The sequence below is a fragment of the Cololabis saira genome, chromosome 3, assembly GCF_033807715.1.
Source record: "Cololabis saira isolate AMF1-May2022 chromosome 3, fColSai1.1, whole genome shotgun sequence".
Lineage (NCBI taxonomy): Eukaryota > Metazoa > Chordata > Actinopteri > Beloniformes > Belonidae > Cololabis > Cololabis saira.
Genome location: NC_084589.1, coordinates 6,672,764 through 6,801,554, shown reverse-complemented (window position 1 = coordinate 6,801,554; position 128,791 = coordinate 6,672,764). Strand labels below are relative to the sequence as shown.

General features: G+C 43.2%; 1 protein-coding gene across 1 annotated transcript; it reads left to right on the top strand.

Moving 5' to 3' along the window:
- The first annotated feature begins 64,799 nt into the window (after positions 1-64,799).
- Positions 64,800-119,504, top strand: LOC133424932 (sodium- and chloride-dependent transporter XTRP3-like). The gene is made up of 11 exons (XM_061715522.1): positions 64,800-64,998; positions 94,034-94,174; positions 94,835-94,926; positions 95,055-95,282; positions 96,578-96,688; positions 96,778-97,019; positions 97,910-98,066; positions 106,609-106,810; positions 110,982-111,141; positions 111,494-111,659; positions 118,427-119,504. Exons 1-11 carry the CDS (start codon positions 64,875-64,877, stop codon positions 118,595-118,597), a joined length of 1,794 nt encoding a protein of 597 aa, XP_061571506.1. The 5' UTR covers positions 64,800-64,874; the 3' UTR covers positions 118,598-119,504.
- The last annotated feature ends 9,287 nt before the right edge of the window (positions 119,505-128,791 follow it).

Below are 128,791 nucleotides of genomic sequence, written 5' to 3'. Positions count from 1 at the left end.
CTGATCAGCTGAGACCGGGAGAATTGCTCAGCGCAGCTCTGGCCGTGCTGAGCAGCCGAGTCACTTTCTGATGCCGGTGTTCTGCCAAGTTGTCCTACCTCCGCGAATCATCCTACCCGTAGGATGAACAGAAAACCAAGAGTGGTCAGCACCTGTATGTGCACCGGGATGGCGCGATTCCGGCGGGTCGGTCTGTCTAACACTGGACCCAGTTCAGTACATAGATCCAAGACTCTGCTCTAGGGAATCCAAATCGGCTTATTAGCCAGTCATCATCATGGGCGAGGAAATCTTCATAGTCCCTAAATACTCTCTCCATCCTGATCCTGCCATTTATGTGATCTTCAAGCAGTGCCAGCGCATCCATTGTGCAGAATTACGTACGGCTGTCACCACACAATTTATATTCTTACTCAGCAACTAGACTGATTGTTACCTTGTCACGATAATCATTCTGGTGCTATTCACCACTCCATACCATTTGAAGTTGGAAGTATGATAGGCTATATGAACATAGATGTATAACGCTGCCGGCTTGAGTGTACATGGATCTATAAGTCTGATAGCCTATGTGATGACATTAAAAGTATGACATGAATCTGGCTTCATTTCACCGGTCACCACCTGCGTCGCCAGTTCCCCATATCTTCAAAATAAATAAACCAATCTACACACATAGTGAAGAATGCATAAGTTATATCTTCTCTTTCTGTTCATCATGAGACCTCATTACTTAACTCCATCATTCAAATATTTTCAAGTATAACCAATTACTCAGGGTATTCAGTACTTCAATTATTTTTAAATGAACTTATTTGCATCACACAATTGTATTTTAGTGCAACTGAAAGAATTACCTATCATGAATTTCCATATCACAATATACATTTGAAATATTATTTAAGATAAAGGTTATTTATCTCTTTTAAGCACTATTAATCAATTTAAACTATTTTTAACTCACTATTTATATCTTTAACAGTTTTTTTAAATATCTTCCTGTAGCCTACAGATCTTTAATATATTTCCCTTTTTAAAACATCTGGATGAACTCACCCAAAAACTGCTTCTGTGTTAATTATTATCCCAGTGAGTGAAGACTCTTAACAAATCATTTTAATATCAACAGAAATGTGTGTAATTCACCTTAATGCTACACTGTTTCACTACTGTACTGTAGTGTGAGCTAGCTTAGCTGCACTAGCTGCAGTGTCAGCGTACAGTATTCACAACGCTAGCCGTTAGCATAACGCTAGCCGTTAGCATATCGCTAGCGCTTTTAGCGATCTTTTGTAAGACATTCTAGGTCGATACAATCTGTTCCACATATTACAAATATGATTTTTCAGCACAAAAAAAAAAAACTTTTAGGAGTTCGATTCTTCGTGTTCCTCTAAGCTGTTTCTTATGTTTTCTTTTTGTCATCACTTTAAAGGAGCTTGAGGCCAGATTGAGGCAGGATTTATGAAAAAGTTTTCTAGTAATAATGTCAGATGAAGCGTTCCAATCCCAAAAGAATGAGCCCTCTAGTCAGAGCCGGATTAAATAAATGGACTACACTAGGCAGACTGTGATTTTTGGGCCCCCCTCCATCGATGTTATTTATGAAATCTTAAACTTACCAAAGTTACTAATAAAACTTAATTCACATTTTACATAGCATAGTCATAGTCAAGTCGGTTCTTTGTATTCCAAAATAAGTCATGTGTTGTATATTAAACAGTCTATCAGACTATTTTTAGATTTTTATTATTTATACGTTATTACAATGCTCTATTAAATGCTATTAAATTATCCTTATCTTATCGATTGTGAGCATTTTGCAGAAAATCTTAATTAAATGTGTTGATTAAATTGAATAGTTAAATAAGAAGTCAAATCTACAAAGACCAATACAATTTGCAGTAAGACAAAGTGTGCTGTAGTATGTATGTCTGTATGTGTATATGTATGTATGTGTATGCATATGCAGAGCCGTCTGGGAGATTTGCGAGGCCCTGTGTGAAACAGCAAGGGGGGCCCTCGCGCGTGAGCGTAGCGAGCGCGCGCGAAATTTTTGGGTTTTTTCGGGTCGGATCGGGTGTTTATATGCGCAATTTTAACTCTCCAATTAGCAAAATACTGGATACCTTCCCCTGCCTCATCATCATCTCTTGCCTCAACGCGGGGCCCCACGGCTGCTTGAGACCCGGGCGGATCGGGGATTTTTGTAACAAATTTATCAAACGTGCCTTTCAGAGAGGCATTAAACTCTTCCATTTTCTTTAGTTTTTTTCTTTTTTCATCCCCTGATGGAAATTTCCTGAATCTGTCTCGTTCTCTCGACATTGTGTGACAGTTTGTTCCAACTCCACCCGTCTGGATCAGAGCAGCTTGTGTCTGCGCTTGGTCTGATCAGTTGTATTGAACAACAGACACGCGTCATCATTGCACATATATTTATTGATATGCACAGACTAGTACACATTTAGGTCTGTAATGGAATGTGACTGTTGATATTTATAAGGAAAAAAAAAAAAATAGGGGAAAAAAAAAAACGGCCCATAGCGCCAGGCCCCTTGGGGCGCCAGGCCCCGTGTAGTAATAATGCACATATATATATGCCTTAGGTTTTTACCGGCATGTTATCAACCATTAATATGTGTGCAGACAAAAAAAAAAAAATTTTTTTTTTTTTTTTTTTTTGTCCCTCTGTCTGGGCCCCCCCCTGTCGGGCCCTAGGCACGTGCCTAGTCTGCCTTTGCGTTAATCCGGCTCTGCCTCTAGTGTATCTCTCCGTTGCCTTGAACAGGCTGTGTGCTGCAAAATGTGCTGCAGTGCTGGGGCCGAGTTTCCCGCGCTGTCCTGCGGATGTGACGTCACATGACGCTGCATGCACGTTCTCCCCGTTCTCCCGTGCCGGCTTCACTGTTGGCTGCAGTACCCCCGGCGGCCGTCGTGGTGAAGGGTGGCGCTAGAGAGTCTCATTTCTTAAAAGGAGCCTCAAGCTCCTTTAAAGAAGGAATTTAGATGAAAACTGTACTTTGAGAACCCTCTCGTGGGTATAAAGGCAAAGAGGGGTTCAAGAGGTTATGGTTGGAACATTTAAATGTTTGAATGAGAAGGTGTGTCCAAACTTTTGGTCTGTACTATATATATATATATATATATATATATATATATATATATATATATATATATATATATATATATATATATATATATATATATATATATATATATATATATATATATATGTGTATATATATATATGTGTATATGTATTTTGAACAAAAATATTGCAAACAAAAAAGCACAGACAGATGCACATTTTGATGTGGCCATTTATGTTCTTTATCTCCATTTTATTGTCCATATCACAAGTACACTTTCATGGAAGCCTATTGGGGACATGAAAAAATAAGTGGTGTCAGCTGGAAAAAAGGCACATCATTTCTGAAAGAAATGTAGTATGTATATATGTTTTATACTGTATTAAAGAGGAACTCTTTGTGCATAAGGAGAGATGTTAAACATAGATTTTGGTGAAAGATTGGATAAAATACACTTATAGACATCAGTGGGACAGGGAATGTACCGTATGTATATATACTGTAGATACATTATAATTGATTTGGAACACCTGAGGCCTGTGTTCCATTCCCTCTTTGACATCACAAAGCCTTATGCCATCAAACAGCCTGATGACATCACTAAACATAGGTGAAAGGAAGCATATTTGATCTTTTTCGAGGGTTGATCCAAGATGGCGACCTGGTTGGTGTGTGGTAAACTCAGCTATAAACTGTACCATGCCAAAAAAAAGGCAGATAAACCTAGGGTTATGACTGCTGTACTTGGCCGGGTTTCCCAGATCCGACCTCTCTTAAGGATTTAAGAGAGGTTCAAAGAAGGTTTAAACTAAGAGAGGACCCTACGATACGGGTGTTTCCCAGATGACTTCTTAACACCTTTCTTTAGTTTCGCTCTTCTAGAAGCTCTTTGGAGGAGCTGTCCGGTTCTGAAACCAAATCAATCAATGCCATGTAAATCGATCACTGATCACTATCAGCGCATTTTCACACGCAGCACTGCTACCTAACGCACTAATTCCCTGCTGCCTGTGCGTTATGTGTGTTATCATGGGCGCAATTTCCACTGGGGACAGGGAGGACATGTCCCCCCCACTTTTCAAAATCAGGTTTTTGTCCCCCCCACTTTTTACAGTTTAAAAACTAACTGTAGGCTCAGCCTGTAAATTGCGAATCATCAAGACACCCTGTGCGAAGGTACTGACGGCCCGGCAGCCCCGCTCTGCCTCCCTCCTCCTCCTCCTCTCCCGTCTCCCATCAGTGCTGCTCAAGGCTGATTTATGGTTCCGCGTTAAATCGACGCAGGGCATACGGCGTAAGGTACGCGGCGACGCGCAACGTACAGTGCACGTAGGTTCTGCGTCGAATTAACGCAGGACCGATAATCAGCCTTCACAGACAGACAGCCAGGACGCGGCGCAGAAATGAAGAGGAGCCGGCAGCTCAGTTTAAAATACATTTTTGGAGCGGGACAAAAAGCAGCATCACTGCTGTGTTGCAGGTAGGCTGTGCAGAGATGAGTAGCCAAATATTACTCAACGTTACTTTATACACTATTGTTGCTAGCTAGCTAAGATGAAACCAACACTATAATACCCCCCCACCCACCCACTCTCTCTCACACACACACACACACACACACACACACACACACACACACACACACACACACACACACACACACACACACACACACACACACACACACACACACACACACACAAAGTACTTTGCATTAAAACTACTCTTAAAAAGAACAATTTATCCAAAACCTTGATTTGATTTGATGTATTTTATTTTTGTACATGTAATAAAGAAACAACAATTCATGAGAAGTTTAAGAAAACAAAACAAAACAAGGAATTCATCCTTCAAAACTTGATAAATTGATTTACATGTGACAAAAAAGGAGTAGGAAGAAGTGTAAACTTAAATAGGAAGAAGTGTAAACTTAAACCTTACTCAAGCAAATGTAACTGAGTACTACCCGGCCACCTCTGGTTATGTGTGTTGTATAGAGTATGGAAAGCAGATTTTCTCTCTGCTGTTACTTCACTAACTGTAATGTTGGACTTACACCACAGCTCAAACTCAGAGAGAGGCAGGGGAAAGAAGCAGCAGTAGCACTGTAGTGCAGGTTAATATGTTGTAAATGGTTAGGTGATTTTGGTTTGTTTATAAGGAAAGGAAGGAATGAACATGATCTATTTTCATATTTCATAGGAGAAATATGTGGAGACAGGCGCAAGTGAAGAGGTGCAGGCAGGAACCCAACCATGTTAGCACATAAGTGATTGTAGAACAGCATCTCAGCAACAAAACCTTAAGATCAAGAGAAGTCATACTGTGAATTTCCTTGGCTCCATTATAAACAAGGAGTCAATGGAATCCTATGTTTTTTCTGTGCCCAAGCTTTTGAAAATGAAAAATCAAGCCTGGCCAAGAAGGCAGATCCAGCATTTTCCCAAAACGGGCAACAAAAAAGTTAAAAAGTGTCTAAAAAAGTAAATGCTTATTAAAATCGTTTGATCGTTCGCATTCACACACACACATAGTCTTACAAAGCCACACTGCACATCCACGCTACAGCTACACGCACAAATTTACCCATCCTACTTGTGTCCCCCCCACCTCTGAAACTAAAGTTTCGCCCTTGTGTGTTATAATGAAAAACTAAGATGATAAATATACTTCAATGACCCTTTTTCATGATGAAAACAAGACTGCAACTAAAGAAGTAGTTTGGTAAGAGAATAATGAGGAAATGTATTGTTTTTATTAAATGTGAAAGATGGACGAAAGGAGAAATGAACTTAACGATCATTCAGCATATAGGACCACGTTGTATCCTCGTGACTAGTAAAACAGAATCCTTCACCTCAAAAAAATATTCTGAAGTTTATTTAGCTGCTTGACTGTTTTCACTATTGCATTTATCAACGTTGTATTTGCAGATGTTTGGAGACTCAGCGGGTGTGTGGAGACCAGTGTTGGGACTAACGTTATTTAGTAACGGGTTACAGTAACGCCGTTAGTTTTGCGGTAACTAATACTCTAACGCATTACTTTTTAAATTCAGTCACGCAATTACCGCTACCAAACGGTGCGTTATTTCTGGCTACAGTGAAGCTTTTTTTCCCCACACGCGGAGACCAGAGGAAACGTAGTGTGTGCATTCAAAAACATGACGGTCATGGCGAGCCAAGAGAAGGTGAGTTTCGCAACGTGGAATTACAGCAATGCCTGGTTTTTCGCAGGGGTTATGTTCCAAAAAGAACCCGTGATAAGTGAAATTCTTTTTACAATTATTATAGATGGCTTCAAATTGTGGAGATCAGCACCGCCTTGCACGTATTTCCCTGCTCTTCTGAGCCGCTGCATCCCGACTCTGTAGCGTCTTTTTCTCCTAAAGCCGCGGTGCAGGTGTGTTTTTTCAAGAGAAGAAAATAGTTATGGGTTGTTGTCTTCGCTCTTTTTTCTTCTGGGCAAAAAGATTTTTGCCCAGAAGAAGTTTTCTAGTAGTAATGTCAGATGAAGCGTTCCAAACCAAAAAGAATGAGCCCTCTAGTGTATCTGTCCGTTACCTTGAACAGGCAAAGGTAAAATGTGCTGCAGTGCTGGGGCCGAGTTTCCCGCGCTGTCCTGCGGATGTGATGTCAAATGACGCTGCATGCGCGTTCTCCCCGTTCTCCCGTGCCGGCTTTGCTGTTGGCTGCAATACCCCCGGCGGCCGTCGTGGTGAAGGTTGGCGCTAGAGAGTCTCATTTCTTAAAAGGAGCCTCATGCTCCTTTAAAGTAACTAAAATGTTACTTTTCATAGTAACGCATTACTTTTTTGTCTAAGTAGCTGAGTTACTGAGTTACTTTTTAATGAAGTAACTAGTAACGGTAACTACAGATTCTTAAGCTAAGAGCGACTCTGGGAAACTCGTTTTTCTTTCACAGGCTCCTTAAGAAGGTTTGAAAGAAGTATTTTGCTGTTAAGAGGTACTTAACTGATCTGGGAAACCGGGCCTTTACCTTTAAATGGACTGTCCCCAGATTATTTATCTGACCTTCTCAAAGGCATCAACCCCCCAGAGCCCTTAGGTCAGCTGACCAGATGGTCCTGGACATTCCTACATCCTTCATGAAGACCAGAGGAGATCAAGCTTTTACAGTTGTGGCTTCCACGCTGTGGAACCCATTGCCCCTGTCAGTGCGCCCTGCCAATAAGCTCTCGATTTTTAACACGCGCCTCAAGACTCATTTGTTCACCTTGGCTTTTGGCTGGATATTTTATGTCTTATTTTACTGTTCTTTTTTATTGTTTTGCTTTTATTGTTTCTTATTGTTGTTGACTTTTTACTGTAAAGCACTTTTGTTGGCCATAGGCTTTTTTATGTGCTATATAATTGTAGTTGGCCATGGCTGGATAAAAATGTTAGGCTTACAGTGGAGAACAGAGCCTTAGATCCACTAGCTCAGATATGGTGTTAAAAGAGAACCAGGTAGTTATCAAAGAGGAGCCAGGTGGATTTAATGGACCCCCAGCTAAAATCTGCATAGCTAAAGAGGTAACTCCCTAGTTTTTCAAAGCCACGCCTGTACCTTATCATGAGAGGTACAGTTGCAGCAGAACTGGATTGCCTGCTAGCTCAGAACCTATCAAATACATTGAATAGATCTCTGGACCGTGACATCAGAATACCCAGCGTGCAACACTCTAGAATGTAAACAATGCCATTTTGGCAGTGAAGCTGCCGGCTAGAAGGACGTTTCTGCACCGGTAAAAGGTAGAAACGGTGCCTGATAGCTGTTGTGGATGCCAGAATATTAGACAAAGGGGAACCAATAGAGCTATTTATTGGATCCAGAGAGGTGAGATAAATTATTTAAGCCATAAAACACCCAACCAAGACAGCTGACATGAGGGAAGCTCTCACCGAATCCAGCTGTGCAGTTGCAATGGGCTCCAACACCATCCTTCCTTACCAAGATCCATGCCTTCAATTGAAGGTCATTTAGTCTTTGTGAATGATTCACCTGAAATAAATAAATACATTTTAAGAATACATTTAAATGAGGTTGTGTCATCAAATTTTAATTCACAGTAGATACAGCCTAATGTATCTGTTGAAAATCCACAGTTAGGATTTTATGAAAATGCTTAGATGCTTTTCTATAGATGCTACATTCTAACTACATTCAATTCAATCCAATTTTATTTTATTTATATAGTGTCTATAACAACAGAAGTTGTCTCTAGGATCTTTCCAGAGACCAGAACATGACCCCCGAGCAATTATTACATAAACAAAACATAAACAATGGCAGGTAAAAACTCTCCTAGTGGGAGAAAAACCTTAAGCCAAACAGTGGCAAGAAAAACTCCCCTTTAGGAGGGAAGAAACCTGGACCAGGACCAGGATCATAAGGGGGGAAGAAACCTGGACCAGGACCTCCTGCTGGAGGCCATGTTTTCACTGGTCAGATTGGGGAGGGGACCAGAGAAACCTACGGAGTCCGACATGGTTTTGGCGTAGTTACACACCAACACAATATCAACTTTAATGACATCGACTGGCATAGATGGGTGTCATTAGCGCCGACATGTATGATAACTTTACCAAATTTACAATTACTCTTTGCCAGTAGCTTCAAATTTGCTTCAATGTCGCCCGTTCTGGCCCCCGGGATGCACCTAACTGTGGTCGCTGGAGTCGGCCTCACATGCCTGACTATGGAATCGGCAATCACCAGGGTCGGCTTCTCAACGGGTGTGTCGCTGAGTGGGGAAAATCGGTTAGAGACGTGAAGCGAGTGGTGGTGTTCCATGTGCCTTTTAGGTCTACGCTTCCTCCGAACCGTCACCCAGCCGCCCTGCCTGCAGGGGAGCGGCTAGCAGCAGCTGCTACAGGCCGGTCCGCCGCTAACTTAGCCTGGCTAGCTGACTAATCTACCGACACTATGGTCTAGTTGGCAAAACCAGACCTCCAACTAACTGAGCCTCGCCTCCAATCCTATGAATTAACTACACTTCAGAGACTTACTGTCTTCGCTAAAGGAAGCAGAGGAATAGCTAAACATTTCACACACTGAGCAGCAAGAGGGAGAAACAGTGGGAGAAGAGGAGGCCATGCTAAGAGTCTAACAGAGAGAAAATGTACCGGTGATTGGTGACAATGAAAGTTCAATTCAATTCAATTCAATTCAATTCAATTCAATGCAATTCAATTCAATTCAATTCAATTCAATTCAATTCAATTCAATTCAATTCAATTCAATTCAATTTAATTTTATTTATATAATGTCTAATACAACAAAAGTTGTCTCTAGACGCTTTCCAGAGACCCAGAACATGAACATAAACCCCAGAGCAATTATTACATAAATAATGGCAGGTAAAAACTCCCATAGTGGGAGAAAAGCCTTAATCCAAACAGTGGCAAGGAAAAGCTCCCCTTTAGGAGGGAAGAAACCTTGAGCAGGACCAGGCTCATAAGGGGGGACCCTCCTGCCGCAGGCCAAAGTTACGGAAGAGAAAAATGCGCGAGTAATGAATTAAACACAGAAGTTTACCAGATATTGTATTATTTTACCAAAAAACTATCTAAGTTTAGACAAAGAAAGTCTGGAGGAATCAGAGCCTGCAACACGAACGGCAACAGACTGCAAACAACAGGAAGTGACGCAATACGTGATGCAATATGTTACCCAATCAGCTCCATCTTCTCTATCATAACTCTTCCCCAGGTGTTTCCCTATGAGTTAACCACCTGCTCACCATGACTTTTAGCCATTGGGCGCACACAAATTGCGAGTACACAGGTCCAAGAACATTACCCCAAAACCAGCAACAATAGTCTTTGGATAGGATAATAGTCTTTTGTCCAAGAGGGCTCTACGGGTGTCCTGGAAACTGCCTGAGGCTGAAGCTGGGCTGCAACTTTGGCCCTCCCAATCAGCATTGGCAGCAGCAGCACCACCCACTCCTCCGCTGGCTACCGGCACACCATCGCCATGGCCTCAAATACACGAAAGTAAGAAAGTAAGGGGGTAATCCTCCGCCAACTGTTGTCCCAGGGATGCCACTGGCTGAGATCATTGCTGTGACTTTTCCCACACACTGGATTCCAGCAGAGCCTCCATTCTACCAGGATCCAGCTACTGAGGGTTCTCTTCTGCAACACACAACACCTAAAAATGCCAGAAACTGACAGATTTATTCAGTTAGCTCAACTCTTTTTTAGAGCTGAATACAGTTTGTATGGATTTTCTGGTCATCAGCCCTCTCCGGTTTCAAGTGTCACTGTTTAAATAGAAGATATTAGGCTGAGCAATGAAAGCTGGTCCACATGCTGGTGCTGCAATCACCTGAACTACTGCCACGCAGCCCCACCAACAGCTGAGCCAAAAACACAGCCACCACCAAAGCCAGAAAAAACACAGATAACATATTTGTAAGCTTATTGATCAGCTGGGTAAAGAGAGGCTTATGGACTTTCTGGAAGGAAAGTGCTTAGTGGCGGCATACCAGAGAGGCTTTTGGAGATCCAGGAGCTCAACGTGCCGAGTTTAGAGTTCAGAGTTCAGAGACATTAGCCACAGAATTCTTTGACAAGTTTATGACATCAGTAGAAGGAAATTTCATGAATCAAATGTTTTCAGTAGGATGTTTGATCTATGTACTAGAAAATACGAGCAAAACTTTTGGACACGATGTTGAAGATTCTGGTTCTCCTCGTGTGAGTGAAACAGTCGTAACCTTCACAGCACCTTTTTAAACTCTACAAGGTTCTGAAAAAGGCCTTCTCATTTATCAACTGAAATATTGCAAGCCTTTTATTATTTTAATATTGCTGATCATGGCTTACAGCTTAAGAAAACTCAAATATCCTATCTCAAAAAATTAGAATATTCTGGGAATCTTAATCTGTAAACCATAATCAGCAATATTGAAATAATAAAAGGCTTGCAATATTTCAGTTGATTTGTAATGAATCCAGAATGTATGACATTTTAGTTTTTTTAATTGCATTACAGAAAATAAAGAACTTTATCACAATATTCAAATTTTCCGAGACTGTCCTGTATTTATGTTGTATATGACTCCACTGCCTTGGAGTATACCTGGATAACAAACTGGACTGGGCCAACAACACTGAGGCTGTGTACAAGTGTGGCCAGAGTTGTCTCTATTTCCTTAGGAGGCTCTGGTCAATTCAATGTTTGTAACATCATGCTGGTAATGTTCTACCAGTCGGTGGTGGCCAGCACCATTTTCTTTGCTGTTGTGTGCTGAGGCAGCAGGCTGGGGCCAGCAGATGCCAACAAGCTCAGCAGGATCATCAGGAAGCCTGGCCCCATCCTGGGGGTTCAGTCGGACTCCTTGGTGTTGGTGTTTGAGAGAAGAATGCTGCGTAAACCGCTAATGCTGGATTCACACTGAAAGCATCAAAAATCGCCTGATGCCTGCATCACGCTGCTGGGTAGATTCACACTGAAAGTCTGTCGATGCCTGCAGTGGGCGGGGCTTTCAAGCTGTGCTGCAGAACTGGAGGGAACAAAGTGCATATATGCATCCATCCATCCATTGTTCCACCGCTTATCCGTTCCCGGGTCGCGGGGGCAGCAGTCTCAACAGAGATGCCCAGACTTCCTTCACCCCAGACACTTCCTCCAGCTCTTCCTCCAGCTCTTCTTCCTCCAGCTCTTCCTCCAGCTCTTCCTCCAGCTCTTCCTCCATCTCTTCCTCCAGCTCTTCCTCCAGCTCTTCCTCCAGTTCTTCCTCCAGCTCTTCTTCCTCCGGCTATCCCTCCAGCTCTTCCTCCAGCTCTTCCTCCAGCTCTTCCTCCATCTCTTCCTCCATCTCTTCCACCAGCACTTCCTCCAGCTCTTCCTCCAGCTCTTCTGAGGGGAGTCCAAGGCGTTCCCAGGCCAGCCGAGAGACATAGTCTCTCCAGCGTGTCCTGGGTCTTCCCCGGGGTCTCCTCCTGGAGGGACATGCCTGGAACACCTCCCTATGGAGGAGGGACATGCCTGGAACACCTCCCTAGGGAGGAGGGACATGCCTGGAACACTTCCCTAGGGATGAGGGACATGCCTGGAACACCTCCCTATGGAGGAGGGACATGCCTGGAACACCTCCCTAGGGAGGAGGGACATGCCTGGAACACCTCCCTAGGGAGGAGGGACATGCCTGGAACTCCTCCCTAGGGATGAGGGACATGCCTGGAACACCTCCCTAGGGAGGAGGGACATGCCTGGAACACCTCCCTAGGGAGGAGGGACATGCCTGGAACACCTCCCTAGGGATGAGGGACATGCCTGGAACACCTCCATAGTGAGGAGGGACATGCCTGGAACACCTCCCTAGGGAGGAGGGACATGCCTGGAACACCTCCCTAGGGAGGAGGGACATGCCTGGAACTCCTCCCTAGGGAGGCATCCAGGAGGATCCGGTACAGATGCCCAAGCCACCTCAGCTAACTCCTCTCAATGTGAAGGAGCAGCGGCTCGACTCCGAGCTCCTCCCGGGTGACCGAACTCCTCACCCTATCTCTAAGGGAGTGTCCAGCCACCCTGCGGAGGAAACTCATCTCTAAGGGAGCGTCCAGCCACCCTGCAGAGGAAACTCATCTCTAAGGGAGCGTCCAGCCACCCTGCAGAGGAAACTCATCTCTAAGGGAGCGTCCAGCCACCCTGCGGAGGAAACTCATCTCTAAGGGAGCGTCCAGCCACCCTGCGGAGGAAACTCATCTCGGCCGCTTGTATCCGCGATCTTGTCCTTTCGGTCACTACCCAAAGTTCATGAAGTGCATATAGTCTAAATATATCTATATATAGCTGCACATCTTCAGTTTCCTATTTCACCATGGATAGCACTTTGGGAAGCCTTCTTTATATTTTAACGTTATTTCCGCGTAGATAAGAGTGAGTTTGATGCTCCTTAACAAGTTTGGTCCTGGATCATCATCAACCATCATCGTTGGTCCCAGTGAAGCTGCAGTCTGTCTGCGGTGAACACTGACACACCAGGTCGTAGTGGATTTGGTCATGATGTTTAAACTGTGTTTTGTGATTAATAAGCACGGCTTTTAATTATTTTGCGTTGGATCGATGTAGCAAATAAAATGGTTGGGACCATCCAGCTCCTCAACCATCAGTTACTGTTTCACATGAGCAGTTCAGGTAAAAACGGCAGTCAAATCAGCAAAAATGTCAGTTTGCTGGATGAAATATATTAATTCCTGATTAAATAAGTTTGTTAGTGCACTGCTATGCTCATGTACGCATGTGAATGAGTGAACGTTTGTGTTTACATGAAAGTACAATCTGCATTGAGGCTTCTTGCTTCAGGAATCCCGGTCTGTGATTGGACGCTGCCTCGGCGTAAACGCTGCTCATTTGCATAATGTTGAGATTTTTCAACTTCAAATTGACGCTCTGGATGCATCCAACTCCTCTGGCGCCTCTGACGCAGCCTGTCTGACGCAGCCCATGAATGGCAGCCCGACGCCTGTGATGCATGCAGCACTTTCACTGTGAATCCAGGGTCAGTGTCCTGGACAACAATGCTCACCCACTCCACCAGGTGCTAACCTGGAGAAGAAGCTCTTTCAGCAACAGAATCATTCCCCCACCCGTGTAACACAGAACACCAGATAAAGTATTTTCTTCCTGTGGCCATCAGACTCTATAATTCAGCTACTTCCCGTCGTGAGAGGCAGTGGACACACTGGGCACCGATGTCACTCATATGTCACTGTCACGTAACCAATCTTCACTTCACCACTTTACTTAGTTGTACTGTTAATTTAAAATAATTGATGTTGCTTATCAGTTTTATGACTTTACCACTGTTTCCATGTTATCTCCTTATCACATATTTAGTGTGTACTTGTTTGCCATTGTTTATGTAATAATTGCTCGGGGGTCATGTTCTGGGTCTCTGGAAAGCGTCTGGAGACAACTTTTGTTGTATTAGACGCTATATAAATAAGATTGAATTGAATTGAATTACTTATTTCACTTGACTTATGCTGCTAACCTGCACAGCACGTATTGATGTATAATATACGGTATATACCTATGTTTAGCTGCAACTTTGTTACGTTTTGTCATACTCAGTCAATTTTTGGACCTATGCTAAGTTAATATTTATTCTATTATTCACCTCAATTTTAACTTATTTTTGCTTACTTACTACTATTATTTTATCTTTACTCCTACTCTTACTCACTTTCCCACCTTTGTACTGCAACTGTTGCGCAGTAATTTCCCTCTGAATAAATAAAGGTTCTTGAATCTTTCATCTTGAAATCCAGTTTTACTTAGACCTGAATGACACTCCTAATGTTTCTGCTGGTAAATTATGGGAAAGCTGAAGAAGGTTAATCTCAATGTTGTGTAACAAGATCAATCGCTTAAATCCAAATACAATGGATGAACTCCGGGAACCATTGACTTGAGACATCGGAACATTAATATCTGACTGGGATTGGAACGAAATTCTAACATTGGTACATTCTTCTTCGATCTTCTCCAGACATGTCTTGATGCAGTGAAAGGTGGTGCACAAAGTTTATTTTACTAACGCTAGACTGGCAAAGATTTATCCTGCAAAATGATGCAACCAGTCATCTGCTAATCATTTGCACATGTTCTGGAACTGCCCAAAATCGTCATCATTATGGTGACATATTTTTCAGGCTCTCAAGCAGGTATTTGGTATCAAAATTAACCCTGAGCCTTTCACAACTCTATTTGGTCTGGTCCCATCCAAGGACACACCACCTTCTGTACAGCTCCCATGAAATCAGAGGTTACAAAATATCTCACAATGCTTGCAGGTGGAGAAACTGAGATTCCAGCAGAATGGCTCTGTCACACTCTGACCTAGAGTGAGGGTAGTAGGTCGAAAAGGCTAACTGAGAAACTGTAAAAAATGTACTTCAACCCCCTAAACAAACGGTAGCAAGACAGTCCGTTTGGTGCAAGAAAAATGAATTGTTTTATTGTCTTTCAAAGACAGTAGCAGACACTGAAGAAAAAATGCAAAAAAAGTATGTACAAAACAGCTCCATTAGGTCTGCACCGCACCACAGCCCTTCTCTGACTGCCTAGGCAGTGTAGATCCCCTCCATTTAAAGGCTAGGCCCCTCCCACTGGACCATACTATCTTTAATTGGACTCAATTAGATAATCAATTAACCATACAGGTTATTTCTCACATCACAACATTATAAAGTCTTTTTACATTTTAGTTACAACAAAGCATTCAACCAAACTAGGAAATAATTTACACTCCATCAGTTGGTATGGTGCAGTCAGATGGCCTGAGCATGTTCCCTGCACAGGCACTATAAAACACAGCCTGAAACTATACTCGGGTCCTTTGTCACTGCCCAGAACCAGGAAGCACTGTGGTAAGAGAAAAGAAACCATGAGACACTGACACTCATGATTTACAGTCTTTAAATAATAAAGAGTTAACTCAAAACCATAACATTGTGTTTGTGTGTGTGTTTCTGTAACTTTATGGGGAGAAAAATAGCACAGGACACATACTAAGATGTTAAACGTAGCTTAGTGTGTGCACCCTCCAAACTATCAATAGCATGCTACCTGGCTAACATGTGGTATGTGGAATGAGCGATTAATGAATGATGCAGGAGCAAGAGCAGGAGCAAGAGTAGGTAAGGAGCAGGTGCAGGTGCTGGAGCAAGAGTGGGTAAGGAGCAGGTGCAGGTGCTGGAGCAAAAATAGGTAAGGAGCAGGTGCTGGAGCAAGAGTAGGTAAGAAGCAGGAGTAGGAGCAAGAATAGGTAAGGAGCAGGAGCAGGTGCAGGAGCAGGTGCTGGAGCAAGAGTGGGTAAGAAACAGGAGCAGGAGCAAGAATAGGTAAGGAGCAGGTGCAGGTGCTGGAGCAAGAGTAGGTAAGAAGCAGGAGCAGGAGTAGGAGCAGGAGGAAGAGTATGTAAGGAGCAGGTGCATGTCCAGGAGCAGGTGCAGGAGCAAAAATAGGTAAGGAGCAGGAGCAGATGCAGGAGCAGGTACGGGAGCAAGAGTGGGTAAGAAGCAGGAGCAGGAGGAAGAGTATGTAAGGAGCAGGTGCAGGTGAGAGTGCAGGTGCAACTGCAGCGGCAGGAGCAAGAATAGGTGAGGTGCAGGAGCAGGTGTCTTTTTCCACGTTCCAATGCTTGATCATCCTGACAGAGTTGATAGATTTTCACGGAATGTTGGCCTTTATAAGCTGTTGGAGTCATATAAACCTGAATATACTAGTCAGTCTGAACTGATGATGCCTTCCGGAAGTCCGGTCGCTTTAAATGAAGATTTTAAGGAACATTAAGGAAAAGACACAAAAGAACATTAAATAACTCTTAAAGAAGAGGAAGTATTGATTATGGGCCAGATGAGATCAAACTAGACTGAATGATTTGCTAGAATGTCAGAACATTTTTTTAGATTGTTAAAGTCTACAAAACTGATGAAAAACTGAAACAACACAAGGACTGTAGAGAACAGTGTAACCAGGCAGAAATGAAATGGAAACTATCTCAACTGCCATCAAATTGTGAATTTGTTCTTTTTCAGACTGAACAATCCTACCTGAGAATTAATTGTTTGTCTATCGCCTGAGGATTCTGTATGTCACTTGCTGTTGGGATCTGATCTTATGGCCTCTTACCTGTTTGTGTCCTACTCTGGGTCCACCGTTATGGTGGACTTGTGCTTACATGTCACATATTCTTATCCAGAGTGCAGTCTGTATCTGCGATTGGTAACCTGCCAGTTCCTGGTTATCAGCAGATCTGCTTGTGTGCAACTTCACATACGTACATGAACTTGCCTTGAGCCACTTTCGGACGCAGATGGAGGTATGAAAGCCTATTGGAAATGCTCCATGGTCACATGATGGCAGAATATTCCCTCCTTATTGGTTAACCCCAACCCTAACCCTGACACTTTTCTACGAAATATTACTGTATACCATAATCACAGACTGCTTCTTTCAGGGTGCTTTCACACCTGTCCCGTTTGGAGCAGTTGTTCTGAAACAGGGAACGTTTCCCCCTACAGATCGGTTGGTTTGGTACATGTAAACACAGCAATCGCGCTTGGATGCGGGACAAAACAAGCGAGCTGAGATCCTAGGAGAGGTGGTCTCGGCTCGCTTCCATTCCAGACCTGGAGCGGTTCGTTTGCAGTGAGAACAGAATCCACACAGAAACACACAGAAACAAACTAGCCACACTCGTTTAAGATGCTCCATAGTTGTTGTTTATCCCGAGGTACGGAAGAGGAAACTCATTCCGCGTTAATTTCTGACTAATGAGAGAACAGTTGGTTCATGGCATTTGTTAACAGCTTTGAACCGCTACAGACGGTTACCTTGTGAACACAAACGCCACAAACGAAAAACGAAACAACTGTATCGATATAGCCCCTGAATCAGAACAAAGCAAACAGGCCACATGTCTGAAAGCAGCCTTAGTGTCACAAAATGTGTCATGGAGGAGAGAATCCAGGAGTGCAGGCAAGACTGGATGAGGGAGGTCAAACTAGTACCAAAGACGCTAGGAACCAGACTTTCAAAATAAAGTAGGAAGTACATATGACCAGGGCTGCACATAAGTGGGCCGCCAGAGCGCATGCGCCGTCAAAATCCTCAGTGCGCTGTCAATCTTGTGCTGCAAAGCGCTTTTGCGTACCAACAGCTGGGGCTCATATTATTGGTTGTGGCCAGACCAGAATACTAATATTAAAAAATCTATTGCGAGAGCTTTTCCCCAGAACTGCCACTCAAAGTTGGTACTGGCCAATCACAGCGCGTCCTTACTCCCCCTCAATGATCGTGGCGGCGGTGGGTTGGGCAGGAAGAGAGGTAAGGATCAGCTTTACTGAACAAACCCCGACACGTCTCGTCAAAATGTCCAAGAAGCAAGCGCCATTAAGTAATTATTTTGGCGTTCCACCGCCACCAACTACAAAGAGACGCCAAACTGAACCACTACCCGAATCGAACAGAAAACGTGTGTTCGCCGAGAAGTGGCTGCATGATGTTACGCGGCGACGTGTACCATACGTTCGCGCTCCCGCGTATCCTACCCCGTAAGCTCTGTGTTGGTGCAATGCGGAACCATAAATCAGCCAGCGTCCGTCACTGCGTGCAGCAGTTACCTGCAGCAGCAAGACGCTGCTCTCTGATTATGGCTGACAGTTTATGAAAACCCCAAATAAAAAATAAATTAGAGAATATTTTATGAAATCAATAAACAATTCCATCATCAAAATTATAACAAATAAAGGTTCAACATATCTTGCTTTGCATGTACAGTAATAAGACTAGGTAATATATTAGTTTCACCTTTTAAGTTGAATTATTGAAATAGATTAACTTTTACACCATATTCTAGTTGAATTATTGAAATAGATTAACTTTTACACCATATTCTAGTTGAATTATTGAAATAAATTAACTTTTACACCATATTCTAGTTGAATTATTGAAATAAATTCACTTTTACACCATATTCTAGTTGAATTATTGAAATAAGTTAACTTTTACACCATATTCTTCACCTGAAGCAATATTCTACACCTTGGCTGATGTGGACATACAGAGCATAGGAGGCTATTTCAGCTGCTATATGGTTGGCTGTCTGTACAGTCATGCAAGTTCAATGCTATTAAAGAACACGTTTTTCATATAAAATAAACACATTTTTATGCAGTTTAGAAGTTTTGGGGCTTTTTTTTGGCTCCTGCGCTGCTGAAATCGGGGCGTCCTTTATTTCTATTTCTGAAAGTTGGCAACCCTAGGTGCAAAATATGCCGTGAGCGTCCCAATCTGGCCGATAAAAACTGTAACTTTTATACTGACTCTACAGACTAACACGCACCATAATTTGTTAATTCATCTTTATAAGTGAATAAATATCGTTTTGCCTATAACTTATTCCTTCATCCCTCTTTTATCGATCCGGCGAGACGGGTCACCGCGTTTTTGGAGCCCCAAGTCACATATCCAGGGGCTCCTCTGAGCACCAGACCAAAATAATTAAGTGCAGCCCTGCATATGACAAAGGTTAAAGCATTTTTTCTTTTTTGGCAGCATCTCTAGTTTGTTGTGACTTGACGAAGTGGTCTCAAACCTGACTCTGTCCCTGTGATGTCCTGACTACAGGATAAAAGAACCATATTTTGCCTTTCCGGATTGACATTTCACATAGCACTAACATCACAACCTCTGAATCACTTATGGAGTGGAAGTGACGTGGTCTTGACGTGCAAAGACTTTCCAGTGGTTTTGCTCCGTACTCAGGTCCCACTGGGAGCATTTCAGAAGGTCTGGAGGATCTTCTAAATGTTGCTGTGCATCCACCGAAAGTGAAATACTGGAAAACCACACAGTCGAGAAAAAAACCAAAACTTTTTAACAGGTACATTAAAAAAACAAGTTATCACTCCTTTGAAAATATAAGAAGTGGAATGTTCAGATATTGCTAAATTGAGAAAAAAGAGAAACGTTGCCAGAGGAGTACAATCAAAATTTCAAAAGAGCTGGTTCAGAGTGAAGTTTACCACTGCTGCTGTCCCCTCTTCTTATGACTACAGTCCATAAACATCTGGAACTGAGGATCTACACCAGCTGATGGAGTTCTGGAGAGGAATGTTGTCCCCCTCTGGTCTGATGATGGACAGGAGCTGATCAACAGCCCTGGAACTTTTGTTTCATGATGCTCCAGATGTGGAATATCTGGACTGCACACAGACCAGTTCAGCACATGGACTCTTCTCCTGTGAAGCAGGGTGATGGATGCAGTATGTGATTTAACTCTTTGATGCCAGGCGTGTCTCATTTGACACATGAATTTCCGAGACCGTTGCACCATCCTCTCTTAATCATTTTTTTTTATAAATATAAAATATATAACTTTACTTAATGAACAAACTCGAGAAGGGCAAATAATTTCTCTAAAACACTTAATTTGGCTTTCTTAAATGTTTTGTAGCTGGGGAAACATTTTTAATTAATGATTTTATCACTGAGCACCCTGGAGCTGAGGTTTTAACTTGGTTAGACCAAAATAACTGCAGCTGTTCTCATGGAGTCGACCTCCTGGTTATAGTTTTATCAGTGAGGCCAGAGTGAGCAGGGGGGGGTCGCAGTCTTTTTTAATGAATCATTTCAATGTAAGCAGTTATCTCCTAGACGTTTTCAGTCTTTTGAATACGTGGCTGTACAGCTGAAGGCCTCATCCAGAGTCTTGTTTCTGGATGTGTACAGGCCCCCAAATACTGTGCAGACTTCTCTGATGACCTCAGTGAACTGCTGTCTGTGATCTGTGTTGATTTTGACCGTATAATTATTGTTGGTGATTTTAACATCCATGTGTACAACCTTCAGGACAAATGGACCAAAGACCTTAGTAACACTCTGGACAAATACACATGCACAATAGGGGGCACACTCTAGACCTACTGATCTCTAAGGATCTCTAAGGATCTGAGAATGCCGAACAGATGCAACAGCAACCCGCTTCTCCCAGCCTTCTCCTTCTGCTGTGTCTACCCCCCCGTTCTGCAGCATCAGTTTTTCCTCCGGCACCTTTGCCAGCCTCTTCACCGGCCAGAGACGCTCCTGAGCCTACGGTGGGAACCCCGGAGCGTTATGATGGTGATCACGAGACTTCTGGGCCCTTCCTCACCAACTGCTCTCTTCTGTTTGCCCTGAACCTTTGCCCCGGAACCACCAAAGGTAGCATTTATCATCAACCACCTGACAGACAGAGCTTGACTCTGGGGAACAGCTGAGTGGGAGAGACAGTCTCCAGCCTGCTCTTCCTTTGACCTGTTTGCTGCCGAACTTTGCAAGGTTTGAGAATTGTGAGTCTGAGTCAACAAGGGGACTGACAGGACTGAAGAAAAGTGTTCGAACGGTGGCAGATTATTCTAATGATTTCCGCACCGGAGCCAGCCAAAGCAATTGGAATATTTCAGCCCTCTGTGAGGTCTTCCTCCACGGTTTGGCAGATTATATTAAAGATGAACTGGCCTCACATGACACCACCCTCACCTTGGACGGGGTGATTGTCTTGGCCATCTGCATTGACCTAGGGCTCCAGGCCCGTCGACGACAGAAGCGTCAAGGGGGGTCCCAATGCTTTTTTCCACCCAGCACCCGTGGGGGTACTGCAGCAGCCAACTCCACTGCATCAACAGGTGGGAGATCCTGAACCCATGCAGTTGGGTCGCACCTCCCTCTCCCTGGAAGAGAGGAAGCGCCACAGCAAGTCTAGTCTCTGCCTCTTTTTGTGGGGTAGCGGGGCACTACATCTCCAGCTGTCCACCAAAAAGCTTACTAGTAGGGAGACCCTGATGAGCTCAATTGCCCCATCACCTCCCCAAAACCAGAGACCTCTGTTCCAAGGACGGCTTCTCCTTCCAGGGGGCTATCTTCATTGACTCTGGGGCTGATCCCTGTGTTATTGCTGAGGAGATGATCAACCAAGTTCAACCACTTTGGGCCCCTGAGCAAGGTACTCAACCACTCCTCAGGCGCTCTACAAAAACAGCAGCTCACTGCTCCTAGTTTGACTAGAGATAGGTTAAATGCAGTGGAAGATTACTAAATTGTGAGATTACTAAATGAACAATTTATTTTATTTTATTTTTTTCTCTCCATGCTGTTGATCAAAAAGTAACTTCTGACTGCACCACAACAATGAGAGTAGCTCACAGAGCTGCAGAAGAAATCATGGTGCAGGAAAGTAAGAGACTCACGAAAGTAACAATGAGAAGTAGTAATGGAAGATAAAATGAGAGCCAGTAACCAAAAAAGACACTTCCTTCTTCCAATTTTTGAACACGCGATCAGATTTTCTTTAAATAGAAATCTGACAAAACATGGGTTATTTATCTTCTATCAACAACGAATAATAACCTGTTCTAGTTTCACCATGGGTTTTTTTTATATACTAATAGACTATCTTTTCAAGAACAATGAGAATATATAGATTTAGAAGAGTACCTCAAGAGTACTTAACATCTATATGAATGTTAAGGTCACCCACTATGATGACGTTTGTCTGTACTGATCAATAAACCAGATAGGAAATCTGAAAACTCAGACAGAAAATTTAGATAAGCACCAGCAGGGGGCCGGTACACTACCACTAACACAACTGGCTTCTCTGATTTCCAGCTCAGGAGTTGTACACTAAGGGCCTGATTTACTAAAGGTTTGCGTGCGTAAAAACGTGTGCAAACTTGACATCACCCGCAAACCAAAGTGCAAGCTGATCTACTAACAGCGTGCAAAGAGGACTGCGCCTCTCAAATGAGCAAAATAGCACACGCTATTCATTTAGTACTTTTGCCCTGATGAATAATCAATATGGGGCGTACCCGGCAGAAATCGCTAAATACTGGGAGGGAAAAATGCAAATTGGTCCATATACCACGCGCAATGAGATTTACCAAGCCTGAAAGTTTTTGCGGGGATTGTGATTGTGTCTGTATTTAATACGTTCGAAAGGAAGGTGCTAATCTGCCCAGCATTACGCAGGGATGCTTGTTGGTGCCTCTTCACATGCAAAAGGAGAAATATTTTATTTGAATGTTAAATCGAGTATTATTCAGCAAAAGGTTGCCACAGGAGGCACATTCATTTTTTTATTTGTGATAATAAATAAATCACGTGTTTTCATGGAGAAAAAAGTGTTTCTCATTGTGCGCCTATACTTGTTCTGCAGTTGTCATACCCCGGTCCGGTGTCGTGCCGTATTCAGCACCCCTGCCGTGAAAAGAACCCCCTCGTCTGACAAAAATGATATTCTCATTCCGTGTCATGTTCTGTTTAGCGTCCAGTTTTGTGTTAATGATTCATGTTTAAATGCGCTCATGGATTCCACAATAGTCATACTTTCCCACAATCACAGTCACAGATAACAAAAATCGGGTAAATGGTTATTGATGTCATTAATTAATAGCCTGCTTACTGTGTTTTCTTCCATAATATTTGTAAATATATATAATATAAACTCCTAAGTATGTGTTTGTGTGAGTGTGTGTATATATAAATATATTGAAGTGTCAGTGTGTTGTTTTTTTTCTTGGTCTACTTATCATTGAATATACGAGGGGGTGCTTTTCACGGCAGGGGTGCTGAATACTCCACAACAATTTGCCTCTTCCACTAATATCTCTAACTCCAACTCGTCAAATTTCATTTTGCGCTCGCAAACCGTAAGACACGCAACACCTCATTTAAATACTGAGGTTTGCACCTGTTATCAATTGCGCACGCAATCTTAGTTGATCACCCGCAAAACACACAACAACAGCACGTGCAAACTTTTTCAGTGCACACGCAATTTAGTACTCTTTATTTAGGATCTTAGTAAATCGGGCCCTAAGTATGAAGCTTTGGAATGTATTATAATCACATTTAGATGGAGATTTTATTTGAAGACTGGTATTATTGATTGCTGCTACTCCTCCGTCTCGGCCTGAGCTTCGGGGAATATGATGATTAAAAAAACCAGGCGGCATTGATTCATTTAAACTAAATTATTTTTCCTGTAACCCCCCCCCGAGAAAAAATGAGTCCAGTCAAGCAGACAATGATCCACTTTTACAAGGCTCCCGGTGGGACCTGAGGTCACACTGAGGACGGGGAAAAATCAGACCCTGGAGCTTCCACCATCAGTAGGATCCAGGGGTAATAAGGCTTTCATCGCAGTACAACTGTGTGATGTCAACAACTGACCAAAAGGTGAGACAAAGTTATAGATGGACAACTTAAGTATCCCCACAAAACCAGAAACCACAGCAAACCAGCTCCTGATAAGACATGACTTACATCAAGAATAGGGATAGTTCAGCATTGGTCTTCACCCTGTTTCTTCACGTCCCTCTCACCAACAAGTACCCAGTCTAAGCTTTACTCTTGTTTGACGTAGTTCTGTTTATACGGGTCTTCAGCCGGTCAACACATTCACATGCACTGCTATTTGTGTGTTGGGCTCAATTCATGACTGTTTACAACACCGGACCACACTAGAGCTGGAGGGAATAAAAAAACCTTGTGTCATCTTCATTAAATAGGACTTGTACTGAACTTTCTCTGTGTGTCTTGAGAACACTTGCTGTGAACTGGCTCTGTGCAAATAAACTGAACTTTCCATCCATGGCTTTGGTGTTTGGTACAGTATAGAGTCCTCTGTGGGCTGTAAATGATTTTGTTCCTTCTAACCAGATTAAATCCTGATAAATTACACATTTAAAGGAATAAAACTTTAAAAAGTTTCCACAGAGTGCAGCTGCATGCTTGTCCAATCCCTCCCTAAAAAAAGTAGTGGTCCAGTCCTGTTACACGACACATTCCTGAACGAGTGTTAAAGGCCCCCTGCAGAGTCCCACAAAACAGGATGTGGAGCCGACTGTAATCCTTCTGGACAGATGTGAAGTGGACAGTCAGAGATGACATGTGGGCTATTACATAACCAGCTGCTTCACTGTGAGGGTCACAGTTCATGGAAGACATTCATTGATTCTGAAAGAAGATTAAAAGAACAATATTTACAGTGCAGACGGAGAGAACATTCAGAGTAGGAATCTGTCACAAGTGAGTACACTGACCCAAACCAGGAGAAACATTGGCAGGAGAAAAACATGAACACTAAAGATCTAAACATTTTGCCTACTACTCAAGTGTTGCTTCAGCAGGATGCTGTGAGACTCTGAGACGACTCTGTCAGGCCAAGATGCACATCTGTATCTCAATCTCAGCTCTCTGAAAGACTGCATTTATCCAACAGCTTTCCTGTATTAACTGTATTTCCAGTCTGCTGTCCAAGTGAACACTCAAAGTTTCTGCGAAATCCAAGTATACGTACATGGGAGAGAAGACAATCGATTATTGAGAGATGTGCCTTTGACTCTGTGATGCTGGGTGGCGCCACACACACTTTTGCGTTCTTATGATTAGTTCTTTGTTGTTTGTCTTCTACATCTCCTAATGTGTTGATATTCTGGCTTTGGCAGTGTCGCCACTTCCGGAAGGGGGAGCCCTGAAGGAGTTACTAGCTCGGCTACACGTGGGTTGTGTATACATGCCAGAATAACTCGGATTAGGACCGCATTATGTGGCACTAATAGCTCGATCTCAAGAGCTTCAGTTCGGTTTCGACTACAGCCTGGCTAAATTGTATAAATGGCTTTTGAAAATTCAATATTGGTTGTATTAAGGCAACAATTTGACTTTCTGTTAGTGCATATATATGTACTGAGTGAGGTATTTATGCTCCTCCACCACCTCCACTTCTTCTCCCATGGAAAAACTATCCGACTCAATCCTGGTTCTCCTAAAATCCACAATGAGATTATTTGTTTTGTTCACATTCAAGATGAGATTATTGTTTCCAGACCATGCCACAAAACGGTTCACCAGTATCCTCAGTCTCTTGTCCATCACTGATACACCTCGCAACTGCAGGGTCATATGAGTATTTCTGCAGATGACAGGACTCTGGATTGCATTAGAAGTTTAAAGTGTACAGCATAAAGAGGAGTGGTGAGAGTACAGTCCCCTGTGGTGCTCCTGTGCTGCTGACCACATGGTCAGACACCATTCAGCCTCACAAACTGTGGTCCGTTTGTCAGGTAGTCAGTGATCCAGGTGACTGTGGAGGTGCCATCTTTGTCTTACGGAATTTCTAACATAGTAAAGCAGGCTGGATGGTGTAAAAGGCACTGGAGAAACCAAAGAATATGATCTTCGCAGTAATGCTGCTTGGCCCAGCATCTCCTGATGTGGTTGGAGACAATGATGAAGCAGCAGCAATATCCATGACTGAGGTGGAAGATGAGACAGCTGAGGTGAGACAGGGAAGCTGGGGGTCAAAGGAGGATTGGAAGTCGGTTTTGATTGGAGGCAGGAAAGTAGGATGCTGGGATAATTTCTGAATTTAACCTGTTGAACATGGGTTAAGTTCTTTGGTTCGGTCCAGACTTCCACCTTTCTGGTCCTCTTTCTGGGGAAGCTCCTCACTGTCCTGGTGGGATGATAATAGGGGCAGCGCCGTCGTATAGGGGGGAAAGGTGGTGACAATTACAAGGGCCCACACAGGGCCCCCCCAGTAACCTATGAAAAAATGATTATGCATACATAATACACAATATATACTCATACTAATGAATCCAAATTCAAACAGAGCCACCAGTCACACAATATTCTCTATTTAAATCACTTCGATAATTCCCTTTGCCCCCTCCCCTTCTTAAACATGGTTTGGTCCACCCAGCTCTGTGCGAGTGAAGCCTGAACTATGGTTCTGCGTTAAATCGATGCAGAGCCTACGGCGTAGGGTACGCGGCGGTGCGTGTCGCCGCGTGTCGCTGCGTACCCTACGCCGTAGGCTCTGCGTTGGTGTAACGCGGAACCATAAATCAGCCTTGAGCAGCGCGCTGCGTGAACGTGAGACTGGACTAGATGTCCAGTAGCTAGATGGTGGAAAGCTATCATGTCCCCCAAAAAGCACAAATCCGGGCACCAGAAAAGATTGGAAAAGGAGGCCCGAAATAAGAGCAGCAGAGCAGGGGCCCAGGACATAAAACTGTTCTTCTCTAAGAATAGTGAGAGTGAAAGTGGGCTAGAGTGTGCAATGCAGTTGAAACCATTAGCTTACCTCAGGGGCGGAGCAGGGGTCCCAGCCTAGGGGGGGCGAAGCATTCTAGATGGGCCCTTGTGGCCTAAACATCCCTGTTAGAACATAATCGCTAAAAATGCCACAGATCGGGCCCAACCAACCACAATTCCAACAGCAGCAGCGACACGGTCAGAACCATTCAAATGAGGTTCTAGCACCATGGATTTACCAGTCATTATGTCAAACCTAATTATAAGCCTAATGCAGACTTTAAGATATAAGTATCAAACTGGAGATAAAAATCTAATGACATCCAGTGATGTCTATGGAAGCTCATTTCCGCCAGTAAAAAAAAAAAAATAAGATGAAATCCTAGCCTTAAAAATAAAAATATCCCCACGGTAAGTCATAATTATGAGGAAAAAGTCATCATTTCGACTTTCTATCTCATAATTTCGACTTTTTTATCTCATCAGCCGGTTCTTCACCTTTCAATCACTTTGCTCTTATCAACGGCGAAGTCCCTCTGGATTGAGAGTAAGGTGAGGTTGCCAGGTTGGGCAGGTTTCAGCCCAATTGGGCTAAACAAATATATATATTTGGGCTGCTTTTCCTGGGTTTTACTAAATATTTAGGAGAAATTATTAACAAAAAAAAGTTTCCATTATGGCAGAGAAAAGTAGAAATTTACACAATAAACTCACTGATAATAGGCTATATTTGCTTTAATCTGCTCCATTTTATTGTAGTTTTTGTTTGGAGCCTGAACTTTTTTTTAGGTTATTTAGTAATGTGAAGATGGAATATATTACGAATTTAATAATTTATGGTTTTAACAAGAGAATGTAAGATTCGGGCTGGTTTTTCATTATTTCGGTGGGTTTTACGTTGCATTTGGGCTGGGACCTGTCAGATCTGGCAACCTCAACCGCAGCACTGGATTTCTTAATGACTCGTCTTTTTGGTCACAATAAACTTGCTCTCATCAACGGCGATGTCCCTCTGGATTGAGAGAGCAAGGTGAGGTTTGATAGTCTGGTCTCATCCATGCAGCCTGGAGAGATTTTTCAATCAACTTCAGCTGCTGAAACTCAGCATGAGTTTAAGGCTCTGATGCGACAACTGGCTCGACGCATTACTACGGCGTACCCTACGGCGTAGGTTACGCGGCGACGCGGACCCTACGCCGAGGCCTGCGTTGGTGTAACGCGGAACCATAAATCAGCCTTAAACAGATGCGCGTGCGAACCCGTACATGACAGGCAGACACACACGGGGAGAAGGGACTATTTGTTTCATTTTTATTTTTTAAACAACTTTATCCTTATGAACGCAAGTGTTATACAGTACAACTTTCCTTATTTTATTTTTTATTTATTTATTTTTTTTCCTCTTCCTCTTTTTTTTTCCTCTTCGGAGTGGGCCCCCCCGGAGCAGTGGGCCCGGGGCGGCCGCCCCCCCTGCCCCCCCGCCTGCTCCGCTACAGGCTTACCTTGATGAGCCGCAGCTGCAGCTTACTTTTTTTTTAGCCGTCATCATGAATAAAAAAAGTCGCAAACTGAACGTTACTAAATAACGTTGCTATTACAGTGACTGTCTTCAGTCGATTGTATTATGACGCATTCAAGCCCAATTAGTAATTATGAGCATCAAACAAACGTACGTTACGTTATCATGATGTGTTCAGTGTGGTCTTGTAAAGATGTTAGTCAGTGCGACATTTGAGTAGCCAAAAACAACAAAAAAAGTTTTGTTATATTTGTTGTTGTTACAGCAATATAAGATAAAAGACACCATAATACAGGACTGTCTCAGAAAATTAGAATATTGTGATAAAGTCCTTTATTTTCTGTAATGCAATTAAAAAAACAAAAATATCATACATTCTGGATTCATTACAAATCAACAGTTTAAGATTAAGATTCCCAGAATATTCTAATTTTTTGAGATAGGATATTTGAGTTTTCTTAAACTGTAAGCCATGATCAGCAATATTAAAATAATAAAAGGCTTGCAATATTTCAGTTCATTTGTAATGAATCCAGAATGTATGACATTTTTGAATTACAGAAAATAAAGGACTTTATCACAATATTCTCTCCTCCCGGTGATGGAGGATGGGACCTAGACCGGTCTCTCCTCCCGTTGATGGAGGACGGGACCTAGACTGGTCTCTCCTCCCGTTGATGGAGGCCGGGACCTAGACCGGTCTCTCCTCCCGTTGATGGAGGACGGGACCTAGACCGGTCTCTCCTCCCGTTGATGGAGGCCGGGACCTAGACCGGTCTCTCCTCCCGTTGATGGAGGACGGGACCCAGACCGGTCTCTCCTCCCGTTGATGGAGGACGGGACCTAGACCGGTCTCTCCACCCGGTGATGGAGGCCGGGACCCAGACCGGTCTCTCCTCCCGTTGATGGAGGACGGGACCCAGACCGGTCTCTCCACCCGGTGATGGAGGAGGGGACCTAGACCGGTCTCTCCACCCGGTGATGGAGGCCGGGACCCAGACCGGTCTCTCCTCCCGTTGATGGAGGACGGGACCCAGACCGGTCTCTCCTCCCGTTGATGGAGGACGGGACCCAGACCGGTCTCTCCTCCCGTTGATGGAGGCCAGGACCTAGACCGGTCTCTCCTCCCAGTGATGGAGGACGGGACCTAGGCCGGTCTCTCCACCCGGTGATGGAGGACGGGACCTAGACTGGTCTCTCCTCCTGCGGCTGCACAACTCTGAGTTACAGCAACTTGTTCTTTATTTCTCCTTTTTGTACCTCGATAATGACGTTGGAACAATGTGATGCTTCATGTTTTAAATATAAGTTTATGTTGTTCACATTGTTATACTTATAAGAGGTGTTCGTGAACATTCACAATGTGTAAGACCAGCACAACAAACTACAATAACAATGGACAACAATGATGGTTATGAGAGACTTATAATTAATAAATGAGAAAGGAAGAGAAGAAGAGGAGAGAAGGAGGGGTGAGAGGCACCGCTCAGTGGATCATGTCGGTGCCCCCCTGCAGCATAGGCCTATAGCAGCATATCTACCACCAAGCTGTTTGAGACTAACTATTATAGTCTTGTTCTATAGCTGCAACTATGACTACTGACTCTAACACACAGAGTTTACACTACCTAGAGGTTTACCAACACCAGCTAGAGGTTTACTAACACTAACTAGAGGTTTACAAAACACTAACTAGAGGTTTACTAACTCTGAATAGAGGTTTACTGACACTAACTAGAGGTTTACTAAACACTAACTATAGGCTTTACTAAACAGAAAGGTTTTAAGTTTGGTTATAAAGATGGAGGTGGTGTCAGCCTCCTTAACCCAGATTGGAAGTTGGTTCCATAGTAATGGTAATGGTCTCTCCTGCTGATTCCTTCTCAATCTCAGGGGAAACGACGATGACGGCGGCAGCAGCCCCTGTTCCAGTTCCAATGGTGGTCCCGGACGCACCCGTCCCTGTTCCAGTGGTGGTCCCGGACGCACCCGTCCCTGTTCCAGTGGTGGTCCCGGACATACCCGTCCCTGTTCCAGTGGTGGTCCCGGACGCACCTGTCCCTGTTCCAGTGGTGGTCCCGGACGCACCTGTCCCTGTTCCAGTGGTGGTCCCGGACACACCCGTCCCTGTTCCAGTGGTGGTCCCGGACGCACCCGTCCCTGTTCCAGAGGTGGTCCCGGACACACCCGTCCCTGTTCCAGAGGTGGTCCCGGACACATCCGTCCCTGTTCCAGTGGTGGTCCCGGACGCACCCGTCCCTGTTCCAGAGGTGGTCCCGGACACACCCGTCCCTGTTCCAGAGGTGGTCCCAGACACACCCGTCCCTGTTCCAGTGGTGGTCCCGGACCCACCCGTCCCTGTTCCAGTGGTGGTCCCGGACGCACCCGTCCCTGTTCCAGAGGTGGTCCCGGACACACCCGTCCCTGTTCCAGAGGTGGTCCCGGACACACCCGTCCCTGTTCCAGAGATGGTCCCGGACGCACCCGTCCCTGTTCCAGTGGTGGTCCCGGACGCACCCGTCCCTGTTCTAGTGGTGGTCCCGGACGCACCTGTCCCTGTTCTAGTGGTGGTCCCGGACGCACTTCAGACCCCTGCCAAGGACCCGGTGTCCCCCTCAGCCGGCCCCCCGGATCCTGTCTGCCCCGAAGCCGGCCCCTCAGACTCTGCCTGCCCCCAAGGCTGCCCCCCGGACCTGGTCCGCCCCGTCCCTAGAACCTGCCCAGTCCCGAGAACGGCCGTCTGCCCGGTCCCGAGTTCGGCCCCCTGAACTTTCTCGTTGGTCTGCCGGGCCTATTGTTCCGGCCCCCTGAGCTCTGACTGTGTGTTGGCCTGGGCCCTCCTCCGGACCCCCTCCGCCCATGTTTTTGGAACATCTGGGATCCATCCCTTGAGGGGGGGTAATGTTATGGTTTTGGTAGTTTCCTGTTTTATTTTGAAGCCCGTGTCTTTGTGTTTTCAGTTAAGTTGACTTTCCTGTTTCCCATCTGCCCTGATCGTCTGCACCTGTGTTTCGTTAACCCTTCTGTATATCTGGTCTTGTTTTTCCCTTGCTCCCTGCTGGTCCGTACTGTTTTCCTCCCTCCGTGTTTCCATGTCAGGGTTTGTAGTTTTGATTCTTGTTCTGGGTTTTTGCCGTCCTGCTAAGCAGCGCTTTTGTTTGTTAAGTACAATAAATCACTGCTTTTTGGAACTCCTGCCTCCTGCTCTCTCCTACATCTGGGTCCTCTTCAACCTCAATTCTAACATATATCGTCTATTTCACTCTGTATTTTCTTTATGTGCCCCTTTAAAGTGGAGTTAACTGTGCCACTTGCAACTGTTTTAGTTTTCCCTCGAAGTCTGCCAATTTTGTCCCTTAAATTAGTGAATATTATTTTCCCTCTCACAACAGCTTTCAGCGTGTCCCACATGATTACAGGAGATACTTCTCCAGTGTTGTTAAGTTCTAGATAATCTTTGATTTCCGCCTTTATTTTCTCCCTTATTTCCTTATAATTTAGCATATTTGAATTTAATTTCCCTAGCGTTTTACTTGTTTTCCCCTTTATTGTTAAAGATAAAGAAATTGGGCTGTGATCTGACAGGTCAAGTGTGTCAATGCTACAATCTTTGATTCTAAATCTATCACTAACAAACATAAAAAAGTAGTCGATCCTTGAGTAAGCCGAATGTGGAGAAGAACAATGAGTGTAGTCTCTACCAGTAGAATGCATATATATATATATATATATATATATATATATATATATATATATATATATATATATATATATAAAAATAAAGGGGAGTCTAGGGGAGTTTTTACCTGCCATTGTTTATGTTATGTAATAATTGCTCGAGGGTCATGTTCTGGGTCTCTGGAAAGATGCCAGACAAACTTCGGTTGTAATGGAAGCTATATACATAAAATTGAATTGAATTGAAAAGTGTACTTGATATAAGAGTGGCAACTCCTCTCTTGTGGCCAGATCTATATATGGAGGAAAATACGTGTTCCTTTTTCATTTTTCATGTTCACCATGACTCATATGGGAGGAAGGCTATTTGAGCTTTTTCCTTTTTTAACTTTGGCAAAATTGTATTCCTCTTAAACCGGGCATACACTGTGCAATTATCGGCTCGTTTTGAGCTGATTTTCCAGTCGTGCGACTATCTTTTGGATCGGGACGGATTTTGACCCAATCGTTGCTCGTGCCTCGTGCAGTTTACGTGGGGTAACGACGAGAGATTAACACCTCACGACGAGAGATTAACACTTCACGACGAGAGATTAACACTTCACGACGAGAGATTAACACCTCACGACGAGAGATTAACGCCTCACGACGAGAGATTAACGCCTCACAACGAGAGATTAACACCTCACGACGAGCTCCCGATCACAAATCGTGAGCTCGCAAGAAAATCAAGCGTGTTTTAAATCCTGGTCGCTCCTCGTGAAGGAATCGCTCAGTTGAAGCAGCTACGACCCAATTTGCCTCATCCTTTCACAGAGAGCATGTGTAATCTCTGATGTCACGTCAAAAACTATTATTTGTAGTTTAAGTGTTGCAAATTCACATTACAAATCATGTTTTAATAGCAGAAAAAAAGACCGCATTTCCACGTACGGTGCGTGTCGCTGCGTACCCTGCGCCGTAGGCTCTGCGTTGGTGTAACACGGAACCATAAATCAGCCTTTAGTGTGTGCCCTGTCTGCTGTTCTGAACTTCTCTGTTGTGCTCATTTTGCTGGGACGTCGGGTTCCTCCGCCGAGACACAAACTTTTGCGGTATGCATTCATTGTTGTATTATTGTAAAAATGATGCGCAGTGCCCACCCAATCAGAAACGGTACAGATATTTGGGGATTTTTTTTTATATATATAAAAAAAAAAAAATTATAAAAAAATAAAGGATCCCCATAACCTTTGATTGGGTGGGCAGGACGCACGTTTGGGTGGGCACAGCCCACCCCTGCCCCAAAACTCGAGTTCCAGTACACAGAGGTCCGACGGGAGGATTATGATCGTAGTGTTTCCAGACAGTCAGGAGAACAATGGCTTTAAAAGATGTGAAATAGCTGCGGAGACCAGTGACTTCTGATTTTACTTCATTAGTCAGGCTGCATCTAACGAGGATACTGTCAAGGGCCTCTATGACTGATGGCAGGTGATTTGCAACAGGTTTAACAGCTGCGATCCGGGCACTCCAACGGGTATCTGACATGCGGTGAAGGAGCAGCCTGTCTTCTCTCTGAGGACGGCCCATCTCTCAGGGCTGGCACTGAAGATATTGTACAAACCATTTAAACAGCCGAAACATGTTGAAACATCATGTACTCCAACAATATTTAGAGTATGTGAAGCACATGGTGAATATGTTGCCAGTGGATTTATTAGGGCCCGAGCACTTGCAGTGCGAAGGCCCTATTGTATTTGCAGGAATTTTTATTATTAGGGCCCGAGCACCTTCAGAGCGAAGGCCCTATTGTATTTGCAGGAATTTTTATTATTATTATTAGGGCCCGAGCACCTTCAGAGCGAAGGCCCTATTGTATTTGCAGGAATTTTTATTATTAGGGCCCGAGCACCTTCAGTGCGAAGGCCCTATTGTATTTGCAGGAATTTTTATTATTATTATTATTATTATTATTATTATTTTCCTGACAAAGTGAAGGCCTTTTTGCCCCCCTTAACATGCCCAAAAAGTCACCAAATTTTGCACCCTAGTCAGGCCTGGCGAAAAATTTGATATTTAAAGGTTTGCATTAATGGGCGTGGCAAAATGGCTCAACAGCGCCCCCCAGTAAACTTTGTGCCTCAAGCCCCACGATACGATTTGACGTACATGCACGAAAATCAGTACACACCTGTATCATGGGACAACTTAAACAAAAGTCTCTTGGAGTCATGCCCGAAACCGAACAGGATGTCGGCCATTTTGAATTAGTCGTGTCATTTTGGCGAAATTTATGCCATTCCTTCGAAAGTTAATTCAGCCCGAACCGTAACGTGCCCCCAAGTGTGTTATACATCAAAATGTGCGTCTCCATCCTGCGACAACACGCATTACTTTTCTCTTTCAAAAGCGTTACCGTGGCGGCGCTAGACGCCAAAAAGCGCGCCCACCCTTCATCTGATTGGTTCAACAGAAAAAACTTTGTGCCTCAAGCCCCATAATACGGTTTGACGTACATGAACGAAAATCGGTACACACCTGTATCATGTCGCAACTAAAAGAAAAGTCTCTTGGCGCCATGGCCGAAACCGAACAGGAAGTCGGCCATTTTGAACATTCTGAATTAATTGCGTAATTTTGGAGCAATATATGCCATTCCTTCGAGAGTTAATTCAGCCCGAACCGTATCGTGAACCCAGATGTGTTATACATCAAAATGTGCGTCTCCATCCTGCGACTACACGCATTACTTTTCTCTTTCGAAAGTGTTACCGTAGTGACGCTAGACGCCAACAAGCGCACCCCCCCTTCATCTGATTGGTCCATATTTGATAGTTCCCCAAAAGGCACCAAATTTGGCATGCAAGCCAGGCCTGGCGATAAATTTGATATTTCATGGTTTGCATTAATGGGCGTGGCAAAATGGCTCAACAGCGCCCCCCGGAAAACTTTGTGCCTCAAGCCCCACAATACGGTTTGACGTACATGCACGAAAATCGATACACACCTGTATCATGTCGCAACTTAAAGAAAAGTCTCTTGGAGCCATGGCCGAAACCGAACAGGAAGTCAGCCATTTTGAATTAATTGTGTAATTTTGGCGCAATTTATGCCATTCCTTCGGCAGTTAATTCAGCCCGAACCGTAACGTGCACCCAGGTGTGTTATACACCAAAATGTGCGTCTCCATCGTGCGACACCACGCATTACTTTTCTCTTTCAAAAGTGTTACCGTGGCGACGCTAGACGCGAAAAAGCGCACCCACCCTTCATCTGATTGGTCCATATTTGATAGTTCTCCAAAAGTCACCAAAATTTGCATGCAAGCCAGGCCTGGCGATAAATGTTATATTTCATGGTTTCCATTAATGGGCGTGGCCTAACGGCTCAACAGCGCCCCCTAGAATACTTTTCTCTGCCATAACTTTTGAATGGTTTCACATAGAGAGTCGTGGGTGGTGTCATGGGACTCTGTAATGAGTCCTTAAGCTTCGTTGGCCTTAATTAGCCCCGCCCCTTCTTCTGATTGGTTGTCCCGATTTTCTGCTATAACTTTTGAATGGTTTGACATAGAGAGTCGTGGGTGGTGTCATCAGATTCTTTATGGAGTCCTTGACCTTCATTAGCCTGAATTAGCCCCGCCCCTTCTTCTGATTGGTTGTCCTTTTTTTATAATAAAATTGCCGCGAGCCGCCAGTCGCTCTCGCGCTGACTCCCGCTTCCTGATTCAAACGTCTTCCGGCCCCGCCCCCTGACCAATCAGTGGCGAGTAGGGTGATGGCGGCCCCGCCCCCCGACCAATCAGTGGCGAGTAGGGTGATGACGGCGCCGCCCCCCGACCAATCAGTGGCGAGTAGGGTGATGACGGCCCCGCCCCCCGACCAATCAGCTCCCTGTAATGTGGTGACTTCAGAAATATTCCCGGCTCAGCCCGGTTACAACCTTGGCAGAATGGTTACAGAAAAAGTAATAATTTAAATAGTAGGGTTTTACTAATACTTATAACTTACAAATATTTAAAAAATTAGGAAAAAAAAAGTTACAGACATTTTATCGCTATGTTGGTCTGTCCTAAGCCAGTAGGTCAAATAAAAGGAATAGCTGAGACTTAGCTCAGCCAGATTATTGCGGTCTTTGCTGCCAGAGGTCGAGAGTTCAAGCCTGGCTTGATATGCCAAAATTTTTGTCAGCAATTTTTGTGTTTTTTTTACATCAAAATGTTCGTCTCTGTCCTGTGACGACGCACATTTCTTTTCTCTTTCCCCTTCTTCTGATTGGTTGTCCCGATTTTCTGCCATAACTTTTGAATTTGAGTGGAGTTTGCGCGCGCAGCTCCCGCGGGGGGAGGGGCTGATGTTCAGCGCGGCCGCCATCTTGGTCGAGGCGCCGCATTGACTGCCTGAGAACGTCGGGCGTGGCCGCCATCTTGGATCGGTATCGCTTTAACTCTAGAGCGTTCACTTCTATTGTGGAAGGAGGTGTCTGCATAAGTAAAATAACTATAACTCACTTGATTTTCAACCGATTTTCACGCGGTTCGCTTTGTTACAAACGGCAGACATGTAGCTATGATACAGGATGCTTGATGTACGTTAAATATGCAAGCTTTCATGCTAAAATACGTTCTGCAGGTAGTCACACTTCAGGTATACACACACACACACACACACACACACATATATATATATATATATATATATATATATATATATATATATATATATATATATATACACACACACACACACACACACACACACACACACACACACACACACACATACAATATACAAAATACAGTATAGCATATTAATGAATGTATTAATATATTTGAATAACAGACATAACAAGCTTAAAAACAAAAAACATAACGGATGACAGCATACAATTGTCATAATGGAGAAAAAAAAGAAACATTTGGAAGGAGTGTGTGTGTGAGGAATTGTATATTAGTGTTATAAATTGAAATTATATAATAATGCAATCGCTATGATATATAATTTTACAATATAATACAGTCAAAAATATATGAAATGAAGCAACATACAATGCAATAATACAATATGCTATATTACTGGGTACGCTAATATGAAATAACAACATGTAATATAATATGGTATAATAGATTAATATAATATCATACATTCTGGACCATGAGATACAGCTGTACTGTATGATCGTCGTTCATTTGAGTGATCAGATTTTTTTTTTCATGGTTTGCATTAATGGGCGTGTCCTCACGGCTCAACAGCGCCCCCTAGAATACTTTTTTCTGCCATAACTTTTGAAAGGTTTGACATAGAGAGTCGTGGGTGGTGTCATGGGACTCGGCATTGAGTCCTTGACCATAATTGGTGACAATTAGCCCAGTCCCTTTTTCTGATTGGTTGTCCCTATTTTCTGCTATTACTTTTGAATGTTTTGACATAGAGAGTCGTGGGTGGTGTCATGGGACTCTGTAATGAGTCCTTGATCTTCTTTGCCCTGAATTAGCCCCGCCCCTTCTTCTGACTGGTCGTCCCTTTTTTCTGCTATAACTTTTGAAGGGTTTGACATAGGAAGTCGTGGGTGGTGTCATTTCTGATATGCTTATGGGGGGCGGTTGACGTGAGTGCGAGGGCCCGTTCATTGCTGCTTGCAGCTTTAATTATTATTATTATTATTTTCCTGACAAAGTGAAGGCCTTTTTGCCCCCCTTAACATGCCCAAAAAGTCACCAAATTTTGCACCCTAGTCAGGCCTGGCGAAAAATTTGATATTTAAAGGTTTGCATTAATGGGCGTGGCAAAATGGCTCAACAGCGCCCCCTTGAAAACTTTGTGCCTCAAGCCCCACGATACGGTTTGACGTACATGCACGAAAATCGGTACACACCTGTATCATGGGACAACTTAAACAAAAGTCTCTTGGGGTAATGCCCGAAACCGAACAGGATGTCGGCCATTTTGAATTAGTCGTGTCATTTTGGCGAAATTTATGCCATTCCTTCGAAAGTTAATTCAGCCCGAACCGTAACGTGCCCCCAAGTGTGTTATACATCAAAATGTGCGTCTCCATCCTGCGACAACACGCATTACTTTTCTCTTTCAAAAGCGTTACCGTGGCGGCGCTAGACGCCAAAAAGCGCGCCCACCCTTCATCTGGTTGGTTCGACAGAAAAAACTTTGTGCCTCAAGCCCCATAATACGGTTTGACGTACATGAACGAAAATCGGTACACACCTGTATCATGTCGCAACTAAAAGAAAAGTCTCTTGGCGCCATGGCCGAAACCGAACAGGAAGTCGGCCATTTTGAACATTCTGAATTAATTGCGTAATTTTGGAGCAATATATGCCATTCCTTCGAGAGTTAATTCAGCCCGAACCGTATCGTGAACCCAGATGTGTTATACATCAAAATGTGTGTCTCCATCCTGCGACTACACGCATTACTTTTCTCTTTCGAAAGTGTTACCGTGGCGACGCTAGACGCCAACAAGCGCACCCCCCCTTCATCTGATTGGTCCATATTTGATAGTTCCCCAAAAGGCACCAAATTTGGCATGCAAGCCAGGCCTGGCGATAAATTTGATATTTCATGGTTTGCATTAATGGGCGTGGCAAAATGGCTCAACAGCGCCCCCCGGAAAACTTTGTGCCTCAAGCCCCACAATACGGTTTGACGTACATGCACGAAAATCGGTACACACCTGTATCATGTCGCAACTTAAAGAAAAGTCTCTTGGAGCCATGGCCGAAACCGAACAGGAAGTCAGCCATTTTGAATTAATTGTGTAATTTTGGCACAATTTATGCCATTCCTTCGGCAGTTAATTCAGCCCGAACCGTAACGTGCACCCAGGTGTGTTATACACCAAAATGTGCGTCTCCATCGTGCGACACCACGCATTACTTTTCTCTTTCAAAAGTGTTACCGTGGCGACGCTAGACGCGAAAAAGCGCACCCACCCTTCATCTGATTGGTCCATATTTGATAGTTCTCCAAAAGTCACCAAAATTTGCATGCAAGCCAGGCCTGGCGATAAATGTGATATTTCATGGTTTGCATTAATGGGCGTGGCCTAACGGCTCAACAGCGCCCCCTAGAATACTTTTCTCTGCCATAACTTTTGAATGGTTTCACATAGAGAGTCGTGGGTGGTGTCATGGGACTCTGTAATGAGTCCTTAAGCTTCGTTGGCCTTAATTAGCCCCGCCCCTTCTTCTGATTGGTTGTCCCGATTTTCTGCTATAACTTTTGAATGGTTTGACATAGAGAGTCGTGGGTGGTGTCATCAGATTCTTTATGGAGTCCTTGAACTTCATTGGCCTGAATTAGCCCCGCCCCTTCTTCTGATTGGTTGTCCTTTTTTTATAATAAAATTGCCGCGAGCCGCCAGTCGCTCTCGCGCTGACTCCCGCTTCCTGATTCAAACGTCTGCCGGCCCCGCCCCCTGACCAATCAGTGGCGAGTAGGGTGATGACGGCCCCGCCCCCCGACCAATCAGTGGCGAGTAGGGTGATGACGGCCCCGCCCCCCGACCAATCAGCTCCCTGTAATGTGGTGACTTCAGAAATATTCCCGGCTCAGCCCGGTTACAACCTTGGCAGAATGGTTACAGAAAAAGTAATAATTTAAATACTAGGGTTTTACTAATATTTATAACTTACAAATATTTAAAAAATTAGGAAAAAAAAGTTCCAGACATTTTATCGCTATGTTGGTCTGTCCTAAGCCAGTAGGTCAAATAAAAGGAATAGCTGAGACTTAGCTCAGCCAGATTATTGCGGTCTTTGCTGCCAGAGGTCGAGAGTTCAAGCCTGGCTTGATATGCCAAAAGTTTTGTCAGCAATTTTTGTGTTTTTTTTACATCAAAATGTTCGTCTCTGTCCTGTGACGACGCACATTACTTTTCTCTTTCCCCTTCTTCTGATTGGTTGTCCCGATTTTCTGCCATAACTTTTGAATTTGAGTGGAGTTTGCGCGCGCAGCTCCCGCGGGGGGAGGGGCTGATGTTCAGCGCGGCCGCCATCTTGGTCGAGGCGCCGCATTGACTGCCTGAGAACGTCGGGCGTGGCCGCCATCTTGGATCGGTATCGCTTTAACTCTAGAGCGTTCACTTCTATTGTGGAAGGAGGTGTCTGCATAAGTAAAATAACTATAACTCACTTGATTTTCAACCGATTTTCACGCGGTTTGCTTTGTTACAAACGGCAGACATGTAGCTATGATACAGGATGCTTGATGTACGTTAAATATGCAAGCTTTCATGCTAAAATACGTTCTGCAGGTAGTCACACTTCAGGTATACACACACACACACACACACACACACATATATATATATATATATATATATATATATATATATATATATATATATATATATATATATATATATACACACACACACACACACACAAACACACACACACAATATACAAAATACAGTATTGCATATTAATGAATGTATTAATATATTTGAATAACAGACATAACAAGCTTAAAAACAAAAAACATAACGGATGACAGCATACAATTGTCATAATGGAGAAAAAAAAGAAACATTTGGAAGGAGTGTGTGTGTGAGGAATTGTATATTAGTGTTATGTGCTGGCCTGCGGTCCCCACCCCCGGTCATCCCGTTGCTGCTTCCACCTGCCTGCTGTGCTGTTGCCGTCCCTGACCCACCAGTCTGGCCCTCGGCAGGAGGGTCCCCCCTGATGAGCCTGGTCCTGCTCAAGGTTTCTTCCCTCCTAAAGGGGAGTTTTTCCTTGCCACTGTTTGGCTTAAGGTTTTTCTCCCACTAGGGGAGTTTTTACCTGCCATTGTTTATGTAATAACTGCTCGGGGGTCATGTTCTGGGTATGGGTCTCTGTAAAGCGTCTAGAGACAACTCTGTTGTATTAGACGCTATATAAATAAAATTGAATTGAATTGAATTGAATTATAAATTGAAATTATATAATAATGCAATCGCTATGATATATAATTTTACAATATAATACAGTCAAAAATATATGAAATGAAGCAACATACAATGCAATAATACAATATGCTATATTACTGGGTACGCTAATATGAAATAACAACATGTAATATAATATGGTATAATAGATTAATATAATATCATACATTCTGGACCATGAGATACAGCTGTCCTGTATGATCGTCGTTCATTTGAGTGATCTGATTTTTTTTTTCATGGTTTGCATTAATGGGCGTGTCCTCACGGCTCAACAGCGCCCCCTAGAATACTTTTTTCTGCCATAACTTTTGAAAGGTTTGACATAGAGAGTCGTGGGTGGTGTCATGGGACTCGGCATTGAGTCCTTGACCATAATTGGTGACAATTAGCCCAGTCCCTTTTTCTGATTGGTTGTCCCTATTTTCTGCTATAACTTTTGAATGTTTTGACATAGAGAGTCGTGGGTGGTGTCATGGGACTCTGTAATGAGTCCTTGATCTTCTTTGCCCTGAATTAGCCCCGCCCCTTCTTCTGACTGGTCGTCCCTTTTTTCTGCTATAACTTTTGAAGGGTTTGACATAGGAAGTCGTGGGTGGTGTCATTTCTGATATGCTTATGGGGGGCGGTTGACGTGAGTGCGAGGGCCCGTTCATCGCTGCTTGCAGCTTTAATTATTATTATTATTATTTTCCTGACAAAGTGAAGGCCTTTTTGCCCCCCTTAACATGCCCAAAAAGTCACCAAATTTTGCACCCTAGTCAGGCCTGGCGAAAAATTTGATATTTAAAGGTTTGCATTAATGGGCGTGGCAAAATGGCTCAACAGCGCCCCCTTGAAAACTTTGTGCCTCAAGCCCCACGATACGGTTTGACGTACATGCACGAAAATCGGTACACACCTGTATCATGGCACAACTTAAAGAAAAGTCTCTTGGGGTCATGCCCGAAAGCGAACAGGATGTCGGCCATTTTGAATTAGTCGTGTCATTTTGGCGAAATTTATGCCATTCCTTCGGCAGTTAATTCAGCCCGAACCGTAACGTGCCCCCAGGTGTGTTATACATCAAAATGTGCGTCTCCATCCTGCGACAACACGCATTACTTTTCTCTTTCAAAAGTGTTACCGTGGCGACGCTAGACGCCAAAAGGCGCGCCCCCACTTCATGTGATTGGTACATATTTGATAGTTCTCCAAAAGTCACCAAATTTTGCATGCAAGCCCGACTTGGCAATAAATGTGATATTTCATGGTTTGCATTAATGGGCGTGGCCTAACGGCTCAACAGCGCCCCCTAGAATACTTTTATCTGCCATAACCTTTGAATGGTTTGACATAGGAAGTTGTGGGTGGTGTCATGGGACTCTGTAATGAGTCCTTAAGCTTCGTTGGCCTTAATTAGCCCCGCCCCTTCTTCTGATTGGTTGTCCCGATTTTCTGCTATAACATTGGAATGGTTTGACATAGAGAGTCCTGGGTGGTGTCATCAGATTCTTTATGGAGTCCTTGACCTTCATTGGCCAGAATTAGCCCCGCCTCTTCTTCTGATTGGTTGTCCCTTTTTTCTGCTATAACTTTTTAATGGTTTGACATAGGAAGTCGTGGGTGGTGTCATGGGACTTTGTGCTGAGTTCTTAAGCTTCGTTGGCCTTAATTAGCCCCGCCCCTTCTTCTGATTGGTTGTCCCGATTTTCTGCTAAAACTTTGGAATGGTTTGACATAGAGAGTCGTGGGTGGTGCCATCAGATTCTGTAATGAGTTCTTAAGCTTCGTTGGCCTTAATTAGCCCCGCCCCTTCTTCTGATTGGTTGTCCCGATTTTCTGCTATAACTTTGGAATGGTTTGACATAGAGAGTCGTGGGTGGTGTCATCCGATTCTGTATGGAGTCCTTGACCTTCATTGGCCTGAATTAGCCCCGCCCCTTCTTCTGATTGGTTGTCCTTTTTTTCTGCTATAACTTTTTAATGGTTTGACATAGGAAGTCGTGGGTGGTGTCATTTCTGATATGCTTATGGGGGGCGGTGGCCGTGAGTGCGAGGGCCCGTTCATCGCTGCTTGCAGCTTTAATTATTATTATTATTTTTCTTCTGACAAAGTGATGGCCTTTTTGCCCCCCTTAACATGCCCAAAAAGTCACCAAATTTTGCACCCAAGTCAGGCCTGACGAAAAATTTGATATTTAATGGTTTGCATTAATGGGCGTGGCAAAATGGCTCAACAGCGCCCCCTTGAAAACTTTGTGCCTCAAGCCCCACGATACGGTTTGACGTACATGCACGAAGATCGGTACACACCTGTATCATGGCGCAACTGAAAGAAAAGTCTCTTGGCGTCATGCCCGAAACCGAACAGGAAGTCGGCCATTTTGAATTAGTCGTGTCATTTTGGCGAAATTTATGCCATTCCTTCCAAAGTTAATTCAGCCCGAACCGTAACGTGCACCCAGGTGTGTTATACATCAAAATGTGCGTCTCCCTCCTGCGACCACACGCATTACTTTTCTCTTTCAAAAGCTTTACCGTGGCGACGCTAGACGCCAAAAAGCGCGCCGACCCTTCATCTGGTTGGTTCAGACAGAAAAAACTTTGCGCCTCAAGCCCCATAATACGCTTTGACGTACATGAACGAAAATCGGTACACACCTGTATCATGTCGCAACTAAAAGAAAAGTCTCTTGGCGCCATGGCCGAAACCGAACAGGAAGTCGGCCATTTTGAACATTCTGAATTAATTGCGTAATTTTGGAGCAATATATGCCATTCCTTCGAGAGTTAATTCAGCTTGAACTGTATCGTGAACCCAGATGTGTTATACATCAAAATGAGCGGCTCCATCCTGCGACTACACGCATTACTTTTCTCTTTCAAAAGTGTTACCGTGGCGACGCTAGACGCCAACAAGCGCACCCCCCCTTCATCTGATTGGTCCATATTTGATAGTTCCCCAAAAGGCACCAAATTTGGCATGCAAGCCAGGCCTGGCGAAAAATTTGATATTTCATGGTTTGCATTAATGGGCGTGGCAAAATGGCTCAACAGCGCCCCCCGGAAAACTTTGTGCCTCAAGCCCCACAATACGGTTTGACGTACATGCACGAAAATCGCTACACACCTGTATCATGGCACAACTTAAAGAAAAGTCTCTTGGAGCCATGGCCGAAACCGAACAGGATGTCGGCCATTTTGAATAAATTGTGTCATTTTGGCGAAATTTATGCCATTCCTTCGGCAGTTAATTCAGCCCGAACCGTAACGTGCACCCAGGTGTGTTATACATCTAAATATGCGTCTACATCCTGCGACACCACGCATTACTTTTCTCTTTCAAAAGTGTTACCGTGGCGACGCTAGACGCCAAAAGGCGCGCCCCCCCTTCATGTGATTGGTCCATATTTGATAGTTCTCCAAAAGTCACCAAATTTTGCATGCAAGCCAGACTTGGCGATAAATTTGATATTTCATGGTTTGCATTAATGGGCGTGGCCTAACGGCTCAACAGCGCCCCCTAGAATACTTTTATCTGCCATAACTTTTGAATGGTTTGACATAGGAAGTCGTGGGTGGTGTCATGGGACTCTGTAATGAGTCCTTAAGCTTCGTTGGCCAGAATTAGCCCCGCCTCTTCTTCTGATTGGTTGTCCCTTTTTTCTGCTATAACTTTTTAATGGTTTGACATAGGAAGTCGTGGGTGGTGTCATGGGACTCTGTAATGAGTTCTTAAGCTTCGTTGGCCTTAATTAGCCCCGCCCCTTCTTCTGATTGGTTGTCCCGATTTTCTGCTATAACTTTGGAATGGTTTGACATAGAGAGTCCCGCTTCCTGATTCAAACGTCTGCTGGCCCCGCCCCCCGACCAATCAGTGGCGAGTAGGGTGATGACGGCCCCGCCCCCCGACCAATCAGTGGCGAGTAGGGTGATGACGGCCCCGCCCCCCGACCAATCAGTGGCGAGTATGGTGATGACGGCCCCGCCCCCCGACCAATCAGTGGCGAGTAGGGTGATGACGGCCCCGCTCCCCGACCAATCAGCTGCCTGTAATATGGTGTCGTGCTCTCGCGCTGACTCCCGCTTCCTGATTCAAACGTCTGCCGGCCCCGCCCCCCGACCAATCAGTAGGGTGATGACGGCCCCGCTCCCCGACCAATCAGCTGCCTGTAATATGGCGTCATGCTCTCGCGCTGACTCCCGCTTCCTGATTCAAACGTCTGCTGGCCCCGCCCCCCGACCAATCAGTGGCGAGTAGGGTGATGACGGCCCCGCCCCCCGACCAATCAGTGGCGAGTAGGGTGATGACGGCCCCGCCCCCCGACCAATCAGCTGTTGTAATGTGGTTACGTCAGAAATAGTCCCGTGCTCAGCCCGGTTAGAACCTCGGTAGAATGATTACAGAAAAAGTAATAATATAAAATATAGTGTTTTACTAATATTTATACCTTACAAATATTTTAAAAATTAGGAAAAAATGGTTCCAGATATTTTTACGCTATTTTGGTCTCTCATAAGCTAGTAAGTCACAGCAGTACCTAAGCTGACATGTAGCTCAGCCAGATCATTGGGGTCTTTGGTTCCTGAGGTTGAGAGTTCGAGCCTGGCAGAATTCTGAATTTTTTGTGAGCAATTTTTGTCACCAAAGTCACCAGATTTTGCATTCAAGCCAGGCCTGGTGATACAGTTGATATTTCATGGTTTGCATTAATGGGCGTTGCCTAACGGCTCAACAGCGCCCCCTAGAATACTTTTCTTTGCCATAACTTTTGAATGGTTTGACATAAAGAGTCGTGGGTGGTGTCATGGGACTCGGTATTGAGTCCTTGACCTTCATTGGCCTGAATTAGCCCCGCCCCTTCTTCTGATTGGTTGTCCCGATTTTCTGCCAGAACTTTTGAATGCTTTGACATAGAGAGTCGTGGGTGGTGTCATCAGACTCTGTATGGAGTCCCTGACCTTCATTGGCCTGAATTAGCCCTGCCCCTTCTTCTGATTGGTGGTTCCTTTTTTCTGCTATAACTTTTGAATGGTTTGACATAGAGAGTCGTGGGTGGTGTCATTTCTGATATGCTTATGGGGGGCGGTGGACGTGAGTGCGAGGGCCCGTTCATCGCTGCTTGCAGCTTTAATTCTTCTTATTTCAGCCTGGACCCCTTTCACTTTCCCTGACATATTAGAGCCGTTGTCAAAGCCCTGACCTCTGCAATCAGCTATGTCAATGTTATGCTCCTCCAGTGTCTTCAATATCATTTCTGCTATTTCAGCCAGTCTTGCCACTGAATTCTTCAAACAGCAAGAAACGTTCTGTTACATCCCACTGTTCATTCTCCTTTTGATATACATATCTTAACAGAATTACATTCTGTTCCTTGTGGGAGACGTCAGGAGTTGCATCACATATTAATGAGTAATAAATGGCACACTCCCTTTCCTTCAGTATTTCTTTCAAAACTCTATCTCCACAGAGTTCTATGAACTCATTTTGAGACTCTGGGCTAAGGTAGTGGGTCACTCTGGTGTTGATCTTTTCTCCTTCACTTTTCTCAGATGATCATTTAACAGAGGATCGTACTTGGCTACAAGTTCTACAGTTCCAAGGAAGTTACCATTCCGTACATCCCCAAGTGTGTCTGTGCTTCCTCTGAATGGCAAATTTCTTGAGGCCAGAAAAAGAGTGATATCTAATATTCTCTCAAGAATAGCTTTGTTTCTGTCAACTTCAAGTTGGAGTTCTTGTTGCAGATGGCTGTCTATCCCCTTTCCTTCCACTAAAGAATATCTCAGATTTTTCCACTTGAGGTAGCAGGTTTTGTGCGCCTTGCACACTTCATGGTCAGGGAATTTGTTATACATTTTGCGCCATTTGAGACTTGAGACTTATCTGAGGTCCAGTAGAACCAGTATGGACACTAATCCCTTATCTGAGGTCCAGTAGAACCAGTATGGACACTAATCCCTTATCTGAGGTCCAGTAGAACCAGTATGGACACTAATCCCTTACCTGAGGTCCAGTAGAACCAGTACGGACACTAATCCCTTATCTGTGGTCCATAAGAACCAGTATGGACACTAATCCCTTATCTGAGGCCATACGAAAGTCATTCGTGACTCAAACCAGCGCTGTCTCTGTGCTATGATGCATTCTGAACCCTGACTGAAAGACTTCAAACAGATCATTTCTATACAAATAGTCACATAACTGGCTTGAAACTGCCTTTTCCAGAATTTTAGAGACAAAGGACATTGGTCTATAATTAGCTAAGGTGTCTGGGTCAAGAGAAGGTTTTTTAAGTAAAGGTTTAACTACTGCAACTTTGAAAACCTGTGGTACACATCCCACGTTTAGGGATAAGTTGATTTGGTCCAGTATTGTCGTGCCAATAAGAGAAAAAACATTTTTGAATAGTGGAGTCGGGATGGGGTCTAACATACATGTGGTTGACTTAGCTCTATTGACGAGTGAGGTCAGCTCAGGGAGGTCTATAGGATCAAAACAGTCTAGAGTCAAGTCAGAGCCTAGGGAAGTTGCTAAAGGTTTGGCTGGGACTCTGGTGTGGACATGGAGAGCAGCCAAAAAGTTCATGAGTGGCAAAACTAACGGTCAAGAAAAGTGGGAGGCGTTGAGGTTCCTTTTCAATCACCAAAAGACAAGATGTGTTCCGAGACCTTCGCCTGGCAATGCAAGACAGTGTGAACTTCCCTAGCACCACAACAGAGAGACTAGTGTTCTACATAGACCAGACAAGTGGACTTCTAGTTTGTGGTGGAAGAATCCAGACCTTTAAAGAAGACTGCAACGCTGTCCCCATCCTACGATTCCCAGCCTGGATATCCACCCTCCTAGCCAGAGAAGCACACAGTGAGGGACATTATGGAGCAGCGGGAAGCCTTCTGAAGATGAGGAAGAAATAGTGGGTTGTCAGGGGAATAATTATTGCCCAGAAGGTTGTTGACAGGTGTATTGTCTGCAAGAAGGCAAGAGCAAGAACCTGCAAACAAATCATGGGAAACTTGCCTGAGGAAAGGTCGACTCCTGCTTCACCATTCAAGTTCACGTCCGTTGTCCTGTTTGGACCTTACCATGTAAAGGATGATATCAGAAAGAGGGTGACAATGAAAGTATGGGGTGTTGTGTTTTCCTGCATGTCCAGCCGACCCATTCATGTCGAACTGGCAAACACATTATTGACAGAAAGCTTCCTGTTTACTCACTGGAGGTTCACCGCAGTCCGAGGCCATCCCCCAAAAATCTGGTGTGATCCTGGTACCAACTTTGTTGGAGCAAAACCTGTCCTAAAAGAGATGTACAGTCACCTTAGAGAGCAAAACAAAGAGCCACTTGAAGAATATGCTGTAAAAATATCAGACCATCTGGATGTGGAAAATCCTTCCAGCTGATTCACCGGAACGGGCCGCGGAAGCTGCAGTCAGAATCACCATAAAATCCCTCCAAAGTCTCAGGAAAAGTCAAAGGTCTTACCTTTAGTGAGTTCCTGAAAGGTGCTCCAGCTAGCTGCCAATCTAGTCAATGAAACCCTCATGGACGCCAGAGTCCAGAGTACAGCAGAGAGCATCCATTCCATCACGTTGGCCCCCAGGCCCTCCCAGACCTTCTCATAGCTGTCTCATAGTACAGTTAAGTGGACAACATGCCATATTATCATTCAAATAAGAATGGTTGTGATCTGTTAGGTCTTTATTCACAGATCAGAGGGTCGCTGAAAGTTTTGAGTTGTTAAAGTGACGATAGATTCCCACCATCCACAGGACGCTGAGCAAACCTGACCCAGAGTTGGGGTATCAGGTGTGGGAAAGACGCATATTAATATAGCCTGCATTTGATGTTACCTTTATTTGAAATAAATGCTTTGCCACATTTGAAGATGTACTAATAAATAAATAACATAAAAAATAAAAAAAAAACAAATAATGTCACAGCCCGGCTCATAGGCAGCGACAAGGAGGGAGACGAGACAAGGATGACAGTATAACAAAAGTGTAACAAAGTTTTCCCCATGCAGCAACCATTTCCTCACCAACAATCCATCCTGCAGCAAGTAACCACTTACCGCGCTCCTAGCCTCCTCAACAGTGAGAACTCGGTCAAACAACTGGCTCAGAGAGGGATCTGCCCTCTGCTCCACCAGCAGGTCACTACGAGAAACAGACAACAAAGAGTCAGGGATATCCACAGAGAAAACCTCACTCTCCCCTGGTCCCCCACCCTCAAGTTCAGGCTCAGACTCTGACTCTGCGCGGCGCATAGCTCGAATCACTGCACAGGCTGTAAAAACCTCAGGAAAGCATTGAGCACTCTTATCTGGGTTTCCTGTTACAACAGGTGAAGATGTTACTATGGGTGGAGGTGGCACACCATCAGCCCACACACGGCTACCAGCAAGGTCGTTACCTAAAATAATGTCCACACCCTCAATCGGCAGTGCAGGGCACACACCCATGGTGACCTCACCTCGAACCAACCCACAGTTCAACACTAGATGATGCAATGGAACCGGCAACACCGTTAACCCCATCCCTCGCATCAGAACATAATCTCCAGTACTAGTTTCCTCAGAAAAAGGCAACACAGAGCTCACAATGTATGAATCAACAGACCCAGTATCTCTCATAATTTTTACCGGCACAGTGGCATCACTCCCCACCAGTGACACACAACCGTCAGACACAAAAGCTGAGAAATCTGCCTTATCCAAACTGCACTTTACTCCAGCATCTACCTGGTGGGAGGAAGAAATGACAGGACCAACATGTTTAACAGAGGCAGCAAACGCAGCAGATTTAACCTGGGCACCACGCTTAGGACAGTCAGCTTTCCAATGTCCCCTGCCTTTGCAATAATTGCATATTTTGGTTGAGTCAAACTGTACCTGACCCCGTGCAACACGTTCTGGCTTAATGTAACCCAGCCGAGGACTGACTCCGTCCTCCCCCTTAACATGACCAGTTTAGCAGCCTCAGCAGCAGTCTTCACTTTATGCTCACTGATATAAACAGCGATATGACTGGGAACAGAGTTCTTGAACTGCTCTAAAACCACCAAATCGCACAGGTCATCAAAAGTGTTGACCTGCAAGGAAACACACCACCGGCTGAAATGAGTCACCAGCTCCCTGGCGAACTCAACATGAGTCTGCTTACCAGACTTTTCCCAGGACCGAAACCTCTGCCGATATGCCTCCGGCACCAACTCGTATGCCCTCAACACAGCAGCCTTGACAGTTGCATACACCTTACTTTCACCTACTGAGAGAGCAGAGTAGGCTTCCTGCGCTTTACCAGTTAAAACACATTGCAAAAGCAGTGTGCGATCTAAATCTGACCACTGTCTACCCTCAGCAACACGCTCAAACAGCGAAAAAAATATATCTGGATCCCGCTCACAAAACTGGGGAACTAAACGCAAATTACTGGCAACATCAAAAGAACTAGAGGCTGATCTAACAGGAGCAGCTGAGAGAGCATGGCCTGCACCAGCGCCACCTGAGTTCAGTCTACACGCCTCCACCTCCAGCCTTTTGAGTTCAGTCTGCAGCAGAAGCAATTCCCACCTCTGTTCAAAAGTTAATCATCAGCATCACCAGACACAACAGATTCCACCACAGGTCCGGCAGCCTGCAATTTACCAGGATTGATAATACCCACATCAGACAGATTAGCCTTAATAACAGTTTTAATGCTATCCTCCGTTTATCACTCACTTCCAATTCGAAATGGTCAGCAATCCTCAACAACTGATCACGTGTGTAGTACTCCAAAGACTCCCCTGATGGAGCTTTCAAAAAATCCTCCACACTAGCCATGGTTATCAACCAGCCCAACTACCTGTCCAAACACAGACTATACAAACCAATGCGAAAGAAACCAAACTGCAGTGCTTAACCTGTAGCACACTGAGCGCACACAGTCCCCCCACAGCCAAACGTCACCGTAGCCCCGTCCCTCTAACTGCCTAACCAGAATCTAGCTAAGCTCCTCCCTAGTCTTCAGGTATTTGGTGGTGGGTATTTATGCACTAAAGCCCGGCAAAGCAACCACTAAATGGCGACTCACCTGCAGCTGCGGATGTGCCCCCAAGACAACTGCTCCAGCCACTTTCACACCACACTAACACCCCCCCAAACGAACTCCAAAGGGAACTCGCTCTTAAGCCTAACAGGGACAGAAGCAACAGCGACTTAATACGGCTGGGCACACACAGGACCCCACAAACTCAGTGCCTAAAAAACACCACCAGCACAACACAGCCTGGCACAAAACAATCTCCTCAGAACAGACTTATTACGGCTGCTTACCCAAACCAAAACAAACAGCCTTACCACGCTAGTCAAATGTCTCCCAACAAAACCGGCTGCGCAACTCATTCATAAAAACGAGGCGCACCGCTTACTACAGCTACAGCTGATCTGACGTCACCGAATTAACTAGACGAGCCCCCACATGTCACAGCCCGGCTCATAGGCAGCGACAAGGAGGGAGACGAGACAAGGATGACAGTATAACAAAAGGAAATTTATTAACAAAAGATAATTAACTAAGATAGATCAGTAATCAGTAGTGTGAGCATGTATGAATGTGTGGAAAAAACAACCAAAATCCAAACAGCAGCAGCCGTGCCCAACCAGACCAGAGAGAGCCAAGCAGGAGTGAAGCCTTTTTAAATAGAGACCCACACCGGGCCCAGGTGTGGGTCATCACCTAATCAGGCCACCTCTCCACCCTGCTTCCTGCAAAGGAAAAACACAGCAGCAGAAAAGGCAGGGACAACTAGTGGATGGACGGGTCGTCACACTAAGACTCATTTTGTATTCCTGCATCTGTTTCCCTTCACTGCTGTAGAAGAAGAGAATGGCTGTAAGAGGCTGGATTTGGGCAGTCGTACCTGATTGAAGGTCACTCTGAAAGCAGGACTGTATAAAAAACAGCATGATTCTGTAGTTTCCAGATTCACACACCTCTAATTATGCATTAATATGAGTTCAAACATATTAAATCCCCCGTACAGTTGTCATGGTTGTGACATCTAACTATGGCAGTGGCTTTATAAGAGAAAACCAGAGGTTGCTTCTTGGACATTGACATTGAAGATAATTAAGAGAGCAAAGAAACTAGAATCAAGCCAAACACAGAAAAGGCCAAAAACTAAAGTCCAGCATCCCTCCTCCACCGTGCTTGACAGTGGGTCTGAGGTGTTTCTGGTGGTTTTCTCCAAATATGGTTCTGGACACGAAGACCCAACATCTCCACTGTGGTCTCATCCGTCCAGAGGAGATTGTTGCAAAAGTTCAATTCAATTCAATTCAATTTTATTTATATAGCGTCTAATACAACAGATGTTGTCTCTAGACGCTTTCCAGAGAACCAGAACATGAACATAAACATAAACATAAACATAAACCCCCGAGCAATTATTATATAAACAATGGCAGGTAAAAACTCCCATAGTGGGAGAAAAGCCTTAAACCAAACAGTGGCAAGGAAAAACTCCCCTTTAGGAGGGAAGTCTGCTGATTTATTCAGATGCTGTCGTTTGAACCTCATTTGAGCTTGCCTATTCTTATTAGAATTCTTTTTTGTCTCCTTTTTGCTGTAAGAAAGTTGATCCAAGGTTGTTTCTGACCTGCTATGATCAGATGGTTTTACTCGTAAAAGTATTAAAGACTGGGTACTAACTTTTGTACAGGACTTTATATATATATATATATATATATTCTGTTAAATGTTACGTGTTACTCTTTGGGGGGTGCTGTAGGACATGAAATTCGAGAAGTTGAAGATGACAAGTATAGTAAGTTAGTTAATGAAAGCATTTCCTGTAGTTCCCAGTCGGGTCAAACTCAGCTGTCCACATGTACTGTTAAACATTCACCTGGGCTATCTTCCAGGCACCGCCCACCTACCAACCCCTTTCAGTGGCATAATAATGATACTGACAATTTGACACAATCACATTTCCTTCAAGCTTCAGAGACATGAGTGTTTACTTGCAGAATGAGAGGTCTGAGATCTGACGAACTGGATCCTTGACAACTTATTTTGGTATCCTTTTTTAAGTTTAGAAAAGTGTAGGAACAGGATAGTGAGGCAAAAAGAGGAAGGGAATAATCAGGGAGATCTAGGGCCACCGCAACCCCACCTAATGTCACCATTCTAAACCCTCTAAACTATAACTAAGTGATTGGGATAAGTGATGTATTAAAAGGAGAGCTGGGATCGAGGGCGGGGGGGCTGCTTAGCACTCCACCAACTTGGCACCTCAGATCCTATCAAATAATGTGTGTGTATAACCCTGTGTGAAAGTGCTCCCATCTAGTGATGTGCATTAAAAGAGGTGAGAGCTGAGCCCAGGGGGCAAGGACAGCACCACGGTCTGGTCTCCCAACGCCACACAGCTCACCCCTCCCACCAAATAGGAGTATTGGAGCTAACCCCACTATCCCCACTATCTCCTCTCTTGCAGTTGGGGGCTCGACACCTGGTGGGCATTGGCAGGATGGGTCGTCCCTGGTGCTGGTGGGAGAAGGGCAGTAAACTAGTTCACTAGGGGGCGTCTTCTGCATGACCCTGACCCAACTCACGAGAACCTTTTGTGATGAGGCCATCACTGCTTTATGTGTCTCTTCAGCTCTGAGAGATTCAGCACAAATCGGGCAGTTACATTCAACATACTGTAAGCACAAAAATCATACACTCATCTACACACAACACACTACACACACACCGATGATCCATCAATAACACACACCACTACACACACACAAATGCATCATCAATAACACACACCACACTTCAAAACACAACGATGCATTATCAACAACATACACCATCAGTAAAACACACCACACTACACTCAGCAATCCATAATCAATAACACACTACACACACACACACACCATTGCATCATCAATAACACACACCACACTAGACAAACACCAATCCATCGTCAATAACACACATCATTACACAAACACCAATGCATCATCAATAACACACACCACACTACACAAACACCAATGCATCATCAATAACACACAACACACTACACACACACACCAATGCATCATCAATAACACACACCACACTACACACACAAACACCAATGCATCATCGATAACACACACCACACTACACACACAAACACCAATGCATCATCAATAACACACACCACACTAAACACACACCAATGCATCATCAGTAACACACACCACACTAAACACACACCAATGCATCATCAGTAACACACACCACACTAAACACACACCACACTACACACACACCAATGCATCATCAGTAACACACACATGCATCATCAATAACCCACACACCACTACACAAACACACCAAAGCTTAATCGATAACACACACCGCACAACAAACACCAATGCATCATCAGTAACACACACCACACTAAACACACACCAATGCATCATCAGTAACACACACCACACTAAACACACACCAATGCATCATCAATAACACACACCACACTACACACACACACCAATGCATCATCAGTAACACACACCAAACTACACACACAACAATGCCTCATCAATAACACACACAATGTCCATCACTATCTTCGTCTTTCTGTCCTTCATATTCTGTGATTTTAGTCTTTGACACGATCCGTCTCAGGTTCTTATGAACATCGATTCAAAAGTGTGGAAGGTGTCTGGAAGGTTGTGGGCTGGTCTGGAAGGCCCTGGGTTGGTCTGGAAGGTCCTGTATTGGTCTGGAGGTTGTGGGTTGGTCTGGAAGGTCCTGTGTTGGTCTGGAGGTTGTGGGTTGGTCTGGAAGGTCCTGGGTTGGTGTGGAAAGGTCCTGGGTTGGTCTGGAGGTCCTGGGTTGGTCTGGAAGGTCCTGGGTTGGTCTGGAAGGTCCTGGGTTGGTCTGGAGGTTGTGGGTTGGTCTGGAAGGTCCTGTGTTGGTCTGGAGGTTGTGGGTTGGTCTGGAAGGTCCTGTGTTGGTCTGGAGGTTGTGGGTTGGTCTGGAAGGTCCTGTGTTGGTCTGGAGGTTGTGGGTTGGGCTGGAAGGTCCTGGGTTGGTCTGGAGGTTGCGGGTTGGTCTGGAAGGTCTTGGGTTGGTCTGAAGGTTAAGAGGTTGGCTGGAAGGTTGTAGGTTGGTCTGGAGGTCCTTTGTTGGTCTGGAAGGTCCAGGGTTGGTCTGGGGGTCCTTTGTTGGTCTGGAAGGTCGAGGGTTGGTCTGGGGGTCCTTTGTTGGTCTGGAAGGTCCTGGGTTGGTCTGGAGGTTGTGGGTTGGTCTGGAGGTCCTTTGTTGGTCTGGAAGGTCCAGGGTTGGTCTGGGGGTCCTTTGTTGGACTGGAAGGTCCTGGGTTGGGCTGGAAGGTCCTGGGTTGGTCTGGAGGTTGCGGGTTGGTCTGGAAGGTCTTGGGTTGGTCTGAAGGTTAAGAGGTTGGCTGGAAGGTTGTGGGTTGGTCTGGAGGTCCTTTGTTGGTCTGGAAGGTCCAGGGTTGGTCTGGGGGTCCTTTGTTGGTCTGGAAGGTCGAGGGTTGGTCTGGGGGTCCTTTGTTGGTCTGGAAGGTCCTGGGTTGGTCTGGAGGTTGTGGGTTGGTCTGGAGGTCCTTTGTTGGTCTGGAAGGTCCAGGGTTGGTCTGGGGGTCCTTTGTTGGTCTGGAAGGTCGAGGGTTGGTCTGGGGGTCCTTTGTTGGTCTGGAAGGTCCTGGGTTGGTCTGGAGGTTGTGGGTTGGTCTGGAGGTCCTTTGTTGGTCTGGAAGGTCCAGGGTTGGTCTGGGGGTCCTTTGTTGGACTGGAAGGTCCTGGGTTGGGCTGGAAGGTTGTGGTTTGGGCTGGAAGGTTGTGGTTTGGGCTGGAAGGTTGCGGGTTGGGCTGGAAGGTCTTTGAAACCTTTTCTTTCTGCTCATTGTTTAGGACACAGTACCAGGAGGCTTCAAAGGCTCTTCACAAAACTTGGTTGATGTTCCAGGAGGTCGGTCCAGTTCTTGAGACACAAGAACAGTATTTCAGCAGCTCTTTTATCAACAAAGCGGCGTGGTGAACCATGATGTTATGATGGCTGTTTTTACTGGTATTTTACATCTATTTGGCAGATTTTAAACATTTTGAGGGGTACATTTTAAAGTGGGTTTCAAGAAGATGTGTTAAAGAAAATCTGGACCTGACTGATGTGTAACACCTGGTTCTGGAGCTGTCCTTACAGAACACCCATCCATGCAGGAATGAGCTCTGATTCCAGAAGAACTATCTATCTTGAATCAGGATTAACTCGTCTCTACGAGAGTCCACAATGGCCACGGTTACATGATGTTTTTTAATTCGGAATTAATTACTCCGAATTAAATAATTCAGAATTAAACTATTTTCCTTCGAGTTTACATGGAAATAATAATTCCAAATTGAGGTTTACATGGAAAACACGTTTGATTGGCTTTATCCAATTCCGCTTAAAGAGCATATTGCAGGTTAGGGTTTTTTCAAAAATTATACCTGACCTTATGTGAAAATGACTATGGGAGAAGTTAATGTAGGATGTAATATGTTTTACAAGACATATGGGCACGTATTCGGAGGAAAAAGTGGCTGATTTTAGCCAAGCTCCTACAAACGCTTTTTTTTTTCGAACACCGCGTCATATGACGCAGCACCAGGGAGACGTCTCCACAGCTCTGCCCCATCTGACTGTGCAGACCCCGTACACACGTAGCCGGGTATCTGCTAAACCGAAGATATTTTCCTACGTTTGGACCTGTCATCCACATGAAAACGCAAATAAACGAATATTTAAAAAAAATCCGGGCAAAGTGAAGATTTTTGAAAACTCCGTTTATGTAGATGCTTGTAGACGGAGACAACCAGAGTTTTGCGTTTTCGAACGTCACATTATGCTCCAAAACAACAACAAATCTGCTCTGATTCTGACGTCTAACGTGCGACCTTTGTTTACTACAGAACTACAGATGATCCAGCATCTGTTCTCCAAGCTATAAATAAATGCGTAAATAAATGGTCTCTGCTCTTGACCACCGTTTACTGCGTTACACCGACGCAGAGCCTGCGCCGTAGGGTACGCGGCGACGTGCAGCCCTACGCCGTACCCTACGCCGTAGGGCTGCGTCGATTTAACGCGGCAGCTCCGTGGTGGGACACGGGGGGAAGAACAGATGATCTACAGATGATCTACAAGTTTGGAATGCTTATGAATGTGGTCGAAAACGCAGATCTTCGGTTATGTGTGGAAGGTTGTTTTTTAAACAACGATGTAATGTGGATACAAATTATTTTATAAACGGAGGGGGGAAATATTCGGTTTTAAAAATACCCGGCTATTTCGGATGCATTTAATCAGAAAAAAGAGAAGATAATAAGCTTGTTTTCTGTTTAGAAAGTACAAACGTAGACAGATTACAAGTACTCACCCATCTTTTATGAGTTATTTTCGGAATTTCTTTCAGGAGCACGGGCGGGTGCTGCAGTGAATAAACGCTGATTTATGGTTCCGCGTAAAATCGACGGCATAGCCTACGGCGTAGGTTACGCGGCACACGCAGCGTTCTGTGCGTCGCCGCGTAACCTACGCCGTAGGGTCTGCGTTGGTGTAACGCGGACCCATAAATCAGCCTTTTAAAAAGCGAGTTTCAGCTGTCAATCAAAAGAACGTGGGGGGCCTAACGGGTTCGTAATTATAAGGCTGTGGCCCGTCATATTGGTGTGAATACACATTCACAACCTCTTCAGTGTCACAACTAACATTAAGATCCATTATTTTTCCTATTGTTGAAATTCACCGCGCTCCCTCCCGCTACGTCACTTCCGGTTCAGCTTTTTCAGATGTGGAAGTAAAATACTCTGACAAAAACAACTCTGGAGGTCACTGTAGTATATATTTATGCGTATTTCAATTCAATTCAATTCAATTCAATTTTATTTATATAGCGTCTAATACAACAGAGTTGTCTCTAGACGCTTTACAGAGACCCATACCCAGAACATGACCCCCGAGCAGTTATTACATAAACAATGGCAGGTAAAAACTCCCCTGGTGGGAGAAAAACCTTAATTTCAATGAAAATTCAGTTCCTACATTATTTTCCTACACATTGATTCACAGGGGTCTCCAACCTGCAATATGCTCTTTAAGGTCTGGGGGTTGGGAAGGTTCTGATTGGATAGGGGGGGCAGACGTCTTTACGTATTTACGTCTACCGGAAGAAAACGAAGTTACTCGATTAGCAACAACATGGAGGACCACATTATTAGCATACTTTTTGGATTTGTTTTGATTTTATTTTTGAAGCAGCAGCACGACAACATCATGTCGATGATTTTCAATGAATTATTTCCAGTTCCTCCAAGCTATTTATTAAATCAATGGTCTCTGCTCTTGACCAGCGTTTACTGCGTGCTGCCATCTTGAAACTTTGTTAGGAAAACCAGCCCAGCGCGGAATATAAGCGTCATGGAGACAGACGGGCGAGGGAACGAGCAGAAAGAAAGACCGGGATTAATTTAAAGCGGAATGAGTGTATACATAAGCCACTTACTACGGAATTAAAGGGGACCTATTATGAAAAACAGGTTTTGTCTTGCTTTAACATATATAAAGTGGTTTGTACAGCCACCCGGATGAGCCGTCCAGTGTGACGTGGATCTACGAGCCATTCAGATTCTGCTAATTTTCGTTACGTAACCAAAATGCAAACCACGCCTATAACTATAAAACCGTGTAACTGCATGCGAGCGTCCGACTATCACGTAGCACTGTGTGAAATCGGACGCTCTCTTTCCATCTCCCTCCAGCAGCTGCCACTTTATTGAGGTTTTTGTAGTGAAATGAGGAAGAATCATAGAGATAACTTCTCATTTCAACTAACTGGATCAGCCGTTCCTCATCATGACTGTTTCCTACAGCGCTTTAACCGGCTTTCAACGCGAGTGACAGGAAGAAAATAGAAGCGGGGCGTCCGACAAATGTTCAGCTCAAAGCGGCGCGCTGCGTCGCTGCGGCCAGTTAGGACAGTCCAATAGAAAATAAAGCAATGGAATTGATTTTGTCGCTGACGCTCGCTCGCATCGCATGCAGTTATGACACGATGTTAGGACACGGTAACTCGGCCGGCCCAGAGCTTCCGCCATTATTTTGTAGCGGTGCCATTCAGCCAATCAGCACATGCCTCATTATCATAGCCCCGCCCTCTCAGAATCCTTCATAGATAATGAGGTTAGAGAATGGGGAGATAAAGACATGGCTCAAAGGCTGAATTTCTCATTTATTTAGCAAAAACAATCAAAAGCTTGTTTTAAGACATTTAAGGCCTGTTTAAATAGGTATTAGATGCCATAATAGGTCGCCTTTAAGTTTAATTCGGAATGGCCATTTTCATTCGGAATTAGGTGTTTACATGGTAATTTTTACTAATTTTAAATCGGATTTAATTTTAATTCTGAATTAAAGAGGAATTAAACTTCCCATGTAAACGCATATATATATATATATATATATATATATATATATATATATATGTATATATATATATATATATATATATATATATATATATATATATACAGTATGTATGTACGTACAGTATGTATGGGTGTATGTGTATGTATGCTGTATGCAGAGCCGTCTGGGAGATTTGCGAGGCCCTGTGCGAAATGGCTCGGGGGGGCCCTCCCCGAGCCATGAGCTATGCTCACGCACGCAAAATTTTGGGGTTTTTTGGGTCGGATCGGGTGTCTATATGCGCAATTTTAACTCTCCAATTAGCAAAATACTGGATACCTTCCCCTGCCTCATCATCATTTGACTTGCCTCGACGGGGGGCCCCACGGCTGCTTGAGACCCGGTCGGATTGGTGATTTTTCTAACAAATTTATCAAACGAGCCTTTCAGAGAGGCATTAAACTCTTCCATTTTCTTTAGATTTTTTCTTTTTTCATCCCCTGATGGAAATTTCCTGAATCTGTCTCGTTCTCTCGACATTGTGTGACAGTTTGTTCAGAGCAGCTTGTGTCTGCGCTTGGTCTGATCAGTTGTGTTGAACAACAGACACGCGCATCATTGCACATATATTTTATTGATATGCACAGACTAGTACACATTTAGGTCTGTAATGGAATGTGACTGTTGATATTTATAAGGGAAAAAACGAAAAAAAAACGAAAAAAAAAAAAATATATATATTTTTTTTTTTTTTTCAAAAACGGCCCATAGCGCGAGGCCCCTTGGGGCGTGAGGCCCCGTGCGGTCGCACGGTTCGCACACCCCTTGCGGCGGCTCTGGCTGTATGTATATATATATGTGTGTGTATACGTGTGTAAGTAGATATACATAGATATAGAGCAGATGGAGTTCATATTAGAAGATATCAGAGATAGTATGGTGTAAATAAGTATATTTATATAAATATTTATATGGGCATGTGTGTACAAATATATAGAAATACTCAACTATGTGTATATATGTATGTATGTATCAAGTGTGTGAGTACAGTGTGTGAGTGTAATTATAGTATGGTTAATATAAATGTTAATAAATGATTAATGAATGGGGGTAGGATTAAATAAGTTTACACTTCTTCCTACTCCTTTTGCACATGTTTTTATCAGTTGCGTCTTTTAGCCAAAGTGAAAACATTTTTGAGCTGTCACCACATGGAGAGAGATATCCACGCTCTAGTTAGCTCCAGATTGGACTATTGTAATGCACTTTATGTTGGCATCGCCCAATCTTCTTTTAGCGTCTTCAGCTGGTACAAAATGCAGCTGCCCGTCTTTTAACAAACACACCCAGACGAGAGCAGATCACCCCGGTCCTCTATTCCCTTCACTGGCTGCCTGTTCGTTTTAGAGTTAATTTTAAACTTTTAATGTTTGTTTTTAAAGCTCTGAACGGCTTTGCCCCTCCTTATTTATCAGAGCTTTTAACGGTGACCGAGCCTTTTCAGTTGCCCCGGGCTCTGGAATCAGCTCCCCTGTGAGTTACGTGTGATCTCTGACCTGGGCCTTTTTAAAGGTATAGTCTGTGATCGTATTCAAAAACATTTATTGTTATACTGGGTGAAATGGTCCTTCCATCCTGAAAGTAGCCAGTGAATAATGTGTTCAGAAAAAGGAAAGAAAAAAATCCGACCTCATTTGCGCTCCGAGTGGCACGGATTGGTCAGAGGACCAGAGGATTGGCAGGGGGGAAAGAACCAATCAGATGCCTTCATTTTAAGTGCCGCCCACGCCCCCCTCCGTCCCATGTGCGCACTCGTCTCTCTGCTTCAAGCTGCTTCCAGCCCCCGTGTCCACTTCCCACGGATCCTCCTCGGCTTAGAGTGTCCCAGTGTAATTACAGTTTTTTCCAATTGCTAACACACTAAAATGACATGCATAGCACAATTATTTAAACTGACACACAGAGAGCAAAACCTCTTCTCAAGTCTCCAAAACTCTAAACACATTTTCTGCTTTACACACATTTTGCAATTCAAAATGGCACTTTTTAAATGCACTGGACACGGTTCTCTGCATAAGACACAACAATCTGACATAAAGTCACATGTTTGCCATTACAAAACACTGCCATTCAAAATGACCCTGCATGAGCTAATTGGCCAACACATGTGCCACCTGGCCAAACACCTCAATGGTTAATTGTTACCACTTCAATCAGGAAGTAAGCACTATAAAAAGACCACAGGTGAGCACCTTTTTCTTTTACAACAATGGAAGACGTTGCAGAGAGAGGAAGAGGAAGAGGGAGGGTGAGAATGAGAGGGGGAGGAAGAGTGAGAGGTAGGGGTAGAGCTGGTAGGGGAGGTCATGGCCAAAGAAGACAACAACTTTCGAATGAAATCAGAGCAACCTTAGTTGATCATGTCATCAACCATGGGCTGACAATGCGAGAGGCTGGACAGAGAGTGCAGCCCAACTTGAGCCGTTTTACTGTCGCCTCTGTCATCCGGACATTTAGACTGGAGCACAGGTATGTAACCAAACTTTCTTTCACACTATGTAGTACACCCCATGTCATAGTGTATCAGTTGGGTGACACCTGTTTACTTCATGAATGGCTGATGCCATATACTAACTGTACAAGTTTCCTGTACAATTTACTCTACTGTGGGGGAAATATCCTTAGGCTACATTGTCCAAGCCCTATATTTTTGTTTTTTTGTTTTTCTAAAGGACTGAGAGACGCAACCATGGTGGAGGAAGGGGCCAAATGTTCACCGGGGTACAGGAAGCTGCCATTGTAAACTTGGTTTTGGAAAATAATGAAATCAGATTACGGGAAATTCAAAGCCACATCATCCAAGACAACACCATATTCAACAACATTCAACGTGTCAGTCTTTCCACATTGGCTCGCATTATCAAGCGAAACCAAATTGGAATGAAACAACTTTATAAGGTGCCTTTTGAGAGAAACTCTCAAAGAAACAAAGAGCTCAGACGAGCGTATGTGGATGTAAGTACAAAAGTGACTGCAGTACACTACATGCAACATTTTTTCCCAGTGTACTGGATAACACCAAATTGACTGCTTTTTTGGTTTTTGTTTTCAGAGAGTACTGGAAATGGATGCTCATGCAATCCCACATGAGTTCATCTTTATAGATGAGGCTGGGTTCAACCTAGCAAAGACCAGAAGAAGGGGAAGAAACATCATCGGCCACAGAGCCATTATAGATGTTCCTGGCCAACGTGGTGGGAACATCACAATGTGCGCTGCCATCTCCAGTACGCATGGTGTCCTCCACCGTCATGCCAACCTTGGACCATACAACACAGCCCAAATTCTCACATTTCTGGACAGACTCCACAACATTCTCATACCACCAGAGCGTATGAATGATGCAGACCATCAAAGAAACCGGTACGTTGTAGTATGGGACAACGTGAGCTTTCATCGTGCAGCCCCAGTCCAAAACTGGTTTGCTGACCACCCAGCAATTCTCGTGCAATACCTCCCACCATACTCACCATTTCTGAACCCCATAGAAGAGTTCTTTTCGGCATGGCGGTGGAAGGTATACGACCAGCAGCCCTTTGTGCGCATGCCTCTTGTACAGGCTATGGAAGAGGCATGTGATGAAATTGATGTGGGTGTGATTCAGGGATGGATAAGGCACTCAAGGCGCTTCTTCCCTCGATGTCTGGCAAGAGAAGATATTGCCTGTGATGTGGACGAGGCGTTGTGGCCAGACCCAGCTGTGCGGCAAGATGCTGCCTAATTATTTTTCTTGCCTCTTTTTTTTCCAACATTTTTTCTGCACACTTCTTCTGCAGTTTTCTTTTTCAGTGTACTGTTTTTTGTGAGGATATTTTTGTTCATTCCAATGTATGACTTGTTTGGTGAAAAATAAAAAAAATAAATGTTTCAACAGCATATGAGTGTATCCGCAAATATTTCTGTGCATGAGAACAATCTGAAGAATTCTCTACAATCTGAACTATTTTAGCATACTAAAGATGAGAGTGCTTTACATTATACCAACAGTGTGTAGTTGGTTAGACAAAAATATGGTAACATGAATGGAGTGTGTGCCATGTGGTGCAAAAGTTTGATTTTGATAATGCTATATGTAGTTTTGGTTGCAGTGCTTCATTTTGCAGGATATATGAGGTATTTTGCAGTTTGGGTGTGTGGTTTTGTGAATTGTGTTAAGTATTTTGATAAAACCAGCCTAGTTTGCAAAATTGTGTTTTAGCAATTGGAAAAAACTGTAAATGGCTCGCCATGGGCTAAAGAAATATTTGCATTATTTGAAGAGGTTGGATTACAGTATATGTATAGTAATAACTTAACCTATTCAATAACTTCAATTAGTGATAAGTTATTTGCTTTATTTGAGACAAAATGGTTAAAGGATATTTTGTTTAAACCCAAATTACGAACATACATCCAAATCAAGCACAATTAGGTGTTTAATGGCTCAGCTGAGAACAGGAATCCTTCCCTTGAATCTTGAAGTCGGCAGATTTAAAAACATTCCCGGAGATGAAAGGTTGTCTGAATTATGAGAACTTAACGAAGTGGAAAGTGAATCACATTTTCTGTTATATTGCCCTCTGTATGATGAACTGAGAACTCCATTATTTACTGAAATGTCTGTTAAAAACCCAGAAATGTTCTGGTGCTCTGATGATGATAGAATGGACGGGTTGTTTAACTTGTTTATATGTATAATTGGTACAGGGTCTGTTGTCTGGCTTTCATTTGCTTTATGTTCCTTTTTCTTTTTTTGGTGTCTTGTAAGCCCACTTGGGCTGGGCCCTTCATGTGCATGACACGTAAATAAAAAAATCAATCAATCAAATCAAATTAAATTTTAAAAAAATCAAACTTTTATTTTGGAAGAACGACTTTTATAGATCAACTCACAGCATTTCTAAAATATAACCGTGGCCATCTTTTTTAAGAATTTTGGTTCCCATTATTCTCTGGTTTAGAGAACTTCATTGTACGCTGATTGCTGTTTACTGTTTACTGCTGTCATTTACTTTATGTATCTTATGTATCTGTAGGTATTTGAGTTTTTATTTGTATTTTTATTCATTCACTTTTTTTCCCAGTTTATTTATTTTTTGTGTATGTTTTTGTGCTTTTTTTTTGGGGGGGGGGGGGGGGGGGGGGGTGTAGGCGGGAGTAGGCATGCTTGCACAAAAGAAAATTGTAAGACCTACCGTCATTAAGGATGTATCTGATTGCCTTTCTTTTGTGAAATAATAAAATAAAATAAAATAAAATCATTGAATATCTCGGGGTTCCAGGACTACATCTCCCAGAAAGCATTGCGGCCGTCGTCCAGGGGGGCGTGGTGCTCCGGTAACCATTGACAGGGCCGACCCGCCTCCTGGGGGAGGGAGGGATGGGGGGGACGACAAGTGCAGGAGGCGGCGGGGCTGCGTTCAGTCAGAGCATCTCTGGTCCGGACCGGGACAGCAGGACAGATCTGGACCGGGACAGCAGGACAGCAGCACAGATCTGACCGGGACAGCAGGACAGCAGAACAGCAGCACAGATCTGGACCGGGACAGCAGGACAGCAGCAGATATCTGGACAGAAACATGGACAAGGATGGCAGGGACAAGTGGGAGAACCCGATGCAGTTCCTGCTGGCCTGCGTGTCGTACGCGGTGGGGCTGGGGAACGTGTGGAGGTTCCCCTACCTGTGCCAGATGCACGGCGGGGGTGAGTCACGGATCATGCGGGCTTTTTCCACCGGGGTCGGGGCGGGTGTCGGGTCCGAGCAGGTGAAGCAGACTCACCTGGGCTCGGCCGGGTGTCCTGCAGGTGCAGGTTATTCTCTTGCAGGTGCAGGTTATTCTCTTGCAGTTGCAGGTTATTCTCTTGTGCAGGTTATTCTCTTGCAGTTGCAGGTTATTCTCTTGCAGTTGCAGGTTATTCTCTTGCAGTTGCAGGTTATTCTCTTGCAGGTGCAGGTTATTCTCTTGCAGTTGCAGGTTATTCTCTTGCAGTTGCAGGTTATTCTCTTGCAGTTGCAGGTTATTCTCTTGCAGTTGCAGGTTATTCTCTTGCAGTTGCAGGTTATTCTCTGCATGGAGTTTGTGGCATCAGAGCGACGTGACCGCGGCTTGGAAGTGTTTTAGTTCCGACTTCTGTTTAAATCTGCGGGATGTTTCTGTGAGATCAGGGAGGTCCAGAGATCAGGGGGTCCAGAGATCAGGGGGTCCAGAGATCAGGGGGCAGTACTGGAGTTGAGGAAGGGTGAGGGGAGTGGCATCCCCCCTGAAATAAAAACGGTCCAAATCATCCCCCCTGTAAAACTGCCATCCCCCCTTTCCATCCCTTATGTAATTTCATCAATGACTGTGGTTTTACTGCTATTTCAACATTTAGAGTCATCACCAGAAAAATAACTTATTTGACAATTTTCACCTGTTTCAAGTAAATTTTCACTTGAAATAAGTAGAAAAATCTGCCAGTGGGACAAGATTTATCTTCTTATTACAAACAAAAAAATCTTGTTTCACTGGCAGATTTTTCTACTTATTTTAAGTGAAAATCTACTTGAAACAGGTGAAAATTGTTGTTTTTTCCAGTGATGAGTCTTGTTTTTAAGTGTAATGAGATTTTTTTTACTAAAATGAGACATTTTAACTAGAAATAAAACAAATATTCTTGTTAAGATTTTGAGTTTTTGCAGTGATCCATGTTACTTATCCTGTGAAGGACAGAGTCATATTGATAAGTTCAGAAAAGTGTTTTTTATTGTTGTGTTTTGATGTATTTGATGTAAGCCCAGTGGATATTTAAAGCTTACAGAAGGCTGCATTTAACTGCTGCTATGTCATTCCTGCAGTATTTCTGCAGGTGTTTTGGTCACTGCTATTATTTGTAATATATTATATTATTTGTAATCAGCACAAATTATCTGTCCCCATATGATAAAATCCACCATCCCCCCTGATTTTCTTTTTACAACTCGAGTACTGTCAGGGGGTCCAGAGATCAGGGGGGTCCAGAGATCAGGGGGGTCCAGAGATCCGGGGGGGTCCAGCTGCGGCTGGTACTGGTACAGGCTGTTACTGGTACTGGTGCGTCAGAGCTGGTAATTTTCCAGCAGAAACACGGTCAGACTTTGAGCTGCTGTTGTGGATCAAATCCAGCCGAGAGCAACAATAAACTGTAGCAGAGCAACACTTATATGATATATACATATCCAGGTTCTGGACCAGGGGCCGGATTCACCAATATGTTCTTAAGAACCATCTTAAGAAATGTCTTAAGATCTAAAATTAAGAAGTTCATAAGAAAGTTCTTAAGTGCAATTCCTCAATATTTTCTTAAGAACCGTCTTAAGAACTGTAATTTCTTACGAATTTCTTATTTTTCCTACTTAAGAACTTCTTAAAGTATGGCTGTATCCGAAATGGCATACTAAGTACTACATGCTACATACTGCATCAGTATGTACTGTATACTGCATCAGTATGTACTGTATACTGCATACTAAGTACTACATGCTACATACTGCATCAGTATGTACTGTATACTGCATACTAAGTACTACATGCTACATACTGCATCAGTATGTACTGTATACTGCATACTAAGTACTACATGCTACATACTGCATCAGTATGTACTGTATACTGCATACTAAGTACTACATGCTACATACTGCATCAGTATGTACTGTATACTGCATACTAAATGAAGGATTCAGTAGTCGCTCCAGCAGACCGTTCACACAGCAGTAGCAGCCAAGTATCCCAGAATTATATTATTATTATTATTATTATTATTATTATTATTATTATTATTATTATTATTATTATTATTATTATTATTATTATTATTCATTTCATTATATTCAGTTGATGCACCTGAAGCGCGACTTCACTACACCGATGCATCGCTCCACAATATTTTAAAAAAAAGGTGATATTAGAGGCTTAGCTTTTCACAGAAGAAATTTTAAGACAGGTCAAGGTTGTCTTAAAGTTAAGAAAAAAGTCAAGAACAAATTTGAGAACTTTTATTTCAAGAATACCATTTATTCTTAAGTTTTTTCTTAAGAAGAAACTTAAGAAGAAATTTGAGAAAATACTTAAGAACTTTTTTGGAGAATATGACTTCTTCTCTTTTTTCTTCTTAACACTGATCTTAAGAAAAAAATGACACTTAAGAAGATTTTTTTTCCTTAAGAATGTTTTGTGAATCCGGCCCCAGGACCTCACAGCAGCTCCAGGTTCTGGATCAGGACCTCACAGCAGCTCCAGGTTCTGGATCAGGACCTCACAGCAGCTCCAGGTTCTGGATCAGGACCTCACAGCAGCTCCAGGTTCTGGACCAGGACCTCACAGCAGCTCCAGGTTCTGGATCAGGACCTCACAGCAGCTCCAGGTTCTGGATCAGGACCTCACAGCAGCTCCAGGTTCTGGATCAGGACCTCAGAGCAGCTCCAGGTTCTGGATCAGGACCTCACAGCAGCTCCAGGTTCTGGATCAGGACCTCAGAGCAGCTCCAGGTTCTGGATCAGGACCTCACAGCAGCTCCAGGTTCTGGATCAGGACCTCAGAGCAGCTCCAGGTTCTGGATCAGGACCTCACAGCAGCTCCAGGTTCTGGATCAGGACCTCAGAGCAGCTCCAGGTTCTGGATCAGGACCTCAGAGCAGCTCCAGGTTCTGGATCAGGACCTCAGAGCAGCTCCAGGTTCTGGATCAGGACCTCAGAGCAGCTCCAGGTTCTGGATCAGGACCTCAGAGCAGCGCTGCACCAGTGTCCGTTTGTGCTGGTGATATTCCTGTCAGATCAGTGTTGTTCATCGGTGTGTGCTCAGACTCTCCTGCATCATCCCTGATGGTGAAGCCATAAACTCGTGCACAGTTCCTGTGATTCTGTCTTACGTGTCCTGGAGTTTCAGTCGCTCCACTTCAGTTCAACTCAGTGTTATTTCTATAGCATCTATTACAACACATGTTGTCTGTAGGATCTTTCCAGAGGCCCAGAACCTGACCCTGATCATTTATTACACAAAAATGGAATGTAAAAACTCCTCTAGTCGGAGAGAAATCCAAATGCCAACCATCTAACCTCCAGAATGACGCTCATGAGGAATTAAGAGATGTTGCAGTTCCTCCACCGGCCGCTAGAGGCTCCAAAGGAGAGTCCATCTCCACTGACCTCCACTGGTTAAAGCGACACTACGTAACTTTTCCACCTTAATATCATATTTCCAGAGTCATTGTGATGGTACATCAACTTCCAACAGGTTTAATGACACCTCTGCATTGGTCTGAGGGGTCTGTATCGCCTTCACTGGCACTATGTAACTTTGAGGAGCATGGTAGGAACCCTGCCACACTAAAAAACTACACATTTTTACGGATTTGAATGCTTTACGGCATACGTCACTTCCCCCTCCTTCCCCATTCGTAGTCCAGACGAAAATGGGCGGGGCGTGGAGCGCAGCTCCGCAGAAGCTGGTAACCCGTTGCTGCGTTGTGGCTGCAGCAGCTCCACATAACAGACGTGGGGAAAAGATCACTAAAAGATCACCTGCTCGGAGGCAGAACCACAGAGGCCGGCCAATTATCTAAGATAACAAATTAAAAGAGTAAAAGAGTTGTCGGCTCGGTTGGATCGCGGCTGTAACGACCAAACATAACGTTCCTCAGTAAACAAACAAACACTCACACAGACGGGCGTCGGATCAAAACACGGGTTTATTAAACCACAAACAAACACTCCCAGACCGGGGTCGGATCATTCAAACGGGTTTTATTCCCCACTTCTCTAGCTAAACGCAGTTGTTGGCCAGCTCTCTGCGGTGCGATTAATTTTGTTGAGGAAAAAATATGAACTATTTGATTTTTAGCTGCAGAGGAAAAAAATAATCTCACCGGGAAAAAAAAATATTGCTCACGCCTCGGAGCCTCTTCAAAGCAGTCAAAAAAAAAGAAAAGAAAAGTAAGAGTAATACAAAACATGTACTGTATGTTGTACTATTATACTAATTTATTGAAACACATGGCGAGTCAAACATTTACCAAAGCAGCTACCAAACACTCCTAAACAAGGTAGTAAGACGTGGGTTCTGCAGAACTGCGGCAGTAAATCCTTCTAAAGAGTGGCGCTCCGACGAGGAGCTCCATTCTTTAGTAGGGATTTCATATGGATCCAGACCGTTAATAATCATTATTTTCTCCATATACCGCTCCCTAGCTTCCTTGTTTAAGGTATCCTGGTAAATTCCAGTTCCTTTCCATCAGTTTAACATCTTTTTTTTTGCGTTCCGTCTGTTCACTTGGTGAAACAGAAAAGCGTCCCGTCTTCTCTCAAAACAAATGCACGCGACGGGACAGGAGTTTTCCGGCAGTACGCGCTGGTGCTCATGGGAAACGTAGTGTTCTTTCTGGTAAAACAATACCGCTTTTGTCCAAAAGATGCCGCCAAACTCAGAAAAGCTGAAAGTTACTTTGTGCTGCTTTAAAATATCCAACTCTAGAGCAGAAATAAACATATTTACAGTCTGGTTCAAAAAACAATTTTGGGTCTCAATTGTTTGATTTCACATCCATGACAACTCTGAAGGGGGGAATGTTTTCGTGCCGTGCCAAACTTTTAACTGTATTTCTAATTCATTCAACTGTATTTCAATAACAGTCGGCTCGGCCAGTGGCTACCTGTTATCACTCACTCTTCTATAATTATTATGTTACCACGCTTAGCGAAGCAACCTCCCGTTGATGTTAACCCGTCCTCGGGTAAACGCCACGGTTATTTTTGATTTTGCCATAGAAAACATGTTAAACCGTATTCTCAAAATTGTAATAAAAACATTTTCAATTTTTGAAGAACTCTACAAATGAAAGAGACATCTCAAAACCCACCAATCCCACCGATCTAATACTTAATAATATCACCTATTTTATTCAGATCCCAGAGTCACTGGCCGCCGCCTAACGGACAATATGCACATTTAATTATTATCTTTAATTTCATATTCATAATCTTAAAATATAAATTTGACACATAAGGTGCCTCACTTTTTAAAATAAAATTACACTTTAAATTAAAATATGTTTTGTTTTAGCTTGTTCATTCTGAATGTAGAGTGATGACTTATAACTTTTTAAACAATCAGAATGACTGAAGACTGAAGGACACATTACTTATCACTTCACCATGGAAACATTATTTTACATGTTTTCACGGAGTACCAACCTTTTTATCAAGGTCAGTGTCATTAGAATGTTTTTTAAGGATTCTGTTGTCAATCAAAAAGCAGTGTCTCATTTTCAGTCAATGTTCAATCAGTTATTACTATTACTGCTTTTGGAGAGGTGTTTTTACAAAGAAGCATCTATCCTTGTGTTTTGTTGATTGACATCATCCTCTCGGGGGAGATGCAGGCCTTTTATGGGTCTTCCCAGTACCCATTTCCACACATGAATGTACATAATCACTCGCCCGGTTGTTGCGTTGTATCTTCAGATCTCGCCAGGATAAAGGCTGATTTATGGTTCTGCGTTACACCAACGCAGAGCCTACGGCGTAGGGTACGGCGTAAGTTACTCGATTTTTCTCTTTGTGTGTCTTGTATTTTATTAAGTCAGGTCGCCCATGTTTTATTTTATCTCTGTGACTGCTATACATTCCACGTTGCAGTGTACACTAAGACTTGATTAGCATGCAGGAGTCAAGGTTGTTGTAACAATCAGGGACAGGAATCAAATGTGTTAGTTGGAAGTGTGATGGTCTGAATCAATTCAATTCAATTCAATTTTATTTATATAGCGTCTAATACAACAGAGTTGTCTCTAGACGCTTTACAGAGACCCATACCCAGAACATGACCCCCGAGCAGTTATTACATAAACAATGGCAGGTAAAAACTCCCCTAGTGGGAGAAAAACCTTAAGCCAAACAGTGGCAAGGGAAGAAACCTTGAGCAGGACCAGGCTCATAAGGGGGGACCCTCCTGCCGAGGGCCAGACTGGTGGGTCAGGGACGGCAACAGCACAGCAGGCAGGTGGAAGCAGCAACGGGATGACCGGGGGTGGGGACCGCAGGCCAGCACGCAGCTCCCGAAGCTCCGGCCCAATCAGCAAGTCCCAGGTTGCGGTGCAGGGTCAGGGAAAGACTTGTGCTCCGTAATGCAAGCTACAAGCCACCCACGACCACCTGCAGGTTCCGGTGTCCGGCAAAGGATGCTGCAACATGGACAAAAGAGAGAAAAGGGAGGAGAAGGGGGGGGCAGCAATCAGATTATTAAACATAGCAAGGTTCTTCACCACCTACAACAGGTGCTTATATTGTTTTCCTTCAAAAACCATATCAGATTAAAGGGGTGGTGGGTCAGTCATATATTTAATTCCAGCTTTAATAGTAAATCTAGGGGTATTGCAATTTTGATTTACAAGTCTGTTCTTTTTGTGTGCTCTAATGTTATAGTTGACCCCAGTGGAAGGTTTGTAACAGGGCAGCTGTAGTAATTGTGTGATTTGGCCAATGTGTATGGTCCAAATTGGGACGACGACAATTTTTCCTCCAATTGTTTGCCAAGTAATGAGAGTGACACGTCTGCACATCTACTTATTATGGGGAGTGACTTCAACTGTTGGATTAATCCTGTATTAGAGTTCTCGGTCTCTTATCCACAGTGTTGGGTGTAACGCGTTACAAAGTAACGCGTTACTGTAACAAGATTACATTCGCCAGTAACGCAGTAATGTAACGCGTTACAGTTGTAATTTGGGTAATCCCGTTATAGTTACTCTAAGACAAGAAAAAATACGTTACTTTAGTTACTTTAAGCTTTTCAACTACATAGAACGGGAGAACAGAAAATCAAATCAAACTTGCCTTTCATGCGTCTTCACGCGTTGCAACACTTGTCTGACTTGAGGCTGATTTATGGTTCCGCGTTAAATCGACGCATTGCCTACGGCGTAGGGTACGCAGCGACACACACCGTACGGTGCGCGTCGCCGCGTAGCCTACGCCATAAGTTCCCCGTTGGTGTACCGCAGAACCATAAATCAACCTTTAACGTGATTTTACGGGATTTTACGGGATTTTACGGGACTTCTGGTGCTGATCTGGGCACTGCAGTAATAAGGTTCCAACTACAGGACTGTCTCAGAAAATTTGAATATTGTGATAAAGTTCTTTATTTTCTAATATGCAATTAAAAAAAACAAAAATGTCATACATTCTGGATTCATTACAAATCAACTGAAATATTGCAATCCTTTTATTATTATTATTTTCTAATTATTAGAAAAGTAATGTAACTAGTAATGTAACTAGTTACTTTCAGCAACCAGTAACTAAGTAGTGTAAGGGATTACTTTTTTTTAAAGTAACTAGTAATATGTAATGGATTACTTTTTTTGAGTAACTACCCCAACACTGCTTATCCATGGCGCTTTCTTAATCCAGCTAGTCAAATGTATTCTTTTTCCTCTCATGTACATCATTCCTTTTTTTTGTATGATTATTTGATTTCTCCATTCTGTTCAGTCTTGCTCTTATGATCCTATTCTAATATCCCATCATGCTCCAACCACACTGGAGTTGTTCATTCAGGAACACGAACGTACACACCCCCCTTGGCGTCTCAATACGCACTTATTATCCAAAGAGGACTTTGTTAAATTTGTCCCTCATCAAATTGTTTTTGTTCTTATTACCAACAGTACTCCAGGGATCTGAGCCTCCCTTCTTTTGGAGAATTTGATATCTATTCTTCCTCCCCATCCCCTGATGTATAAGAAGATCATCTCTCTCTTCAGGCTGAGTTTGATGTTCTTTCTACAACAGAGGTTGAGGAGATCTTATTTAAGGTTAAATATTGTTATTATGAATCAGGGGCTAAACCAACTCAACTTTTGGCACATCAGCTTCGACGGGCAACAGATTCCATCAATTCATACTCCCTTAAAAAATTAATGATCAGTTTAAACAGTTTTCCTCCTCTCTATATACCTCTGAAGTCGAGTCTGGTCTGTCAGCGCTGGATAATTTAAAAAAAAAAGTTAAGATTTTTGTGCATTGCAGTATAAAGCCTCTATGAATGGCACCCACCCACTGAGCTCTCCAGGGCCAGCACTGAATAATTGTTTTGTATCACTGGAGTTGGTTGCTGATACTACTGACTAAAGGGCCCAATCACTATAGATTAGCTACATTTTCGATGCAGTCTGGAAAATGTCCAAGCCCGGACGGTTTTCTGACCAAGTTTTACAAGACCTTTTTTGACAAATGAACACCAGTTTTGATCGAAATGTTCAATGAATGTTTTACTCTTTCCAAATTACCTCACGCTCTAAGTCAGGTCTCTATATCATTACTCTTAAAAAATACTTTCAAAAAAGTTTAAATTTTCTATCTGTAGATGTAAAACTTTTGTCCAAATGATTAGCTCTGTGCCTGGAATCAGTTTTTGCCTTTGATAATCTCCCCTGATCAGACAGGTTTGTCCAGAACAAGCATGGGTTCTTTAAATCTCAGACAACTTCTTAATGTTGTTTATAATCCTTATACATCTACAGGGTCAGTAGCTGTAATTTCATTACACCCGGAGAAGGCTTTTGACCGGCTTGAGTGGAATTACCTTTTTTACGCTCTGGATAGATTGGGTTTTGGCCAGGTGTTCATTTCTTGGATTAAGTTGGTTTATTCATCCCCTGTGGCTTCAGTCAGAACTAATGACACCCATTCAGACTATTTCCCTTTGTACCGTTCTACTTTTCAGGGATGTCGTCTGAGTCCTCTGCTGTTTGCTGTTGAACCTCTGGCTATTGCGCTTCGTTCAGAGACACACATCACTGGAATGATTAGATATGGTTTTGAACAGAATGTCTCCCTCTATGCAGATGACTTGTTACTATATGTTTCCGATCTCTTTGTCTCAGTTCCAGCTGCTCTTGACATCCTTAGTTTGTTTGGTCAAATCTCCTGTTTTAAACTAAATTTGATTGAAGGTTTCCTTTAAATCAAGGGGTCTGAAATGCTCCTTAGGGTTTTCCATTCAAAATTGTTTCATTTGGCTTTCAATACCTTGGTATCTAGATTAGAGACCAATTTTCTTGGTCACAAATATGCTTAAATACGTTTACTATGACTAAGAACCCAAACTTACAACTTATACAGTACAAAGTTCTTCATAGAATACACTATACTGGACAAAGGATGTTCCAGATGGGCTTTGTAACCTCTAATATCTGTTCACATTGCACAGAGAACACCCCAGATAATTATATGCATGCTTTATGGTTCTGTACACCGGTACAGACGTTCTGGAAGGAGATTTGTGAGGATTTATCCACATGGATCAACTACAGAATCCCAGTGTGCCCCACGATATGTATATTAGGTCACCTGGCAGACATTCAAATAGAACCTAATTGGACACACCAGGTTCTCACTGCCTTATGTATCGCAAAGAAAACCATTCTAGTAAATTGGAAACAAAAATCCAGTTTATGTATCAACCATTTTAGGCTCGGGCGGGGGGCGGTGGCTTGGGCGTCTCCGGTTTTCCCGGGGGGGGCTGGGCCGTGGGCGTGGGGCTCCCGCTCGGAGGGCCCGGCCCTGCCTGGGTGGGGGGTGGCTGTCTGCGCTGGGGGGGCATTGCTGCCTTGGTCCTCCGTCGCTGGGCGGGGGCCGAGTGCCCCTGCGGATGTGGGGACTCCCTGACCCTTGGGGTGTCCGCCGGGGTGGCCCCGGGGGGGGGGGGTTACTAAAGATTTGCGTGTGTAAAAACGTGTGCAAACTTGACAGCACCCGCAAACCAAAGTGCCAGCTGATCTACTAACAGCGTGCAAAGAGGACTGCGCCTCTCAAATGCGCAAAATAGCACACGCAATTCATTTAGTACTTTTGCCCTGATGAATAATCAATATGGGGCGTACCCGCCAGAAATCGCTAAATACTGGGAGGGGAAGATGCAAATTGGTCCATTTACCACGCGGAATGAGATTTACCAAGCCTGAAAGTAATTGCGCGTATTGTGATTGCGTCTGTATTTAATACTAATCTGCTGCTGCTGTTATTGTGGCAAGGAGGCGACATCCAAAATCAAAGAATACGCAGAGAGAGAGTCTTTATTCTGCTGCATGCTATTTTAAAAATGGTTGCACAAGTTTTATTAAAGGCCACTTTTTCTTTAGTTCTTGGCCTTATATCTTGCCACCTTCTTTTAATGTGCGGAACCATAAATCAGCCAATCAGGGAGCAAGGGGTTGGGGGAGCTGGGATGATGTTTATCCGCGGACAAAACTTGTTAAGGAGCATCAAACTCACTCTTATCTACGCGGAAATAACGCTAAAATATAAAGAAGGCTTCCCAAAGTGTGATCTATGGTGAAATAGGAAAATTAAGATGTGCAACTCTTCTAAAGGTGAGATATGCATTTAATTGACTTCATGGCGCCAGCCTTGGCGTTTATTATTACGCAAATGTGGAATGTTTGGGTCTGTCTAATTTCGTCAAATTAAATTTGGAGATTCACCGTTCACATTTTTATGTGTATGCGTTGTATGAGAGAGAGATGGAGAGGGCGAGGGAGGGAGGGAGAGACGTGGCCTGTACGTCGTTGTTTTTTGTTTTTTTGCAGTTTGGGTGCACAATACACTTGTGTGTGTGTGTATTAAAAAGAGATTTTGCAGTATGTTGTGTAATTGAAACTGGTTTGCTGTGATCGTTGATGGCAAACTCATATTAAGCATTTACATCGCTATTATGTGCCCCCCAATTAGATCTGTTCTGCCGCCGACTCTGTTTTAACCTCATCTGCCGTTCTTTTTGTCTTATAACTGCATTTATTCTATAGCAGATTTTCTCCAATATTGCGTTTCTTTTGGTAATGTTTAAATTTCTTTGCTGTAGTTCATGAATGTGTTTATTTGCCTCTTCCACTAATAATTCTAACTCCACCGCGTCAAATTTCATTTTGCGCTTGCGACTATATCCTGCTTTCCATCCAGACTCTCCATGGGGCAAAGTTTGCGCTCGCAAACCGTAAGATGTGCAACACCTCATTTAAATACTGTTACAGTATACAGTATACAATATATAAAATACAATACAGTTTGCACCTGTTATCAATTGCGCACGCAATCTTAGTTGATCACCCGCAAAACACACAACAACAGCACGCGCAAACTTTTTCAGTGCACACGCAATTCTCTTTATTTAGGATCTTAGTAAATCGGGCCCTATGTCTTATGTTGTCAGTATGAATGGGGGGATGTTGGACCGTTTCCCCCTCCGTCTGGGGGCTCCGGAGGCGCCGGAGGCGCCCGTGGAGGTACGGTGGGGCCCTGGCCCGGCTCGGAGGGCCGGCCCCCGTCTACTGGATGGCCGTTGGGGGAACGCGGGTGTCTTACCAGGGCCGGCTTTGCTGGTCCTGCCTCCTGGCTTCGGCCTCCGCTCCTCCTCCTTCCCCCCCTACACGTTTCATAGGCACATAGTCTAAGGGGCGGGGGGTCCGGGTCATGGGGGGCATTGTCCCGCATGGCCCGGCACTCCCCGCCTCACGGTTTTAACAGAAAAGTAGACACTGCACATTCAACACTTAATAAAAAAAAAAACAAAAACAGACCAATTTGAAGATTTGTTTGGAAATAATTTTGTCCCTTTGTTAAATTATATACAGAGGGACTTTCAACGGTGGTCTCCTTGGCTTCTTTCCTTTGTGGCCAGGGTTAATAAGGTAATAAGGTTAATAACGGAAAATCCTCCCTGAATTGTCTTACATCTTCCAGTACATACCTCTCTTTTTCCTTCAGTCTTACTCAGTTTTTGATAAATTAAACAAATCAATCAGAGTTTATATGGAACGGGAAGGTCCCTCAATTGTTAAAGGAGTTGTTGCAGACCTAAGACACTGGGGGGCTTGGGTTTTGGTCTTGCCCTTCACTATTCAATTTTTGGACACAAATATTCTGTTTCTACAAAGGTTTAATTTGACCCAACAGCATTATTTTGAGTTTTACATCCTACTTTGAAGCTTCCTAAACATAAAGCTGACTTTGACTCTTTAGTGGCTAAACATTTGATTTTATTGAGCCTTCTCGGATCAGGGAAATCCTTCAGTTTGTGAAGTTGGAGAAAGTCAGGTGCTCGATACATGGTTCACTTGCAGTTTTAATAAAACTTGCGATCCATTTTTTGCACATGTTGAGGGATTAACTTTTACTGCTATTCCAGAGTAACCGCCCCAATTTTCTATGTCTCATGGTGCATTTTTTCTGTGTGAATTTGTAACATGCTGGGAATGTTTTTCATTTATCTCTGTTGTATTGGACATATTGAACTTTTATTTAGCATTGGGTGACAAATTTGTGTTTTGATTTTGTATATTATTATTATTATATTATATTCAGGGCGAAATTAACACTCCGCTGTACCCCGGGCAACAATATTCAAGGGTCCCATGATCATTACCATAGAATCACCATAATCTGGCAAAATACAGAATCAATTAAAGCTGCAAGCAGCGATGAATGGGCCCTCGCACCCTTGTGCACGTTCAGGCTGCAGTGGAAGCTTGTATGACTTGCATGTAGATTCTTCAGGCCTGGACATTTAGTGGATGACACCACCCACGACTCTTTATATCAAACCATTCAAAAGTTATGGCAGAAAGTAGGAACTATCAAATATCGACTAATCAGAAGAAGGGGCAGGGCTAATTTATGCCAATGAAGGCCAAGTACTCAATACTGAGTCCGATGACGCCACCCACGACTTTCTATGTCAAACCATTCAAAAGTTATGGCAGAAAATAGGGACTATCAAATATCGACCAATCAGATGAAGGGGGGCACGCTTTTTGGCGTCTATCGTGGCCACGGTAACGCTTTTGACTGAGAAAAGTAATGCACATCGTTGCAGGATGGAGACGCACATTTTGATGTATAACACACCTGGGTGCACGTAACGGTTCGGGCGAAGAAGCGGCTGAAGAAATGGCATAAATTGCGCCAAAATTACACGATTAATTCAAAATGGCCGACTTCCTGTTCGGGTTCGGCCATGGCGCCAAGAGACTTTTCTTTAAGTTGTGACATGATACAGGTGTGTACCGATTTTTGTGCATGTACGTCAAACCGTATTGTGGGGCTTGAGGCACAAAGTTTTCTAGGGGGCGCTGTTGAGCCATTAGGCCACGCCCATTAATGCAAAACATTAAATATAAAATTTTCCCCAGGCCTGGCTTGCGTGCAAAATTTGGTGACTTTTGGGGCACGTTTAGGGGGAAAAAAGGCCCTCCTTTCGTCGGAAGAAGGAAAGAAATTCCTACAGATAGTCAGTGCTTGGGCCCTAATTGCCGCAATATACAGTAAATATACTCAATACTTAAAATTCTAACTATCAGGTGTATTTTACGAATATCCCAATGCTCATAGAACTATAAATGCATCAGTATAATCTGGTAAAATTGCCCCACTACATTGAGAGGGAAGGAAGTCCTCCTCCATTTTCACTAAGTGTGGACCATGCTTTTGTTTTTGAAATGCATACAAGTGCTTTGGTTATATAAGATCTAAGCTTATATTTTGGAACTATGTTTTAAAGACTGTGCATGCGCTGGCCAAGCTGGGTCATTGGAATCAGCTCGGATCAACAGTGGCCTCAACTGATTCTTTAATGACTTGGACCTGACCCTGACTGGAACACCGCAGACTCCAGACTGGGAGTGTGGTGATGTGGTGCCAACAGTGCTCTGCACACTCCCGCCCAGACCTTGCCCTGGATTTGTTGCTGCTGTAACATTAAAGAGGGCAGAACAACAGCAGAAATGAAAGTGACAAAGATTTGCTTGGTAATAATAAACTTGTGAGTGTGTGAGTCATGCAGAGAGAGCATGAATCACCTGTGAGCTTGTGTGCTCTTTAATTTGAACTGTGAATCAGGTGTGACGAAGGGAGAGTGTGAAACAGAGCAGGCAGCAGTGCTCCAGGACTGGAACGGGGCAACACTATGCTGGGACTCATTTGGGTCACGCTGGCTGTGCAGTTCTGAGGCAGGTTTAGTCTAACTCCACCATTACCACAAGGGGGAGGTGTAATACACAGTAACTGTGCCTCCATCAACGTACTCCCTTACAAGTTAGGGTTTTGTTCACATTTTCATTGATGTTCTCTTTCATATTTGATTATACAGGACACACACAGAGAGAAACACACACTAGTAGCAGGTTGGACCTCCTTTTACCTTCAGAACAGCCTTAACCCTTTCTCTCATAGATCAACATGGTATTAGGGACATTCCCCAGAGAGTTTGGTCCATGTTGACATGAGAGCACAGTTGCTGCAGATTTGTCGGCTGTATGTCGATGATGTGGATCTCCCGTGCCACCACAACTCAAAGCTGGTCGACTGGACAGAGCTCTAGTCAGTGTGGAGGCTGCTGGAGTACAGTGTCATGTCACTGTCATGTTTTAAGAAACCAGTTTGAGTTGATTTGATGTTTGTGCCATGGGTGTATCTTCCCGCTGGAAGCAATTCAATTCAATTGAATTTTATTAAAATAGCATCTATTACAACAGAAGTTGTCTCCAGGCGCTTTCCAGAGACCCAGAACATAAACCCCCGAGAAATTATTACATAAACGTAACATAAACACTGGCAGGTAAAAAACTCCCCTAGTGGGAGAAAAACCTTAAGCCAAACAGTGGCAAGAAAAACTCCCCTTTAGGAGGGAAGAAACCTGGACCAGGACCAGGACCTGGATCATAAGGGGGGAAGAAACCTGGACTAGGACCTGGATAATAAGGGGGAAACCTCCTGCTGAAGACCAGCTGGGGAGAGCAGGAAAAGAGAGAGAGAATGAAGAACAGAGAAAGAAGAGACACAGACACAATGGCTAACTTGTGCACTACAGGGATGACTATATAAGCAGATGTAGACAGCAGACACTGAGTTGGTCGGGGGGTGCAGGGGGTCAGCAGGATGTTATATTTTTTTAAAGGTGGAGGTGGTGTCAGCCTCCTTAACCCAGATTGGAAGTTGGTTCCATAGTAACGGTTCCTGGTACCAGAAGACCCGTCCTCCAAATCTACATTTGGATACTACGAGTAAACCTGCACTCCGAGAACGGAGAGCTCTGTCAGGAACATAAGGCACTATCAGGTCTTGCAAATAATGCAGAGCTAAGCTGTTTTGGGCTTTATACGCAAGTAATTACATTTTAAATTGGATTCTGAATTTTACGGGTAGCCAATGGAGCGACTCTAACACTGGAGAGAGGTGGTCTCTCCTGCTGATTCCTGTCAGTACTCACGCTGCTGCATTTTGGATCAGCTGGAGGATATTCAGAGAATTACTTGGACATCCTGCTAATAACACATTACAGTAATCTAGTCGAGAAGATACAAACGCATTAACTAGTTTTTTCGCCTCAGTCTGCGAGAGTATTTTCCTAATCTTTGCGATATAACGGAGATGGAAAAACGCTATTTTACAAACCTGATAAATATATGGTTTAAACGACAAATCCTGGTCAAAAACAACACCAAGGTTTCTCACAGTTGCACTGGAAGCCATCGCAACACCATCTAATCCCTTCCTAAGATGCTCTGGACCAAGAATGATAACCTCTGTTTTATCTGAATTTAGAAGCAAAACATTAACTGACATCCAGTCCTTGATGTCTCTAAGACATGCCTGAAGTTTAACTAACGGTTCTGTTTCATCTGACTTCATAGACAAATAGAGCTGCATATCATCAGCATAGCAATGAAAGTGTATGCCGTGATTCTGGATTATATATGAACCCTGCGGAACACCATAACAGACCCTTGACTGTTCTGAAGAAACCTCATGTACATGAACAAACTGGAACCTGTCAGATAGATATGATTTAAACCAACGTAGAGCTGTCCCTTTAATCCCAACAACATGCTCTAACCTGTGCAGTAAAATGCTGATACAGTGTCAATAATAATAATAATTACTTGGATTTATATAGCGCCCTTCTAGGCACCCAGAGCGCTTTACAGAAATGATTATTCATTCATACACATTCTCTCCGGCAGTGGTAAGCTACGTTTTGTAGCCACAGCTGCCCTGGGGCAGACTGACGGAAGCGTGGCTGCCATATAGCGCCCTTCCGACCACCACCAACATTCATACACATTCAAGCACATTCATACGGGGCAAGGTGGGTAAGGTGTCTTGCCCAAGGACACTACGACAGCAAACTGGGACAGAGCGGGATTCGAACCGCCGACCTTCCGATCATTGGACGACCCGCTCTGCCACCTGAGCTACTGCCGCCACAAAAGCAGCACTGAGGTCCAGTAGAACCAGTATGGACACTAGTCCCTTATCTGAGGTCCAGTAGAACCAGTATGGACACTAATCCCTTATCTGAGGTCCAGTAGAACCAGTATGGACACTAATCCTTATCTGAGGTCCAGTAGAACCAGTATGGACACTAATCCCTTATCTGAGGTCCAGTAGAACCAGTATGGACACTAATCCCTTATCTGAGGTCCAGTAGAACCAGTATGGACACTAATCCCTTATCTGAGGTCCAGTAGAACCAGTATGGACACTAATCCCTTATCTGAGGTCCAGTAGAACCAGTATGGACACTAATCCCTTATCTGAGGTCCAGTAGAACCAGTATGGACACTAATCCCTTATCTGAGGTCCAGTAGAACCAGTATGGACACTAATCCCTTATCTGAGGTCCAGTAGAACCAGTATGGACACTAATCCCTTATCTGAGGTCCAGTAGAACCAGTATGGACACTAATACCTTATCTGAGGTCCAGTAGAACAAGTATGGATACTAATCCCTTATCTGAGGTCCAGTAGAACCAGTCCTCCACAAGTCCTCCAGTGAAGGAGGAGTTACATGTTTACAGAGTGTAAGAGGAAGCTGGAAACATGGAAATTGAACCAGGAACCCCCTAGTTATGAAGCGACAGTGTGACCCACTAAGCTGCCCAGTGTGTCAGGAGCAGACCCCCATGATCAGCTCATCATAGGTGAAAGGTGGGGTCCACCTGGACAGTAGGACTGGATATTGATAAGAACCTCACGATTCGATTTCCATTCTTTAGGTTTCGATTCGATTCGATTCGATATCGATTCGATTCGATATTGATTTAAATGCTTCGATATCGATTCAGTAAGACCTAGAAATACACAAATACCTGTTGGCAATTTTTCATTGTTTTTATTTTCATGCCTATAACACGTGGCATGGTATTTCACATATAAAATGACCTGAGCAAGTAAACTTATCAGCACCATAATGGCTCACTTGTGCATTTGTACTGTAGTACAAAAGTTAAAATAAAAATAAAACATATGATACGTGTCAACATGATCCGCAGGTTTGTCCCATTGCTGTTGTATTTTAGTTCTGCCTGGCACAACTTAAGCTGCTATCACATAAAGCGGGGTTTGCGCCGCGCCCAATCGCCGGGTAGCAGAGTCGGCCGAGATGTCGTCACAGTGCGGCACGGGGAAATTAAAAAATGTTCAATTCGGGCAGGGAGGCGCGGTGCCCGGCTCGGCTGCAGAGCGGTCCGCTCTTGCGCCGCGGTAGCACTACAGAATGAATGGGATCGCAGGCGACGGTCTGCGTTTTGAGCTCTATGTGAAAGGGGCTTCACACACCTCCCTACTTTTGTCTGTTTCTCGTGTTCCTTCTTTAAATGGGAATTCAAAATGAGTCCAAACATCTGAACTGAAAGATTTTCCGCTTGCCATCATCGCCACTTTATTGTTGTTTGGTCGCGTGCAGACACCGTCCACAAAACGCGAATCATAAGAAAATATTGCACACAGCGCCCCCACTGGCCAGGAGGTGAATTCATTCAGAGGCTTTGCTTAATCGATATTGAATTAGGGCGGGGATAATTGCGATGCATCAATTTTTCGATATTTTTACCCAGCCCTACTGGACAGGTCACGGTCTACTGCAGGACCACCCATATAGACAAACCACATACACTCACACACACCTGCGGGCCATTTCCAATCGTCAACCAACCGGACGTACATGTTTTTCGACTGTGGGAGGAAGCTGGAGTGGTTCAAAATATTAAATCCTTCTTTTTTTTTCTTTTCGTTCTGGCCTTTCGCCTATAAAAGAACATATCTCTTATATCCTGTCTGCAGGTAAAGAGAGCTCATACACTGCTGATTAACCCTAAATCAATCTTTTAATCTACTTTATTTCTGTTTTTTTAACTTTTTTTAATACGTCAAGTCTGAATCGGTAGCACTACGTTTTTTTTCCACCCAAACCTGAGATTATGGAGAATACTTTTCTCTGTTGTGTTTTTGCAGGTGCATGCCCTGTAGCTCAGCTCAGGGTAGCAGCTCTGCAGCACCAAAACAAACGCTCATTACAGTAAGTAGGTTAAGTAATGCTGCAGCACAACCGTCGTTCATTTCCTTCTACCGACTGCACTGCAAAAACTCAAAATCTTAACAAGAATATTTGTCTTATTTCTAGTTAAAATGTCTAATTTTTAGTCAAAAAATCTCATTACACCTAAAACAAGACTCATCACTGGAAAAAAAAACAACAATTTTCACCTGTTTCAAGTAGATTTTCACATAAAATAAGTAGAAAAATCTGCCAGTGGAAAAAGATTTTTTTGCTTGTAATGAGAAGATAAATCTTGTTCCACTGGCAGATTTTCCTACTTATTTCAAGTGAAAATTTACTTGAAACAGGTGAAAATTGTCAAATAAGTTATTTTTCTGGTAATGACTCTTGTTTTTAATTGTAATGAGATTTTTTTGGCTAAAAATGAGACATTTTAACTAGAAATAAGACAAATATTCCTGGTAAGATTTTGAGTTTTTGCAGTGTAATGATACAGTGAAAAAAGCTGCCACCATCAGGGGATTCACCGGTTAGAAAAGAGTGTAACGTTTGAGCATGACTGTATATTCCCCTTACATATTGCTGCTGGGAAATGCTTAGAAATGTATCAGTACTGTAAGTATTAGGTTGTGCTTTGTTTCTCATGTTCCCTCAAGTACTTTTATGATCTATAAAGTATTATCTTTGTTTACAGTAAAGTGGAACCAATACAGAATAATCTGCTTAGATAATGGAGACAGAAGCTGTGAATTTTGAGGGGTTGTTGCATTAAAGTTACATAAACGGATTGCTCAAAGGTTAATCTTATGCAAGAAGTTTCAATGGTCTTCGACAGATTGAATTCTTTGAAGAAGTAACACAGTTGTGGTTGCAGAATTAGTGTAGTGAAATTACTTGTCACACCACTGAAAAGGTGTTCTGGTATTGAGGATACCAGTGATGGCAAGTTTCAGGAGATATTTCGTGACATTTTTTCATCAAGCATGTCTTTGTGTGTACATTCTTGGTTTCTAAATCCTCCAACAGTTTGTACTGGTGACAGGTCAGAACTGCTTCAGAACCAGTCCAGTATTGACCCTCTTCTTTCTCAGTCATGTCTTTAAAAAGTGTTCAGAATGTGGTTTTACATTGTCTTGTTGAAACCTGGTCCCTGGAACCGACGTGGTCTTGCAGCTTATGAATTTCCTTTTTGCATTAATGGTACCATCACATAAAGGGAAATTAGCTTTGGATACTGATACAACCCCAGACCATCACAGAGTCTGGACCATGGACCAGTTCCTGATAACAATCTGGATGATCCTCTTCATCTTTGGTCTTGATCACATTTTCTTCCCAAAATATCAGGAACACTGAACAGGAACTACATCAGTGTCATCTGCATATAGACTGACTGAACATTTCTAAGCCGGAGCATGTAGAGTTAAAGAAGTACAAGTCCTCATACAGACCCTGCTGGTACTCCTCAGGTGCATGCTTCTACTGCAGGGATTAAAGTTCTCCGTCTCTGGACGGATTTCCGTCAATTGGAAAATGAGGGGGAAAAAAAAAACAAAAAAAACTTTGCATGTGAGTTTTGTTGTGGTATAGTTAGACTATCCAATGAAATCATGTTAGGCATTAAACTGACGCTGTTGTAAACCAATAAAACTGCCGGAGCCTTGGATTAGCCAATCAGAGCAGAGGAGGCGGTAACTTCGGGATAAGGATTGGCTCTAAGGGCTGGGTCGGTCGGGCTGGGGTGCGAAGCGGGGCTGGGCTCGAGCCGCGGCTGGGGGAGCAGTCGCCCCGTCGCCCCGTCGCCCTCCCTCCCCGCCGCCGGAGGCTCGGCAGCCCGGCCCGCCTCGCGGGGCCTTCGTCCAGGCGGCGTTCGCGCGTCGTCGGGCGGGGGTCTTTCTGCGGGGCGGTGTCCGGCGCCGCGTGGAAGGCGGGCCGGCGGGGGGGATCGGGTACGGCGGTCGGCGGCGGCGACTCCGGATGCGCGCCGGGCCCTTCTCGCAGATCTCCCCAGCTGCAGCGCCCGTCGGGGACCCGTTAACGCGGGCCCCCGGCGGGTCCCCTCTCGGGTTGCCACCTTTCAGAAATAAAAATAAGGAACGCCTGATTTCAGCAGCGCAGGCGCCAAAAAAAGTCAACATCCCCAAAACGTCTAAACTGCATAGAAATGTTATTTTATATGAAAAAACTAAAAGCTTTGATGTAAAGTTTAAAGTGCTTTAATAGCATTGAACTTGCACGACTGTAGAGACAGACAACCATACCAGTAACTGAAATAGTCTCCTATGCTATGCTTTTCCACATCAGCCCAGATGTAGAATATAACCTACAGGTGAAGGTTGGAAAATTAGAATATGGTGTAAATTTATTTAAATTTAAAAGGTGAAACTAATATATTACATAGTCTCAATACATACAAAGCAACACATGTTAAACCTTTATTTGTTATAATTTTGATGGTTGAATTCTTTATTGATTTCATAAAATATTCAAATTTTTTGAGATTTTTTATTTGGGGTTTTCATAAACTGAGCCATAATCACCAAAATTATAACAAATAAAGGCTTGAAGTATCTTACTTTAAATGTAGTGGGAAATAAGATATTTGTTTCACCTTTAGTTGAATTTACTACGAATGAAGTTTTGTGATATATTCAACTTTTCTGACCTTCACCTGTAGATTATGACATCAATAAATAAGAGCATAATATATGTCCGTATTGTTTCAATAGGGAACGCAACTTTTAATTCGCAATTACGTAACATTTCCGCATATCAAGGGATGGGTGGCAAGCCTTGTCATCTCGGCTGGCGCCTAGCAGCTGACTTAGAACTGGTGCGGACCAGGGGAATCCCACTGTTTAATTAAAACAAAGCATTGCGAAGGCCCACGGGGGGTGTTGACGCCATGTGATTTAGAAAAACCTTCCTCTCAACAATAACATCATCTCTTTGTCTGCACTAACACCATCATTGATTGTCCATGAAACAGTCCAGGATGCTTTCATCACCTTGGCCAAAGCCTTGCCAAATGCAGTGACATCAGAGCAGCTGGTCAACTGGATGAAGAAGTGCAGTTTACCAGGTTGACTCAGATCTAGGAGAACAGGCCTAAGGCTTTAATGACCAATTGATGTGGACAAAAAAAAAGAAGCAAACTAACAATAATAAAACTGCTCAAAAACACCTTCCTCCTATAAAATGCTATTGGTCTCGAGTATTTAAATAGTGTTGGTTAAAAGTCTTATTACACCTTAAATGCTGTATTAGAAAACAGAAGGGCTAATACAGCATTTAACTTTTTTACTTGAAACCTTTGGGAAGCGACCGCATATGAACTGGCGTGAAAATTTTTTTTCAGTCAAAAATATTTTTTTTGCTTTAACCCCTGTTCTACTGTGCAGTCCAGAGTCCAGAGATAGACGTCCTCCACATCTGGAGAATGTTAACCCAAGATTGATGCTTGTGAATGATCTTACATTTTCAGGCCCCAATTACACGTAGCAAAAACTGTGGTATTTTCATGCGTTTTGGCCGTTCGTTTACACGAAAACGAAGCTCAAAGTCTCCAAAAACCATCATTTCTGAAAACTCCGGCTAAAGTGGAAATTTTCAAAAACTCCGTCTTCACGTTTGCTTGTAAACAGAGAGAAACGGATATTTAGGCTTCAGAACGTCACATTATGAGACAGAAACGTCACCAACGTCATGTGTGCGACCTGTGTTTACAATTAGTTTGTAACCGTCAATATTTTCTTGTATTTTACCTGTTTTATATTCTAAAGTCACACTTAAAAGTAACTCCACTTCTCTGTCACTCCAAACGAAATACTCTAAATACTCTAAACTACCGTCACACTGCCCCCTGTAGGTTTGGCTGCTCATAGCACCTTAACAGCGTATTTATGCGGGTTCGTGTAAATGATGGTATTTTTCAAAACATAGAGGGGGAAATATCCGTTTTTGTAAATACCCAGCTATGTGGAAACGTGGCCTCAGTCTGAACTTTTTCTGCTATTGGTTTGTACAATAGCCTATAATCTTGGAAATGTCATAACATTATCACTCAGCTGCCTGCTATATGGAGATGCAAATACAAGTTTATTTGTAAATCACATTTCAGCAACAAGGCAATTCAATGTGCTTCACATAATGAAAACATAAAAAGTAAAGAGAAGGAAAAAAGTTTGAGTTACAGTGCAGTGGCATAATAATGAAAAGTTAGATTAGTTTACTACTGAAATCAACATTGTAATAGTAAAATGTAGTTATCAATTAGTTTTATAACAAATGTAGGTCAACACTGAAAATATTACTTACAGTTTTATATAACATCTTCTACAGCTTGTAGTTCCTGAGATATTTCAGATTAGAAGTGATTTAGAGCAAGGTCAACAACAAGTTCAATCTCACCAGGAAGTCATTAAAAGCTTGTATGTTTTTCCTGAAGAGGGATTATATAAGGAAGAATTGTATAAGGTCTGTTACATAACTGTTCACCGTAAGAACATGACCATCAAAACATGAGTGGCGTATTTAACCCACCACCTTTACACAGAAACAGTGCAGTTTTTTTTTCTTTTTTCAGCTTTAAATGATGATTTACATGATGATGCTTCACTCGTCAAACACTAAAGTTCTTACAGATCATAAATAAATTTGCTGCAACACAAATAAAGTGTTGTTTTTGGTGCCCTTCCTCCCACCAGAGCAGAGGGCAAGGCTGTGGTTGGAGTCGGTCTTTAATGCTCCTTCACAGATGGTTGAACAGTGAATAAACATCTACCGTAGTCCTGCTGTGATTCCACTAGTTCTACTGCAGCTTATACTGCGGTTCTACTGTATTTCTACCTAGTGCTGTCAAGTGATTAAAAAATGGAGCGATTAATTAATTAAGATCTGTAATTAATTAGTGTAATTAATCGTTGTTTTTTTTTTAATCTCACCAAAAAATTGCTGAGAAAATCCCTCAACTTGAGGTGTTTTCCTTTGAATTCATTACATTATTGTGGAAGATCAAAACATTGATGTATATAAAAGCAAAAAGTGGCTTTATAAAGTCATTTATTTATGTTTTTAACAGGCTTGAGCAGAAGCAGTTATAGCCATTTACAGGACTGTCTCAGACAATTAGAATATTGTGATAAAGTCCTTTTATTTTCTGTAATGCAAAAACATCATACATTCTAGATTCATTACAAATCAACTGAAATATTGCAAGCCTTTTATTATTTTAATATTGCTGATCATGGCTTACAGCTTAAGAAAACTCAAATATCCTATCTCAAAAAATTACAATATTCTGGGAATCTTAATCTTAAACTGTAAGCCATAATCAGCAATATTAAAATAATAAAAGGCTTGCAATATTTCAGTTGATTTGTAATGAATCCAGAATGTATGACATTTTTGTTTTTTTAATTGCATTACAGAAAATAAAGAACTTTATCACAATATTCTAATTTTCTGAGACAGTCCTGTAAATGTAATATCGTTTGTATACTTGTGCTACCATGTGATCATGGTCGTGAGATAAATAGATGATGATGATGATGATGATGATGATGATGATGTAAAAGCCTGTTTCATCAGAACACTTTTCCTTGACTTAAGTCAGTGTAATAGCTCGAAATTCGACACAGCAAACATATTAAACGTTAAAGTTTGAGCGTGTGAAATCATTTTTGGGGAGATTCAGATTGCAGCTGCGGGTTAAAACATGCTCGGCTGCTCTGGCAGCATCAACAGAACCTCCGGGGCGCGCTGACCCGGACTAAACAGCTTTTCCTGGAAACGGGGCCCACCAAGCACATGGGCAATTAATGACTGGAATTCCTGCACAGCACACAAATATAGATCAAGTACTATGCTTATCAGGTCCAGCTTAATCATTCCTGAGGTTTTTATTATTCCACACACTCTAATGCCAGTAGTATTATCTTTGTGTTATATGGCGTGATAAGAAACACCTGAGCTCACTTCATGAATAAACTGGGCGTCTTCCACAATTGACTTTGCTCAGGAATGATTAACTTCACAATTTTTTTTTTTTTTTTTTTTAATGAAGCATTGTCAACTTGAGAGAAAAGGCCAACTATATATTATTATATATTGTTGGTCAGATGTCTCAGCCAACAGGAACAGGATTTATCAGTGTACTTCCTGTCTTGTCCTGACAAACCTACGCGCTTTACTCATCATACTGTAGTGAGCAGATGTGGATTATTATTCATCATGATTTATAAACAAACAGATATGAGTGTCAGGCCTTTGTCAGGCTGGTGAGGTGAGGACCCAGATGCAGGAGAGAGAGGGAGGCCGGAGGCAGGAGTTCTCAAAAAACAAAGATTTATTCCAAAACCAAAAAACAAAGCGCTGCTTAGCAGGATCCAAAACCGAAACAGGGATCAAAAACCTGGAGGAAAACCGTGGCAGGAAACATGGAGGGAAGAACAGTACGGACCGACAGGGAACAAGGGCATGACAAGACCAGATATACACAGGGGATAACGAGACATGACGAGACACAGGTGCAGACAATCAGGGCAGATGGGACACAGGCGGGGCAAAACAGAAACTGAAAGACTGGGGGGGAAGTGTCAAACCCTGACAATGAGCTCTAAAAGTGTTTGGTCATTTTAAATTAAATGTGTCATTTTTTTAATAGAAACCTCAAAACTAAACTTTATTAGGAAACATTAGGAAACAAAAGTTGTCATTTGTGGTGGAACAGTACTGGAGTAGAACTTCACAAGGCCCAGCCATCGAACTTTCGGGTTAAAGCTCATTCAGAACTAAGATTTTACACCCATGGCAACCTGCTCACGGACGGTTAAAGGAGCATGAGGCAGGATTGAGGCAGGATTTATGAAAGAAAATGCGTATATGTTTTAAGTTTTCTAGTAATAATGTCAGATGAAGCGTTCCAAACCCAAAAGAATGAGCCCTCTAGTGTATCTCTCCGTTGCCTTGAACAGGCTGTGTGCTGCAAAATGTGCTGCAATTCTGGGCCCGAATTTCCCGCGCTGTCCTGCGGATGTGACGTCACATGACGCTGCATGCGCGTTCTCCCCGTTCTCCCGTGCCGGCTTCACTGTTGGCTGCAGTACCCCCGACGGCCGTCGTGGTGAAGGGTGGCGCTAATGAGTCTCATTTCTTAAAAGGAGCCTCATGCTCCTTTAATACTAATATATCTTGTCTTTTCTACCTTTGACAGTGTTTCTGTGTCTCTCCTCTCTCTGTTCTTCATCCTCTCTTTCTTATCTCTCTTTTCCTGCTCTACCCGGTTGGTCTTCAGCAGGAGGTCCCCCCTTATGATCCAGGTCCTGTTTAAGGTTTCTTACCTCTTAAAGTTTGTACCCGCCATTGTTTATGTAATAATTGCTCGGGCGTCATGTTCTGGGTCTCTGGAAAGACCCTAGAGACAACTTGTGTTGTAATTGATGCTATATAAATATAATTGAAACTCTGAGGGGGGTGAATTTTTTAGTACCGTGCTAGGAGAATCTATATAAAGCAATAAAAATGAAAGTGATTGACCGTCAGCTCAGCCAGTAGCTCTCTGTTATCACTTCCTCAACCGTATTCGTCATGCAAACGTGCTTAGCAAACCAACTACTCGTTTGTATTAATCCAGCCACGGGTAAACCACAATGGTCATTTTTTACTTACCGTCGACTCAACATGTTAAACGGTATTACCCGCGGGAAACGTTTCACGGCAGCTCCGCAGATATATCAGTGAGATTCGGGTGAAGGAGCTGGGAACAAAGCTAACTTTGATTGCCGTGCGCTCGACGTATTCCCGTCAGCTTCTCAGGCAACATGGCTGCGCTCTGCACGAAGAACAACCAGAGACTGTATAAAACAATGGTCGAATTATTAGGTCACATAACCCTGGTTTCTGAAGAGCAGTTTTGAAGCGTCTTCTTCTTCGTACGGGGCGCAGGTTAGGTCAATGAAGACACCAGGAATTCTTATAGTCTGTGTGTTAAAGTCTGTTATTGTGACTTAGATAAAGACCTCATCACAGTTGAGATCTTTAGTCAATTATGGCCCAAAAACAAGTTTATTCCAGATACTATTACTAACTATTTCTTTAAGCTGTACATACAGTGGGGCAAAAAGGCAGTCACCAATTGTTCAAGTTCTCCCACTTACAAAGATGAGAGAGGCCTGTAATTTCCATCATAGGAAACTTCAACTATGAGAGACAGAATGGTGGGAAAGAAACCAGGAAATCACATTGTAGGATTTTTACTGAATTAATTGGTAAATTCCTCTGTAAAATAAGTATTTGGTCAGCTACAAACAAGCAAGATTTCTGGCTTTCACAGACCTGTAACTTCTTCTTTAAGAGGCTCCTCTGTCCTCCACTCGTTACCTGTATTAATGGCACCTGTTTTAACACGTTATCAGTATAAAAGACACCTGTTTTAACTCATTATCAGTATAAAAGACACCTGTTTTAACTCATTATCAGTATAAAAGACACCTGTTTTAACTGGTTATCAGTATAAAAGACACCTGTCCACTACCTCAAACAGTCACACTCCAAACTCCACTATGGACAAGACCAAAGAGCTGTCAAAGGACGTGATAAACTAAATTGTAGACCTGCACCAGGCTGGGAAGACTGAATCTGCAACAGGTAACAGCTTGGTGTGAAGAAATCAACTGTGGGAGCAATTATTAGAAAATGAAAGACATACAAGACTCTGATAATCTCCCTCCATCTGGGGCTCCAAGATCTCATCCCGGGGGATAAAAATGATCACCAGAACGGTGAGTAAAGATCCCAGAACCACACGGGGACCTAGTGAAGGACCTGCAGAGAGCTGGGACCAGAGTAACAAAGGAACCATCAGTAACACACTACGATCAGGGACTCAGATCCTGCAGGGACAGACGTCCCCCCTGCTGAAGACAGGACATGTCCAGGTCTGAAGTTTGCTAGAGAGCATTTGGATGATGCAGAAGAGGATTGGGAGAAAGTTATACGGTCAGATGAAACCAAAATAGAACTTTTTGGTGGAAACACAACTTGTCGTGTTTGGAGGAGAAAGAAAGCTGAGTTGCATCCAGAGAACACCAAGCTACTGTGAAGCACGGGGGTGGAAACATCAGCTCTGGGGATGTTTTTCTGCAAAGGAACCAGGACGACTGATCCGTGTAGGGAAAGAATGAATGGGACCATGTATGGTGAGATTTTGACTGAAAACCTCCTTCCATCAGCAGGACATTGCAGATGAAACGTGGCTGGGTCTTTCAGCAGGACAATGATCCAAACACATCGCCCGGGCAACGAAGGAGTGGCTTCGTAAGAAACATTTCAAGGTCTTAGAGTGGCCTAGCCAGTCTCTAGATCTCAGCCCCATAGAAAACCTTTGGAGGGAGTTAAAGTCCGTGTTTCCCAGCGACAGCCCCAAAACATCACTGCTCTAGAGGAAATCATGGAGGAACGGACCAATCACTGCTCTAGAGGAGATCATGGAGGAACGGACCAATCACTGCTCTAGAGGAGATCATGGAGGAACGGACCAATCACTGCTCTAGAGGAGATCATGGAGCAACGGACCAATCACTGCTCTAGAGGAGATCATGGAGGAACGGACCAATCACTGCTCTAGAGGAGATCATGGAGGAACGGACCAATCACTGCTCTAGAGGAGATCATGGAGGAACGGACCAATCACTGCTCTAGAGGAGATCATGGAGGAACGGACCAATCACTGCTCTAGAGGAGATCATGGAGGAACGGACCAATCACTGTTCTAGAGGAGATCACGGAGGAACGGACCAATCACTGTTCTAGAGGAGATCTACATGGAGGAACGGACCAATCACTGTTCTAGAGGAGATCTACATGGAGGAACGGACCAATCACAGCTCTAGAGGAGATCATGGAGGAACGGACCAAAATACCAGCAACAGTGAGAAAACCTTGTGAAGACTTACAGAAAACATTTGGCCTCTGTATATTTCAAAGTATTGAGATGAACTTTGTTATTGACCAAATACTTATTTTCCACTATAATTTGCACTACAATACATTCTTTAAAAATCACACAATCTGATTTTCTGGATTTAATTTTTCGTTTTGTCTCTCATAGTTGAGATATACCTGCAATGAAAATTACAGGCCTCTTTCATCTTTTTAAGTGGGAAAACTTGCACACGTGGTGTCTGACGAAATACTTTTTTGCCCAACCGTAAACCCAAATTGATTTCAATAGTCTTGAGTGTGTGTTGTTCTCTTTCATGAGTGTCCCTAGGACACATTCAAGAATACCTTATAATCTCCATTTTGAAAAGGATTGATAACAGAGCTCTTGTTTATGTTAGTGTTTTAAGGCTTTATGAGTTGGCTGAGACATAAATCACTGTTTTCAGGGGGTTTCCTTATTCCGTACTTCGTGATGCTGATCCTGGAAGGCGTGCCCTTGTTCTACATGGAGCTTGCCATTGGTCAGAAGATGCGTCTGGGGAGCATCGGGGCATGGAGCGCTATCAGCCCTTATTTAGGAGGAATTGGTAAGAGCTGGCCTCAGCTGTTTTTTGTTTTTCACAGACAATTTCAATTCTGGACCCTGCTACACGCAAGTAGATTAGTGATGCTTCACTGCTGCAGGCTAACCCAAGAAATGTGCTGAGATCTTTGGTTTCTGGGTTAAAATCATTCAACCACAACACAACAACAACTTTGGATACCTAACATACCTTGATTTTATATTTATTAATGCAAATGGTTATTAACACTGCCTGAAACAGCATAAGTATATGATATATATGACATATTTTTATCTTCTGGTTGAGTGAACGCTGGCGCATTGGTTATTTTTATTTTTTATTTTTTTATATTTTATGCTTATGACCAACTACAGTTTGCAGCAGCAGATCATCTATTCTCAGCGAATGTAAAACCTATTTATTAGACAGGCAATTGACTTGCAATAACTGTCTTTTATGTTTTGCTGCAAACTCTGCTGTTTCTGTTATTTAAATTGTGTTTTTACATTTTGATTGATGTACGGCAACCTTGAGTGTCATGAAACAGATAAAATGTAATATTATTATTATATAAACTGTATATTGTATAAACCATGAGGTACCTGACATTTGACATTTTTTCTGAAATATTTTAAGAAAACGAAGTCCTACAAAAAAGATTTTTGATGTTTTCCCTTGTTCTAGGTCTGGCTAGTGTCATGACATCCTTGTACTTGTGTCTCTATTACAACATCATCAATGCATGGAGTTTCTGGTACCTCTTTCAATCATTTCAAGTAAGCTGATCATTTCCAAACTACTGTAGTTAGTTTTCCAGCATCTCTTAGTTCTCCTGCACAATGCCGGCACTCGTTTTGTACCATACAGTAACTGGACTGTACCTCTGCCTTCATTCCCATCCCAGCCTGTCTTGCCCTGGGCCACTTGCCCCATAAATTCCAACCGGACGGGACCTTTAGAGGAGTGTGAAAAGGCTACACCCACCCAGTATTTCTTCTACAGGGAAACACTGAACATCTCCTCCTCCATCGAGGAGAATGGGGGCATTCATACCGGTCAGACTCTGTGCCTCCTGCTGGCGTGGGGCATCACTTACTTATTCATTATACGAGGAGTGGAGTCCACTGGAAAGGTAAGAAAGCACCACATCTCCCTGGTTCAATCACTTCATGAAAAAAGTAACACAAATGTATTCATTTCCCTTCAGGGATTCATACAGTATTTTTGAGTTTGAATTGAATTTAAATGAATTTTTTGTGTACTACACTAAATTGTTTTTACCATGCTGGTACAGTTAAGGAAGGCTGTGGCCGAAACGCGTGGGCTGTAACCCACTTTTTTAATCTTTCCACATGAAATAGCCAATTTAAATGAAGGCTTTTTATATTTGAAGAAGACTGCCTTGGATTTTCCTTCCTTTTTGTATATTGTAGTTTGGTTATAAAAGGCCAAAGACAAACCCCCATTAAGCCAAATAAAGATACTGCTTTGTTCCATTGAAAAAAGAAAATAATGTTAAAGCAGATGTCTTCTTCTCTGCATGATGTAGCTGTAAGCTGCGTTTGTGGATGGTGAACTGTGCAACACTCCTCTATTTGCTTTTGGTTATGATATAATAAGAGAAGAGAAGAGAAGATAAAAAAATCTTTATTGTCTTTCAAAATACACACTGCACGTGCACACATGAACCAACTTTTGTTGCAAAAAGCAGAGACAGCAACACTCAATGCACACATACTTAACCTGATAAAAGCATATATCCTCCTCTCCCACCGTTTCTAATTCCTCTGCCTCCTTTCATGAAGACAGCAAGTGTGTGAAGGGGAGTTTATTCATAGCATTAGAGGCAAGGCTCAGTGAGTTAGAGGTCTGCCAACTAGACCATAGTTTGGATGGACGGATGTATGAAACAATGAGTCTAGAAGAGAGTAGATCAGCAGCATTCAGATTTGGAGGCATCCAGGCACTTTTTCACCTTCCAAAGTGTTGTTAATTTACCACTTTGGACCACATCTCCCTGTTCTGCTACAACGAGGAGCTTGGAAAAATGAGGTCCCTATGAGTTCCCAGTATTTCCCAACCTTCAACCTGATTTCACTACTTGTCATGGTGATATCCCTTCTTAAAAGGATTTTAAAAGGACTCAATCAAGTGCTGAAGTGACACTAGTCCTATTCATGGAGAACTTTAAGTGAAGTTCAAAAGCTGATTGACCAGGTGAGGTGTAAAGGAAAATAAACATCCCTTGGAGAATAATCATTTTTTACTACCACTTAAATACATTACATTCAAAAATTATCCAAATCGGGTGGTAAAACTGAGGAATGTTTTACTGTGGAAACATTGGTAAAAAATACAGTCACTGTTCAGAACAAAGTCATTTTGATAACAACTGTACTGCATTATTTGTCTACTTTGTTTTTGTAGGTTGTGTACTTCACAGCTACGTTTCCATACCTGGTCCTGTTTATCTACCTGATTCGGGGCGTCACGCTTCATGGAGCCATGAACGGTGTTAAATATATGTTTACTCCCAGGGTAAGGTTGGATTTCTCTTTCATTTGTTTTTGGCGTCTGCGTACGGGGCGTGCCGATCTTTCTTCACGTGTGTACGTCTGTGGTTTTAGATGGAACACCTCGCAAATCCTGTGACTTGGGTCAACGCTGCCACCCAGATCTTTTTCTCTCTGGGTTTGGGTTTTGGCTCCCTCATAGCCTTCGCCAGCTACAACCAGTACAACAATAACTTTGAGCGCCAGGCCATCGCCGTCTCTCTCATCAACAGTGCAACTTCCATCTTTGCCAGTCTGGTCACCTTCTCCATCTACGGGTTCAAGGCCACCTTCAACTATGAGAGCTGCCTGGAGGGGTAAGGGCTTGTGGTCAGTACTCGAGTTGCAAAAAGAAATCAGGGGGGATGGTGGATTTTATCATATGGGGACAATTTGTGCTGATTACAAATAATATAATATATTACAAATAATAGCAGTGACCAAAACAGCTGCAGAAATACTGCAGGAATGACATAGCAGCAGTTAAATGCAGCCTTCTGTAAGCTTTAAATATCCACTGGACTTACATCTAATACATCAAAACACAACAATAAAAAACACTTTTCTGAACTTATCAATATGACTCTGTCCTTCACAGGATAAGTAACATGGATCACTGCAAAAACTCACAATCTTAACAAGAATATTTGTCTTATTTCTAGTTAAAATGTCTCATTTTAGTAAAGAAATCTCATTACACTTAAAACAAGACTCATCACTGGAAAAAACAACAATTTTCACCTGTTTCAAGTAGATTTTCACTTAAAATAAGTAGAAAAATCTGCCAGTGGAACAAGATTTTTTTGCTTGTAATAAGAAGATAAATCTTGTCCCACTGGCAGATTTTTCTACTTATTTCAAGTGAAAATTTACTTGAAACAGGTGAAAATTGTCAAATAAGTTATTTTTCTGGTGTTATTTTTCTGGTGATGACTCTAAATGTTAAATAGCAGTAAAACCACATTCATTGATGAAATGACATAAGGGATGGAAAGGGGGGATGGCAGTTTTACAGGGGGGATGATTTGGACCGTTTTTATTTCAGGGGGGGATGATTTGGACCGTTTTTATTTCAGGGGGGATGCCATCCCCCCTCATCCCCCCTCATCCCCCCTCAACTCCAGTACTGATTATAACTGTGACAAGTTAGCACAGTGTTTCTTTTCATGCAACCCTGTTAAATGTTGGTGTTTTCTTCTGTTTTCAGGACGCGGACGCTGTTGATGAATACGTTTGATCTGGCTGAAAACAGCATCAACATAGACAACGTCTCTGACTGGATTAAGGAGCTGAACTCCACATACCCGGCACAGTTCGCTGAACTTACATTGGAAGAATGCAGCCTGGAGGCTGAACTAGATACCGTAAGTTCCTCATCATCTCAGTCTTACTCATGCAGTGCACACAAAAACCCACATAACTGGAAATTACTGCAAACACGATAACACAGTTGTTTTTCTGCCTTTTGATTGAGCCGTGTAAGTAGGTTGTAGTAGTACAAACTAACACACACATCCGATGCTACTGTGGAAGAACGTGCCTGTATGGACCAAACAAACCCAATTTCCTCTAGAAGTCCAGTCTGCTCAGCTTGTAGGAAACCTCAGTGTTCATCTGTAGACTTGTTCTGACAATCATTTAAATGATGTAGATTCATAAACAACGAAGAATCAGGAGTCAGGGACAACTGAGTTCCTTCACATTAAGTTCGGTGTATGTTGTTCTGTTGCCTCTTTATCAGTGAACATGGTCCTGCTGCTTTTATTACACTAAATACCACTCACAGAGTAGGTCGACTTTGTCGACTAAAATCGATGATAAAAATAGTTGCCAACGAATTTAATTGTCAACTATTGTCTGCAAAAACAATGTAACAGAGTAAGGGATCACCTTCCTTCCTATTTCTGCTGAGAATTGCATATACAGTAGCGTTCAGCCGCTATTGTCACCACACAGGTTTTTCAACAGAGTACAGCGCTAGGTAAACAATATGGCGGCGGCCGATGCAACAGCATGGCGACTGGCAGTAAAGCTCATTAAAAGATACATTTTTGAATAAAGTGTCCATCTTTAATGTCTTTAATTTATAATTAGCGTAACATTTAACCAACCTAATGCAAAGCTGAGCACTAAATAAGAGCCATTTAATCATTTTGAGTCATTAGTCGACTAATCCTTCAGCATAGTCATTAGTTGCAGTCCTAATACAGAATAGTTATGAATTAGTATTGCTAATAATTGTTTACAGTATGAACAGCTAGTCCTGCATTTAACTAATTTCTCTTCTGGGATTAATAAAGTATTTTTAAGTTGAATTGAGGACCGAGGTCAGGACCATCACCACTCAGGGCTACCACCACAAGACCATCTTCAGGGCTACCACCACAGGACCACGGTCAGGACCACGGTCAGGACCATCACCACTCAGGGCTACCACCACAAGACCATCTTCAGGGCTACCACCACAGGACCACGGTCAGGACCACGGTCAGGACCATCACCACTCAGGGCTACCACCACAGGACCATCTGCACGGCCATAAGAGGCGGTCCTGAAATCTGTTGTGCAACTGTATGATTGATGCTGATGATGGCAAGTCCAGAGAGACGCTGCTGTGACATCGTGGACCTAGAGTATTTTTTAATAAGTTTCAGCTTGGAAAAACTAATTTCTGCTTCCGCTACTGTCACTGGAAGAATCAGACCAATTCTGAGTGCAGTCTCGTATCCCACAGCTCCTCACACAGGCTCACAGCCAAATTAATTTTTTCCTCCATCTTGATCATCTCTGATCTACAACCCGCAAGTTGTTTTCCCCCTCCACCACCTTCTCTCCTATTGAGCGTGCAGAGATGTCGTCACATATGGAGGATTTTTTGTGCCAAAATTAAATAAATAAATACATCATTAATTAATTAAAATGGGAATGAAATATATCATTAATTAATTAAATGTGTCAATAATTAATTAAAATTAGAATGAAATATGACATTAATTAATTAAAATACAATTCATTTTAAGTAAAAATATATATTTATTATTTCAGCATTTAATTAATTAATGACACATTTAATTAATGATTTCATGTTGCGTGTGAATCATGAAATGTAAAACTGCATTTAATTAATTAATGACACATTTAATTAATGATTTCGTGTTGCTGAATCATGAAATGTAAATGTAAAACTGTCAGTTTCACTCGTCAAACTCAGTGGGCGGATTCCAAACACCTGATTGGTTCCCCTGCACATCAAGTCAAGGCAAATCGAATCCACATAATGGATTGTTGCAGGGCTCCGGGACACATTCCGATAAACTAGGGCCGCGTTCAGACTGCAGGCAAATCTGATATATATCTGATTCCTTCTCATATCCGATTTTCAGGGCTGACTGTCCACACTGTTTTTAGCAAGTGTCCAAATCGGATCTGGCTCTGTTCAGACTGGGCCACATCATTGACTGATCTGACGGGTTGCCGTAGCAACGACGTCGGAGCGGAGGCGTCACCCAGCGCGTGTATTGTGTGAAGTCATGTATTTTTTTTATATAAATAAAAAAATCCCAAAATATCTGTACCGTTTCTGATTGGGTCGGCACTGCGCATCATTTTTAGACATAACAATGAACGCCTACCGCAAAAGTTGTGTTTCGGTGGAGGGACCCGACGTCCCAGCAAAATGAGAAACAGAGAAAGGTGTTCAGAACAAAACCACCAGCAAACTAACAAACCAACCAACAAAGCTCAGAGTTAACAAAACGAACCAGCAATGAACTGGCAGCTGATGAGCTGACGGGCTGCAGGTTCAGGCTCACAGCGCGACTGAAGGCTGATTTATGGTTCCGCGTTACACCAACGCAGACCTACGGCGTAGGGTACGCGGCGACCCGCACCTACGTGGAAATGCGGTCTTTTTTTCTGCTATTAAAACATGATTTGTAATGTGAATTTGCAACACTTAAACTACAAATAATAGTTTTTGACGTGACATCAGAGATTGTACATGCTCTCTGCGAAAAGGATGAGTAGCTTCACAACTGGAAATGGGCGGGTGGTTTGGAGCGTCTGGGACATATCCGATCTGAGTGTTTGGAGCTGTTCAGACTGAGACGCATCTGCCCAAATGGCATATGAATGCGAATCCGTCACAGCAGATACCTGCTGCTGCTGCATCACGCAACTCTCTACAACACGCAACTCACAGCTGTCATGTTTAGAAAGGCTCCTCTTCCACCTCCAGTTTCAGACCAAACCAGTGGATTCCACTAGATTTGCGTTAGCTCCGCCCACTGAATTTGACGAGTGAAACTGACAGTTTACATTTACATTTCATGATTCAGCAACACGAAATAATTAATTAAATGTGTCATTAATTAATTAAATGCAGTTTTACATTTCATGATTCTCACGCAACACGAAATAATTAATTAAATGTGTCATTAATTAATTAAATGCTGAAACAATAAATATATATTTTTACTTAAAATGAATTGTATTTGAATTAATTAATGACATATTCATTCTAATTTTAATTAATTAATGACACATTTAATTAATTAATTATATATTTCATTCCCAATTTAATTAATTAATTATGTATTTATTTATTTAATTTTGGCACAAAAAAATCCTCCATAGTCACAGCGCGGCACATTGAAATTAAAAAATGTTCAATTGGGGCAGGGAGCCGAGGCGCAACACCGCGGCAGGCGCCCTCTCGTGCACCACCGCGCCGGTTTTCCCATTCATTGTGTATGTGCTGCCGCCATGCAACAGCGGACCACTCTGTCGCCGAGCTCGGCGGCGTGCAAGAGAGCACATGCCGCGGCGTTGCGCCTGTGCCCTACCCTGCGGCGGGCGCAGCGCTATCTGCAGCTTTCTATTTGAAAGCAGCAGAGCAAATTCTTTTTTTTTATGAGAGAGAGCGCTCATGCGCCCCCACGTGGATTGCGCCCTGGGCAGTCGCCCATATTGCCCATAGCAAAAATCGGCCCTGACGGCCATCACCACAGGACCATGGTCAGGAAGGTCATTGGTGTTCTTCAGGGCTGTCACCAGAGGACCATGCTCAGGGTTGACACGGCAGAACCATGGTCAGAGCTATCACCACAGGACCATCTTTAGGGCCATCACCACAGAACCATGGTCATAGCCATCACCACAGGACCATCTTTAGGGCCATCACCACAGGACAATGGTCAGAGCTATTACCACAGGACCAGGTGGGCTGTCAGTGGTTAGGACAATCACCCACGGACAGGATAACAGTGTCATCATCAGGCTTTTATGATATGCTGCATGTTTGTTCCAACAAGCAATTATATATAAATCAAATAAAAGTGGTGATAAAACACAGCTCTGTGGTGATCCGCTGGTCCATAAAAGAACTTCTGACAAACCTTCATTGACCTTTACACACTGTGCCCTTAAAATTATCAAATTTAACAGCCAACATAAAAGACTGTGATGAATGTTATGATGGGTCTTCAATCTCAGTGTTAAAATATGAGGCTGAGTACTTTTTAAAGCTGAAAAAATTCAATAAACAATAGCTTCACTAGTGATGTAGTGCTTTCTTCATGTGGTCACATCATTTTTAACACACATACCCTTGTTAGGCCTGTAGGCAAAAGGTTCAACTGATCCCTCTTGGTCAGGGTTAAATAACCTTGCTAAATAACTTATAGTTTCCTGAATTCAGGTTCAACATACTAAGTTAATAACAACAACAAGAGAGTGAGGAGAGATGCATCATGGGAGGTCCCCTAGCAGTCAAAACACTTCCTGACTAATACTGAATACCGAAACAAATTTGAGACTGAGGCAAACCCAGTGAAAAGCAGCAGGATAAAGTTGCTTTTAAGTGGTGGTAGTTAAGCTGCGCAGCTGTGTTTCAGGAACATAACTCAATCAGTTCTCTGAATACCGAGCACGGCTCTATACCTCCAGCGGTCTCTGGGAAAATTCAGTCCATTGCCAAGAAATGCTGCTCACAGTGTGCTTGCTTTTTTCCATGCTTTGTAGAGTGTTTAGGAGAGATTCATAAATAAGGCTTCATTGCCTCAACTCCATTGAAATGTCACCAATATGATTATGTAAGTCTGTTTAAAGAACCCGGTGAACATAATCTGTATTCACTGATTGTTTTCACCTTTATCTTTATCACAATTCAGAGCTCAGTGAGCAGCACAGTGTCTTGGTGATCATCACTGTTGCCTCACATTAGAAAGTACCTGGTTCAACTCCCAGCAGGAATCTTAAAAAAAAATTACAAAATCTCTAGGTAAATCTGAACATGAAATCATACTTGTTTTTTTGTCTTTTCTCATTCAGTAGAAACCAAATAAAGTGGTTTCTTGCTGTTAACCGTGAAAAACAATGTGGTCCAAAACAGACTTCTTTTTTTATTTTTTTAATATATCAATTACTTCAAATGACTGTCAGATAACTGTTGGCAGGGCATCACTCAGTATCACTCAAAATCTGGAGCTTCAGATGTTTAATTAGATACTGTTGAAGCTGTTTGTCCAGGACAATAAATACTACAGTTTGGTCTACTGTTGCTGTGACTTTTTGGTTTTCTTTGCTTAAAATAACCCCATATTACTTTACTATAAACATTAAGTGGTATCTGTTTGTATGTAGCCTGACATCCCTGCAGATCCCAATGCCTCTATTTTTGGAAGAATTGTCCAGTATTTTCTCTAGTTTACTGAGAACATTCTTTAAAAAAAAAACTGGAATCTGTTTTTATCCAATTGGATAATGCCCAAAGTGATGTGGATTGATGTACTGTCTGTTGATTCTGTTGGCTGTGAAGATTCCATGGAGATGCCGATCATCCATATCCATCCAGTTGTCCTTGTACAAAAACCCACAACTCAGCAGGTCCCACTGATAAGGTCACTGATACAAACAAAGCCACAACATAAATAAAGGAAATAAAGGAATAAAGGAAAGGAGATGTCAGACAAAGTGGCAGAGTACAGGATGGACTGTAACCAGAGAGACTGAGTAGAGGAGGGACTGTAGCCAGAAGGACTGAGTATAGGAGGGACTGCAGCCAGAGAGAGTGAGTAGAGGAGGGACTGCAGCCAGAGAGAGTGAGTATAGGAGGGACTGCAGCCAGCAGGACTGAGTAGAGGAGGGACTGCAGCCAGAGAGAGTGAGTAGAGGAGGGACTGCAGCTAGAGGGGGTGAGTAGAGGAAGGACTGCAGCCAGCAGGACTGAGTAGAGGAGGGACTGCAGCCAGAGAGAGTGAGTAGAGGAGGGACTGCAGCTAGAGGGAGTGAGTATAGGAGGGACTGCAGCCAGAGAGAGTGAGTAGAGGAGGGACTGCAGCCAGAGAGAGTGAGTATAGGAGGGACTGCAGCCAGAGAGAGTGAGTAGAGGAGGGACTGCAGCTAGAGGGACTGAGTAGAGGAGGGACTGCAGCTAGAGGGAGTGAGTAGAGGAGGGACTGCAGCTAGAGGGACTGAGTAGAGGAGGGACTGTGGCCAGAATGACTGAGTAGAGGAGGGACTGCAGCCAGAGGGACTGAGTAGAGGAGGGACTGCAGCCAGAGGGAGTGAGTAGAGGAGGGACTGCAGCTAGAGGGAGTGAGTAGAGGAGGGACTGCAGCTAGAGGGACTGAGTAGAGGAGGGACTGTGGCCAGAATGACTGAGTAGAGGAGGGACTGCAGCCAGAGGGAGTGAGTAGAGGAGGGACTGCAGCCAGAGGGAGTGAGTAGAGGAGGGACTGCAGCCAGAGAGAGTGAGTAGAGGAGGGACTGCAGCCAGAGGGACTGAGTAGAGGAGGGACTGCAGCCAGAGAGAGTGAGTAGAGGAGGGACTGTAGCCAGAAGGACTGAGTAGAGGAGGGACTGCAGCCAGAAGGACTGAGTAGAGGAGGGACTGCAGCCAGAGAGAGTGAGTAGAGGAGGGACTGCAGCCAGTGACTGAGTAAAGGGGGGACTGCAGTCGGTGACTGAGTAGAGGAGGGACTGCAGCCAGTGACTGAGTAGATGAGGGACTGCGTTCAGTGACTGAGTAAAGGGGGGATTGCACCCAGTGACTGAATAGATGAGGGACTGCAGTCAGTGACTGAGCAAAGGGGGGACTGCACCCAGTGACTGAGTAGATGAGGGACTGCAGCCAGAGTGGTAGAAACAAGCTGAAGGAATGCAACAGTGTTGCTATACAGTCTGAACCGTTTGGAACCAGTTGTTTGATTAGATCAGTGATTCTTAACCATAGGGCCGCGGCCCACACTCGGGCCGCGAGCGCCACCTAGTGGGCCGCAAAAAAAAATCAGTTTTGTACATGTGGGCCGCGGGGGCCGCGGGACTGCATAGCAACTCCCGACCAAATGAGAAGACACTCAGCTAGCTGTACGTGTAATAGTAAGAGAAATGGTGTGTATTTACAGAGAAAATCCTTCATTTTGCACAGAGTAGGTTTAGATCCGCCAGGGCGAGCGAGCGAGCGCGGCGTGATCATTTATCCCGACGCGTCCCCGCGGCCGGGGAGGTTGGTGCTGCTCGGGCGGTGTGCTCCGTCGTTACTGCTGAAGGATGGTAGATGTAGATGCGTGGGCTGACGTGTCTGCTGGACTGGACTGTTGGTCGGGCTTTCTCAAAAGCATCGGAAAGACTCGGCTGCTCCGCAGCCAGAGAGCTGCGGGCTCCTGGCCGTCTCAGCTGATCAGGCTCGGATGAAACCTGACGCGCTGAGTCCTCTGACAACTGATTAATGTAATATCTTAAATAAAGTACAATCAAACTAAGTTTTGTTCTTGCTCTATTTTTAAATATGCACACTTGTATGCTTGTGTGTGTGTTGTTGTAAGGCGGCGCTCCGTGTGTGTAGACGGTGCCTTTCCACACGGCGCCGTGTGTGTGTTTTAAATACAGAAATGACACACACAAAACTGAGGGTGCGTCTTTCCACACGGCGCCCGTATGGTCGTCAAAATACGGTAATTAGCTTGACTCTATATACAGAGATGAGAATCGTTACAGGTGGAAAGGAAAGTTCAACCCGGAATGGACAAATTCATCCTGTTCAGTCTTCACACTGGGACAAAACCAGTGTCTCATACGTTCAGAGACTGTGGCGTTCAAAGTGCGAAAGTGAAACGCCACTGAAACAAAACACAAAGTTTTTCATCAAACATATCCACTCAAGTCTGAACTGAAGTCACAGAAAATAAACTGACCATCTTAAAACATCCTGCCCATATTTGGGTCCAGATACAGCTGTGAAGCAGCTTTCTCCACAATGAACACAATTAAAACTAAATATCGTTCCAGGCTCACCAATGTTTAATTTATTATAAAAATGTGTTGAGACAATTAACAAAGAAAAGGGGAAATTCAAACTGCTGGTAGAGAAATAAAATAAGATAGCATTTGAAAAATAAAATAAAATGTAAGTGGCAAATATGTACTTTTTTAATATAACAGTCAGATGCAGATGTTGATACAACTATGAGGCTACTTGAATATATACATACATATATATATATATATATATATATATATATATATATATATATATATATATATATATATATATATATATATATATATATATATATATATATATATATTATGATGTTCTGGACCTTCACTTGAGTAAATTTTCTCTAAATGGACCTCTTAAAGTTTTAGTTGAATACCCCTGCTATAAAGTGTTAATATTTAACGGGCCCCGGGCCACTCTGTACTGAAAAAATTGGGCCCCAAGGTCAGAAAGGTTAAGAACCCCTGGATTAGATCATGCTGGCATGATGGTGGGACCCAGAGGGTTTTAAATACATCCAGGTCAACTAAGACATGGCCCAGGGTAGTTGCCTTTTCGTTGCTTTGACAATGATAGACAGTGTAAGAAACATACCTGACATGTGTATGTGTGTGTTTGTGTTTCAGGCTGTAGAGGGGACTGGTCTGGCCTTCATTGTGTACACGGAGGCCATCAAGAACATGCCAATGCCTCAGGTGTGGTCAGTGCTTTACTTCTTTATGCTCCTGATGTTGGGGATGGGCAGCATGCTGGGAAACGTCACGGCCATCATCACACCACTACGAGACTTCAAGATTGTGTCACGCATAAGCATCAAGGTGTTAAATGGTGAGAAACAGGCCAGTGTCTGGGGAAATAGACTTGTGGTCATAAGCGTTTACACAGCAGTCAGTCATTAAAGAGTTATTAATAATCATCTTACGATAGTTATTAATAATTAATAAAGAAGATTACTTATCAAAATGAATTATCAAAATGAATTAATCAAGCACCACTTGACTTATCAGGAAAATAATAACTAAACAGTAAATCTGTCCCACAGTAGCTGTTATTCCATACGTGCCAGTCTGTTGCCAGAGGTGGCGTTACAGAATAACGGTAAAGGAAGCACAGACCTTATGTGCGCTCTGGTTATTTAACTGGGAAATGAGGAATAGCTTTGTTTTCTGTTGTGGAGGAACATGTCATCAGGATCCAGCAATGTGGATGCAGCAGTAGACAAATTATAAAATAAACAAACACACTTAAACTAGTAAACACAGTTGTGACGGGATCAGGGTCCGGCTCACAATGTAAAACTACGCTAGTTAAATGTGTTAATGTCAATCTGCACAGACACAAAACAGCCTCTTATGTGGATCTTTGTAGTTGAATAAAAAGGTGGTTTGGTCTGGCCGGTCAGCGTTCCTTGGTGAACAGCTGGGTGGTTACGCTCCGCAGGTGATCCTGATAAAGAGCAGCTCTTTCTCTCCTGCTCTCCTCATCTCCGTGTGGATGAGGGGAATGCATGGGTACAGCAGCTGGGCCTCCTTCAGCTCCAGGTCGGTCCGAAGGCGTTCACGTCGAGGCATGAAAGGGTCCCTGGTTCGGCTCATTTGGGGCTCGGAACGTTTGCGGTTCACTCGCAGACTATGGTTGCCATTTCAACCAGACGCTTCTTCAGTCACGATAATGGACAAGATCGGCCCATAGCTAGTAGCTCTCCATGCTAAAATAGGAGCTGTGGCCATCTTCATAGCTCAAAGAGAACTCCATGGGACCGTGGACAGGTCCGAGGTAGAAGAGACCTTGGGAGCAAGAGCGGAGGAAAAGAAGAGAGTGGGAAAGGGAGGAGCCTGCTCTTTATAGCGGGGTCCAGGCTGCTATAAATCGGCAAATGGCCCCTTCTGCGTTTTGGGGTCTATGCCCAATGAGGGTTCTATTCCTTAATACCGAAGGGCCGTAAATGCAAATCCTGCTGGGGCTTTGAATCATTATGGAGGTTCCTTTGTTTTGAACCATGTGGTCAGCTACAAAAAATCAAGGCTGGTCTCAGAGTGAGGCCTCAGAGCTGGGCCTTAAAGTTGAAATGAAGAATTCCCATGTTCACATAGGACTGTGGCCCAACAAGACAGATTCTGTTCAAAAACAACTCCCAGGTTCCTGACTTTTCTGACCAAGGTAATAATTTACTACATAGTTAGATAATATGTCCCTGAAGTACTCAGGCCTAAATACATCAACTTCAGTTTGATCTGAAGTTAACTGGAGAGAGTTTAGAGTCATCCAAATCTTGTCTTATGTCTTTAAGACAAGCTGTTCAACTGGTTAGTGTATCCTGCTTGCATGGACAGGTATAGCTGAGTATCATCAGCATAGAAATCAACATTAATAAGATGCTGTCTAATAATATTACTCAATGGATGCAAATATACATAAGGAGAAAAGAATCCGTCCAAACACAGAACCCTGCAGAACTCTGTAGTTAAGTCTGGTATGCGTGGGAGACTATTTACGTTAAACTGAAATTTCTCGGATAAATAGTCCAGAGAAATGGAGAGTGCAGAAAAGAGGTGAAGAAATGTGTGCAAGCAGGTTGGGACATGTGGGAGAAAAGTGTCAGGAGTGATGTGTGATAAAAGAGTATCTGCAAAAATTAAAAGAAAGGTGTACAGGACCATGGTCAACCAGCATTGTTGTATAGTTTAAAGACTGGGGGACTGAGAAGACAGGAGGCAGAGTTGGAAGTAGCAAAGGTGAAAATGTTGAGATTCTCTTTGGAAGTGATGAGGATGAATAGGATTAAGAATGAGAACATCAGAGGGACGGTACCGTACCCCTCACAGGGACGCCAAGAAGGCTGGGTCCTCTGTACTGCAGTTCGGCCGGCACAAATAACAGTAAGAGACCTTTCCCCAACCTGAAGGCGCAGGGAAGCGACCCTCTTGTTCACCATGGTAAAAGTCCAACACATGGCGACTGAGCTCGGGGGCTATAAACAAGCCCACACCAGCTCGCCGCCTCTCACCCTGGGCAACCCCAGAGTAGTGGAGGGTCCAACCCATTTCAAGGAGCTGGGTTCCAGAGCCCAGGCTATGCGTGGAGGTGAGCCCGACTATCTCTAGCCGGTACCTCTCAACCTCACGCACAAGCTCTGGCTCCTTCTTCATCCGCCTTCAATACTATTCAGCCTCATCTGTTGATTCAGAGACTAATTGACAACTTTAGTCTTGATGGTATTATTGTTGGCTGGATTTTGGATTTCCTGACGTGCAGAACTCAGAGAGTGAGAGTAAATGGACAACTTTCTGACCTATCTTTAACATCTACTGGCTCACCACAAGGATGTGTCCGTTCTCCTCTGCTGTACATATTATACACTAACAACTGCTGTAGCACATTTTTAAACCATCATATATTGAAGTTTGAGGATGATACCGTCATTGTGAGTCTGCTGTGGTTGATTACTTTCTTAAGTGGTACCAGGATTCTTGATTTTAGATGTTCTCAGCCCTCTCCGGATAGGACAGTGATTAACGGACAAGATGTAGAAATTGTAGAGTCGTATAAGTATCTGGGAACTATAATAGACAATAAGCTGACATTTGCGAGTAACACCAACTTAATTTACAAGAAAAGTCAGCAGCGTCTGTACTGTCTTAGAAAACTGTCCAAACTCCATGTCGATTCATCCTTGATGTCCATGTTCTATTGTTCTTTCATTGAGTCTGTATTAACTTTTTCTTTCATTTGTTGGTTTTCATCACTTAGGGTAAAGCAGAAAACTGTTCTTACCAAGGTGGTTAATGTCTGTAGTAAAATAATTGTAAAATAATCTGCTCAGGTGACTCTACAGGACCTGGATAACAAACAGCTGTATAGGAAAGTTTCAGTTTCTCCCATCGGGTACATTGCTCAGACTTTCCACTTGTCAAAACTAACAGATATAAACATTCTTTTATACCCTCTGCACCTCCCTTCTCAATTCCATGAGGAAAAAGTAGCTGTTGTTGGGCTTGGATTTTTAGATTTAAACTCGTTGTCCTTTTTTTACTATGTGTATATGTCTATGTATTGCTGCAAAATGAATTGCCCCATTGCGGACAAATGAAGTTATTGATTGATTGATTCCCCCCAGCGAGATGACATTCCCTAGAATGTCCAGGAATTAGGTTGTTGAGGCACCTTGCCACGACTCCTGCCCAAACACACATTGCACCAGCCCCTTATGGCCTTTCTTGCGGGTGGTGGGGCCTACTGGAGGGCAGGTCCACGTCGCCTTTTCAGGCTGAACCCGGCCGGGTCCAATGGGCAAAGACCCGGCCACCAGGCTCGCCTTCGAGCCCCAACCCCAGACCTGGCTCTAGGGAGGGACCAAAGCAACGCCAAAGTAACAGTCCTTGTTGTTCTTCTAATCATGATTGGCTTGTGAACCGCTCTTAGTTTGGAAAACCAAAGAGGAGATTTATAGATGTATTGAAAGAGGACATGGATTTTGTTGGTGTGACAGAAGAGGGTGCAGTGGATGGGGTTAGATGGAGGCAGTTAAATTGCTGTGAAGACCCCTAAAGGGAACTGACATGAAAGGAATACTGCTCTACATCACTCCAGATCATTGCCAATGCAGTCAAATGTTTACGTACTTATTTATTTACGTTAATATTTAATTGATTTGTAATTCTAAGAACAAACACAAACAAGACAAATCAAACACATGACAGCAAAATTGTTACAGGCACAGCAGTACAGTACAAACATCAAAGCTCACCAGGAATCGTCTGTTCATTTGAATACACTAGATCTTTCTGAAAATGGCTTTGCAGCATTTGAGAGGTCACACACTGTGGCAGCTTCAAATGAAGTCTCTGTATGTGGTCAATGGATTGGCTTTCATATGTGCTGGGTGGATGTGATTATCCAAATATTGACCTAATGACACTGGTACGTTGCAGTGACGCGAAAGTTAACTAATGTATGTGCATATTGGATCTCAGTGACGAGCTTGCGTTTTTTCTTGCAGCTATCGTTTGCGTGTTCTGCCTGCTGCTCGGATTGGGTTTCACCACCACATCTGGGAATTACTGGTTCACCATGTTCAACGACTATGGAGCCACCTTCTCCTTGCTCTTCATTGTCCTCACTGAAGTCGTAACTGTCAGCTATATTTATGGAATTAAAAGGTTGGTGTGATTCTGTGTGATAGTTCCCACCTTGTCTCTTTTATGTTCTTGTTTTTTTGGGTCTTCTTGGGGCTACCTCTAACCAGCCCCAACATGTGTTCCTTCCATTATCTAATGAAACAAACATGGAAAAACATTGTCTTGATGTTGTTAGTTACAAGAAAAAGTATGTGAACTGTTGGAATTAACTAGATTGCTGAAATTTGCCGTAAAATGCTATCTTATCAAACCATCACCTGCTGAGGTAGAGTACCTCAACTGTTCAATAATTTGTGTTATACAAAAGGTGAATGAAATTTAACTAAATAGAAAACAAATGTGAAAACATTACATCATTACATTCTCATTGAAGGTTTGACAAAGACATAGAAGACATGCTTGGTCACCGTCCCAGCTGGTACTGGAAGATCATGTGGGCAGGAGTCAGTCCCCTCCTCCTCTTTGGCATCTTGGTGTTTTATATCATCAACTACATACAAGGGGGAACACCCACCTACCAAGCATGGAACAAAGATCTGGTGAGTTGATCCATTTTCATTGTTGTGCTTCTATTCAATTCAATTCAATTTTATTTGTATAGCGTCTAATACAACAGATGTTGTCTCTAGACGCTTTCCAGAGACCCAGAACATGAACCCCCGAGCAATTATTACATAAACAATGGCAGGTAAAAACTCCCCTAGTGGGAGAAAAACCTTAATCCAAACAGTGGCAAGAAAAACTCCCCTTTAGGAGGGAAGAAACCTGGACCAGGACCTGGATCATAAGGGGGGACCCTCCTGCCGGAGGCCAGACTGGGGGGTCGGGGATATCAGCAGCACACAGCAGGCAGGTGGAAGCAGCAACGGGATGACCGGGGGTGGTGGGGGGGCAGCACGCAGCTCCCGAAGCTCCGGCCTGCAAACATGCACAAAAGAGAAAAAAGGGGGGCCAGCACAAGAAACTACAGGAGCGATGGACAAAAATGATAGCTATGAGATACTTATAATAAATAAAAATGGAAATGGAGAAGAAAGGAAGGGAAGGTTCCAGCTTTTTCATTGCATATATCTGATCCACTGCTGGACCGTGCTTGCTGATTGGGTAACGTATTGCGTCACGCATCGCGTCACTTCCTGGTGTTGCGGTCTGTGCTGCTGCCGTCTCACGGCGTTTGCAGGCTCAGATCTCTCCCGACTTTTTATCTAAAACTTAGACTGTTTTCTGGTAAAATAGCACTATATCTGGTACATTACTGTCTTTATTTCAACACTCGCTCATTTTCTCTTCCGTAACTTTCACTGTCACCAATCACCGATACATTTTCTGTCCGTTAGCCTCCGTTAGCATCTTAGCATGGCCGCTCCGGCTCCCACCGCTTCACCTCTTTCCTGCTCAGTGTGTGAAATGTTTAGTTATTCCTCTGCCTCCTTTAGTGAAGACGGTAAGTGCTTAAAGTGTAGCTTATTTGCAGGGCTGGAGGCGAGGCTCAGTCAGTTAGAGGTCCGGTTTGGCCAACTAAACCATAGTCCGAGAGCCTCCTCAGCTAACCAGGCTAAGCTAGCGGCGGACCGGCCCGTAGCAGCTGAGCGTAACCGCTCCCCTGCAGCTCCCGAGCAGCCGGCCAGGCAGGGCAGCTGGGTGACGGTTCGGAGGAAGGGTAGTCTTAAAGGGCTCACGGAACACCACCCGCTTCATGTGTCTAACCGTTTTTCCCCACTCAGCGACACATCTGTTGAGAAACAGACCCTGGTGATTGGAGACTCTATTGTGAGACATGTGAAGCCGACTCCAGAGACCTTAGTTAGGTGTATCCCGGGGGCCAGAGCGGGCGACATAGAAGCAAATTTGAAGCTACTGGCAAAGGGTAATCGTAAATATGGTAAAGTTATCATCAATGTCGGAGCTAATGACTCCCGTCTTCGCCAGTCGGAAGTAACCAGAATGAATATTGTCTCGGTGTGTAACTTCGCCAAGACCATGTCGGACTCTGTAGGTTTTTCTGGCCCCCTCCCCAATCTGACCAGCGATGACATGTTTAGTCGCATGCTCTCGCTCCGCCGCTGGTTGTCTCAGTGGTGTTCAGAAAACGACGTGGACTTTATTGACAACTGGGAGACATTCTGGGGAAAGCCCGTTCTGATTAGAAGGGACGGCATTCATCCCACCCGGGATGGTGCAGCTCTTATGTCTAGAAATCTGGCCAATGTTATTAGACACTCCCCCTGACAATGCAGGGTCCAGGCCAGGATGCAGAGCTGTAGTTTAACAGGGCTGGAGGCGAGGCTTAGTCAGTTAGAGGTGCCTAGCAAAATAGAAGTGGTTGCAGTTCCCCGCCCTCCAAAAGTTCACCAGGTGCAGCGTTATAGAGGCGTTAACCAAGATAACCTTGTAAAAATTAAAACCAATGTACATTTGGTACCAATTACAGACCTAAAAATTAGATGCGGACTACTAAATATACGATCATTAAGCTCTAAGTCTCTGTTAGTAAATGATATAATTACAGAGAGCAGGAGTGATATTTTCTGCTTAACAGAAACATGGTTACAGGAGGAAGAGTATGTTAGTTTGAATGAATCAACTCCGCCCGGCTACTTTAATCATCACATTCCTAGAAGCACGGGCCGAGGCGGAGGAGTCGCAGCAATTTATAACTCCGGTCTCGAAACAAAAATTGAACCTAAGTGCAACTATAATACATTTGAAAGCCTCATGCTTGGTCTGAAATTTCCGAGCCGGAAATCAGAGAAGCCAGTTGTGTTAGTGGTAGTGTACCGGCCCCCTGCTGGTGCGTATCTGGAGTTTTTGTCTGAATTTTCAGATTTCCTTTCTGGATTATTGATCAGCACAGATAAATTCATCATAGTGGGTGATTTTAACATTCATATGGATGTTGAAAGCGATAATCTTAAATTAGCCTTCGATTCTCTTCTAGAATCAATGGGTATCTCACAAAAAGTGGATAAACCGACGCACTGTTTTAATCATACTCTCGATCTCGTTCTCACCTACGGTGTTGAAACTGATGGTCTGTTGGTGTCACCTGTAAACTCCCTTTTATCCGACCATTACTTAATAACGTTTGAATTTAATTTTGTTGATGTTGAAGTGCAAAATAGGAGGTATTATTTTAGCAGATGTTTGTCTGATGAAGTTATTGTTAAATTTAGGGAGGCCATTGCTTATCTTACGACAGTGCGAAATAGTGATGTAGTCGAGGCCAGTGACCTGGGTTCTACCTCTGCAGATGTTGATTTCCTTGCTAGTAACACTGCTGATTTGTTGCATTCAGCTTTAGATGAAGTTGCTCCTTTGAAAAGGAGGGTTTCTAGCCACAGGAGCTTAACTCCCTGGTATAATTCAGATATCCGCATGTTGAAACAAAACGTGCGTAAAATGGAAAGGAAGTGGTACTCTTGTAGGTCTGTAGACTCTCATCGTGAATGGAAAGATATTCTAATAGTATATAAAAAAGCCATTCGCAAAGCCAGAACAGCTTATTATTCAACGTTGATAGAGGATAACAAAAGTAACCCACGTTTTCTGTTCAGCACTGTAGCCAGGCTGACAAAGAGTCACAACTCTGTTGAGCCGTGCATTCCTGCAGCTCTCAGTAGTGAGGACTTTATGGGCTTCTTCAACAGTAAAATCGCGAGAATTAGAGAAGAAATCAACCAGCCGGTTGTAGGTGTTTCTTCAGCTTTAGCGACTTCCCTAGGCTCTGACTTGTCTCTAGACTGTTTTGATCCTATAGACCTCCCTGAGCTGACTTCACTCGTTAATAGAGCTAAGTCAACCACATGTATGTTAGACCCCATCCCGACTCGACTATTCAAACATATTTTTTCTCTTATTGGTACGACAATACTGGACCAAATTAACTTATCCCTAAGTTTAGGATATGTACCACAGGTTTTCAAAGTCGCAGTAATTAAACCTTTACTTAAAAAACCTTCTCTTGACCCAGACACCTTAGCTAATTATAGACCAATTTCCAACCTTCCATTTGTGTCTAAAATTCTGGAAAAGGCAGTTTCAAGCCAGTTATGTGACTATTTGTATAGAAATGATCTGTTTGAAGTCTTTCAGTCAGGGTTCAGAATGCATCATAGCACAGAGACAGCACTTGTTCGAGTCACGAATGACCTCCTTATGGCCTCAGATAAGGGATTAGTGTCCATACTGGTTCTACTGGACCTCAGTGCTGCTTTTGACACTATAGATCATGGCATTTTACTGCACAGGTTAGAGCATGTTGTTGGGATTAAAGGGACAGCTCTATGTTGGTTTAAATCATACCTATCTGACAGGTTCCAGTTTGTTCATGTACATGAGGTTTCTTCAGAACAGTCAAGGGTCTGTTATGGTGTTCCGCAGGGTTCAGTGCTAGGGCCAATCTTGTTCAGTTTATACATGCAGCCGTTGGGAAGTATAATCCAGAATCACGGCATACAATTTCATTGTTATGCTGATGATACGCAGCTCTATTTGTCTATGAAGCCGGATGAAACAGAACCGTTAGTTAAACTTCAGGCATGTCTTAGGGACATCAAGGACTGGATGTCCAGAAATTTCCTGCTTCTAAATTCAGATAAAACAGAGGTTATCATTCTTGGTCCAGAGCATCTTAGGAAGGGATTAGATGGTGTTGCGATGGCTTCCAGTGCAACTGTGAGAAATCTTGGTGTTATTTTCGATCAGGATTTGTCGTTTAAACCATATGTCAATCAGGTTTGTAAAATAGCCTTTTTCCATCTCCGTAATATTGCAAAGATTAGGAAAATCCTCTCACAGAGTGATGCAGAAAAACTAGTTCATGCGTTTGTATCTTCTAGACTAGATTACTGTAATGTGTTGTTAGCAGGATGTCCAAGTAATTTGCTGAATAGGCTCCAGCTGATCCAGAATGCAGCAGCACGAGTACTGACAGGAATTAGCAGGAGAGACCACGTCTCTCCAGTGTTAGCGTCGCTCCATTGGTTACCCGTAAAATTCAGAATCCAATTTAAAATTTTATTACTTGCGTATAAAGCCCAAAACGGCTTAGCTCCGCATTATTTGCAAGACCTGATAGTGCCTTATGTTCCTGTCAGAGCTCTCCGTTCTCAGAGTGCAGGTTTACTCGTAGTTCCTAGAGTATCTAAATGTAGATTTGGAGGGCGGGCGTTCTGCTATCAGGCACCATTACTATGGAACCAACTTCCAATCTGGGTTAAGGGGGCTGACACCACCTCCACCTTTAAAACTAAACTTAAAACATTTCTGTTTAGTAAAGCCTATAGTTAGTGTTTAGTAAACCTCTAGCTGGTGTTGGTAAATCTCTAGGTAGTGTAAACTTTAGTGTGTCAGAGTCGCTCCTGTGGTTTCTTGTGCTGGCCCCCCCTTCTCCTCCCTTTTCTCTCTTTTGTCCATGTTGCAGCATCCTTTGCCGGACACCGGAACCTGCAGTGTGGGAGTGAGGGGGGCAGGGTAACGGCCCCTTTTGGGCGGGGGAGAATGTTCGTCCCTCAAGACTCCTCTCCCTGGCCCTGCCCCTTCTCAACCTTTCCCCGACCCTGCACCCCAACCTGGGACTTGATGATTGGGCCGGAGCTTCGGGAGCTGCGTGCTGGCCTGCGGTCCCCGCCCCTGGTCATCCCGTTGCTGGCCCCCCCTTCTCCTCCCTTTTCTCTCTTTTGTCCTGCAGGTGGCCGTGGGTGGCTTGTAGCTTGCATTACGGAGCACAAGTCTTTTCCTGACCCTGCACCCCAACCTGGGACTTGCTGATTGGGCCGGAGCTTCGGGAGCTGTGTGCTGGCCTGCGGTCCCCACCCCCGGTCATCCCGTTGCTGCTTCCACCTGCCTGCTGTGCTGTTGCCGTCCCTGACCCACCAGTCTGGCCCTCGGCAGGAGGGTCCCCCCTGATGAGCCTGGTCCTGCTCAAGGTTTCTTCCCTCCTAAAGGGGAGTTTTTCCTTGCCACTGTTTGGCTTAAGGTTTTTCTCCCACTAGGGGAGTTTTTACCTGCCATTGTTTATGTAATAACTGCTCGGGGGTCATGTTCTGGGTATGGGTCTCTGTAAAGCGTCTAGAGACAACTCTGTTGTATTAGACGCTATATAAATAAAATTGAATTGAATTGAATTGAAGAGGAGAGGAGAAGAAGGGTGAGAGGCACCGCCCAGCGGATCATGTCGGTACCCCCTTGCAGCATAAGCCTATAGCAGCATATCTACCACCAAGCTATATTTGAGACTAACTATTATAGTTTTGTTCTATAGCTGCAACTATGACTACTGACTCTAACAGACTAAAGTTTACACTAACTAGAGATTTACCAACACCAGCTAGAGGTTTACTAACACTAACTATAGGCTTTACTAAACAGAAAGGTTTTAAGTTTAGTTTTAAAGGTGGAGGTGGTGTCAGCCTCCTTAACCCAGATTGGAAGTTGGTTCCATAGTAATGGTGCCTGATAGCAGAACGCCCGCCCTCCAAATCTACATTTGGATACTCTAGGAACTACGAGTAAACCTGCACTCTGCACTTATCAGATTTTTAACTATTGTTCTTATTTCTTTCTTTTTGCTTTAAATTTTAAATCATGCCTTTTTTTAATGTTTTAATATCCTTGTAAAGCTCTTTGAATCACCTTGCTGTTGAATTGTGATATACAATTAACTTGAGTCAGGATTTAAGTAAAACAGTTTTATTGAACTGCAAAAAACTCAAAATCTTAACAAGAATATTTGTCTTATTTCTAGTTAAAATGTCTCATTTAGACTTAAAACAAGACTCATCACTGGAAAAAAGCACAATTTTCACCTGTTTCAAGTAGATTTTCACTTGAAATAAGTAGAAACATTTGCCAGTGGAACAATATTTTTTTGCTTGTAATAAGAAGATAAATCTTGTCCCGCTGGCAGATTTATTTATTCTGTTTAAGATTACAGGGACAATGCACATTAATTAACATATCTGTAAATGTGCCGGTTTAGCCATCCTGGCTAATTTTCAACCGCAGTCCCTGGGCATGTGTGATGGCAACTACACTGTGCACTTCATAAGGGCATTTTCAAGTGAAAATTTACTTGAAACAGGTGCAAATTGTCAAATAACAAATTATTTTTCTGGTAATGACTCGTTTTAAGTGTAATGAGACTTTTTGACAAAAAATTGGACATTTTAACTAGAAATAAGACAAATATTCTTGGTAAGATTTTGAGTTTTTGCAGTGTGTGATGCTGATCGATATGAATAGAGATTAATTCTGCACACTGGACCTTTAAGTATGGGTTTTTCTGATGGTACTGTGGTGTTTCCAGGGTAAGGCGGAGGTAAAGGAATACCCGGTCTTCGGCCAGGTCTTCATCGGGCTGCTGCTGGTGTCGTCGGTCAGCTGCGTCCCTCTCATGGCTCTCTACGTTTTCTGCCAGAGAAGGAAAGGTGGAAACCAACCCAAGCGGCAGCACTCTGTGAGTACGGTCAGTGCTTAGCCACTGGACCGAGGTCAGACTCATCTCCACGTCTGTGCCCGGCAGCAGGACGCTAAACGTGAAGGATTAGAAGCTCTCGTCTGCTCAAACTTCAGCCAAAGCTTTTCCAGACATTCTGGAACGGAAACACAAGGACATAAATGAAAATCAGGTGAAATTATGTATTACGGTACCGAAATCTGCTGTATGATCCCCTTCTGTACTTCAGTATTAATGTCTTCAGAGCCAAAATCAGTACTTGATCCACTTAAATCAACAGTAGGTCTTCACATTTTCAACCTGTGCTCTAACTGAAGCCGTAGTTTAGAAGCCTCACCTGTGGAACCTGTTTCACTCCTGTTAGTACTGTAAATAGAATATATTCTAATTACCAGATGTTTTTAGTTCAAATAGCTGCTAATTCAGTGTTTTATATGAGCTCATGGAATGGTTGTATGATGATACGATGAATGTATGTAGATACGCGCTCCACTCGGTGAGTTGACAGCGTAGTTTCAGAGTATTTTTTCTTATCTAATGTAAGACATTGCAATCAAGTTGTGCAGCTTCACATTCAGCCTCAAGTGTCAGAAATCTGTCTCATGTTCAGCGTTGTCTGACTTTCAGAAGTTCAATTTAGTCTTAAACTGTCATTGGCAATCTATCTATCGTTTTAGAAGGTGCATGAATAATAAAGCAACAAATAGAAGTTTTGAAGAGCATACCAGAAGCTGACAGAAACTTCAGTTCAGCAACAAACATCCTTCACTTGTCTACAGGACTGTCTCAGAAAATTAGAATATTGTGATAAAGTTCTTTATTTTCTGTAATGCAATTAAAAAAACAAAAATGTCATACATTCTGGATTCATTACAAATCAACTGAAATATTGCAAGCCTTTTATTATTTTAATATTGCTGATTATGGCTTACAGTTTAAGATTAAGACTCCCAGAATATTCTAATTTTTTGAGATAGGATATTTGAGTTATTTGAGTAAGCTGTAAGCCATGATCAGCAATATTAAAATAATAAAAGGCTTACAATATTTCAGTTGATTTGTAATGAATCCAGAATGTATGACATTTTTGCATTGCAGAAAATAAAGGACTTTATCACAATATTCAAATTTTCTGAGACAGTCCTGTATGTCACCGTGACATCAAGACAGGCAGCAACATGTCATGTCTGATTGGATTGTAGGTAACCAATTAAAAAAATTAAAAAAATAAAAGAAGAAGGATACTAATGACGGTAGGACTGGCATATCTGGTGTTTATTTGTTTCGTCTCTTTGGTATTTGGATGTATGGCCGCCTTTGTCCGGCCACATTTGGTCAGTCATGCACACTCTTTTCTTTTCATTCATTGTAATCCTCTGACCAAGTGCCAAATCCTATGAAATGGTATTCAGGCAATCCTTAAAAACAGATCAGAGCGAGGGATGGGAGGGGAGGACAAACACGGTGCTCACCGCAGCACCCAGAAAATAGAAGATCCAACAGACCACCAGAGGACTTCTACACATCAGGTCATTTTCTCTGGTTTTAAAAACACGACTGCAAACATAAAACAAAGAAAAGTATAGTGAAACAAACATCTGCAGCGGCTGAATTTAGTTGAGAAGTTAGTGAACTTCTGCGTGTGATCTTATTTAAACTACTCTGAATTTACACAATCATTTTAATATTCAATTGTAACTCTGGTTTAAGTCAAACTTTTCTTTACTCTATCTCTGCTTGTGTGTGTTTTTTTTTGGGGGGGGGGTGTTTTCTCCTCCTCACTCTTCATATATTTATTATGTAAAACACTTTGAATTTCCTTGTTGCTGCAATGTGCTACAAATAAACTTGCATTGCCTTACAAAACTGCGTTCTCATCTGTGATGAGTTGTTGTTTCTGAGGGTCTATCGGAGGGTTGAACCTGAAGTAGATTTGTGGCGCCAGACGTGACTTTACAGCTACAATGTCCATCTTCACCATCAGATACTTGATAAGTGCTCTGTAAATGTGTTTTATGCTTCTGGCTGGATGACATGTCCGTCATACCACAGACTATGAAGCGCCATAAAGAAGAGTCTAATATCGTGTCATTAATGTGTCTCATGCAGCCCTGTTATCTGTCAGCAGTTTTCTCCTGATAAACATTGAGTTCATTATCATTGGCCACGGTTACATGATGTTTTTTAATTCGGAATTAATTATTCCGAATTAAATAATTCCGAGTATTTTTCCTCGAGTTTACATGGAAATAGTAATTTGGAATTGAGGTTTACATGGAAAACACGTTTGATTTCATAGGGGGGCGGACCGGAAGTTACGTCTACCGGAAGAGAAACAAACTTAGCCGCTACAACTTTGAAAAACTCACAATTTTGATGTTTCCTGTTTCCATCTGTTCTTTTAATTATTTCCAGGTCCTCCAAGCTATTTATTAAATAAATGGTCTCTGCTCTTGACCAGCGTTTACTGCGTGCTGCCATCTTAAAACTTTGTTTGGAAAACCAGCCCAGCGTGGAATATAAGCGTCATGGAGACAGACGGGCGAGAGAACGAGCAGAAAGAAAGACCGGAATTAATTTAAAGAGGAATGAGTGTTTACATGATCTGGAATTATTCTATTCAGATTTAAAATCGGAATACCAAACGTCTAAACTGTAAAAGTCTGCTTTACAAAGTGAGTGATGAGAACAGAAGACAATGGTGAGAGGGACGTCAACGCCTCACATCAAACCCACCGTGGAGTTACACCCCTTTCTGCGTGAGAGATGATCCCTCCTCAGGAAGGGAAGTGTTTACACATAACACAGGTATTTATGTCCCACACTTCTCCGTGGGGATGTCAGAAACGGCCGCTGCGTTTAGCTGCCACTTTCAACTCATCGTCATCCTCCAACTCCTCCAGACCAGGGGCCTCATCTGTAAAGCTTGCTTGCGCACAAAAAGGGCCTGAAAGATGCGCACGCCACCTTCTATGCAAAGGCTGGGATCTAAAAAGAAAAAACTAACCGAAAAATGTGCGTATCTCTACACCAACCCTGACCCTCCCGTAGGAACTTACTTAAGATATGGGGAACTGGCGACGCAGGCAGTGAAGGGGTGAAGTGAAGCCAGATTCATGTCTTACTCTTAATAATGTCATCACATATCACAACATATATCAGACTTATAATATAATAGCGCTGATCCTGTCCCTCTGTGTTTGAAGCACAGCGTCAGTCAGGACTCTGGTGCTGGTGCTGCTGCAGCCGCGGTGCAGGACACGCCTGGAACCTCCTCTTCACCCACCGCTTTAGGACAGAACAAATGAGGGGCTCCGTAGAGCGTTTAGGGGCTCTACGATTTTTTATCATATATATAATAAGTTTTACGCGCGCATGAAACCTTTACATGCGGGTGTAAGCCTAAATTATGGTTCCGCGTTAAAACGACGCAGAGCCTACGCCGTAGGGTACGCGGTGACGCGCACCTACGCCGTAGGCTCTGCGTTGGTGTGACGCGGAACCATAAACCCGCCCTGAGCAGCTCTGAGGGGAGACGGGAGGGAGGAGGGGGTGCGGGGCTGCCGGGCCGTTCTCGCATCGCTTTCGCACAGGGTGTCTTGATGATTTGCAATTACAAGCTGAGCCTACCGTTAGTTTTAAACTGTAAAAAGTGGGGGGGGACAAAAACATGATTTTGAAAACACGGGGGGACATGCCCCCCCTGTTGCGCCGGTGCACTCACGGCGTTTAGCACAGCAACGGCCTGCTGCCACTCACTCGCTTTATTTTATACTATTTATATACTTTTTATACTTTTACTGTGACCACCAAATAATGTGGTTTTCCTGCCTCCACCTCATCCTCAACATTTCGATCTCAGATCTCAGTGAAATTCAGTGGCACGGTGGCTCGACACGTCTCATTCATTCTGACCCCAAACAGGCTGCAGGAAGCCACTGCGCATGCTCAGTAGCCTCATTCATATGCATATGCATCATACTACTTTGCATTACCCTTTTAAGGTAGAAAGTGGGCGTGTAGAGGGCGGGATATGAGGCGGATTCAGCTGCGCAACCTTCCAGCTGGACTGTGATTTATAAAGCGAACATTGCGTGCAAGTGTGCGTGCACATGGTTTTATAGATCCGGATTTTTTTTTGCGCCCGCCATTTTCGGCTTTTGGGTGTACGTGCACTTTTAATATGAATCCTACGCACTCCATTTTAAATGAGGCCCCAGACCTCCTGTTGTTATGTAACGACGGGAGCGATGCGTGAATCCACACCCACAACTAACTCCACCGGCCGGAGCTTCCGCCATTTTTTCGTAGCGGTGTATCACGTCATTCAGGCAGCCAATCAGCACAGAGCCTCATTATCATAGCCCCGCCCACTCAGAATCCCTCATAGATAATGAGGTTAGAGAATGGGAAGATAAAGGCCCTGTCCCAATACTCCCACTTCCTCTACTTTTCAGCCCTACCCCTAAATTTTGTGCATTCCTGTGAGGGTAGTGGTGTCCAGATTCCTCTTTTCACCTAGGGGTAGTGAAGAAAACGAGTGTAGTGGATATGAATATGTCCCTACGGATCGAGGGATTTCCGATGCTCACTAGCTGATCTAGGGCCAGAAAAATTTCCAGGAATGCTTTTCGTCGTCATTTGCGGACTGAATCAAAAAAAAAAAAAACATGGCGGACAATTCTTATTTTTTAGTGAATAAAATCAATATTTTGAGTTAGTTTCTGCATAAAAATGCGTTTTGATTACATTTCTAGCGAGAAATATATATTTTACTTTCATAATATTCACTCAGTGAATGTACATAATCACTCGCTTGCCCGTTGTTTGCGAAGTCTTTTTCAAACCTCGCCAGCATAAAGGCTGATTTATGGTTCTGCGTTAAATCGACGCAGAGCCTACGGCGTAGGTTACGCGGCGACGCGCGCCGTACGCCGTAACCTACGCCGTAGGCTCTGCGTCAATTTAACGCAGAACCATAAATCAGCTCCCGAAATTTTCGAAGCAAATTTCTTAACAGGCGTAGCTACAACTGTTAGATTTCATCTATTAAACCAACATCTTCCTAAATGATTTATTTCAGCCAGCGTAATTCTCAACAGAGCTGCAGGTTTCTCTCCCGGGACGACGGTGTGGGTCGACCCAGCGATCACGTCTGTTCTCGGGCTGTGAGCTGCTGCTCCCCGGGGCCGGCAGCTCTTATCATCTCCGAAAACGTCAAGTCAAATTTCTTAACAGGCGTTATTTGGATAAACTGAGCACGGGTTGGGGATCTTAACGGTTACTTTTACGCCTGAAAAAATATTAAAACTTAATAAAGTGGCATATTAACAGCGCTACGGCTGAAATTAAAACAGCTTTTAGCTCTGGGCTTCCTGATTTTAGGGGTGTTGCTGAAAAGTAGGGGTAGTGGGATTATTGGGACAGGCCCCTGGGAAGATTTCAAGTGCCCTAAAATCTGTCCCATCTTTTTTAGGGGTAGTGATAGTGAGGGAGGGCTAGTGGTAGAAAGTAGGGGGTGTATTGGGAATGGCCCAAAGACATGGCTCAGAGGCTGAATTTCTAATGTATTTAGCAAAAACAATCAAAAGCTTGTTTTTAAGACATTCAAGGCCTGTTTAAAATAGGTATTAGACGCCATATAGGTCCCCTTTAAGTCAGTAGAAGTAACCCAGGTACATACGTGCGCCAAATGTTTACACTAAAAAGGCACACAACTACACTTAAGAGATGTGCATGTAATATGTACATAGAATATTATATGATTATGTATAAAACATTTTCTGCCCACATCACCAGCAATAGCACCACCGCTGTATCTGAAGCTCTTAATGTGTTTTGTTCGCTCAGTCTTCTGAAGCGCTCAGAAATACTGCTAACAATCTTTAGGAGTCCATGTTGAACTCGTCCGTGACCCTGGGTTACTAACGTGAAGCATTATGACTAATTGTTTTTATGAAAATGTATTTGCAACGGCATCATAAAGTGATAAAGTACAATAAAATAACAACTGATTGGAGGAAAAAAATAAATGCATGAGCCATATATACACAATAAAATGGTGAATGAGGAAGCGCTTTCGTGCATCAAATCATCACGGCTGTTCAAAGGGGGATTATCAACTTTGATAAGGAGCATAATATTTAACGTTGTATCTTATCGCAGTAGATAAGGCAACGCCAGAATAGACCTGAAGTTTACCACTGGAGACGGCAGATTCATGGAGGTTATTGTTCAGAAAGACAAGCAAACAACTCAAATGTCAGACTGTTTTTGTTGCAGCATCCTGACAGCTCCTGTGTCAGTGACTTCCTGCCATAAATAGCACCTTTGAGCAGCTTACAGCACTTATTAGTGAGGCAGCATCAGCACAATCAGCTCATTTGTGTGCAGCGTCCATGGCAGGGGTCAGCAACCCACGGCTCCAGAGCCGCATGCAGCTCTTTAGCGCCGCCCTAGTGGCTCCTGGAGCTTTTTCAAAAATGTTTGACCTTTTTTTCTTCTTTTTTTTCTTTTTTTTTCTTTTTTTCCTTTTTTCTCTTTTTTTCTTTTTTTCTTCTTTTTTTCTTTTCATTTTTTTCTTCTTTTTTTTCCTTTTTTCTTCCTTTTTCCTTTCCTTTTTATTCCTTTCGACTTTTTTCTCAACATTTCGACTTTTTTCACGAAATTTCGACTTTTTTCTAAACATTTCGACTTTTTTCTCGACATTCCGACTTTTTTCTCAAAGTGCATAATGAAAAAAAAATCCTCCAGCAGTTATAACTAATATAGCTACATGCAGCATGTGTTGCCTTCATTCTAAGGCTTATACAAGACTTTTCATTTTTTTGCGGCTCCAGACATATTTGTTTTTTGTGTTTTTGGTCCAATATGGCTCTAAAACATGTTGGGTTGAAGACCCCTGGACTATGGTGTGGTGATGTGAGGTCCAGTTTGTCAGAGCAAAGAAAACCAGTTCATGTGTTGGAGTCAGACTCCGAGCTTCTAACCTCGTAAAACAATACTCCAACACTTAATTTTAATTTCCTCAGGCAGAATTAAAAATATGAATCTCTTCGTGCATAAAGGTCCCTGCAGGGGACCCATAAAGATCACCTGGATGAGTTTGGGTGATTTAGTTGAAGACTTAAGGGACTTAAATCCAACGATGAACCAATCAGAGAACAGGACGTAGTACTATGCTCACCTCCTCCACTTTTTATTTGTGGATTTGTGGAAGACGAATGATTTAAAATGTGAGTGTATTTTTCTGTATTAGTTACAACTGAACGATATTCTGAACGAGTTGAATAAAGTTCGACTTACAAAACTGTTTTGTTTTGTTTTATATGTTTTATCATGCCCTCAATAACCCTTATGTTTGAAAATAGACCCCTTAAAATGCGCTGCGCCTTATGGTCCGCAAAATATGGTACTCAGACAACATCATAACGAAAAAAAATAACTAAACTAGCATAGTATGCGTCTGGGGGGCGTTATCCGCGAAACAGAACGTAACCTGTGTGGGCGTGTAGAATGAAAATGATTAATAATCAGTAGGATTTATACGCCGTCAGACAGGCGTAATCTTCAAAACAAGGATGGATGAACATCAGGACGAGTGTCAGGATGAATAGATCATTCGAATATCAATAATCTGGAAAATACAATTAAATCTCTAGATGCAGAAAAAGCATTTGATCGGGTAAACTGACAATTTCTATTGGCAACTTTGCATAAATTTGGATTTGACAAATGTTTAGTTGACTGTACAGGACTGTCTCAGAAAATTAGAATATTGTGATAAAGTTTTTTATTTTCTGTAATGCAATTAAAAAAACAAAAATATCATACATTCTGGATTCATTACAAATCACCTGAAATATTGTGAGCCTTTTATTATTTTAATATTGCTGATTATGGCTTACAGTTTAAGATTAAGATTCCCAGAATATTCAAATTTTTTGAGATAGGATATTTGAGTTTTCTTAAGATGTAAACCATGATCAGCAATATTAAAATAATAAAAGGCTTGCAATATTTCAGTTGATTTGTAATGAATCCACAATGTATGACATTTTTGCAGACAGTCCTGTATAAAGATATAATATAGCTCTCACAAGGACACAGGCTTTCAAAATAAAACAGGAACAAGCAAACTCAAAAACAGTGACAAAAACCTTCCTTTTTAATAAACTTTATAGTTAGGGATGAATCAGGTGACCTGAAACATCCCTAGTTATGTTTCTATAGACCTAGACTGCTAGGAGACCTCCCATGATGCACCTCTCCTCTCTGTCTTCTACTCCAACTCTATTAATGACACTATTGTTATGAACCTGTGTACCTTCTTCCCAGCAGGTGTTGTACTTCCTCAAATTGCTTTACTGTACCCAGTACTCGAGTTGTAAAAAGAAAATCAGGGGGGATGGTGGATTTTATCATATGGGGACAGATCATTTGTGCTGATTACAAATAATATAATATATTACAAATAATAGCAGTGACCAAAACACCTGTAGAAATACTGCAGGAATGACATAGCAGCAGTTAAATGCAGCCTTCTGTAAGCTTTAAATATCCACTGGGCTTACATCAAATACATCAAAACACAACAATAAAAAACACTTTTCTGAACTTATCAATATGACTCTGTCCTTCACAGGATAAGTAACATGGATCACTGCAAAAACTCTAAATCTTAACAAGAATATTTGTCTTATTTCTAGTTAAAATGTCTCATTTTAGTAAAAAAATCTCATTACACTTAAAACAAGACTCATCACTGGAAAAAACAAAAATTTTCACCTGTTTCAAGTAGATTTTCACTTGAAATAAGTAGAAAAATCTGCCAGTGGAACAAGATTTTTTTTGCTTGTAATAAGAAGATAAATATTGTTCCACTGGCAGATTTTTCTACTTATTTCAAGTGAAAATTTACTTGAAACAGGTGAAAATTGTCAAATAAGTTATTTTTCTGGTGTTATTTTTCTGGTGATGACTCTAAATGTTGAAATAGCAGTAAAACCACATTCATTGATGAAATGACATAAGGGATGGAAAGGGGGGATGGCAGTTTTACAGGGGGGATGATTTGGACCGTTTTTATTTCAGGGGGGATGCCATCCCCCCTCATCCCCCCTCAACTCCAGTACTGGCTGTACGTCTGTCTCAGACCGGACCCTGGGTCACTAGAATTGTATTAATAAATACCGGACATGGAGGCGAGGTAACTTCTTCTGCTCTTTAGTAGCAGCTTAACAACAACAAACATGAGCAATACCAAAACAGCACCTGGAGTGTAGTAATTGGACTAATCTGGGCTCAAATGAGTTGAACTGTACTGTTAAAGTGCCTTGAAGTAACATTTGTCAGGATTTGGTGTTATGTAAATAATGCTGAATTAAACTGAATGTGAAAAATGTGATTGGTCTGGTTTGTCTTTGACTGGACTGGACGGTTGGCTCGGACATGTTTCCTGCGTAAATTGCCTCCTCTTGCCCTACATTGGAGTTATATAACTAAAATTGGGGTCATCAGCCATGTTTATGGCCAGATCAGTTACTACGATGGGAAGACCGGCCTTTGTTGATCATCCAACCGTTTCCTGACAAAAACATCATGTGAGCAGATAAGCGCTGCTGCGGTTGCATCACAGCTCTTTGCGTGATGCGTTCAGAGGTCACTCTGAAAACAGCGTGCTGGCTGTCAATGATTACGTGCATCCAGTAAAAAAACATAGTGGAGGGGAATTAAGAGGAGGAAATGAGAACTGCAGACTAACTGGAACTTCACAGAAAACGACAGGAAAGAAAAGACCACTTGTCCAAAATTTCACCCCAAGATTTCATGTTTTCCATGTTTGTTTGGTTTCAGACCTATGAATTGTAAATCTTCTTTTCTCTCTCTTGGTTCCTTCTCCAGGATGTCCGCTGGAGCTCTGTGAGCTGGTTTCATTGTTGTTGATGTGTGAAGTTGTACTGTAAAGTGACACACAGATGTGTTATAGTCCTGTGGTTTCAACCAGGGCCAACCGTGTTGCAGCTCGGCCGGCTGAAGTCTCCACTGACCTCCAACGTCCAACTTTAGAGCACAATAATCATATTTACAGCCTAGTTAAAAAGCCCAACATTTTGGTCTTAATTGTTTGATTTGATTTGGTTTTAAGATTTACAAGAGTACAAAAAAGTAAGAAAACCGAATACCTATATATGTATATATATATATATACTGTAT

Excerpts from the sequence above, each read along its gene's own strand:
- LOC133424932 (XM_061715522.1), top strand. The coding sequence starts at position 64,875 with ATGGACAAGGATGGCAGGGACAAGTGGGAGAACCCGATGCAGTTCCTG. Across the intron at positions 95,283-96,577 it reads GAGTGGAGTCCACTGGAAAG|GTTGTGTACTTCACAGCTAC; the intron begins GTAAGAAAGCAC and ends TTGTTTTTGTAG. Across the intron at positions 106,811-110,981 it reads AAGCATCAAGGTGTTAAATG|CTATCGTTTGCGTGTTCTGC; the intron begins GTGAGAAACAGG and ends TTTTTCTTGCAG.